The sequence below is a fragment of the Macaca fascicularis genome, chromosome 8, assembly GCF_037993035.2.
Source record: "Macaca fascicularis isolate 582-1 chromosome 8, T2T-MFA8v1.1".
Classification (NCBI taxonomy): Eukaryota; Metazoa; Chordata; class Mammalia; order Primates; family Cercopithecidae; genus Macaca; species Macaca fascicularis.
In genome coordinates, this window is record NC_088382.1 from 24,962,322 (window position 1) to 25,088,292 (window position 125,971).

General features: G+C 43.2%; 2 protein-coding genes across 12 annotated transcripts; one reads left to right on the forward strand and one right to left on the reverse strand.

Moving 5' to 3' along the window:
* Nucleotides 1-19,695: 19,695 nt before the first annotated feature.
* On the reverse strand, nt 19,696-24,211 carry DOK2 (docking protein 2). 3 transcript variants are annotated; one of them, XM_015454537.4, is made up of 5 exons: nt 24,060-24,211; nt 22,734-23,015; nt 22,412-22,499; nt 21,183-21,367; nt 19,696-20,757 (listed from the first exon to the last, which is right to left on the reverse strand). In XM_015454537.4, the coding sequence occupies exons 1-5, from the start codon at nt 24,120-24,122 to the stop codon at nt 20,137-20,139; spliced, it is 1,239 nt and encodes a 412-aa protein (XP_015310023.3). In that variant the 5' UTR covers nt 24,123-24,211; the 3' UTR covers nt 19,696-20,136. The 3 variants fall into 3 exon arrangements, with proteins under 3 accessions (XP_015310023.3, XP_065374648.1, XP_045253926.2); XM_065518576.2 differs by lacking the exon at nt 22,412-22,499; XM_045397991.3 differs by lacking the exons at nt 22,412-22,499; nt 22,734-23,015.
* A 5,939-nt stretch (nt 24,212-30,150) lies between these two features.
* On the forward strand, nt 30,151-118,585 carry XPO7 (exportin 7). Of its 9 annotated transcripts, none has more exons than XM_045397993.3 (28): nt 30,151-30,272; nt 77,729-77,875; nt 80,362-80,455; nt 81,014-81,180; nt 82,749-82,841; nt 85,574-85,678; nt 87,258-87,423; nt 88,949-89,022; nt 91,249-91,368; nt 92,901-93,047; nt 93,814-93,986; nt 95,834-96,027; nt 96,775-96,880; nt 98,381-98,516; nt 99,021-99,094; nt 100,233-100,313; nt 101,226-101,289; nt 101,695-101,803; nt 103,066-103,172; nt 105,792-105,880; nt 106,921-107,028; nt 110,734-110,816; nt 111,068-111,282; nt 111,513-111,651; nt 114,079-114,239; nt 115,185-115,283; nt 115,881-116,008; nt 116,983-118,585. In XM_045397993.3, exons 1-28 carry the CDS (start codon nt 30,255-30,257, stop codon nt 117,074-117,076), a joined length of 3,291 nt encoding a protein of 1,096 aa, XP_045253928.1. In that variant the 5' UTR covers nt 30,151-30,254; the 3' UTR covers nt 117,077-118,585. The 9 variants fall into 9 exon arrangements, with proteins under 9 accessions (XP_045253928.1, XP_045253929.1, XP_073856517.1 ...); XM_045397994.3 differs by having other exon boundaries at nt 82,749-82,814; XM_074000413.1 differs by lacking the exon at nt 30,151-30,272 and adding an exon at nt 77,109-77,231.
* Nucleotides 118,586-125,971: the final 7,386 nt, after the last annotated feature.

Here is a 125,971-nt window from a genome sequence, read left to right on the forward strand (position 1 = left end):
CACTTTCTAGTAAAACACCGAGGACCACTTTTCCTTTGAGACCCCCACTCTAACTTCTGCCCCTGCAGAGCCCCCAAGCATTCCACTTTCGGCCTCCTACAGACTGTAATCCTAGCCATGCAATTTAGCTCATTTTTATATTAGTAATAGTTCAGGTAACTAGCATCTGCACAGTGCTTTGCAGTTTACAAAGGAATATTTAGTTTACATTTTTGAATTGTTAATACACTGACAAGGCTCAAAATTTAGAAATCTGTATTAAAAGGCAACAGCGAAGAGTCTCCCTGTTACTCTCATCTCCTACCCTTCCCGACCCCAGCCTCAGCCCCCACAGGTAACCACTGTTTTTACTTCCTCAGAGATCCTTCTAGAATTTCATTCTGTATGCATGAGTAAATATTTCTATTTCCCCTCTTTTCATTTTATTTATTTATTTATTGGAGATGGAATCCCACTACATTGCCCAGGCTGGTCTCTAATTTCTGGGCTTAAACAATCTTCCCTCCTTAGCCTCCCAAAGTGCTGAGATTTTAGGTGTGAGCCACTACACCCGGTCTCTCTGCTTTTTAAACACAAAATGTAGCATGCTACCTATACACACTGTTCTGTGCCTTGCTTTTCTTCATTTGATGGTATGTCTTATACACAAGTACAAAGCTTTCTGTCTCCTTCCTTTCTATAGCTGCATAATACTCCATTGTGTGGGAAAACAAAATATCTTAAAGAGACCCCTCTTACCGAGTGTTTACATTCTTCTCAATATTTTCCCATCACAAACATTCTGTAACAAGTAGCCATAAACAAATCCTTTGCACTTATGCAGATGTATTTATAGGACAATTTCCCAGAAATGGAACTGCTAGTCAGAAGATATGTGCATTTAAACCGTGGAGAGATGTTGCCAAACTGCCCTCCCTAGAGGTTATATACATTTATCTTCCCATGAGCGATAGGAGACTATCTGTTTCCTTACAACTCCACTATGACTGTGTTACCAACTTTCTGGACTTTCGCCAATCCGATAGGTGAAAAACTTGTTTATTGGTGTAATTTTAATTTACATTTATCTTATTTTGAATGAGGTTCATAATGCTTATACACATTTAGGAGCTATTTGTATTTCTTTACCCTAAATGTACTTTGCTGGCCATTTATCTCCTTTATCTTCGCAATCCCCCGGTGAGAAATGTGAGGTAAGTATTAATAATATCTGCATTTTAAAATGATAGAGCTAAGACTTGAAGCATTTAAGATAATGGCTCAAAGCCTAGGCTGGTGTGGCAGGGCCAAAATACCATCTTGCATTTTTTTCTGATTGTTTTATGTTTAGGATATTCCCAACTGAGTGGTACATTTCTTACCTGCCTTCAAATCTTCCCCATGAACCTAGAACGGCACTAAGATGTGGCAGAAGAGTGAGCCAGGGCACCATGGGTCCCGAGCCCTGGTTTCTTGCTGTGGCTCCGTGAGTTACTGGCTGTGTGCCTCTGGTCAAGTCCCTTGACTCTCGGGCGGACTTTCCATATCTGTAAAGCCAAGATTTAAACTAAATCACCAAAGTCCCTTCCAGGAAATGATTATAGTGGGAAGCACTCCATGAATCTTTTATTATTATTTCTTTTTGAGCAGAGGAAATAAAACCATTTTCAGACCTCCCAAGATGAGAATGTTCAAATCATACCCGTTTATGTGAATGCAGTCTAATCAGAGGCGGTAAGTGAGGCAGCAGGGGAAGGGATTAGGGGGTCTTCAAGCAGTAATGCAAAGTGGGGAGGCTGTCACAGTGGTATGCTGGAGTCTGTCTGTACTGAGAGCCGATTGCAAGATCTTTTAGGAGTTTTGTAAGCCAATTGACATCCCATTGATAGCTTGAAACAGGCCATGGTGGGAATATTTACACCATGGAAATCAGCAAATGCTACATGTGATAGCATCGCCATCTCCCACACCCAGAGCCAGTTGTTCACCAGTGTTTAGCTGCCACCACATCGCTGCCTGAGGATCTACAAAAAGTCATAAGCGGCCAGGCTCAGTGGCTCACACCTGTAATCCCAGCACTTTAGGAGGCCGAGGCGGGAGGATCACCTGAGGTCAGGAGTTCGAGACCAGCCTGATCAACATGGAGAAAACCCATCTCTACTAAAAATACAAAATTAGCCGGGCATGGTGGCGCATGCCTGTAATCCCAGCTACTCGGGAGGCTGAGACAGGAGAATTGCTTGAACCTGGGAGGCAGAGGTTACAGTGAGCCGAGATCATCCCATTGTAATCCAGACTGGGTAACAAGAGTGAAACTCAATCTCAAAAACAAAAACAAAAAGTCATAAGCAACAGAGGCACTGGAGAATTGACAGGACTGTCAGGGAGCATGAAGGGTTCCGGGAGTGAGAAGAGCTCACACAGTCCAGAACCCTGCTCAGACAGGGGCCACTGGGCCACATCCTACCTTTGCCAGGAAATCAGTTGACCCCAGCAGTCCACATCACCTCCAAGGGTAAGAGCACTGACCCTAGAGCAATCCCTGCTGCCCACATACAAGCTCTGTGACCTTCAATAAGTTGCTGAAGTGCCATGTCTCAAGCTCCCCATCTGGAAAATGGGGACGTAATAGCCACTATCCCTACCTCAAGGGGTTTTTGTGAAAATTAACAGTTAACACATAGGATGCATTTAGAACAGTAAATGTCTGACACGATCAAATGCTCAGTAAGCGATTGCTACTGTTAACTCTTACTAGAACCACAGGGTAAGACTCTGGACTGAGCGTCCTGGGGACTAGGTTTCTGGTCCTCCCTCTGCAGCTGTGGGATCTGGAAAAATTCTCTTTCCTGCTCCAGGCCTGTTTTGCTATCAGTCAAGGAAGGGATTGGGGCAGATCATCACTGGGATCCTTCCAGCCCTTCCCTTCCCTTGTCTAGCACCCCAGTCCCTTGACCCTGTGGGTTCTCATGAGGGATACTCCTTTGTCACCACCCCTGGGAAGCCTTCCTGGGTGCCCTGGCAGAGTGAGGCCTCCTTCCTCTGGGCCCCCACACCCCAGCACTGTGTCTCTGAGCCCCTCAGCACCGAACACACCACAGCTTGAACACCTGCCCACCTCCCCACTAGATTCCTCGAGGCAGGGATATGCCTTTATTTTCTTCTGTATCCCCTTCCCTGGAGAAGACGCTTGCCCTTCCCCAAAGAAGACCCTCAATAGTGGAATCAGGAAGGGAAAGAGGCCAGGCGCCTTCTGAAACATGCCCTTACCCACCTAGCCTGTACCCTTCTAATGCCCTCTGCAACCTCCACAACACCATCCCAAGCCTCGACTTTCTGCTACAGAGTGACCCAAGCCTCACCTCAAGGCTGTACTGCTCCGCTCCCTCCCCATCTTGATGTGAAACAAAAGAGCAATTGCCTAGAACAGGGCTGAGTAATAAGCCATGCATGGGAGCCAGCACCTCATTCCCCCATAATCTGGGCTGGTCCAGAGCTTGCCATCTCCACGCACTCCCTCCTTCTGACAGCCCAGGGAACATCTCCAGCTGGTGGTCTGCCAGGGGGCTGGTTCCCCACAGTCCGCTCCACTGGGCTCCGAGAGTTCTCTGGCTGTTGGGGCGTTGGGTGCAGGAAGGGGATGGGCAAACTCAGAGGGCAGGCCCCAGGGCACTTGCAGCCTCTGAGGGCCAGCAAGGACCCCCTTCAGTTCTGTGTCCTGGACACCTCGCCTACTGCACCCTAGTCCTGGTGCTTGCAGAGAAGAAGAGGCTTGTCCTTCCCTGGTAGCCAAGCCCACAACCAGAAGGTCTGCTCCTTCCCCCAGCCATAACCCTATCCCTCCCCGCTGCTGTATTTTTCTCCATAGCATTTACTGCCATCTGACATATCATAAATTTTATTTGTTTTTTGTTTAGTGCCCTCCTCCTTCAAAAGAAGGTGAATTCCACAAGGGCAAAGGTTTTTGTTTTTTTTCACTCTCTATCCCCAGGACCAAGAACACTGTTTAGCGTTTCATTAGTGCTTGATCAATATCAGTTGAATGAATGAAAAACTACATCTGTTGCCCTCAACCCAAAAACACACACATACGCGTGCGCACATGCACACACACACATGCGCGCGCGCGCGCACACACACACACACACACACATTGATTCTTCTATCCAGATCAAATTTCTGGCTGTCACCTATTTTCTGCTCAAATGATAAAAATTGAGTTGTTGGCTGATAATGAACTTAAGGCATGACCACTTTATATAGGTATTTGCATTTTACAAGGGAAGCTTTTAGAAATGGTAAAATCTTTCACGAGCCAACAGAGTAAAGCTATAATGGGTGAATTATATGGGGAGGCATTTGGGGAGCCCTCTCCCATCCTGCTCAGAGTGCCTCAAAGGAGATCAGCACGTCGGAGTCAGGCCCCCACATCACACAGCCACCAGCGGCACCCCTCAGCCCAGTTCAGCTCTCCCTGATTCCTGGGGAAGACATATCAGCTGTCCCGACCACTGAAATCTCCATCACGCTCCCCTTCCCCAGCCTAGCCCCTCCGCATAAGGACTTATTTTATCTTCGTCCCAAGAGTCAAGTGGAGCTGCTGGGCCTGGACTTGGAGCACTGGGAAGCATGGCTTTCTAGAGCAGGGGTTCCCGACTAGTGCCAGGGGTGGCCCAGTCCTCAGCTCCCAGAGGCCTCCTGGCATTTCATGGAGGTGTTACTAGGCCTGGAACCTCAGGTACCCGCCTGGAAGAGCCAGCATACTGACATTCTGGGCATCAGACCCCATAGCAAAGGAGAGAATGATTAAGGATGGAGCAGGGGACTCTACAGAGTGAAGGCCGTCAGGGATTGATGGATGAAGTCATCCTTACCAAGCATCTAGTTCATGCAAAGCATGTGGTTGGGCCCCAGGCAAAGAATCCATCCACCTCGGCCTCCCAAAGTGCTAGGATTACAGGCATGAACCACCACGCCCGGCCACAGGGGAGAGGACATTCTGAACAGATGTGCAGGTCACCATCTCCTACCCGCATAGCCCTCATCAGCTCTGGTCTGGCCAGGGTGCAGGCTGCTTTGAGGGAGCCAATCAAGAGGCTAGCCTGGGAAACCCCTGAAAGTAGAAGGTGCTCTTCAGATTGCCCCTCTACGTAGGAAGGTCACATGTGCAAAGTGGTGGTGGGACTTTTCCATGGGGGGACCCCAGCCTGCTCAGTCAATCCTGCCCCACTGTCGCCCAGGCTGGAGTGCAGTGGTGCGACTTCGGCTCACTGCAACCTCCACCTCCAGCGTTCAAGTGATTCTCCTGCCTTAGCCTCCCTAGTAACTGAGACTACAGGCAAGCGCCACCACACCCAGCTGATTTTTTGTATTTTTCGTAGAGACAGGGTTTCACTATGTTAGCCAGGATAGTTTCGATCTCCTGACCTTGTGATCCGCCCACCTCGACCTCCCAAAGTGCTGGGATTACAGATGTGAGCCACCACATCCGGTCTTTTTTTTTTTTTTTGGCGGGGGGATGGAGTCTCACTCTGTCACCCAGGCTGGACTGCAGTGGTGCGACTTTGGCTCACTGCAAACTCCGCCTCCTGGGTTCACGCCATTCTCCTGCCTCAGCCTCCCAAGTAGCTGGAACTACAGGCGCCCGCCATGACGCCCAGCTGATTTTTTGTATTTTTAGTGGAGACGGAGTTTCACCGTGTTAGCCAGGATGTTCTCGATCTCCTGACTTCATGATCCGCCTGCCTCGGCCTCCCAAAGTGCTGGGATTACAGGCGTGAGCAACCGTGCCCGGCCTAGTCTTTTTTTGTTTTGTTTTGTAGACAGAGTCTCACTGTGTCACCCAGACTGGAGTACAGTGGCACAATCTTGGCTCACTGCAACCTCCACCTCCTGGGTTCAAGTGATTCTTATGCCTCAGTCTCCTGAGTAGCTGGATTACAGACATGCACCACCACGCCCGGCTAATTTTTTGTATTTTTAGTAGAGATGAGGTTTCACCATGTTAGCCAGGTTGGTCTCGAACTCCTGGCCTCAAGTGATCCACCCACCTCGGCCTCCCAAAGTGCTGGGATTACAGCCGTGAGCCACTGTGTCCAGCCACAAGGGAGAGGACATTCTGAACAGATGCTGCTCCCGCATCCGGACCTCCTGGAACTGATGCTGTGGCAGGTCTGCCCCTCTGAGCCTCACCTCCTGGGGGCACGAGGAAACCCTGAAGGCCCAAACCAACAGTGACCTCGGGGTGCCCATGGACACCAGCAATGACAAGCCAGGGGACATTCAGATGTGACTGCATCCAGACATTGCAATGGGAGTACACTCTCCCAACCCCACCTGCTCAGTGTTCCTGGGGCACAGCTTCAACTACCAGCACATCCACTCCGATCACACAACCTCTCCCAGGGTCTTAGACAGAGCCTTGCCTGGGGTACAGTCGGCAAGGAGGCTTTCTGGCTGTCCTACAGTCAGGGTGAGACTCCAGCTGCTTTCTTCTGTCGGGAGCAGGGCAGCATATAACAGGCTCCAGGGAGCCCCTGAGCTCCCCGCCTGACCCCTAAGTGCAGCCTCTCCATCCAGATGGTCTCCATTGATCTGCTGGAGATTTTGCCGACTGGTCAGTTCTTCATCCCATTCTTTTTCCGGCTCCAATCCCCTCCTCCTTGGACCATCCATCATCCATCCACCTGCCTGAATCACATCAGGGGCTGGCAGGGGCAGTCTCTTAAAGGAGCCAGGGCCCAACCCTCAGGTGCCATGTCAGCTGCCCACAGGTACCAAAGCCTCCCTCTGCCCTGGGACCTTTGCACTTGGTTCTGGCTGTTTGTGCAGCTTGTGGCAATCCCTACAGGGAGCTGACCAAGCTCACAGCAGGTGGATCTAAGGGTCTCTAGACCTGGTCCCCTCAGTGGGCCTGTCTTGTGCCCTATCCTCATCATTCTCATTCTGATGCCTCGTGGAAGCTCCAATGACCCCTGAGACACGAGCTGAGGAAAACGTAGACATTTGCTTGCCATGCAGGACTCTGAAGGATGATCAAGACTTACGATTCGATAGAGGTACACGACTTCCACTCTCATCCCAGGAGCTTATTCAAGCCACGTGACAACCCCATGTGGTCTACCCTGTTTCTAAACCTATGTGACAGATGGGAGACCCCAGCTCAGAGCAGCGAGGTGACTTGCATAAGGTAGCACAGCTGTCAGGGAAGAGTCCCTGGAGTTAGTTCTCTTGCCACTGCCCCTTGGAATTCTTCATGTCGCAAAGGAAGGAATCTCCCCTAGGGACCGTAATGAGCAGCATAGCCAGCAGGCAGCCTGGCATGCTGGGAAGGGCTTGGCCAAGTCCCAGCTCAGCCACTTAGGAGCCCGAGCAGCCTGGAGCCAATCATCCAGTCTCTGTGAGCTCAGTTTCCTCATCTGAAGAACACAAAGAACATCCACACCTTTCTGGAAAGGAACAAAGGAAAACGTGGAGTGTTCTGGATCCTAAAAAGTCCTGTGCCCCAGGAGGGGTCAAGACCACTGCACTCCCCAAGGAGGTCTCCATGCCCAGTATTTGGGACAATGTGACACGCTGTGACAAAGCAGCCTCTGCAGCTAACTGTGGTTTCCATAAACAGAAGCTGCTGTCTCACTTCCTCCTGTAAGGGAGACCTCTGTGTCCATGACTCCCTTTGTAAAAGGAACAAAGAGAGGACGGGCGTGGTGGCTCACGCCTGTAATCCAGCACTTTGGGAGGCAGAGGTGGGCGGATCACTTGAGGTCAGCAATTTGAGACCAGCCTGGTCAATGTGGTGAAACCCGTATCTACTGAAAATACAAAAATTATCTGGGCGTGGTGGCACACACCTGTATTCAAAGCTACTCGGGAGGCTGAGGCAGAAGAATCACTTAAACCCAGGAGGCAGAGGTTGCAGTGAGCCAAGATCATGCCACTGCACTCCAATCTGGGCGACAGAGCAAGACTCTGTCTCAAAAAAAAATAACATAAGTAACAAAGAGGACCAGGCCAATGGCTGAGAGGAAAGACAAGAAAGCTACATGTAGAGGGCAGGGCTCAGGTCAGGCATGATTCGCACTTGGAGACAGATATTTCTGGTAGCTGAAGGAGGTAAGCCCAACTGGGACCCAGCCCAGGTGAGACACAGCCAAGCGGGGACGGGAAGGAGAAGAGGCAGCTGGACTGGGAGATGGCTGTAAGACCAGCTTCCCAGGAAGAATGACACTGGGTTTTACAGCCACTTGGAGGCACCTGCTAATGAAGGAAACTAGTCCATGAAAAGTACCTCGCAGGTATTTGTGGCTGTACCCAGGAGCTGGCTCTGTGTCCTCTGGCACTGGTGCCATCTCCACTGAGATCACTGCTTCTACACTTCTGTGTTTGCTGGGCACCACCAACTCCCAAACTCCTGAGGCTGACAGTGCTTGGCACCCTGTAGCAAAGTGACAAAATTGCCCCATTCCCTGCTCTGTTTAAACCTCAACTAGACAAATGCCCAAATGTGCAGTGCATGCCCAAAGGCCTTAAGAACTCTAAGTGAAAGGTGTGTTGAGAGATAAGTCCTAGAGATAGATGCCCAGAGGTGACTCCACTGTGGTCTAATGGTGCCACCTGCACTCCTGCAGTACACAGCCTGTGCAGCTGTCCATGGTGTCCTGGTAGACACTATACCATCCTCAAAGCACCTCATCTACCTGACAGCTTGCTCTTTTGCCTTGGTCAAGTTTGTCACGCTTGTCTAAGCCTTCATTATAAATGGTGCCTCCTAAATTTGCTCCTTGCTCAAGCTGCATAAGCTTTGCACAGAGAACCTGCAGTGCTATCTCCTTGTTTTAGGGTAAGTTCTGTCCCAGGGAGCTCCTCTTTCCCTGATACTACTGGACCCACCCTACCATTGCTCTGGACATAGCTGAATCCCAGAAGAGAGCCCCACAGGGTTTCAGTTAAGACTTTGAACCTATATTTTCCTCATTGCCTCTTAGCAAAGTCATTCCTGCTGACTTGCTCTCCTGACAATTTCCCCAAAACAAAAGACTATATGGCATTAATGGGAATTTTGAAGATCTCCTGATCCAGGCCAGGATCATTCTGCAGATGGGAGAATAAGGCCCAGAGAGAGAAGAGACTTGCTGGACAGCCCACGGCCAGTTAGTGGCAGAGCTGGGATTAGAGCTCCTAATTTAGTTCCCTGTCTAGTATCCATTGTCACGGACCTACGGAGGTTATGGGTTGATGAACAAGCCACAATGTCCAAGCGCAGCGCCCTCTGCCCTACTGCGTCCTCACCTCCCTTCCCCATCGAAGAAGTCAAAGACCAGCCTGGCCAACACGGTAAAACCCCATCTCTACTAAAAATACAAAAATTAGCCAGGTGTGGTGGCGGGCACCTGTAATCCCAGCTACTTGGGAGGCTGAGGCAGGAGAATCTGCGATGGAACCTGGGAGGTGGAGGTTGCAGTGAGGTGAGATCGAGCCACTGCACTCCAACCTTGGGTGACAGAACAAGACTCTATCTTAAAAAGTCAAAGGTGGCCAGGCGTGGTGGCTCATGCCTGTAATCGCAGCACTTTGGGAGGCTGAGACGGATGGATCACGAGGTCAGGAGATCAAGACTATCCTGGCTAACACGGTGAAACCCCATCTCTACTAAAAATACAAAAAATTAGCTGGGCGTGGTGGCAGGCGCCTGTAGTCCCAGTTACTCAGGAGGCTGAGGCAGGAGAATGGTGACAACCCGGGAGGCAAAGCTTGCAGTGAGCCGAGATCACACCACTGCACTCCAGCCTGGGCGACAGAGCAAGACTCCATCTCAAAAAAGAAAAGAAAAGAAAAGAAAAAAGTCAAAGGTGACTTTTTTTTTTAGGAGGCAGCTCTATTTTGCCTGATGGGGAACAGGGCCCCGTGCTGGGCCAGCCAAGCCAGAAGTCAGGACGAAGAGAACAGAGATTGGCTGGCTGGAGCGTCCGATAATACCTGAAGATCCGAATGCCCTGCAGATTGCTGGCCCATTCTCTGCTGTAGGTTCCCGCTAGGTTTGCCGGGCATGGCTGGTCAATTCGGCCCAAGTGGCCCTAAGGGCCCCAGACCCTGAATGTCTGGCTCTGGGCACCAGTCCTTACTTCCAGCCAGGCTCATCTCCAGCTTGCCAGGCCTGCCCATGAAAGCCTACTGAGTGCTCTGTGTCCAGTCCACCCTGGCTGGCCGTGCTTCTGTGAGCCCTCAACCCCTCCTCCATGCCTACCTCCTATTCCAGAGCCAGCCAGGTTCCCATTCTCTTTCAGCTAACAGTCTGAGAAAACCAAATTTTTTCTCATTGCTTCTCTGCCATAATCCTCAGGTTCAGACAAACCAATTTTTTTTTTTTTTTTTTTTTTTTTTTTTGAGACGGAGTTTTGCTCTTGTCGCCCAGGCTGAAGTGTAACGGCAGGATCTCGGCTCACTGCAACCTCCATCTCCCGGGCTCAAGTGATTCTCCAGCCTCAGCCTCCAGAGTAGCTGGTATCACAGGCATGCGCATGCGCCACCATGCCCAGCTAATTTGTATTTTTAGTAGAGATGGGGTTTCACCATCTTGGCCAGGCTGGTCTCGAACTCCTGACCTCAGGTGATCTGGCCACCTTGGCCTCCCAAAGTACTGGGATTACAGGCGTGAGCCATCGCACCCAGCCAGACAAATCAATCTTGCAGGCAGTTTGGCAGAGCTGGAACCTGGTTTAGTAACTACTCCAGCAACCTCTTGAGGCTTCTCCTTGCCCTGTGACCCAGCAGGATCATCTTGTCCCAGCTGCCCTCCCTTGAGCCATTCCTAGATGACTCCTCATCACCATGGAATCTCTGGTTCCTTTCTTAGACCCCTTGTTCCTTCGTATGCCCACTCCTTCCCCTTCAACCAGACCCATCCCAGTTACTTCTTCACCCCATCAGCCCTAACCCTGTATGGCCTCGTGCATACTCATGGGCCAAATGGTTCTTATTTGTAGGTGGAAGCAGGAATTGGAGCCCAGAGTTGGCCGCTGTACCTCCTCTGAAGTTGCCTGCTGGGGAAAGCTACCCCTCAGGGATCCAGGTCAATGGTAATATAAGACGAGTAGTCATCAGAGGAGGATGGAAAGAGAGTAAGTCCGCAGAGCTTTCCTTCCAGCATGGGCAGCGAGGTACCAGCAGGAAAAGAGCAGCTCAGCCTCAGCTGCCTGTAATTAGCCTGGGCCCCTCACTCATTCCCCAGTGAATTTGCTCAGAGCCATGCAGTGATGGCCTTAGGGAGGGGAAGAAACCCTTGCTCAATGATAGTAGCCCTTGCAGGAAGGTAGAACGGAGTCAGAAATCTCCCTCCCTTTTGCTCTCCCTCATTCGCATAAAAGGTCAAAAACTATCTCCCATTGGCTGGGCATGGTGGCTCACGCCTGTAATCCCAGCACATCGGGAGGCCGAGGCGGGTGGATCACCTGAGGTCAGAGGTTCCAGACCAGCCTGGCCAACATGGCAAAACCCCGTCTCTACTAAAAACACAAAAATTATCTGGATGCAGTGGTGCATGCCTGTAATCCCAGCTAACCGGGGGTGCTAAGGCAGGAGAATTGCTTGAACCCGAGGCAGAGATTGCAATGAGCCAAGATCGTACCACTTCACTCCATTCTGGGCAACAGAGTGAGACTGTCTCAAAAAATAAACAAAGGAGGCCGGGCGCGGTGGCTCACACCTGTAATCCCAGCACTTTGGGAAGCCGAGGTAGGTGGATCATGAGGTCAGGAGATCGAGACCAGCCTGGCTAACATGGTGAAACCCCGTCTCTACTGAAAATACAAAAAATTAGCCGGGCATGGTGGCGGGCGCCTGTAGTCCCAGCTACTCGGGAGGCTGAGGCAGGAGAATGGCGTGAACCTGGGAGGCGGAGCTTGCAGTGAGCCGAGATCGCACCACTGCACTCCAGCCTGGGCGACAGAGCGAGACTCCATCTCAAAAAAAACAAAACAAAACAAAACAAACAAAAAACAAAGGAAAAAAAAATTTCCCTGTGGATGCAGGAAGCCTTGACTTTGGTGATTGAGTCCTTTCCCTGAAGCACAACCATAAACAAATTCTCATAAAATGTAAAACACCTGAGAGGGATTTAAAAATTAACTTGTCCTCAGTTTCCATAAGTATGAAAATAAGGCCTTAGGCTGGAGTGCTGTTAGGACCTTTCCGGATCAGACATTGTGCTCCTCGAAATCTCCGTGATGAAGAGTTTCTCAGCCCCTGGGACTTCCAGACAGCCCCATCCAGTGCAGGACGAGGGCCGAGGTGAGGACATAGGCACACGGAGAGAGGTGGGAAAAGTGTCCATGCCCTGTCTGTGCCTCCATCTGCAAGCCTGGCTGCCAGGTTCTGAGAGTGCATCAGAGATGCAACACCAAGCAGCCCCCAACTGCAGGTCCTGCTCGAGACCATTCTCACCCTCTGGGGGCCCTGGAGACCTCATTCACTCCAGTGATGCCTCACTCCACAGCATCTGTGTTTTAAAAGAAGCCTGCTAGGAGAGGGAAGGTGCTCTACCCAAAATGCAAATGGTGGGATTCTTGGCATCAGTAGGGGCTGTATTTACGGAGAGAGAGTCCTCTAGAGCACCACAACTCATTACATACTGGAGATCACCTGTGTTCCTCAAAGGCAAAGTGGGCTTCATTTATTTTTCCAATCAAGAAGCAGTTATTTGTACCTACCTCGTGCCAGGCATTGTGTTAAGGGTCAGGGATAGAACAATGGACCAGGTAAAGTACGAACCCTGGCCTTGGAACATTTGCAGTCTAGTGGCAGAGATGGTAAACTCCTTCCGAATGTTCTCTTGGCTCCTTTCTGCCCACCTCCTCCTCAGCTTCCTCCTCTCAGAAGGGTTACTGTTCCCAGAGCTCCTCTGGCTGGCTGCAGGGCAGCGGCCGCGGGGGTCTGTATTGATCGCATCAGTTGGTGAGCCCTGTCAAATGAACCAGGTGCTCCTGCCCAGCAAGGAGCCTGCCTCTGCACCCCGATGAGCCGCCTGCTGTGCGGTGAGTGGATGTGGCAGCTCAGATGAAAGGAGGAAAGCCCCCGCCGTGGCTGCCTGTTCTCCAGCCTTGCCTGAAGCCAAAGGTCTTCTAGTCTGTGAAGTATCTTCCCTTCCTGGCTCTCCCATTTCTGGGCATAATAGGCCACTTGAGCATTGCTCTGCCCTGGCGTGCAAAGTCGCCCCCGCTAAAGCCCCCCTGTCCAGCAGCTGAAAGGCCATTCATGCTGCTCTCTTCACCTCTCCTGAAACACTCTTCCGCTTTTGTGCTTTCCTGTCAAAAGACTAGCTCCTTCCCAACCAAGTCCTTCTACCCGCAAAGCCTCAGTTCACCCTCCGAAGACAAGGAGATCTCTGCTCCTCTATGCCTCCATTGCCTTGTTGGTAAGACAGGGATGTCTTGCCTTGCCCACCTGGCAGAGCTGTTGAAGGTGAAATGAGATCATGGATAATCCCGGAGCTCTGTGTGTGGCAGGCACTGTTCTCCGAGCTGGGCATTTATTCACTCATTTCGTCCTCACCACAAGCCTCTGAGACACATATTATCATCATCTTCATTTTTCATATGTGGAAACAGATGCAGCTGCCCAGAGACACAGCTAGCAAGTTGCAGAAGCAGATTTTGGACCCAGATAGTCAGGCTATGGTCTGTGTGCTTAACAGTCCACACTCAACTGCCCCCAAAGCAGTTTGGAAACAGAAAGTGCTGTATGAACTCAAGAACATTCTTATCATCCTAAAATGCCGGTGCCCCCTCCTGCACACCTCTCACTCCACCCCACCCACCCCTCCCCAATCAAACACCTGGACGCACAAGGCCAACCCCGCCCTGGATGCAGGTCCCCGAATTACTTAGCCGAGCACTGGGACCCCATCTCCCTCACAAGTCTGTCAGAACCCAGTGCTCCCCAGTCTGTTCCCCTACTCCATCCCGGACCAGCCGTCTCTGGCCCAGAGATCCAGGAGCTAGAGTCAAGAAGAGGGTTCTGACCAGGTTGGTGCCTCACACCTGTAATCCCAGCACTTTGGGAGACTGAAGCTGGGGAATGGCTTGAGCTCAGGAGTTTGAGACCAGCCTGGGCAACACAGAAAAACTCCATCTCTACAAAACAAAACAAAACAAAACAAAATACAAAAAATTAGCTGGGTGTGGTGCATAGCTGAGTATGGTAGGCAGGTCTGTCCTGTAGCCCCAGCTACTTGGGAGACTGAGGTAGGAGAATCACCTGAGCCCAGGAGGTCAAGGTTGCAGTGAGCTGAGATCACGCCACTGCACTCCAGCCTGGATGACAAAGTGAGACGCTCTCTTAAAAAAATAAAAAGCAGACAGGGCGCGGCGGCACACGCCTATAATCCCACCACTTTGGGAGGCCAAGGTGGGTGGATTACCTGAGTTCAGGAGTTCGAGACCAGCCTGACCAACATGGTGAAATCGCGTCTCTACTAAAAATACAAAATTAGCCAAGTGTGGCGGTGTATGCCTGTAATCCCAGCTACTCGGGAGGCTGAGGCAGGAGAATCACTTGAACCCAGGAGGAGGAGGGTGCGGTGAGCCAAGATCATGCCATTACACTCCAGCCTGGCCAACAAGAGCAAAACTCCATCTCAAAAGAAAAAAAAAGAAAAAAGAAAAAAGAAAAAGCAGAGGGTTCCAAAGGTTGCAGGGAGGCACAGGAGGAGAGAAGCAGGTCTGGCCAGAGCCTGGAGATTGATGGGTTCTGCTTCATGCTGTCCAGCATTGGACCCGCCCGGGAGCTGAAGATGGGAGCAGAGCAATGATGAACAGCCTCCTGCCATGGGGAAGCCAGCTTGAGGCCTAATCAGATCAGATACCCCCTCCCGGCTCCTCTGGCTCCTCTCCCTCCTCCTTACAGCTCACCAACCTCCCGCACTTACTCCCCAGCCCTGCCCTGCCTGAGGTCTCCAGCCACCCCAACTGGTTTTATAAATGGCCCTTGCAGGCGGTGGGCACCTTGGCTAATTGAGTCAGCACCCATGAGGCAGAAGGCAGGAGGCTGGTTAGCATCACGGCTGAAAGGCAGTGACAGCAACAACTTGAGTGGAGTCGTCAGGGAGGAGCCTGCAGGAGCAGAGAGCGCCAAGGAGCTGGGTCTTTGTAGATTCTGAAGCTCCAGGGGGAGAACTCACGGGGTGGGAAGTAGGGGGACGACCTGGCCACCCCCACTGTCACAGGCTTACACCATGGACCACAGGCCAACACACACACACACACACACACACACACACACACACACACACCACTTCTATGCTTTGGAAAAAGAAAATCCAAGGTGAGGCAAGAAAAGCAGAGAAGAAAAGGAACGGGAAGAATGATGTTGTGTGCTGTGTGTGCACATCTCTATGCTAGATGCCAGTCATGCAGCCAACCTTACCTGCCCCGATGTCACCTCTGCATAATAACTAGCAAATGAAACCAGTTTATAAGAATCCTGGTGACAGCAAACCTCATGGTGTCAACAGCTGTCTGACTTCGAACCTTGGAGCCTTCAAGAGGCCCTTCTGGGTGGATCAATCACTTGCTGTGACATTGCCCTGTCCCCTTTGAGGGCAGCTGTTTCCTTACATATGAATTTGCCCCTGGGCATCCTGGTGGCATAGAAACCCTCCAAGGAGGCCCGGCGCAGTGGCTCACACCTGTAATCCCAGCACTTTGGGAGGCCAAGGCAGGTGGATCACCTGAGGTCAGGGGTTTGAGCCCAGCCCGGCCAATGTGGTGAAACTCCATCTCCACTAAAAACATAAAAAATTAGCCAGGTGGGGTGGCAGGTGCCTGTAATCCCAGCTACCCGGGAGGCAGAGGCAGGAGAATTGCCTGAACCCGGGATGTGGAGGTTGCAGTGAGCCGAGATCTTGCTGTTGTACTCCAGCCTGGGCTACAAGAGCGAAATTCCATCTGAAAAAAAAAAAGAAAGAAAGAAAGAAAGAAAAGAACCCTCCAAGCAGGCCCTCACTGCCGTGTGTCTGTTTGAGGAGGGTGATCCCTCAAGCAAGCTCCTTCATTCCTGTGTTCAGCCTGCCCACTCCACACTGTAGGCCCCGCGAGGGTGGGATAGGTTTGTGCTGTTCCCCAGCTCCTAGGCGGGGCTGGTCCATGAGAGACGCTCCACAGCATTTGCTTTTTTTGTTGTTTTTGTTTTTGAGACAGGGTCTCACTCTGTCCCCCAGGCTGCTGTGCAGTGGCTCAATCACAGCTCACTATAGCCTCAACCTCCAGGGCTCAAGCAATCCTCCCACCTCAGCCTCCCGAGTAGCTGGGGCTACAAACAAGCACCACCAAACTCAGCTAATTTTTAATTTTTCTTAGAGATAGAGTTTCCCTATGCTGTCCAGACTGGTTTCAAACTCCTGGGCTTAAGCGATCCTCCCACCTTGGCCTCCCAAAGTGCTGAAATTATAGGCATGAGCCACTGTGCCTGGCCCATGGCATTTGTTGAATGGAGGAAGGTATACGTTGCAGGTGACCGTGGTGCCACTGAGGTTGGTTGTAGTGGCACTGACACCATTCTCGGGAGGGTGGCGCACCCCTTGGATCAAATCTTCTGAAAGCGACCCTGATGGCATGATCAGCATTTTCTCAACAACTGTCTTAAGGACTTTCATTACCCCTCCCAACTTCCCCAAACACTACTTCCCCTGCCCCTCCAACCCTCACCCCACCTTTCCCAAGAGCCCCAATCAACCACTTCCCCTTGCATGGCACAGAGAGCACCAGAATGGAAGAACCCAAGTCCCTAGATATGGAAAGTGACAAGAGGGGACAAAAGGACGATGTCCAGCTTAGGACCCCAAACTTCTTGAAGGCAGGGTCCACACATCTGGGAGTAGGATTCTGAGGCTCTGAAGGGACAAGCTCTGACATGCAGATTCCTGAAATTATCCCCAAGCCCTTTGGGTAGTAAATGCCTTCCTTCAGAGCCAAGCCCCCAAGCCTGGTGGTGGTGAAGCCCCCAGTGGCCTTTTCCACAGGTTAACACCGCCCCCTGCCGGGCTAAGCCGGGACAGCCGCTTCAAATGCCACCTTAGGAAATCGGAAACTTGGCTACCTGGCCAAAGAGAACACCCAACTCCCACAGCTGGCCTGAAGAGGGGAAGAGTAAAATCTTTGGAAGTAGGGACTTCTAGCCTTCAGTGATCCTGAGGCTGGGAAGGGAGGGTGACAGGGGGCACCTTCCGCACAGACAGGAAGGCCCCTCACTGGTTCTCTCCAGGCAGCTGATCCATTGCTCAAGTTCCTTCAACAAGGGAAAAGGCCACAGTGAGAGGAGAAACAGAGGTCACAGCACACCTGGGAGGTCGACGTATATGCCTATGTCTACGCCCCTCTTCCTCCTAAGCGCTAGCTCTTCTGTCCAGTTTCAGGACTCATCTTGCCGGATCAATACCAGCCATCTCCATCTCAATGCATCAGAAACTAAGTTCATCTTGTTCTCAAATCCTGAGTCTCAGGTTGGGCACGGTGGCTCACATCTGTAATCCCAGCACTTTGGGAGGCGAGGTGGGCAGATCACTTGAGGTCAGGAATTTGAGACCAGCCTGGCCAACATGGTGAAATCATGTCTCTACTAAAAAAAAATACAAAAATTAACCTGGCGTGGTGGCTCACACCTGTCATTCCAGAACCTTGGGAGGCTGAGGCAGGCAGATTACCTGAGGTCAGGAGTTTGAGATCAGCCTGGCCAACATGATGGAATCCCATCTCTACTAAAAATACAAAAAATTAGCCGGGTGTGGTGGTGCACACCTGCAGTCCCAGCTACTTGGGAGGCTGATGGGGGAGAATCGCTGAACCCAGGATGCTGAGATTTAAGTGAGCCGAGATCGCACCACTACAGTCCAGCCTGGGTGACAGAGCGAGATTCTATCTCAGGAGGAAAAAAACAAACAAACCTGAGTCTCTCTAGAAACCCTGTTTCTCTGTGTTCCACATCCACTAGGAGTCCAAGATCCACAGGTGCTAGCTCTATACCATCTTTTGAATCCAGTCCTTTCTGAATTTCTCCCTTTCCCACTTTTCTTGAGCCAGGATCTTGCTCTGTTGCAGAGGCTAAATGATTCTCCAGCCTCAGCCTCCCAAGTAGCTGGGACTACAAGTGTGCACCATGACACCTGGCTAAGTTTGTTTGTTGGTTTGTTTGTTTTTATAGAGACAAGTCTCATCACCATGTTGCCCAGGTTGGTTTCGAATTCCTGGGCTCAAGTGATCCTCCCACTTTGGCCTCCCAAGTCGCTGGGATCACAGGTGTGAGCCACGGTGCCCAGATGAATTTCCCTTTTTCTTTTTCTTTTCTTTTCTTTTCTTTTTTTTTTTTTTAGACAGAGTCCTGCTCTGCTGCCCAGACTAGAGTGCAGTGGCGCGATCTCAGCTCACTGCAAGCAATTCTCCTGCCTCAGCCTCCTGAGTAGCTGGGATCACGTGTGCCCGCCACCATGCCCAGCTAATTTTTATATTTTTAGTAGAGATGGGGTTTCACCATCTTGGTCAGGCTGGTCTCGAACTCCTGACCTCGTGATCCACCCTCCTTGGCCTCCCAAAGTGCTGGGATTACAGGTGTAAGCCACCTTGCCTGACAGATTTCCCCTTTTCAATTCAGCCCCAACCTACCCCCTCCCACCCCAAGTCCATCCTCCATAGGGCTATTGGGTTATTGCCCTAAAGCTCAGCTTTTATGGGACTCCTTGTTCAAAAGCCTTTAGTCATTCCACCTTTCCCTCTAATTAGGTACAAATTCCCCTTAATACAGTCAGAATCTGCCTTCCCAACAAGATTGTCTCACCTTCCCTGCACTCTGAGCATAGAACTCCGTCCTGAATGCGACACATCCATACCTCCCCATGGTTTCACCCACACTCCCATTCCTAACCAAGACGCTCCTTCATACTCCCTTAATCTCCAAAGAACTCCTTCCCACCCATAAACGCCCATCTTACATGGTACCTTTGATATGAAGCCTTTTTGCGCTCCCAAATAGTTACCTCTCTGGTACTCATGGCCCTGTCTGGCCCCTCGTGGCACTCACACCCACTCTGTGACAGACACCTGTGCCTTGTCTCATCGCATCCCCTTCTGGGCAGTGTGCCTCTCACAGGCCAGGCAGTCTACAGCCTCCCACAAACAGTGCTCATGCTCTTGGTGGACTGGGTTGATAGCTGAAGTCCATGGACACACCCTGCCAGGAAAGCAGGTTTTGATAAGAGGAGCAAGCACAAGGACACAGGCTGAGCTGTGAGGAAATGGTGTGCGGGGACCTGGGAACCCAGGCCCAGTGAGAATCACAGAGCTGGAAGGCTCCTCCTTGTACACATGGTGCAACCTCCTCCTTTTACGAAGATGTGCACAAATCTCAGGGAAGGGAAAGGGCCCAGGACCACACAGCTGATGACTCCCACTCCTGGTGCGTAAAAGGCTCCATCAATCCAATTATTTCCTTCATTGCAGTTCAGCTTTCCCCCGCTCCCCAGTGCTTCCCCCACCATTTTTCTGACATTGACCTTATCCCAGCAAAAGGGAGACATGCTTGAACACTATTCCCAGGGTGCCCTGACTTCTATGGGCCTCTGTGAGTAGATGCTTGAGGCCCAGCCTAGGCCCCAAGGGGACCTTGCAGCTGGGAGAGGATGTGATCAAGGGTTGTCAGCTGGAGCCTTCTCTCACACAGCATTCATGCCACATAAAACGTTCCAAAAATGCTTTAATGCCACCGAGAAATCTGAAAGGTACAGGACGCTGCCACCATCCACCTGGGTGCCTGGGCCCGGGCTGTCCCTGAAGTGGCCATGAGCAGGCAGGAGGCTTGCATAGCCAAGCAGCCCAGGCAATTGCTGACATCCTTTGCCCTCTGCCCTAAATGCCCCAGGTTCCCCCTCAGCTGGGGAAAGAAAGAGGAGGAAGTGGAAAAAGAGTAGGAGGAGGGTGGTTCTCTCCAGGGCACCCTTCCTGCTTTGGGATGGTGACTCACCCAGCAGGCCCTGGGAGAGGCAATTTATCAGCCCCAACGAAGGCAGGCCAGGCCTCGGGCTCCAGAAGGGGCAGAGGAGGTTCTTCTGATGCAGTGGTCAGGAGGAGTCACCAGCAGAAGCCAGGGGGGCGGTGGCCCATCCCTCTGCTGCCTGTGTCACTTCGGGCCTTTCTTAAGTACAACATTGTCATACTCAGTTCCTGGCTGCCAGCCAGAGGCAGAGAAATCCTGCCCAGCTGGGTGGATATGCTGGAGGCCAGCAGGGTCCCTGTCAGCTGTTGCCTGCCTCCTCCATGCCTCACCCCGGGGCTCCTGCAGGCTGTCATACAGGGACAGGGCAGCCACTCCTTCGGGCTCATCGTATATGTGGTCGTGTCGAGGAGGAGGGGGCTCCTCAATGCTGTCGTACAGAGGGTCGGCCGGGAGCTGAAGAGGGACTGCCAAGATGCCCCTGAAGTTCTTCCCCAAGGAACGGGCCACCGCATCGAAGGGCACGGCATACTCCCCCTCCGGGCCCCGAGGCCGTGGAGCAGGCACCGGTGTGGTGGGTGAAGGCGGTGGCAGCGAGTCATGGGGCCGGGAGTAGGGGCTCTCAGGCCGGGGCAGCGAGGCGGGGATTGTGGCTGGCTGGGGTTGCAGTGTAGGGGGTGCAGCATTCTTCTGGGCAGAGATGGCCTCTTCCAGGGCCAAGAAGATCTCATTGCCTTGCCGGGTTTCGAACTCAAAGTTGCCCTCTCCAGAAATGCAGCGCCGGCCTGCCTCAAAGGAAAAGGTTACCTGGGCCAGGGAGAAAGGAGGTTATCGGCCAGGCCACAGGGCAAGGATGCCCTTTTTTTTTTTTTTTTTTTTTTTTTGAGACAGAGTCTCACTCTGTCTCCAGGCTGGAGTGCAGTGGCACGATCTCAGCTCACTGCAACCTCCGCCTCCCGGGTTCAAGTGATTCTCCTGCCTCAGCCTCCTGAATAGCTGGGACTATAGGCACGTGCCACCACGCCCAGCTAATTTTTTTATTTTTTGTAGAGACAGGGTTTCACCATGTTGGCCAGGATGGTCTCAATCTCTTGACCTCATGATCACCTCCTGCCTCCTCCTCCCGCCATCCTCTCTGCCTTGGATGTCCACCTCTGCCTCTCCCTGATCACCCCTCTTTGTTTGTAGCTTATCCTTTCCCTCAGCCTGCCCTGGTGCACCTTCCCACTCACCTTGTCCCGCCCAAAGCGCCGCAGAAACCTGTAGGGCCAGTTGTACAGCTGGGTCCCTGGCTCGGGCCCACCCCACAGCTCCAGGGCACTCTCCCCAGCCCGGAGGGTATAGGACCCCCGCAGGTGGCACCTCTCGCTGGCTTCTGTAGGTCTCATGGTCACAGCAAATTCCTTGTGGGGGGCAACTGGGGAGAAGAAGAGAGAGAAGGCGAAGGCAGTTAATGGGAAACAACTGGCCTGCCTCACCACTGCCCAGTTCTAAATGAGTGTACCAGAAGTTTTCTAGAAAGAGTATTATCCACGCACTCATGGCCCCCTACCTGGGCCTTGGAGGCTGAGCTGCTCTGTACCAGGTCATACTCTCCAAAAGGTCAGGTACCTCCACCACCTACCCTAGTAGGCATCAGGCCCCTACCCACATCCACCCCAACCTCATGCCCACATCCTTCCTGCCCCTGTCGCCAGAGCCAGTCTTGTCTTCCCCACCCCATCTCTCACCCCAAACCAGCCACCACCCCAGTCCCTACGGTCACAGCTGCAGGTGAAGCCTTGGCCCTGCCCTCCCACTGCTGGGGCCCTGGGGGTGGAGCTTAGATGGAAGACAGATGCAAGCTTCTCCTTCCTCCACCAGCTCCCCAAAAGCAGCACCCAGGGCCGGGTGTGGTGGCTCACGCCTGTAATCCCAACACTTTGGGAGGCTGAGGCAGGTGGATCACCTGATGTCAGGAGTGCGAGACCAGCCTGGCCAACATGGTGAAACCCTGTCTCTACTAAAAATACAAAAAATCAGCCAGGCGTGGTGGCGGGCACCTGTAATCCCAGCTGCTCAGGAGGCTGAGGCAGGAGAATTGCTTGAACCTGAGAGGCGGAGGTTGCAGTGAGCCAAGATTGTGCCATTGCACTCCAACCTCGGCGACAAAAGCAAAACTCCGTCTCGAAAAAAGAAAAAAGCAGCACCCTCACGTGGGCCCCCTGCCTTCCCCTCTCCCACCAGCAGGCCCTAGGTAAGATGAGGTGAACCCAGGGAGAGACTCAGGGCAGGGCAGGCTCCCCTAGGTTGGGCTGCACCCGGAAGCGAAAAGGAGAGGCTGATAAGGGGGCTGGCCCAGGCTGGGAGTAACCACAAGGCAGGAAGACTCGGGGCCAGCAGCTAGCCAGCCCACACCTCCTCTCCACCTCACCCTGGGGAGAGCCCCTGGGGGAGAGCAGGGCAGCCCCCGCCCCCTCACCTGTGGCCGCGCTGCTGTACAATTCATTTTCCTCCATGCAGGGCCGGCTCTGTTTTCCCTCTGGCCCCGAGAGCTCCTTCCTCTGCCCCTAGGGAGGAGGCCCCAGGTCTCACCACCTTCCCCGACCAGGCCCCGCTCTGGCCCAGGCCTTCTTTCAGGCCACCTCAGCCTGCTGGCTTTGTCTGCACACTGGGTTCGGGTCCCCGCCATCGAGGAAGCACCCCATTACCCTGACCTCATCCTCTAACACTTGCCCACAGGAAGCATCTAACACCCTCGGTCTGCACGCCCCCTTGCCCTTTCGGCACCCCGGGCAACTCACGGGGAAGGCCAGGAGGCAGATGGCCTGCACCCAGTCGCCGCGCTCTGCAGCAGGGGCCGCCAGCAGGTACAGGCGCTCCTTGGTCTCCAGTAAGAAGGCACTGGTGTCCCGGGGGCTGCTGGCCTCTCCGCCGGCCTCGGCCACCCGCAGGCAGTCACTGAGGCGGATGACCTTCCGGGCAGCCTCACCCCGACGTGGCTTCTCCGGGCCCTCCTGCAGCTCCAGCCGGGCCAAGGCGCAGTCCGATTCTCCATACAGTGAGGCCCCGAAGCGGCGCCATTTCTGTGCCAGGGGCGTGGGAGGCGGGGGCGGGAGGGAGCCACCCAGAGATGGGAGATGGTGAGCCAAGGGGAGAAGAGGAACCGTGGAAGGGGGACTGGGGCAGCCACTTGGAGACGGGGAGAGAGAGGTGAAGATCACAGGAGACCCAGGGAGGCAGAGAAGAGGACAGTGACTGCAGGAATTAGAAAATCGGAGATCAGCCGCCGGCCCCGAGAAAGAGGGCCACGACCAGGAGCAGAGACTGCCCAGGCAGAAAGCAACACAGGGATGCGCCCAAAGCAGGCTGCAAGAAGGCCAAACAGGCCCACCGCAGCGGACTCCAGTCCCGGAGAGGAAAGCCAGGCAGTGGCCGAGGCCCAGAGGAGGGAGTGAGGAGGGCAGCATGTGACCCGGGCTGACAACTTATTTTCCTTCCGTACAAAATCCTGATGGCAGCCCTGTTCTCCAGGAACTTCTCTCCACCCTCCTGAACCTTGCTGCCTCACTGCTTGATAGGTTGGGCCATGAGAGAGAGACAGGTATTCCCGCCAGTATTGGTTGGGGGACGAGGACTTCCTGGTTCAAGGAGGCCAGGGAAGTAGAAAGAGGATGGACAGCCGGCTGGGGTCCAGGCCCCTAGAGGCCCCAGCCCAAGCTGAATACCAGCCACATGCATCCCACTGGGGTGGGGAAGGAACCTCTACTGTCATCCTAAACTATCCCTCCAGCTGCCCATTCCATTCCCTTCCAAGGTGTCCGGTGAAAATAAGTCAACACAGAGCAAGAGAGCAAAAGAGGCAAGAGATGAAGCCAGCACAGCGCCCTACCCCCACCCAGGGCAAACAGCCTTCAGTAAAGAGCACAGTTTGGGACCTGGTTGGGGCCTGGTTCAGGAGACAGAGTCTGGTAGGAAAAGAGCCCTCCCAAAGTTGAGCTCTGGGTCTAACTTGGTGGGTGCACAGTCAGACCTATAAGGGTTTTGAGTATGAAACTCCCTCTCCACCCCAGGAATTCTAACAGCCCCCCCAGGCCTCCTGTCCAACCCCAGCCCAGCCTCACTCCTACCTTTCCAAACGTCTGTTGCTGCTGAAGATACAGGAAGCCTTGTTTCACTGCCCCGTCTCCCATCCTCTGACCATCTCCGGGCCCCAGGCTTCAGCAATCTCCTTCTCTCCTGCCCTTGCCTCTCTCTTCTCAGCCGTGTGTTCCCCTTCTCTGAAGTTCATTTCCTCTCTGCCTAGGGTTTTCTACACTATTCTAGTCTGCTCGATGACGACAGGCCGATAGGCCCTGTGGTTTCTTCTGAGTGTGTGTTCTTTTTTTTTTTTTTCTGAGTGAGTTTTATACTCAAGCTTCCTGCATTTTCAGTGAGTTAGAGACAATTGCCAAAAAGCCAAATGCCAGCTCTTCAGTGAGCAACAGTTCAGGTACAGAAGTTGGCACAGGGAGGCACCAGCAAAGAGTGGCTGACCGGCTGGAAAAGAGACCCAGAAACCAAACTAGACAGTGTGAAATCAGTAGCAGAAGGGCCCCACCTTAAGCTGTACACAAGTTGGAAGGGACAAACCACTAAGTTACCTGAGGCTTGGAAAGTCTGAGGAATTTATTTGAGGCCACCAAACCAGAACCCAGCCCTCTCAACTCTTAACAGCTAGAACCATACACATGGCATTGCACGGAGAGAAATATAAGACAGCTCATGTGGGCCTAACCAGATACCACTTTCACATATGCGCACACACACACACACACACACACACACACACACACACACACAGAGAAAGAGAGAGGCAACTGTTGAACTACATGGGACCACTCCCTGCCTGCCAACAACACACACTCACACCAACCCTGTAAAGATTCTAGAAACATGATCATCCCCTCTGGATGGAGATCAGGAGAAGGGACTGACTCCCCAAGTACATTTCAACTGTTGGATTTTTGCCTTCTTTCAGGCGTTCCTGAGCATTAGAAAGATACTTACGTTTCATCTGCAAATTATCTTAAGTTTCAATAGCAATCACTTTCATATACATTTTGAAAATGCTTCATAGTTACCGAAAGTGCTTTGCAGCTCACAAAGCTTCTAGGTACCCACTTTTCATCAGCCACACTGTCCCTTGACAAAGGCAGGGCTGGTGTGAACACATTTATTTGCAACTTGCCTGAGGTCACAGAGGTAGTTGTGGACAGAGGAAGAAGTAGAGACCAGGGCTCCTGATCTGTAATTCGACATTTTGCAGGGCCCCTAAATGGAATCCAGATCCATGCAAAAAGATCCATTGCTGTGGAGAAATCCAAGCTGCTCAGAGAAGTTTAACTTAAAGCCAGATGGTTTAGAGAAGCAATCTGTATGAAGGCACAGTGCAGAAGTGTTGGAAAAAACTTGAGACTCAGACCAACACTCTTAGGGTTAATCCCATAACAGGTGCTTATATAAACAGGCCCGTTTCCTCTACAACAGGGGTTCAGTTACCCTGGCAAGGAGCAAGCAGCACTGTGCACAGCTCAGGCCTTCTGCTGTACATGCCATGGACTGGACCAAATCAGCTTGAAAAAATGAATGTCACGAGCTCTGTGAGGACAGGGCTGAGTCACTTCAAGCTGACTGCCCTCAGCCCTGATGCCTGGGTTTGAAGAGGTTGATCCAAAGCTCCAGGGAGAACCAAGGATACTGCTTTCGGAAAAACACACCTTGGGAAGTGGTTAGGGGTATGGAAATGGGATGTGGCCTAATCTTCCTCTTTAGTCCTTAGGGAGAGTCAACTCTGCCTGGGAGCTGCATGGTCTTCGGCTCAGTGAGTGAGAAGAGGAGAGATTTAGGGCCATCCTGGGGGCTGCCAGAGCAGTGCCTTCCAAACTGTAACATGTAGATCTTGTTCAGAGTAGATTCCAATAAAGCAGGTCTGGAATGAGCCCTGAGATCCTGCTGGTGGCGGTTGGGCCAAACCACACTGAGTAGCAAGGTGACAGAGGATGTCTCCTGCTACCCTGCTCGCCTTCCCTGAAGGTAAAACAGACACGTTCCACTCAGAACCACAGGGGGGCACCCAAGTTTACCAGATTACTTGAAAGCTGTTTAAAACCGGAGGCCTGAACCCCAGGCAACCCAGACACTCCCAAGTCATCCGTTGCTTATGGAAGTTGGAGGAGTTCTCCAGTAGCCGTTGTCTGCAGAAGATAGGGCGGCAGAGTAATACCCTTGCAATCCTTCTAGGCTCCTTCAACTGTCCCTAGCAGGATTTGTGGCGACCCTGATGTAGAAACACTCACCCCAGTACCTTCTTCCTAGCCATGGGGAAACCCTGTAAGGAGGAGCCCAGAGACATTGCTCCAAGACACAGCAGAAGCACGGAGAATGAGAGGCCCTTAAGGTCCGTAGTCACCAATGATGTGTAGAAAAAGCACTGTAAAGGAGTTTAGCGTGCCTCTTGGCTTTCAGGAAGAGGCACTCCAAACCCCACCTGTGGCTCATTCTAAACCACTGGGATCCTGCCCTTTACAATGGTTTCTCTCAGCAGGAGTCAGGAACCACAGCTCCAAGAACTTTGTTACTATTCTGCTGCAGTGATTAGCAACCCAATCCTAACATAAGAGGGCTTGGGACCTTGTCTTTGGGGCAACAAAGGAAGAAGAGGAGACTTTGTCTGACTCCTTGGGCAGGCTCGGGGATTAGGTAACCCTCAAATGATGTGGAGGTAGGGAAGCTAGCTAAGGGGTAGCTCTGGCCACACAATAGGTTAAGTACATATAGGATGGGCAGAGAACTGACATGGGCCTGAGAGAGGTGAAGGACCAAGTGAAGAAATCAGTAAGCGTGTATTCTGAAGGATCCCATCCCTGGCCCTTCCACCCCCAGTGGTCCCTGACTGTGGGGGGTGGGAGGGGGACAATGCCAATCTCTTGAGCTTCATTTGTAGCCCCCACCCTTTCTCCATTAAGTTTATCACTTTTCTCAGTACTAAGAGAGAACCCAGTTCTAGAAACCTGCTGAGAGGAAGGGCCTATAACATAACATAACACATGTCACCTAACAGTGACATAATATTTAGAATGCTTTATCTTCATATGAAACCCACATGCACCCTAGAATGAGACATAAAGAAGTTAATACTTCAACAATTTTTAAAATTTATTTTTATTTATTTTTTGAGATGGAGTCTCACTCTGTTGTCCAGGTTGGACTGCAGTGGCACGATCTCGGCTCACTGCAACCTCCACCTCCTGGGTTCCAGCCATTCTCCTGCCTCAGCCTCCTGAGTAGCTGGGATTACAGGCGCACACCACCATGCCTGGCTAATTTTTTTTTAATTTTTAGTGGAGACGGGGTTTCACCACGTTGGCCAGGCTGCTCTCAAACTCCTGACCTCAAGTGATCCACCTGCCTCAGCCTCCCAAAGTGCTGGGATTAAAGGCATGAGCCACCATGCCCAGCCTCAACAATTATTTATTGAGCATCTACTCTGTGCAGAGGTACTAGGGATACAACATAGACAGAATCCTTGTTTATACTATGTCTGCCTCTAGTTGGAGAGACTGACAATGAGTGAGTAATAATACGTAGTTTTGGACAGTGATCAATGCTATGATAGTGATAGGCACGGGGGCAACTTTCAAGAGGGTACTGAGAAAAGCCTCTCTGAGGAGGTGACAAGTGAGCTGAAAAGTCCATGAGGAGAGTGAGCCAGCCACTGCAAGATCTGAAGGGAAACCAATCCAGGCAGCAGGAGACCCTGGCTTTGCAGAACTGCAAGGCCAGAATGACCACAGAGCATTGAGCCAGAGGGGGCATGGTAGAGATAAGGTCAGCTCATATGACCTCTTGAGCCACAGCAAAGATTCGGATTCTAAATGCAACATGAGGCCACTTAAGGATTTTAAGTAGGAGTGTAAATTACCTGAATTATGATTTTAAAGGAATGTTCTGGGCAGGCACAGTGGCTCACGCCTGTAATCCCAGCACTTTGGGAGGCAGAGACGAGCAGATAACCTGAGGTCAGCAGTTCCAGACCAGCCTGGCCAACATGGTGAAACTCTGTCTCTACTAAAAATCCAAAAATTAGCCAGGTATGGTGGTGGGCACATGTAATCTCAGCTACTCGGGAGGCTGAGGCAGGAGTACCGCCTGAACCAGGGAGACGGAAGTCGCAGCAAGCCGAGATCGTGCCATTGCACTCCAGCCTGGGTGACAGAGCAAGACTCTGTCTTAAAAATAAATAAATAAACAAATAAATAAATAAAATAAAGGAATGTTCTGCAGCCAGCTACATGGAAAATGGGTTATCAAGGGGCAAGACAGGAAGTAGGGAAACTAATTAGGAATCTATTACCAGAGCACAGGAGAAATGTAATGGTGGCTTGGACCAAGGTGTTAACAGTGGAGATGGGATGGAGAAGTGGTCACACTGGGTATATATTAGATACAGATTCAACAGGACTTGCAGGTGACTTGCATGTTGGGGACTGATAAGACTTGAAGAATCAACTCCTGAGTGTTTATTAGGAGCAACTGGATGAATCGTGGTACCATTTACTGAGAAAGGGAAGACACAGGGAGAAACACAAGGAGATTGGGGTACGGGGGTGGGAGATGGGAGGGCGGACAGAAATTTGGGCTTGGCTCACTGTGAAACTGTTGCCTCTATTAAGTCCAGTAGCTAATCCAAAAGAATTTCCATTGCAATTGTGACTCTGAGAGTATATCATTGCCCGATGCCAGGTTCAGAAAGCCACTGACCCCACCACCCTGCCTCTTTATACTCTTGGAGCTAATGATTGGACACTGGGAGGTTTTGGGGAAAAACAAAAACCCAACATCTCAAAAGCTCTATGCTTGCTAGAAGTAACAGTCAAAAGCTATGCCACTTAAATCTTCTGCCTCTTAAATCTCTGAGTCAGCCTAATTGGCAGAGCCTAACTTGCATACAGAACCCTAGCTGCAAGGAAGTTTGGGTAATGTAGTTTCCAGGTGCCCTACCTCTGCAAACCAGGAAGCCGAGATCTCAACTAGGAGGACGTAAGTTGAAATGAATGCTGAGCACAGGTCCACTATATCCACCAAGGGTGTGTAATTCACTACCACCATCGTTTGCATATGATGGTAGCCCTCTGTAAATACAAACTTCAAACAATCAGTGTTCTCAGAATCCAGCTATGATCTAATCTGGGGGCCTTGAATGGAAGCCACAGTGGAATCCAATGGAAAACAGGAACCGGCATTATCTAACAGATAATTCCTAGTGAGGAAGACTGGAATTGGCCTCAGCATGCAGGGGCTGACCTTATCTGACCCAGAGAGATGGCTTTCCCACTCATACCTCCACAAGACCGAGCCTAGTGGTCCTAACCACCAGCCCCGCTGCCTCTTCCAGCATCTAATCCCTCTCGGGAGGCAGTCTAGAGTACTGGTGACGATAACAATGTCTTTGGGAAAATAGAACTTTGCCTTCGTATGTTTTGATCATCACCACTATTCGGTGGTTATTTCCGTGAATGTTTATCAAGGACGAAAGGACAGAAATGAAAAACACGAGATCAACCACCGGGGTTGCTGGTGAAATCCAGACCAGAGAGCAATGGCCCTGGTCCAGAAAGCTAGACAGACACAAGCACAGAATCGGCCCCCGTTGAGAAGAGGGCACTGGAAAATAAGGAATCTCGCAGGTAGCCTAGGTGGGGTGTGGGCGCGGGCGCCCCGGAAGACTCCTCCCGGGTGTGGGGGTCACCTTAGCTGCACGGTGGGGTGGGGGTGGGAGACGTCCAGGGGCGAGACAAGGGGGAAGACGGTTGGGAAGAGAGGAAGCCACTGCGTGCAGGAGTCCCGGGGCGGCGACAGATCCCGGCCCCCATTCAGGAGCCCTCACCACGCAGACGAGCAGAAGGCAGCGCCAACTCCCACTCCAGCGCCCGCCAGCCGGAGCGAGCGCGGCCCCTTTAAAAACCATGTAAACAAAGCTTTGTTCCCCCAGCCGCCCCTCCTTCGCGCTCCCCGGGCCTGCTCCTTCCTCCCACCCGGCGTCTCCGTGCCGCTGACGTTGCCCGCGCCTTTACGCCGTCCCAGCGGTGCTGCGCATTCTCCAACCACGGCCCGAGCCGCCGGGGCCTGCGCAGCTGAGCGGCGCTACGCCACGAGCGTAGCGCGACGAGCCCCCAGCGCGCAGGCGCAGCGGCGACGGCGTCGGCGGCGGCGGCGGCAGCGGCCCCGGCCGAGGTGCGCGCTGGGGGGGAGGGGGGGCCGGAGAGGAGCATGAATGGAGCAAAATGGCGGATCATGTGCAGGTGAGAGGAGCCGCGGGGGGGAGGGGGCGGCCACGGAGAGCGGCGAGTGGAGTGGGGGGCGCACGCGGCCCACAGGGCGCCAGCCGGCTCGGGGTTCGCCAGGCCCACGCCGCCGCCACTCGGGGCTCTGGAGCCGCCGCCCGTCCCGGAGCCCCGGGGCCTTTCCCGCCTCCCGGGCCGGGGGCCTCCTTCGTCCCCTCCCACCCGGTCCCACGCCTCGCTCGCGGGGCTGCAGGAGCAGGAACGGGCGTCCCGGCGCGCGCAGCCCACAACGCTCGTCAGTCACTGTCTTCGTGCCCAGGGGAGGCCTCCGTCAAGTCCTCGGGGGGCCCCCCCGCCCCACGGTGAAGCGAGGGGGGACCCCCTTGCTGACTCTCTCCTGAGGGGGACGCCCCCATTACGCCCGCCATCCCTCAACAGATAACAAAAAGGAAACCTCGCGCTGATAAACCTCGCTCGCCGGAGTCTTTCCCGCCGCCTTCCTCTCACGCCCTGGAATATGGGAGACCCCCCAGCAACCCCGGCCTCCTTCCCCCTCCCACGGATGCGCCCTTCGCTCCGACACTCCAAATCGCACAACCCGGAGGGCCGAGCTCCCCGGTCCTCCAAAATGGGTGCTCAGGCCTCGGCCCGCCTCTCCTCGCGTCCTCCTAGCCACAGTGAAGGAGTTGAGCGCCCACACCTACCATGAAACACTGGGTGGAGGGGGGTGTGTCTGAAAGGAGAGATGAAGGGTTGGGTGCAGACGTTGCTCGGAAGGGTCTTGATCCGGCTCAAGAGCTGCCCCGAGGGTGCTGTGGGACCAGGCCACTCTCCTCAAAGACAGGCACAGGCCCTAGAAAGGGACAGCCAACATCAAACCCAGTAGCAGCTGGAGGACTGCAGGGTTTAATTTCTTGCAAACTAGATAAAGTTTTTCCTGTCCGTGCCTGAGATCTGATATTTTTATGACAGTTATTGATGCACGTCCATTGTGGGGAACCTTCCAATTTTCTAGGTAACCAACTGCACAGGTTTTGTGTTGTGGGAAGGAAAGATTAGAGGGCAAGAAGTGTCGCCTTTATACTCTATGGCATCATTCCTCAAGTGAAAAGAATGATGTCATTCTTAATACGTCTGCAAGAATCTGGAGTGATGTGATTTCTGCCCCTTTCTTTGTAGAGAAGGGACTAAATAAAATACTTAATTTTCGGGCCAGAGATCAGTAAAGTAGATCTTCAGAGTGTGCGGGACAAGTAGTCAGGACAGAATTATAGCAAGAAACCTAACCACAGATGGAAAACCACGGGATTTGTGTTTCAAAGTCAGTACCTTGGCTTAATTCAGAAGTGGCAGTAAAAGTTGATACAAGATGATAATAATAATAATAGTGTAGCACCTTGAGTTTTATAGCAGCCATTTCTAAGAAGCGTGAAAGATTTTATGTGATTTTTTAAAATTCTTGCATCTTAGAAGACTCAGTAGGCAGGAATTACTTCTGTCATTTAAAGGAACAAAAACCAAAGCACAAGAATGATAATGAGATTTGCTTAAGATAAGGCTAAGTGTCCCAAAGTCTTTGGAGGTTGGATCTAGTGCGCTTCCTTACTGGGGGATGGGGGGTGTCTATGAGCATTCTAGAACAGACTTTGAGTAGATAGCATTTCTGAACCGTGCTTTGGAATGCAGAGGGGGTCAGTACTTTTATGAATACACATCGTGCTATTTGCTGTTTCCCGTAAAGAAATCTCTCTTAATGTGATCTCCCACGTTTTTGAACCGAAAAGGTTGTCATTCCTGTGAAAGTCAGGATGCATCAAAGCAATCTTCACGGCATTTGTCGCTCCAAGGAAGGTCTGTTTTATTTTTAGTAAGATGTTGTTCTCCCACTCACCACTCAGAAATCTACGGAAGTAAGAATTTATTAACTTTTCAAAACAAAGGGGAGCATCTTGGTCAATGTTTTATTTGTAGCCTTTATTTACTTTTAAGAGCTGCAATCTGTTGGTCTAAATTAGTGCTTAGTGGTCTTCATATCACCGGGGTAAGTTTGTGAGTGAATTTTTTTCTCTTTGGAGAGAATGGGACATACTGCTTTTCTTTGTTAGACCAGTAAGTGTTAATAGTATTGGGCACTCACAGACTTTAAGGTGGTACTTTATTGTGGCAGAAAACCTTCCTATGAAAAAGATACACCCTTCCCTAGGTAGAATGAGTAATTGAAGGATTCATTAAAGACCTGTCTGCAATGAATTGTGGGGAGGGTGGCAGGGATATTTTTCTCATAACACTGATCAAACGTGAAGTTTATATAGGTGTCTGTTACAGATTCATGACTGATTATTTGAGAGTTGCATTTGTAGAACTAAATAGTCGAGTCATTATATATCTAGTGCTTTTCTGAACCACCAGGGTGAGCAGTTTTTTCATAATTCAGGCTGAGTGTCATATGATTCTCGGGTTCTCTCAGGCTTATGTCTTGGATATCTCTCTTCTAAGGATATGTGTTTTATGGACGATTTTAAGTGCTATAAAACTTTAGTAATGGGGAAATTACAATATTTGGTTTGCTTTTTAGCTCTTGATGTTATAGGCAAGTGTCTGTAGAAGAGTGCCCTTAAGCAGCTCCTCGATGTGATGGGTTTCTTACTCTTGGTCTCAGATAACCTTATCTAACTTTCACCCTGAAGAGAGGGTGGTTACAAAGCTTTGCCTGGGAGAAAAAAAAAATCAAACTTGTGTTTTGTGTTTAATTATCTTTAGTTGCCATTCCTTTCATGCTTTTTTTTTTTAACATATCTAAAGCTGGCAAGTTATTGCAAAGAGATGAAGACAATGCTCAGTGAACAGCGGTGATGAAAAAGATTAAGAAGAATCAGATGTTTTAATAGTGCTAGCTGGTGTTCGGGAGCTCGAGAGGAAAAGGAAAGAATATGATTTATATGTCGAATATGCTATTTAATATGAATTAGCTATACTATAAATAATGGAAATGAAGACTGATTTTAGGATTTTGTTGGAATTACTACTTTGTTTTATTGGGTCTTATCCCAAATCCTGAAGTATTATTTAGTGGGCTCTGCATTATGACTATACTAGCAGAATGTACTATTTGCAAAGTAGTCATAGTTTGTTTTAAATTCCAGGCACAGTAATTAAATATTGACTGCCAGTGTAACTCTAGGGAGTTGTGAAGAATCATTACAACTTGTCAGGTTAAATTTTAGCAGGGTGCAAAAATTCGGCCTGATTATAGCAAAAGTGATGGTTGTTTTTTCAGATTTTAACAATACGCAAGGAAATGATAAGTGCTATGGGTAGTCCGTTTTGAGAAGGGAGTTCCGTATAACTTTTGAGAGTTTTAAATGTGAAAAACAATAACTTTTCTAACTTTTTTCCAGTTCAACTAATACCAGAATTCTTAGTGTGTGCAAGGCCCTTTCTGTGCTGGGCACTGCAGAGGATTCAGAATGAGAAAGACCCTGGAGCCAGGCTGCTGAAATGTTCAATTCTGTTGCTCTTTTGGCAGGCTTCAGGAGCACACACGTAGATACAAGAAAGAATACATTGATTTCAAATCCCAGCACTTTGGGAGGCCGAGGCAGGCGATCAAGAGGTCAGAGATCGAGACCATCCTGGCTAACACAGTGAAACCCCGTCTACTAAAAATACAAAAAAATTAGCCGGGCGTGGTTGCGGGCGCCTGTAATCCCAGCTACTTGGGAGGCTGAGGCAGGAGAATGGCGTGAACCCGGGAGGCGGAGCTTGCAGTGAGCGGAGGTCGCGCCACTGCACTCCAGCCTGGGTGAGAGAGCGAGACTCCATCTCAAAAAAAAAAAAAAAAAAAAAAAACAGAAAGAATACATTGATTTCAAAACATACTACATCTGTGTTGGGTGATAAGCAATAACTATGTCCCATTACCCACTCCCACCCTGATATACCTCTTTCATGGGTTTATACAAATAATACGTGTGTGTTTTATTTCATTATTTTACTTCCATTCACACTGGAAATGTCTGTATTTAAAACATGTATATATTTACTTGATTACTCTGATTTTAGTATATTTCCTCTGAAAGCCTTGGGAAAAATTAAGGGATGTATATGTACATGTGGGATCATTCAAACACTTAACATACATGTAAAAAAAATACAGTACAGTGATGGAAGAATCTCTAATTTAGATGAAGGTATAGAAAGAAGTATCAGGAAGATCCCTGTTATATATCTTACAGAGAAATTAGCTTCCATTTGACCCAGAAATTGATGTTCATAACCACCAGCTGTATTTTCTTTTTTCTTCGTTGAGTTTTGAAAGCAATATTGTACCACAGCCTTTCAAGGTGGGAAAGTTGCCAGTTTAAACCAATAAGCTAATGTCTCTCTGTAGGTACAACTACTGAGGCTACTTTCCCCGCTTCACTATGTTCAAGGAAGATAGTGTTTTGAAACTACATCTTTTTTTTTTAAACACCTAACATTATCTCACATTTTCTCAGAGTTAGGAATCTGGGAGTGGCTTAACTAGATGGTTTTGGTTAGGGGTCTCATTTGCAGTCAAACTCTTATCTGGGGCTCCAGGCTGCATTCAACCTCAGGGTTTGACTTGAGGATAGATAATTTTCTTCCAGGTTTACTCACAGTGGGCCTGGTCAGGCCTCAGTTCCTCACTGGCTGTTGTCTGGAGACTGCAGTTCGTTACCAATGGACCTCTCCTAGTGCATCATTTTTAAGGACTTCATTAAATTCTGCAATGATATATGCTGTGTATAAGTGACCCATCTTGTTATTTGTTTCAAAAACTTTTTATTGAAATATATACCTGCAGACAGGTACAGAAATCATAAGTGTTCAGCTTGATGAATTTTCACAAAGTGAAAACTCCTTTGTAACCAGCACCCAAATCAAGTCAATATTATCGGTGCCCCAGAAGTCCCCTGATACCCTCTCAACAGCTACCTGTAGCCCCCGACACCCTGCCACTAACTACTATCCTGTCATTTGAGTTTTAAATCTGCTTTTAGAACTTAAGCTGAGTAACTTGAGAGTTTTAGCTTCAAAGCCAGGGGGAGAAGCAGTACAGAGCAGTGATTATACAGCTTTGGGGGGATTTATTTCAGAATGTGATGGAAGCTATGTTAGTGCTCTCTGGTAGGGGTGGGGAGAGTGTGCCTACACAAAATTTTACCTACAATTTTAGGCCATTCATGAACCTTGTTAGAGTTTAAAGATAGATGCCTTTTTAGATGAAAATGCTTACAATATTTTATTAAGAAACTGATTTACAAGTATTTCTCTTTTGACTTATTTGAAACCTAGTTCAGGACCACGATAGATGTTCCTGGAGAGTTACATGCAAGCTGAATTTTTAAATACTGAATTAAATTCTTGAGGATGATTAATGGTGACCACTTAAGCATCTACTAATATCCCATTTTTGTTACCGTGCAGACACATAGAAGGAAATATAAGATGTGATATTCTACTTTCAGGGCCTTACATTGAATTGAGCATCATAACAAGCCTGGTCATTGAGTTGTGAATTTGTAATGAGACTGGTTTTGTCGACATGTCCCTGATTGAGGGGGCAGTTACTACCCCGTTATATTTTTCCCCCATTCCAATACATCTGAGGAATACATTCATTCCTAACATTTATAGTGACTCATTACTAGGAAATTCTCAATGGAATGGGATTGGTACCCGGGAGGCATATCAAAATCTTGGGAGAGGAAGGACAGTTGTAAAAACCTAGATCCTAAGTATTTCTGATATTTGTTTTGATGGCTGTTCACCCCTTCACACATGTGTGCATACACACAGGGACACACACACTCCTACTGCCATAAAATGGGAAGGATGTATTTAAGAGAAGGCAGAATTGGAAACTTCATGCCAGCATTAATTGATCTCATTTAATGCTCACCGCAGCACTGTAACATCGGTATAGAGCTAATAGTAATAGAATTTTCCTTGAAATAAGCTGATTGAAAGACCTCGTATCTCTGGAAGACCGGAGAACTCGCTGTTGGAAGATTTAGATGATGTTCGTGGTGGTGGTTATTGTAAGACTTACTGGAGTGTGACTTGGTTGGGCATAGGGAAAGGGGAATACCAATATTAACTGAGTGTCTGTTATATGCCAGGCACCATTCTAAGCCTTTTATAGTGTTATGCCATTTAATTGGGAAACTCATTTGGTCTCTGAGCCTGGATTAAGTGATCTGTGAAGTCCCTTGTAGTTCAAGCATTCCAGATGGGATTTCCAGTTGTCATCCTTGTATTCTCTCCCCAGTATACCACTGTGTTCTCAATTCTTCTTTTTTTTTTTTTTTTTTTTGAGACGGAGTCTCGCTCTGTCGCCCAGGCTGGATCTCGGCTCACTGCAAGCTCCGCCTCCCGGGTTCACACCATTCTCCTGCCTCAGCCTCCCGTGTAGCTGGGACTACAGGTGCCCACCACCTCACCCGGCTAGTTTTTTGTATTTTTTCGTAGAGACGGGGTTTCACCGTGTTAGCCAGGATGGTCTTGATCTCCTGACCTCGTGATCCACCAGTCTCGACCTCCCAAAGTGCTGGGATTACAGGCTTGAGCCACCGCACCCGGCCAGTTCTTATGTACATGTTTGTAAAATTTCTTAAAATATTTATGCTCAAACTAACATTTCCATTTCATCTAACTTAAATATCTCTTTCTCTTCTTTATGCCCAATTTCTTAAACTCCCAGAGTTTTTTTCTGTAAGATCTAGTCATCTGTAGCACTTCTCACAAATTGAGCTCTCTTATGCCCCAAACAGTAACAAAAGAGGTCGCTTAGTTGGACAATAAGCAGTGAAAGATATTTCTTATGGGACAAGAAATTAACATTATTACTCAAATGTTGATGCCCGTAGGCTGAGAAATGATTCTCACTTAAAACCCCTGGGTTTTAAACCTCTCTTAGAAAAACATTAGTTAGATGAAAAAAAAAATCAAAATAATTTTCTCTGGAAAATAAGGTTCCTCTGAAAACAAGCAGATTATTAAAATATCCCTTATACTACTTCAGGAAATTGTAATGTTATAGCTGTGGTGGCCTCTTAGCTTTTAAGTATATGAACTTGTGTTGGACACATGCTGATCTCGTTGGTATTTGCATAAGAATAATATTTAAAGTGTGCAGTCTCAGAAAGAATTGAGAGTTTTGCTAGACATTTGCCCTAAAGTTTTAGTCAATTTATGGTTTAAAGGGGTGTATTTAAGGCTAGAAAAGGGAAATGAAGCGTTTTCTTAGGATTTTTTCCAATTCTACTTAGAATTGTTTGCAAAGTTTTGAAAGCATATGTCATGAGTTTGGCAAAAATTATTTTAAAGCTTGTTTGTTTTTTTTTTTTTAACCTCATTCACCTCCACTAACTCCTGAACTTCAGTGCTTTATTTCTGTCTTCCAAAAAGACATCTAAAATCAGTCATGAAATTTAACTTAACTCTAAGAACCTGTAACATAAAGTTTGCTCTGAAAAACATCTGGGAAACCCGATGTATATTTCTCATATCTATACATCTGTACTCAGTTGAAAAAAAATCTAAATTTTACCCAGTATATAGCCACAAATTATTTAGAATATAATGTTTTGTGTCAGTAGGTGATATTTTTATCTTCAGCTTGTCATTGACCCATCTAAGGATCCCTGCAAGGTCTTGTCAAAAACTAGTCTGGGGCATACCCAAGAATTTTAAAGATTAAATAAAACTTACTGGAAAATGTGACCTTGTTTTCCTTAGTCTTATTGAACTGGTAATGTTCCAGAACTGACCAACTTTCTTCAGGCTTTCATAAAACCAGTATTAAATTGTTTTTAGGCAAATTGAACCTGAGCAACAGGGAGTATGTAAGGATAAGCCAGGCAGGGGCACACATGCTTATAGTCCCAGCTACTGGGGAGGCTGAGCTGGGAGGATCACTTGGGTACAGAAGTTCAAGTCCAGCCTGGGTAACATAGCAAGACCCCAAGTCTTAAAAAATAAAATAAAATAAAATTCAAATAAAATAAGGACATTATCCCACAGGTGTTACAAATGAAAATTTGTTGTAATGTAAAAGATTATTTGCTAGTTCTTGGAACTCTGCAGTTAGACACACTCCAAATAGGGAGAGCAGAATGTTGTGAGCAAGACGTTTTAATTTCATATAATTCCTAAAACCTGTCCATTCAGAGCTGTTTGGTTTAGGTTACTATTAATGTACCTTAGAGGTTCCCAGAGGCACATTTCCTGTCAATATTGATAACATTGATAGAGTGAGACTTAAAAACCAGCTTCTTTTTTTTTTTCAGATGGAGTTTTGCTCTTGTTGCCCAGGCTGGAGTGCAGTGACGTGATCTTGGCTCACCGCAACCTCTGCCTCCTGGGTTCAAGCAGTTCTCCTGCCTCAACCTCCCGAGTATCTGGGATTACAGGCATGCACCACCACGCCCGGCTAATTTTGTATTTTTAGTAGAGATGGGGTTTCTACATGTTGGTCCAGCTGGTCTTGAGCTCCTGACCTCAGGTGATCCTCCCGCCTTGGCCTCCCAAAGTGCTGGGATGACAGGTGTGAGCCACCACGCCCAGCTGACCCAACTTTGTGTCTATTCCTCCCATACCTGTCACCTCTAATGTAAACAGCACTCACGAAAGTAGATATGTGGTTCATAAAAAGATGACTTTTGGGTAAATCTGATGCCAGTGGAATAAAATCTTTCCTTTTTACTCACATTTTATGTGTACAGTAAACGACATCCATTTAAAATGTACAAATTGACAGATACATATACCTGTGACTCTGGGATCAAAATATGGAACATTTCCATTTTGCAGTCTGTCCCTCCCTCAGCCCTCAGCCCCACACAACCCTGTTCTGCTTTCTGTCACTATAAATTAGTTTGCATTTGCTGGAATTTTATATAATGGACTTACTGTGTACTCTTGTTTTCTGACTTCTTTCACTCAGCAAGGTGACTCTGAGATTCATTCTCATTGTTGCATAATAGGAGTGCTTGGTTACTTTTCATTGTTGACAAGTATTCCATTGTATGAATATATCACACTGGATGTATCTATTCACTCTTTGGGAGACATTCAGGTTGTTCCCAGTTTTTAGTCATTGTGAATAAAGGTGCTGTGAATATTCATATACCAGTCTCTGTATGGATGTACATTTTTATTTTTCTTGAGTACCTGGGAGGAGAATGGCTGAGTCCTATAGTGTACGTTTACTTTTTTTTTTTTTTTTTTTTGAGATGGAGTCTCACTCAGTTGCCCAGGCTGGAGTGCAGTAGCGCAATCTCGGCTCACTGCAAGCTCCGCCTCCTGGGTTCACACCATTCTCCTGCCTCAGCCTCCCGAGTAGCTGGGACTATAGGCACCCACCACCACGCCCGGCTAATTTTTTGTATTTTTTTAGTAGAGATGGGGTTTCACCTTGTTAGCCAGGATGGTCTCGATCTCCTGACCTCGTGATCCGCCTGCCTCGGCCTCCCAAAGTGCTGGGATTACAGGCATGAGCCACTGCGCCCTGCCATGTATGTTTACATTTTTAAAGAAACAGGCAATTTTCCAAAATGACTGTACCTCAAGTTATTTCATAACTTCACCAATATTTAGTATGTCACTCTTTTGCCATTCTAGTAGGATCTCGTGTTTTTAGTTTGTACTTCTTTGATGACTGACATGTTGAGCATCTCTTCACGTGCTTACTGACATTTGTATATCTCAGACTTGCAAACCAGGCTGGTGTTTTGGCCTGACAGCCTATTTTTGTATGGCCCGCACCCTGAGAATAGCTTTTACGTTTTAAATGGTTGAAAAAAATCTAAAAGAATAATACTCCATGTTGCATGATAATTATATGAAATTCTGATTTCACTGTTCATAAATAAGTTTTATTGAAACATGCATTCGTCTCTGTATCCTCTCTGGCTGTTTTTGTACCACAGTGGCAGAGTTAAATAGTCTTGACAGACATTTTGGCCTAAAACATTTACTCTCTGGCCCTTTAGAGAAAACATTTGCAGACTCCTGGTAGATCTTCTTTGGTGATGGATCCCTTCAAATCTTTTGCCTGACTTTTGGGTGGAGGAGGTACCAGCCCGGTATGTTTCTAATCCAAGCCCAGTTTGACAGGAACTGCATCAAGTTCTTCAGTCGTGCCAACCACTTTTCAAGTGCTCAGTAGCCACATAAGGCTAGTGGTTACCATATTGCATAGTGCAGATATAAAATATTTCCACTATCATGGAAATTTCTATTGGACAGTGCTACTCTAGAATAAACTTGCCACTGAACCAAAGGGATTAGCAGCAAAGTGGAACATAGGTTATAGGATTGCTTTCCTAGATATCAGTAAAAATAAGCTAGATCCTCGTCCTCTCAGATGTGTGTGAATGCAAATGGATATATTTTGTTATCCATGTATGTCCTGTTCTCTTGGCCAAGTGATGAGAGAAAGCAGTTAACTCATAAAAGAAATTCAGAATTTTACTGATAGGAAATAATTTTAAGAAGAAAAAAACAAGTGTTAATATATTATCTCCCAAAGCATTTTGCAAAGAACAAACCTTCTAAAATTCCTATGTATTTGTAACTATTTTGCAGATGACATGGAGGATATGGAGGGAAATATTAAACCATGAAATCACTTTTTCCTGGGGCTAAGTCCTGATATACTAGCAATCCTAGTTCTCTTCAGCTTCTAATTTTAAAATATTATTTACCATAAAGTTTTTCATAATAGCATGAGCTTTGAAAATAATGCAGAAATATTCTAAGTTGAAATGGCTAAGATAGCCTATTTTAAGATTGAATTTAAAGGGTTTTTTTTTTTTTTTTCCCCCTGAAAACTGTTTTGTGTGACTGTGCTGAGGGGCAGGCATAACTGACTCTAAAGAGTGAAGTGAAAGTCAGTAAATCTATGATTACATAGTCATTCTCTTTGGCAAAAATATTATGTAATTATGCATTATTTTGTTCTTAACATAGAGATGTTTGTAAGTTTTTGGTGATTCATCACTCATGTCAATAACTTCCTAATCCATCCTAGAAATAAATGTTTTGCTGAAGTGGGAATATAAATGCACCAGCTAACATTGAGAAAGTGGAGGAAATGTGTAATGAGTAAATGTTTTAGAGGCATCCAGAAAGATACGTTTTAAAACAACTTCTACCATTTCTGGTTTCAAACATGGTTTCTGTCACATTCTCTAATTGACCAGATATATTTTATGTGTACCCTAAATGTTCACCTATTTAATAGAATAGTATTGTTTAGAATACTATTATCCTCCTGGTTATTTGGTGAGATACACACATCAGTAAACATTCCCTCATTTGGCTAGTATTGTTTGGTCATGTATTGTGTGCCAGATTGTTAGGCAATGGGAATATAAATGTGAATAAAATACAGTGTCCTTGTTCAAGGACCTGAATACATAGAAATGTACACCAATAAGGGTTATAGAGTGAGATCAGTGATAGGACACTTTTATGCATAGAACATAAGACACAAGTGTCAGTCCTCCCTTGGAGATCCAGGAAAGCCTTCTTAAAGTGGTGAATCATTAAGCCAGATCTGAAAAGGCCTGGTGTTCTCCGGATTGATAAGAGCACAACAAGCAAAGTACCATAGATAAAGCTATATATATGTTCGCGTAACATTCCAGGAGAGCAAATATGGCTTCTATAGAGGAAATCAATGTAATGGTAGGAAGAGACCAGAACATGAAGTGCCTGTTGTAGCATAATAAGGAGTTTGTACTGTAGGTGTATAGTTGAAGGTTTTTAAGTAGAGTGACAGAATAATTACTGCAACAGTGGTATAGGAAATTGTTTATCTGTTATCAAGTTGAATTAGAAGTCACATTTTTTTGATAGTGAAATTCCATTTCAGTAGTCTTTAGATGTTGTAAATATCTCAGATGTCAGCTGCTTTGTTGCCCAAGCTGGAGTGCAGTGGTGTGATATCCACTCACTTCTGGGTTCAAGCATTTCTTCCACCTTAGCCTCCCAAGTAGCTGGGACCACAGGCACACACCGCCACACCCAGCTAATTTTTGTATTTTTTGGTAGAGACAGGGTTTCGTCATGTTGGCCAGGCTGGTCTCAAACTCCTGACCTCAAGTGATCTGCCTACCTCTGCTTCCCAAAGTGCTGGGATTACAGCCATGAGCCACTGTGCCCAACCCATGCCTATCTTATTTCTCTCTCTCTCTCTCGTTTTTTTAGACAGAGTCTCGCTCTGTTGCCCAGGCTGGAGGGCAATGGTGCAATCTCAGCGCACTGCAACCTCCGCCTCCCGGGTTCAAGCGATTCTCCTGCCTCTGCCTCCCAAGTAGCTGGGACTGCAAGCACCTACCACCACACCCAATTAATTTTTGTATTTTTAGTAGAGGTGGGGTTTTACCATGTTGGTCAGGCTGGTCTCGAACTCTTGACCTCGGCCTCCCAAAGTGCTGGGATTATGGGCATGAGCCACCGCACCTGGCCCATGCCTACCTTATTTCTTATTAACTTACAGCAACTGCAAGACTTGGGTGAAACACTGATACTTTATTCTATTTTGTTTGCTGGAACAGCCTCAGATTCTGTTACCACTGACAAGAGTAAAATGTTTTTTACAACCAGCAATGAAATAGGCATGCATTTAATGCGAAAAAGAAGAGGTCGTAGTCTCAGGAGTTTGAATAAATCATGAAATGCTGACTACTCTGGCCGCCAATACCCCTTAAAGGTTTATACCAATTCTATCTTACCTACCCTTGGTCTGTTTTGTTTCTCCATCCCATGTTTTAACTGTTAGAAAATCAGGTTCATTTTCTTTATCCTTTATCAACTGTTGTTTCAAGGTTATCTAGAAAAAGACTTCTTTTTTAAAATCTTCTATTCTGTTAGATTATTTTATTTATTTTGAGACAAAGTCTTGCTCTTGTTGCCCAGGCTAGAGTGCAGTGGCACGATCTTGGCTCATTGCAACCTCTGCCTCCTGGGTTCAAGCGATTCTTCTGCCTCAGCCTCCTGAGTAGCTGAGATTACAAGCACCTACCACCAAGCCCAGCTAATTCTTATATTTTTAACAGAGACGGAGTTTTACCATGCTGGCCAGGCTGGTCTTGAACTCCTGACCTCAGGTGATCCGCCCGCCTCCCAAAGTGCTGAGATTACAGGCGTGAGCCACCACGCCCAGCCAGAAGCTTCTTTTAAATATGCTGTTTGCCTGGTATTCCTTGTTTGCTGACTTGATTAATAAAAAGCATTTTCCATAGATCATACAGCAGTGTAAACTTGAAAAGCAAATTGATATTTTACAAAACTGTTAAGGGAAAAATGATTTAGAATTCCAGAGAACAAGAAAACTAGCAATGTGTGGGGCATGTATGTCAAAACTTCCTAAGAAACATTTACTTAATATTCTTTTTTGCTTTTTTTTTTGTCAGAGGGTAAATATGAAACCCCGAATTCTTTGCTCCTGTGAATCAAAGTTCAGGGTTCCAAGATTAAGTATTGTGATTGCTTTTATCTTTCTTCCCTTTAATGTTCTGTTTTGAATTTCTTATGCTTCTTTCTTGCCGAGTCTTCTAAAGGAGTACACACAGTATTTAGGGTTTTCTCGTGGGAAAAGAGATAAGGAGGGCTGAAAAGCTTTCTTTTGAATTTTTATGCCAGTTAAAACTCTGTCTTCTTCCTTTATGCCTTTATTTCTTATCTCTTCTTTTATTATTTCTAACTTTTAATTTTTTTTATTTTATTTTTTTTTTTTTTGAGACGGAGTCTCGCTCTGTCGCCCAGGCTGGAGTGCAGTGGCGTGATCTCGGCTCACTGCAAGCTCCGCCTCCCAGGTTCACGCCATTCTCCTGCCTCAGCCTCCCGAGTAGCTGGGACTACAGGCGCCCGCCACCTCGCCCGGCTAATTTTTTGTATTTTTTAGTAGAGACGGGGTTTCACCTTGTTAGCCAGGATGGTCTCGATCTCCTGACCTCGTGATCCACCCGTCTCCGCCTCCCAAAGTGCTGGGATTACAGGCTTGAGCCACCGCGCCTGGCCTAAATGTTTATATAATAATTGGACCGCAGTTCAGTAGGCCAGAGGGGATGCTAAATGTTAATGTAGTCTAGCAGCTAGGCTATTTGTTGTTTATACCTGTGATACAAAGTTCATCCCTGTCTAAACTGTAGGCTATTCGTTGTTTTTACCTGTGATATAGAGGCGTATACATGAATAAATAACATACAAAATGGGAGCATTCAAGGAAAGTTGGCTGTAATGTATATTTAATATTCACATTGACCTCTGTTAGAGAATCAAAGGTGTGTTTCTACAGGCAAGAAAATATTCATTGGCATGTGGTATACTGTAGTATTTTACTGCCAGGATTATAGGCATACATCACATTCTAAGGTTTTAGAACGTGATGGAAATTTCCTTCTCCTTTTGCTGGAATTTTTTTTTTTTTTTTAAGATGGAGTCTCGCTCTGTTGCCCAGGCTGGAGTACAGTAGCACGATCTCAGCTCACTGCAACCTCTGCCTCCTGGGTTCAAGCGATTCTCCTGTCTCAGCCATCTGAGTAGCTGGGACTACAGGTGCACACCACCACACCCGGCTAATTTTTTCTATTTTTAGTAGAGACAGGGTTTCACCATGTTAGTCAGGATGGTCTTGATCTCCTGACCTCGTGACCCGCCCACACGGCCTCCCAAAGTGCTGGGATTACAGGCGTGAGCCACCACACCCGGCCCCTCCTTTTGCTGGATTTTACAGTGTTATTGTTGTTACCGTTATTTAATAGATAATATACAGTTTGAAAATTTCTCTAATTTTTGGCTTCAAGGCTATATCTATCATTACTTTCCTGAGCACATGTACACAAGTCTATTTAACATTGAAATATTACCCTGACTCTTGTTTTTAAACAGAGACAGCATTATTCTATTAACAGTGTAACATTTTTTATATTATATTTTATTTATGTGGTGGGTCTATTAAGAAAGCATTGTTAAGCCAGTTAACATTTCTCTACCGGGTCCACCCCTTTTGTTTGCCCATAGCTGAATATTTGTAGTGTTTCATTTGTGAATGCAGAAATTTTACTGTGTATCCATGGTGTTCAGAATAATAACTGTTATCAGGTTAATGAAGTGATGTTAGAATCACATAGTTTTTAAGCTAGAAAAAAATCTTAGAGTATGATTATGCAGTAAAAAGAATTCATACGCCATTTTTGTAGAGGGTAGCTAACTGTATATTGCTTGTTAGAGATAATGTATGAATTTTTAACTTTTCCAGCCATCAAAATCTTAATTTTGTTTCATTGTTAGCATAATGAAAGAAAATATACAAGTAAACATGCTTAAGGTTTAAACGAGAAAATTTTTTTTCAGTTGTATATTGTTACGGGGCAAATACTGTGCTACATACTAGAGATAAAATGGAAAACAAAATAGACATGTCCTTGCTTTCATAGTGTTTATAGATACTCAGTAAATTATACCAATAAATATATATTTATAAATTGCAATGAGTGCTGTGAAGAAAAAAGTTGTAATGAAATATTTTTATTTTGGGGTGACAGTATTCACTGAAAGAAGGGGACAGTGTGCCAGACAAAAAGAAATAACATGTTGAAAGTTCCTGAGGTGAGAAAGACCCGGAGGAACTGTAAGGAGACATCCCGACTAAACCTCGAGGAGCTAAGGAGGCAATGGGTCTCAAGAGATTAGCAAGAACTAGAATATGATAGATTGCTATGCAGGCATTCAAGTCAGATTTCCAGAGATTTGAGTGATTTATTAAAATGCGAATTCCATAAATTAGGACAAAGCAAAGAGTGAAACCTTGTGTAAGCATCTTGACTATGATTTTCAGTTGCAGGGAGTCGCACAAGGTGGATTATAATAGCAAAAAACTGAAAGTACGCCACAAAGCAGGTTGTGACATCTGTGTGATTAATGAAGGAAAAACTTCATATGTTTTCAGCTGGGCTGTTTGTTGGAATTAGATCATGAGAAATGATAAACTGAACTAAGGACATTTGCATTGTATGCAGGCATTACCAAGACCAAAATCCACACTTCCCGTTTGCATCAGGACAGTCACAAAGGAGCTTTCATGCTTACTGCTCTGGGTTTTAGTTGTCTTCGGTTTGGGCTCTAATTGATTTTGCCTACTCTTTAGTTAATACAGCCAGGCATCTAAAAGGATTTTTGTATTTAAATAGCAGCTGTAGATATTTGTGGCAGGAAGTTTCGATGCTAACTAGTTTGCCATATTGCTGGAACCAAAAGTCTCAACCTAGTTTACACAGTTTTCAAATGCATTATTTCTTTTGATTTTTATGTCAAGGTGCAGGCTTCTTTCAGGTGAACAAACTAATTGGAAATTAAAGTAATTTGGACATTTTGCCTAAAGTCCTACAAACAGTGAGAGTCAGGATTAAAACTCTAGTTTTAAGCTTCACGTTCAGGTATCTTTCCAGTACTCCCTCCTTTCCATTAAATACAGATAATCTTAACTCATATATTTGGCGTGTCCATTAGTTTTCACTGATTAGCTTGACCTTTTGCTTCTTTCTCATAGATAGAACTTTAAGAGGAATTTGTTTCATTAGACCGAATTTGGAGGGAGCATTGGATTTCGAAGCAAGATCTAAATTTTTTTTTTTTTTTTTTTAGATGGAGTCTTGCTTTGTCACCCAGGCTAGAGTGCAGTGGCACGATCTCAGCTCACTGCAGCCTCTGCCTCCCAGGTTCAAGCGATTCTCCTGCCTCAGCCTCCCGAGTAGCTGGGAATACAGGCACATGCTACCGCGCCTAGCTAATTTTTGTATTTTTAGTAGAGACGGGGTTTCACCATCTTGGCCAGGCTGGTCTGGAACTCCTGACCTTGTGATCCACCCGCCTCGGCTTCCCAAAGTGCTGGGATTACAGGCTTGAGCCACCATGCCCGGCCAATGCAAGATCTAAATTTTAATCCATTTAATAGTGGCATGACCTTGGACAAATAACTTGAACCTTCAGAGCTTTAGTTTTCTTATATATAAAATGGTGTTGGGCTTCCTACTAATTAAAACCATGGCCCTTCTCATGCCCATGCAGAGTCCTCATGAGGGGTGGTATGGGGCCAGATCTCTCTCTCTCTCTCTCTCTCTGTCTCTCTTGTCTGCAAATCCCACAGACTCAATCAGCTTTCCTCATTTTTTGATAGTTGCCACTATTCTGTCCCTTGGGGTTTTGTTTTCTCAAAACCTTTTTGTGGACTATTTCTCTCCAACAGTAACAACAGTATTTATTGAACTCTTGTCACCTATCAGACAATGTCTGCTAACCCTACCTCTGTTAAAATTGCCTGGGACCACATTTGAACCTACTGAATCAGGGTTTCGTTGTGGCGTGTTAATTTTTTTTAAGATCAACACCCTCAAGTCATTCCGATTAGCAGCCATTTGTGGATCACTGATAATTATTCCTTCTACCATGGCCTCTGTCTCTGTGTCCAGAATATGCAGTCAATCAACAGAACAATTTTTGCCCTTTTATTTCATAGATGTAATTTGAATATTGTAGTCTGCCGTCTTGCCCAGTATGCAGGTCACTAGATTTCTGCTCTGTAAAGAATGTTTGATGCTTGTTTTCACCAATGTTACTATGTGTATTAAATGATACATATTCTAAAGATAGTCTCAAAAGATTAATCTCCCAATTTTGATGACTGTTCAAATTTTGTGAAGCCACAAAAGCAGCATTTCCTAAGTATTTTGTGTCTCGTTGGTCTATCACCTATTGCCCACAACAAGGATTATTTAATCTTAAAGTTGGAAACTATGTATTTTATCTTTCTCTTAGAAATTTTTGGCGTATATTAGCATACTAAAGACTCTTACGAGTTCTTCTGTTTAAAAACGAGTTAACTTCTGTTTAAAATTGGTTAACTGGGCAGTTCCCAAATTGGAATTTTTTTTATCGTGTAATCCTATTAGTGGTCAGTGTGAAACACCGACTGCTCTATAGGTAGAATTTTCTGGGGGTTTTTCTCTTTTTTTTTCATTTGAAAAAGAGGAATAATATTTACTTCATATGGGGTAGTTTTGCAGGTGAAATGAGAGTTTAGGGGAGAGCATTGTTGAGTGGTTAACAAGGCGACGGACTACTGACCTAAGTGCCTTGCTGTTACATACTGGCCTTAGCAAAATAAAAACTCACCCTGCCATCAACCTTTAGATCGCTCTTAACAGACTCAGACTTTGACTAATCTGTTAGTTCCAAAATTATACCTTATTTTTAATGCATAGCACAATAAGAGGTTAAAAATTTCAAAACTGCCTATCTTGTGGAATTTTTGGCATGGCTAGGAAACATTTAGATTAACGTGTAATTTATATAATCATTGGTAGATTATGAACGACCACCATAGGGCATACACAAATTCATATTAGTCGAATAAATGAATGAATCTTATTTGGATGTGTTAAATGTATTTCCAAAACACACTTGACTTCGGTCATTAAACTGTTTGCTTTTTAAAACATCTTGATCTGTTACGTTTCAGGCTGAAGCACTTTTAATATCTTACGGTAATAGTTACCAAGAAGATTAAACCTCTTAGTACTCATATAATAGGGAAGACTTTTAATTGATGTTTTGCTGGCAGACTCCACAGGAGCTGAGTTTAGTGTACTTTTCAAACTGTGCTTGTCTAATTTCCTAGGATTCTGAAGTAGCTCATGGCTGTTTCCCTCTGTTCCCGTCACTGCTCCTGTCACTGCAGTGTCCCCATCTACAACAGCTACCATTTGTCAGCACAGGGAAGAGATTTCTCTTTGGAGTTAGTTCATTAATTATTAAAAGGTTCACTAAAATCATCAGAAGTTATTTATTGGTAACCCTGTTTAATTGTAGAGGATCAAGCAGAAATTGAAGTACCCTGGACCAAAAAGGAAGTCAGTATCCGATTCTTGGTATCTTTGTTCCTCTTTTATAAAAGCAGTATATATTTGTTAAGCAGATATGTTCAAATCAATCATTAGTTTTTGCAAGTAGAAATGTTACGTGAGTAAATGAGAATCTTAAAAGGTTTTGGAGTAATTTATAAAGTAGATACAAATTTTGCATTAAACTCCCACTTTCATTAAACTTTTATTACTAAAGTTTCAGAGAAATAAGATATAGATAATATTTATGAGCCTTTCATATCAGTTTTTTTTCAAACTTTCTTAATATATAGCCCCCCTTTAAATGGCTATTGGTGTCTCACAAGCCCTCTGGTATTGATTTAAATTATTTTGGTTTTAATGTAACAGATATTAACAAACATAAAAATAGATGTAAATTCCTCAGGGTTGTCTTCTTGTGCAACTATAAACTGATTTACAGATTTAAAACAAACCACAAAACCAATTACGTTCAAATTAGCAACATATATTTAATATATTAGATGATAATGTCTATAATGCTGACTGGTATACCATACTTTCTTTTCTTTTCTATTTTTGTTAACATTTACATAACATAAAACTTAAAATTTGAAAGTTAGAGAATTCATTGACTTCCAGTACATTCACAATATTGTACAACCATTAGCACTATCTGTCTAATTCACAACATTTTCATCACCCCACAGAGAAACCCTATACCCATTAAGCAGTCACTGTAAGTTCTTTTTTAGTTCAGTATATTAAGACTGCTGGTATGCCATGTGATGACTCAATTTTCTCACCATTTTTCTGCATTCAAGGCACTGAGAAACTCATTCATAATGTAATTTGGCTTTCACTTGGTAGGATGCATCGTTTACATATTAGGTTCACCTCTGCTCCTTTTATTTAGTCCTCGACGATTAAAATTATAGCTGCTTGACACTAGTCACCCCTAAACAGGAATGTGAAAACCAAACATGATATAGTACTAGATATGAAGGTGATCAGCCAGATGATTCCGAATACCCTTATATTAACTTTTTTAACAGTCATAAGAAAGAAAATACATCATTAAAAAAAAAAAAACTCATAGAGAACTCATGGAGCACTGAGACTTATCTCAGGATCCCAGATTGAGAAACGTTATAAATGATTCTTGAGGTTTTATGCATGCTGCTTAATGAGAATGAGGAGCCTGGGCCTTTTAAATCTCGTATTATACTTTTAAATGTTTAGGATAATTGCCCTTCTGCCTGAAAATTATCTTTTTGGGAAAGTCTTATTCATGTCTCATTTGGTAACAGCAGGATTTTATGTACATAATTTTTTTTCACTGGGAACATGAAAAATACTCCCCTTTGGAAATTTCAAGGTGATAATAAAATGAAATAATGTAGTTTTTAGCTCTTGTATCCTTATTTTGTTCTTTACATATTCTTTCCATCTTAAAAATAGATAGGTGTAGGTTTTGCCTATGGAATATGCCCATTGTTTTCAGGCAGTAACTTGGTTTTGGATATTTTTTTTTTTTTTTTAAGGTGGAGTTTTGCTCTTCTTGCTCAGGCTGGAGTGCAATGGCGCAATCGCAGCTCACTACAAGTTCGGTCTCCCGGATTCAAGCGATTCTCCTGCCTCAGCCTCCCAAGTAGCTGGGATTACAGGCATGCGCCACCATGCCCAGCTAATTTTGTATTTTTAGTAGAGACGAGAGTTTCTCCGTTTTGGTCAAGCTGGTCTCGAACTCCAGATCTCAGGTGATCCATCTGCCTTGGCCTCCCAAAGTGCTGGGATTATAGGCGTGAGCCACCGTGCCCGGTCTGTTTTGGATTTTTAAAGTTGCTTTAGGGCAATTACTTCCAACAACCAAGTAATGATTTTTTAGTGCCAAAATTAATTGAGTCCGATTCTTGTGGAATACTTGTAATATGAGCTGTCTCTAGATTTTTGTGGATTAATTTTTAAACATATCAGGAAAACAGTATCTCCAAAATGGACAACTTTTTTTAATACTACCTGAAACGATCAGAGGATAAATGACAAAGTGGCAAGAAATGAGACTGAAAAGACCAAATCATAACATGCTTTATGAGCTAAGCTAATGAGATTTAGTTTTATTCTGAAAACCAAGGGGAACTCATTGAAGAATACTTTCAAATGTAATTAGCAAACATTTACTAGTCTTTTAAATTTTACCTGAATTTATTTTCTTTGTATATGTGTTAAGAACATTATATTTTATAATCTCCCTGAATTCTGTCATATTTTTGAGAACTAATGAGTTATTATCCTTTTCAGAACTGAAATACCTTTGCTGATGGAAATGTACCTTTTCAAATGTGAAGTTGATCTTCACACTCCTAAATCTAAATAGCTAAATCTAGTCCTTAGTAGCCAGAATGTGCTATTTGAAAATTTGGCAGAGATTGATCAAATATGTTTAAATCCATGAGTTCTTAATGATATTTTAAAAGTGATAGTAAAAATAACACCACCTTCAGAGGATGGTAGAATACCAATACCAATTCATTATCTTGAAAATTGATATAGGAAAAGAATCAAGTATTTACCCTGCCCTTTTGTGAGCTAAACCAATAGATAACCAAATAGTAGATGAGTAATAAAATGTTTTGTTAAGTGTATTCTGACTAATAACTGAAAAAGAAATGATGGAATTAAAGTATCACCATTTTGTAGTCCCCACTGACTGGAGAGACGTGGGAAGTATGGGTAGTAAGCAACAGTGGCTCACGGGATTACACGGATCACGGGATTACAAAAAGATACAAAGTCAAAGTCAGGCTTTTTTTTTTTTTTTTTTTTTTTTTTTTTTTGGAACTGGAGTCGTTACTCTGTCACCCAGGCTGGAGTGCAGTGGCATGATCTTGGCTCACTGCAACCTCCATCTCGTGTGTTCAAACAATTCTCCTGTCTTAGCCTCCCGAGTAGCTGGAATTATAGGCATGCGCCACCACACCCGCCTAATTTTTGAATTTTTAGTAGAGACAGGGTTTCTCTGTGTTGGCCAGGCTGGTCTCGAACTCCTGACCTCAGGTGATCCACCTGCCTTGGCCTCCCAAAGTGCTGGGACTACAGGCATGAGCCACCGTGCCTGGCCAGTGGTCAGGCATTTTGATCATCCTGTATAAGTCTTGTCCAAAACACTACCTGTATGTAATCTTGCCATTAGAAGAACCTCAGTCTGATCCAGTCTCCGGATCTATCTGTTAGTTTTCAGGAAATACCCCAAACAGAGGTACATGCTGGATTATACCAAGTATCTGTAATCAGCACAACCTAAAACTAGGGAACTCTATAGGTCAAACAGCCTGGGTTCTTCAATAGGTAAATTACAGTCATGCCTTGGTGTCTATGGAGGATTGGTTCCAGACCTTCCCCATATATGTAAATCTTGAGGATACTTAAGTCCCTGATAGAAAATGGATTAGTATTTGCATATAATAAGTATATCCTCCTATATGCTTTTTTTTTTTTTTCTTTGAGTCAAGGTCTTGCTCTGTCTTGCAGGCTGGAGTGCAGTGGCACAATCCTGGCTCACTGCTACCTCGACCACGCCACCAGCCCACTCCTTGGACACAAGCAATCCTCCTACCTTGGTCTCCCTAGAAGGTGGAACTACGGGGGGTGCCACCTGACTAGTTAAGAAAATTTTTTTTGTGAGACGGGGTCTGGCCCCATTGCCCAGGCTGGTCTCAAACTCCTGGGCTCAAGCAACCCTCTTGCCTTGGCCTTCCAAAGTGCTGGGATTATAGGCAGGAGCCACTGCACTCAGACTCGTATACTTTAAATCATCTCTAGATTACTTGTACTAGCTAATACAATGTGAATGCTATATAAATAGTTGTTATACTGTATTTTTTGGGGAATAATGACAAGAAAAAGTCTATACATGTTCAGTACAGACAGACAAAATTTTGTTTTCCAAATATTTTCAATCCATGGTTGGTTGAGTCCATAGGTAACAGAATCCACAGATACAGAAGGCCAACTATATAAGGAAATGAAAGGGATGCTGGAGAAACCTGTGGATTAAAAGAGACCTAAAAGGTATTTTCATTTGTTTGTTTGTTTGTTTGTTTTTCACAGACTCTATCTTCTAGGCTTAAGCGATCCTCCCCGCCTCAGCCTTCCAAGTACTAGCTGGGACTACTGGCCTATGACACCAGTAGTGAATTTTCTAAATTTTTGTTGTTGTTGAGTTGCCGTCTCAGGATGTTGCCTAGGCTGTCAGTTTTTTATTCTGATGGACAAAATAAATAAACTATAATGTCTAAAGAAGCACACATAGATGCTAAAACCATAAAAAGAAAATGACAAGGAAGTGATTACTATAAAAGTCAGTAATGGGCCAGGCGCGGTGGCTCAAGCCTGTGATTCCAGCACTTTGGGAGGCCGAGACGGGTGGATCACGAGGTCAGGAGATGGAGACCATCCTGGCTAACACGGTGAAACCCCATCTCTACTAAAAAATACAAAAAACTAGCCGGGCGAGGTGGCGGGTGCCTGTAGTCCCAGCTACTCAGGAGGCTGAGGCAGGAGAATGGCGTAAACCCGGGAGGCGGAGCTTGCAGTGAGCTGAGATCTGGCCACTGCACTCCAGCCTGGGCAACAGAGCGAGACTCCATTTCAAAAAAAAAGAGTCAGTAATGGTTACTTACATCAGGGAGGGGAGGGTGTTATGTTTGGGATAAGGCACATGGAAAGGGCTTCTGGGGGTGGTTGGCAAAGTTCTGATCCTGGACTTGAATGATGTTCTTATAATATGTCCTTATAATAATATCATTGGTCGTACATTGCAATATTGGAGAAGATACAGAGGTAGCAAATAGTATTCCTAAGTATTTCTTGGTAAATAAGATAAAGTAGATCATTTGTAAGTCCTACTGTGTGTAAAGTGGCGCGGGACTCCCCAGGGGGAAGCTTTTCATCATCTGTAGCAGCAGTTCCCAAATTTTTTGGTCTTAGGGTCTTTTTACACTCTTTAATATTTTCAAGGACCTCAAAGAGCTTTTTTGTGGCTTACAGCTAAAATATTTGCTGTAGAAATTAAAACAATTTTTAGAATATGTGATTCATTTAAAATAACCTTCTTAAACCCATTATAGACATTATTGTGAAAAGCTTTTTCAAGCCAAAGCACACAATTTTAGTAAGGTAGCATTTTATAATTTTTTGTAAATTTCTTTAATATGTATCTTATTAGAGTACAGCTGGATTCTCATAGTTACTTCTGCATTCAGACTATTTATGATACATTATTTTGGTTGAAGTGTGTGATAAAAATCCAGCCTCACACAGATACGTAATTTGAAAGGGGAGGAGTATTTTAATAGCCTTTTAGATAATTGTGAGTATTCTTCAACACTTCTTCAACAAGTGATAGTTTTGTAAAGGTTAATTGCAATGTGGAATCCGAAACCATATCTGAACTTTCCTTACTCTTACATGAAAGCCCCTTGGTATGCAGCAGAAATATTTATTTATGCTTCCCATATTGTTGCATGGAATAGTACAAAGATGTGTCCTCAAGTTGAGATTTAGTAAAAATAATACTTTTTCTGCTTCTTTATGAAGGGCAATCTTACTTTAAACTGGCTCGGTTTTTGTTTTGTTTTGTTTTAAATGAGTGTGTGGCAGTGAAGAATATAATGGCTCCCACTCCACTTTGATGCCACTGCCTTAGTTTGTGATAAAGTACCAGCTGTTTTATCCACCATGGCCTTTGTACCTTTGGTGTACTGTTTGTGCAAATGTCAGTATAGCAAAGTATATAAATAATGTCTTGGTATTGCTATGAAAATAACTTAGCTCTTAGAGACCTCCTAAGTTTCAGTAACCCCCAGGAGCCCATGGACCACATTTTGGGAACCTATGAACTGGAGAACTTCATATATCCTCACTGGCTGTTATATCCAGCACTCTCAGGTTAATTTTTTAGAAAGATGAAAGTAACTACTTGGATTTTTAGGGAATTGGCACACAGTACAGCTTTCCCTGGCTTGTCAAGAATTAAGAACTTGATATTTTATGGCAGTTCCCTTCGAGTGTCATGAATTAAATAAAATATTTGGGACTTTAGTGTTAGAATGCTATGGTGATTGACAGCATGTTTTAAAGTATTCTAATTCAAATCATGTGAGAAATGTATAGCCCCTTTTATTCTTTGGATTACTGTAACTGAATACATTTTTCTCACAAGCGTTTCTTGCTGTAATTTATTTGAAGAAATTTAGATTTAAGGATATAAAACCAGATTTTGATACTATTAAAGGGTGAGTCATTTTGTTAAACGCGTAAAATGTTCCTTATTTCCCTCCCTTGAGAGTAAATACAGAATCCTATTTTTTTCCCTCCTATTTTCCCACTAGTGAGGGTAAGGCTAAGATGAGAATTCTCGTTTTCTCACCCAAATATTTCACACATTTGAAAGACATCCTGCTATTAAAAAGCATTTATTTATTGACTGCTTGCTGTATGTTCAACACTGTGGAATATCATGGGAAGATAAGTTATAATCTTACTAAATAGTCAAAGAAAAAGGCAGCATATGATTAAAGTATTTAAAAAGTATATTGCTGAATTCAAAGTTGTGCCGGAGAGAGTAATATGGTCTGAATATTCAGAAAAGCTTCATGAAGGATTTAAGACAAGCTAATAATGTTCGTAGAAAAGGGAAATGTTAGAGACAAAAATGTATCTGGAGTTTAACAAAGCATCTGATAAAATCTCTCTGAATACCCTCATAGACATTAGGTAATTGACTAAAATGTAAAATTTAATGCAGTCTCAAATATTCGTTGAATCATTGAGTAACTAGTTGAATGGCCATATCCAAGAGTGGTAATCAGTGAATCACTGACAGCTAGGAACAAAGTCTAAGGCCCAGGACTCTGACCATGAGCTTGTCCCGTATCAGTAACTTAGATGAGGACATTCATTCAGTATGCATTTATTGAATACCTCCTGTGAGTTATACATTCCACATGCCATCAAAAATAAAAAATAAGGGCCAAACGCGGTGGCCCTGTAATCCCTGCACTTTGGGAGGCCTAGGCGCCTGGATCACCTGAGGTCAGGAGTTCGAGACCAGCCTGGCCAACATGGTGAAACCCCACGTCTACTAAAAATACAAAATTAGCCGGGCGTGGTGGCGCACAACTGTAATCCCAGCTACTCAGGAGGCTGAGACTGGAGAATCGCTTGAACCCAGGAGGCAGAGGCTGCAGTGAGCTGAGATCACACCACTGTACTCTAGCCTGGGCAACAGAGTGAGATGCCATTTCAGAAATAATAAAATAAAATTTTAAAATAAGGAATGTTCTTTCCTTTAATCTCAAAGGAATTACCCTTTACTCACGAAGGAAACTCACATGAAAAACTGCTGGGATAAAAGTCTTAACATGCTGGTCATAGACGGGGGGTAGATTATTTGATAAGAGCTAGAAAGATGTCTAAATTATACTGGAACAGTTCTCCAAATCTGACAAGATAAAATTTCATACAAATGCAAGATCCTGCAGGTAGGTATGAAAAAACTGCATAGGTATAAAACAGGAAAGATATAGTTTAACAACATGTTTGAGAAAAAATAGGTCTAATGAAATTTTTAGCGTGTGGCATGGTACATTATCTGAAAATCCTCCTACTATACAACATCCAAAAATGCTTAGTAAATAAAATATTGAAACAAATCCTTTTAAATACATACTCAGCCTTACTCAAAGTAAGGAAAATCCGTTGGGAGCAAAAATGAGTAAGAATTCCATTTCCTATTGTATGGCAAACCAATTATTCTAAAGTGCCTTATCACTGTACTATAAGTAGATCCTGTTTAAATTTGAATAAGCCTCCTTTTTTAATACATTGGCAAGCTTGCAAGAAATAAGGGAAATCTCAATACCCTCACTCCCATTAATTAACTTAAATGAACCTGTTCGTCAAACTGGAGTGTTGGGAGTAGTGAAGTCAAAATTGCTGTAGGGTCAAATGCCAAAGTGAAACACTTAACCCGCTGCCAGATGAGGAAGCCGAAGCTGAGACTTCAGGACCCTAGAAAGCACCTTGGAGTTGTTAGCCCTCCATAGCCACTCACAGAAACAGGAAAATGGAGGTGCTCGGGATTTCCATAGATTTGTGTCAACATATTATGAGCTTATAAACAAAAACTACCACACATACATGCATCTGCATGGGAAAAGCCACCATAGAAGAGATTCAGCACAAGCTGCAAGTCGCAGGTTTAGATTACCCCATCCTCCCACGCTCACACATCAGATACTGACTTCAGATACTGGAAAATCATCAGATACAGAATTTAAGTTAAATGCTTAACAAAATAATATTTAAAAGGAGAAATAAGCAACCAAAAAGTCGTCAAAAACAACAAGGCATACTTGAAAAAGTATCAAATATAAGTTTAAAATATAACAGTTGAAATTTAGAACTCAGTGAATAGATTAGCATATTAGATAGTGTAGAAGAGAACTAGAAGATCTGAAGATACTGTTCAGATTACAGCACAGGGTGACAAAGAACATGAAAAGTACAAATGGTTAAGAGACATGGAGGGTAAGATACCATGAAATAACTAGAAAGAGACTAGAGGAGAGGCTTTTCTAGAATGGAAAAAAAAAAAAAAAAGCATGAATCTAAGTTAAAGAAGTTCCACATATACAAAGCAGGATTTTTTTTTTTTTTTTTTTTTTTTGAGACGGAGTCACGCTCTGTTATCCAGGCTGGAGTTGCAGTGGTGTGATCTTGGCTCACTACAGCCTCTGCATCCTGGGTTCAAGTGATTCTCAAAACAGGATAAATGTTTAAAACTCATACGTACACACTTTATAGTAAAGCCACAAATATTAAAGACAAAACATCTTCTCAGAAAGAAAACATCACCTGCAGAGAACAGACTGGCAGATAAAGACATCTCAACAGCAACCTGGAAGCCAAAAGAGAAAAGTGAATGTCAGCCTAGCATTGTGTGCCCAACAAAATTATCTTTCAAGAATGAGGGCACTGAAAGTCATTTTTAGATAAACACAAACTGAGTTTACCACCAGCACATCTTTACTTAAGGAACTTCTGTAAGGGATATACTTAAAGAAGGAAAGTCCCATAGAAGTGTTTGGTTATGAAAGAAGTAAAGGTGACCAAAGAAATTGGTAAGCATAGGTAAATCTAAACATTGTATGATATAATAGTATTGTTTAATTTTTAGGGCTGTGGAGACAAAGCCAAAATAAGGTACAGTAACAGCATAACACAGGAGACAACTGATTGGAGTTTATCTTCTAAGGTCACTGTTACTCAAGATGGAAGGAATAAGATACTGCCTAATTTTGGACTTTTTTTAAGAATATGTGATAACTAGTACTGGGGAGAAAAATGGAATTCAAAAACAAGCAAAAACTTTAAAAAAGGAAAAATAGGACAAATATAGCACAAAGGAATAAGGGACAGAGGAGTCTGAGGTATATCAGTAATCACAAATATTAAGTAACCTCAAAATGAAAAGCCAGGTTGCGTGAATTGAAAATAATACTGTAAAGGAAATTAAACCTTACTAATACCATCACCACTACCCCTGCAACGTAGACACATATCATACACAATACTCAACAGGCTTTTAGATCTTGGGTGAAAACAAAAGAAACACAGCTCTTGGAAGATAATAGAAGATGTTTATGACTTTAGGATAGGGAAAGATTTCTCCAACAGGGCAAGCAAAGGACTCATCATAAAGGAAGATAATGATAAATTAGGCTGTGTTAAAATTAAGAATGTATGGTCATCAAAAGATGACCACACAAGAGAAAAAGCAATCTACAAAGTGGGAGGAAAGATTAATAACACATTCTGACAGAGGCCTTTACAGATTACAAGAGTCACTAAATAACAAAAGATTGAGCTCCTCAAGTTGTATGTGCTTTGTGAAATAGCTTCAGAATATATACAGTAAAAACTGATAGAACTATAGGATAAAACTACAAAACAAACAAACAAAAAACTAGCAGGTCTGAAGCCCAGAGGAAGAAGGAGCACAGTGGATTTGAAAACCAGAGAGACCAGAGGATTCTCATTGAAGAGTAATGAGAGAGTAAGTTTAGAATAGATGAATTCAAAGTCAGATTACTTATCAAATTTGTAATACTCTTACTCTCATATATTGACCTAAAAGTGAAACCCAACCCTTAATTAGAAGCAGAGTGCAGATTTCAAAGTGCAGTCATGCCCTGAATAGCGACATTTTGGTCAACAATGGACCACATATATGACAGTGGTCACGTAAGATTATAATGTAACTGAAAAATTCCTGTTGCCTAGTGACATAGCTATCATAGCACAACATAGTACTTTAAACATACCTGCTTATGTGTTTAGATACACAAAGACCATTGTGTTACAGTTGCCTAAGGTATTCAGTACAGTGACATGGTACAGGTTTGAAGCCGCGGAGCAGTAGGCTATACCGTATAGCTTAGGTGTATTGCAGGTATGCCATCTAGGTTTGTGTAAGTACACTCTGATGTTCACACAACAGTGAAATTGCCTAAGGCTGCATTTCTCAGAATGTATCCCTGTCGATGAGCAAGGCATGACTATACTTTAAAGGAGTTTTTAAATGTTTTTATATACTAGATTGACTCACATAAAATTGTCATTTTTACCAGTCAAAAATATTTGGATATTTGGCATTTTCATATGATTCAACCTAATATAAGATGAGGAACTGAGCTTTTCTAGTTTTTTTTTTTTTAATTCATCCTTCTCCAGAAAAATAAGTATTGAGAGGCCAGAATTCAACATCCTATCAAAAGCATCTATGCCAGAATCTTCCTGAATTCATTTAACATTTTACACACCAGAAGGCATCACAGGTTTTAGGAATGACACATTCTCAGACTAGATAGATGTGGGATTATTTCAGAGAAACCATTTGGTTCCTCCAAGGATCCTTTAAAAAGTCACCCTAAAGAGCATAGCTACTGATTGTGTAGACTCATCCATAGTTAAGTACTTGAGTCATTACCAGGAAATATGCCCCTCAGTCTGTGGGCTTTTGGCAGCAGTCGCAAGTTATGGGCCCTGAGATGAGAACAGATGAAAGTTTCCACAAGTCAACTTAGTTTTCTAAAGGTTTGCTGATCTCTCTGTTCAAATGATATCCCTGCTTCTAATTTCTGTTTTACTGTTGAATCACATTTTTCAGAAAAATCTCATGAACTGACACATTAGTTCCAAAATTAACGTTATACATAAAATTGTTTAGTCTCACCCTGTGAAGTTTAATTTCTGCATTTATAATTAAGTGACTTTAGTTTCTAGGGTAGCACAAGTCATGGGGATTCCGTTGTTGCTCTGCCAGCCATCAAAATACAAAATACTGACCCAGACATCCTTAGCCCATTGCTTGCCTAGAGGCAGTTGCCCATATAGCTGCCCTTGTCTGAAGCCTACATACTGATAGCATGGCACTGATAATTCTTAGATTCTTACTATGTGTGATACTTCTCTCATTGTTTCCACTCAGATGGAACATCTTTTTTATGCATTAATTGTGTCAGAGTAGTTACAGAAAGGGTTAGCATTTAAGAATTCAGTTAAAAGCAATGTGGTGGGGGAAGAAATTTTAGAAGAGCAATATAGTGAACAATATAGGAGTGTTACCTATAGTGTTAAAGGCCATGTGGTTCATGACTTTCTTTCCCCCATGTAACAACAAAGGCATGGCAGCCACTGCCCTCTGCCGGAAGTCAGGTGAAGCTCAGTCATGCCCAGGCTGGTGGTGGTGGTGGTGATGGGTGGTTGTTTTTGAAATGGAGTCTCACTTTGTCGCCTAGGCTAGAGTGCAGTAGCACGATCTCGGCTCACTGTACCCTCCATCTTCTGAGTTCAAGCGATTCTGCTGCCTCAGCCTCCCGAGTAGCTGGAATTACAGGGGCATGCCACCGAGCTAATTTTGTATTTTTAGTAGAGACGGAGTTTCGCCATGTTGGCCAGACTGGTCTTAAACTCCTGACCTCAGGTGATCTGCCTGCCTTGGCCTCCCAAAGTGCTGGGTTTACAGGCATGAGCCCCACTGTACTCGGCCCTAGGCTGTGTTTTTAAAAAGCACTTGACCTCGGTGTCTTCAGTCTCTTGCTCTCAGGTATTGTTCAGTTCTGAACTTGACTGAACACTATTGGTCATTTTGGGTAGAGATTTGCAGGTAGACATTTAATGTATTGCAGTTTGGGAAATCTTTTACGTTTCTAAAGAAAATGTGGGTAGTTGTAAAGACTTTGCTTTAAACCTAATCACCAAAGCAGAATCAGAAATTTAAGTTCCAAAATAAATTTTTAAGGTCATTTTTAATCTCACTTGTTTCATAGACGTTCAAGGACATTTTCAAAGAAACACTTACCTGAAGGTTTAATTAGCTTTAGTGCCATTCATTGATGGAATATTTCATATTCCTAAACTATAGGATCTAATTTTTGTTCTTCTGAAGAGAACAAAAGTGAGAATTACTCTCTCTATCAAGTGAGTAAGATTTGTTGGTGAGGTTATGTTGACATGTTTAGGTTGCATCATGTGTGTTTTGGGGAACATTAGCGGTGTTTTCACTTAGGTTGCTAGATTGTCAAATTAGTTTCAAGTTATCTTTGTTAGTCTACAAATAATATTACATGGACTTTCCTTAGGTGAATTCAAATTGATGTATCTTGCAACAGATGATTGTTAATTTAAAAGAGTTCTATGAATTAAAAACATATAGTATATACATATATATTCCTATTTGTTTTTCAGAAGCCTTTCCTTGAATTAATTTGTGTAAAATTTATATTTGCCTTTTACTTTTTAGAAAATGAGAATACCAATGGGATTTTGATATTCTACCATAAATTTATATAGAAAATGAGGTATATATAAAGTACCTAGGGCCTGGCGCGGTGGCTCATGCGTATAATCCCAGCACTTTAGGAGGCTGAGGAAGGCGGATCACTTGAGGCCAGGAGTTTGAGACCAGCCTGGCCAACATAACAAAACCTCGACTCTACAAAAAATACGAAAAAAAAAAATTAGCTGGGTGTGGTAGTGCATGCCTGTAATCCTAGCTACCCAGGAAGCAGAGGCTGGGGTGAGCCGAGATCATACCACCGTACTCCAGCCTGGGCAACAGAGCGAGTAAAATAAATAAATAAGTAAATAAAGTAAGTAAGTAAGTACCTAGCACAGGGATCAGCACATAGTTGGTACTCAGCAAACTGACAGTCTTTCCCTTTTGAGGACTTGGTGGGCATTATCCAGAGAGAATCCTTGTTAGGTGACATAGGTAGATGTGCTCACCTCTTTGGTTAAGTACCTCCTTTTCTTTTCTTTTTTTTTTTTTTTAAACCTGCGAGGCCTACCTTAATTACCCTTTTGAATACTGCAACCTGCATTTCTATATACCCACATATACTCTTAATCATCCTTACTCTTGTCTGTTTTTTTCATAGTATTTATCACCTAACATACCCTATAATTTATTATAATATGTTTAATCAACCATTTAGAATTGTGCTTGGCACAAAGGTACTCAGATATTTGTTGTTGTATGGATCCTGTTTCCCATGTAATGGAATAGAAACATTCAAGAATTAGGGGACTTCAGAGTCACATAGTCTAGGACAGAGCTGCGCATAAAACCACCAGTTAAAGGCCTTTTCTGATTTGCATGTTCAGTAGTCTGCTTTTCTGCCCATTTTGTTTGAATATTAGTGCAGCTTGTCAGCATCTGGTCACACTTAGAAGAACCAATAGCCATGTAAGTGTGTTGTCAACTGTTTTGTTATTGTCTCCAGCTATTGCTGAGGTTTCTCAGAACCTCATGTTCTCAACCCAGTATTTTGGAAAATTCTTTCTGAAGAGTATGTATGGTATTGGAATTTACATTAAGTCATATTAATTATGTGTCTTATGACTGTCGATCCTGATGCTGTCTCTACAGTGTGAATCCCTAGAAGTGATGGAGACACATCAGTTAATCAAAATAGGAGGGATTGATGATAACCAGCCCAGTCTCAGCAAATTTCAGTAAAAATCCAGTATCATCCCCACATTGTGGAAAAATGTCTCCTTGGCGTTAATAACATGTTCAGCAGGTGTTACTTCTCTCCTTTCATAGGATGGCCTGCCTTCTTCCTTTGTGAAACTTTGGCCCAAAAAATATGCCACTTTAGGATGTGAGGGATGGTAAAATACCTGTAGTCATTTCCTGCAACAAGTTCTTAAATGAAAACTATTAGGAATATTCAAAAATAAATGTATTGGTATGCTGCACACTGACTTTTTTGTTACACAGTAACATATCTACTGTGTAACAACAAATCTGCTACAATTTACTATCAACCCTGTTCTTCAGGTGAATGAGTAGTGGAATTTTTTTTTTCTTTTTTTTAATGGAAGCAAATGCTTGATTGAGCTGCAGGAACTTGCAGAGAAAATATTTTCAACTGTTGAAGTATGTCAGAATTGTATTCAGAGTTTTGAAAGGAGGGTAGAACACCAGAGACGCTATATAAAATAGAAGACCCATACAGCAAACTAAAGTATACTTTGCTGACCTACCTGTAGAGACATATGTTTGGATGGGTGGCAGGCAATAATTTAGAAAAGTAACAGTAGATTATTTAATATGAGCATTACTTAGAAATGACTTTATAAATCTAACTAATTGAAGGACTTTCTATATAGATCCTCTAGCAGAAAAATATTTTATACCAGATAGGTACAGTATGGATTCTCGTTTAGATGGCAGAGAGCCACGCTCGGTTACATTGGCTTTGACAGTGAATGTCAGTGTTATAACACCTGTGTTTTCAGCTAGAGAATTGTACCATTCTGTTTCCATGTCAGGTGGTAGGGAGTGGGAGTTGGGTGTGAAAGCTAGGATATAAAATGTCATGTTTTAGTATTAAATATTGATTAGTAAACTAGCCAGTATTAAGATAAAACTCTGGAAGGAAGAATAGGACGTCTTAAACTGGCAAATTAGATGTTTTTACTAGACTTTATTTTTTAGAACAATTTTAGGTTTATAGAAAAATTGAGCAGACAGTACAGAGTTCTCACATACCCTGTTACCCCGAACATCTTGCATTGGTATGGTATATTAACAATTGATGAGCCAATATTGATACATTATTAACAACTGAAGGGCACTCTTAGTGTTGTGCTCTGTGGGTTTTGACAAAGAGACAATGACATGTATCTACAATCATAGTATCAAAAAGAACAGTTTCACTGCCTTAGACATCCCCTGTGCTCTGCCTCTTCATTCTTCCCTCCCTGCCTCTGTCACCATCATTTCTCCCCGCTGCAAACTCCTGGCAACCACTGTTCTTTCTGCTGTCTCTATTGTTTTGCCTTTTCCAGAATGTCATATAGTAGTCGGAATCATCCAATAATGTAGCCTTTCATATTGGCATCTTAAACTTAGCAATATGCATTTAAATTCCTCTGTGTCTTTTTGTAGCCAAGTTTTGGTAATTATGAATAAAACTGTTATAAACATTTGTTTACAGGTTTTGTGTAGACATAAGTTTTCAAGTCATTTGGGTAAATACCAAGGAGCGCAATTGCTGGATCATATGGTAAGAGTATGTTTAGTTTTGTGAGAAACTGCCAAACTGTCTTGTAAAGTGGCTGTACCATTTTGCATTCTCACCAACAGTTCCTGTTGTTCCACATCTTTGCCGGCATCTGGTGTTATAAATGTTTTGGGTTTTAGCCATTCTAATAGGTATGTAGTAGTATCTCACTGTTACTTTAATTTGCAGTTTCTTGATGATACATGATGTTAACCATCTTTTCATATGCTTATTTGCCATCTGTATATCTTTGGCGAGGTGTCTGGTCAGATCTTTTGACTATTTTTTAATTGGGTTTCTTATTGTTGAGTTTTAAGAGTTCTTTGTATATTTTGGATATCAGTCCTATATCAGATTTTTGCGAATGTTTTCTCCCATGTGGTAACTAGTCTTTTCATTTTCTTAAGGAAATTAGATTCTGTTTGTAAATGCAATTTCTGTCAATCCTGGAAATTTTAAGAACTAGTAACATACTATAGATAGAAAAGGGGCACTGGGAAAGATATTCTCTGGGTCATTTTATGTATTTGGCTAACCTAATAATAAACCTGAGTATAATTGCTTGAATCTAAAATCCTTTTTATCTAGTCATTGTAAAACATGATGATAGAGCTTAGTGATTGATGGCCTCAGAGAATTGGTGATTGTGTGTTTTTGATCGCTTCCTTTGCTCTATTATATATAATGCAGTGTTTAAATGGAGGTTTTAATAGGATTCTGTACAAAATACACCCAATAATCCGTTTTGAATGTTGTATCAAATTGATAGTAAAAACATAAACTTAAAATAATAAATGTGGGTTGCGTGCAGTGACTTACACCTGTAATCCCAGCATTTTGGGAGGCCGAAACAGGCGGATCACGAGGTCAGGAGTTTATGACCACCCTGACTAACATGGTGAAACCCCATCTCTACTAAAAATACAAAAATTAGCCAGGTGTGGTGGCACACATCTATAATCCCAGCTACTCGGGAGGCTAAGGCAGGAGAATCGCTTGAACCCGAGAGGTGGAGGTTGCAGTGAGCTGAGATCTTGCCACTGCACTCCAGCCTGGGCAACAGCGAGACTCCGTCTCAAAAAAATAAGATAGATAGATAGATAGATAGATAGATAGATAGATAGATAGATAATAAATGTGTCCCTCTGCGGTATAGCTTACATAAGAACTGAAAAACAAATAGCTCTTGGAAACCAGAACTTAATGAAGTGAGTTTATACAACTCTTTCTCACATTTTGACTCCTTTAATATCTAGCCAGTAGGTTATCATTTTCTGAACTTCAGAAGTCAGTTGTTTGACCTTGCTTGCTATATGGTAAACACTGTTTGTAAGGAAAAAGTTGATAAGACATTAAATTGATCACATCAATTTAAGTTATTTGAGATGTTGGTTAACATTCTTAGGAGTACTGAGCTATTACAGGATTGTTCTCCCAGTATAGACCTGCTTATAAAAATGCAGTTTTTAGGGAAATGGTAATATAGCAGAAAAGTTTTATTTACATACGTGGTTGTTTCACATTGCAAATTTGGGTTCTCAAATAGCTGGATATTGGCATCCTTTCTTCAAGTAATCTGCCTGGCCTGTATAATCTTTCATACTCAGCCATTTTCATAGTGGAGTACGTTGTTTTGGTCTTTTAATATTGTCCATGCAGAATCAAGTTCCATAAAAGGCATTAAAAACCTTCTTTTTATAAAGAAGGAGTGAAGGTGGCAAAAGCCAAGTATATTGGTTTTTTCTCCTCATCAGAATTCAAACTGTCTTTTGTCTTTGGAACATTAGTTAAAAATGGTGGCGCACCTTTGTAGAAAAACTTTCCAAATTTAAAGTACAGTGTTTACTTTGTCAATCGAGGGCTTTTCTGTGCACTAAACTTCAACATGGATTAAGGTGAAATCTTAAATGAGAATTCTCATCCAGGTATTCTGTCCTCAGGTTAAAGCAGGCAGTGGTGGCAGGGATCTTGGTGATGATTCTGTGAACATGACTTGTCCCTAAAGCCACACTGCTTGAATAAGACCTGGTTGCTCTTAATGGCCAACTCACAGTTGTTGTCCTGTGCCCTTCGCTGTCGTTCCAGGGGTTTCCTTGACATCCCTCTTCTCTGTTGGGTTTCATAGGATCAGCATGGCCGTATAACTCATGACCTGTAGTCTTACCTTTTTTTTTTTTTTTTTTTTTTGAGACGGAGTCTCGCTCTCTCCAGGCTGGAGTGCAGTGGCGTGATCTCGGCTCACTGCAACCTCCGCTTCCTGGGTTTATGTGATTTTCCTGCCTCAGCCCCCAGAGTAGCTGGGACTACAGGTGCCCACCACCACGCCTGACTAATTTTGTATTTTTAGTAGAGACGGTATTTCACCATGTTGGCCAGGATGGTCTTGATCTCTTGACCTCGTGATCCATCCGCCTCAGCCTCCCAAAGTGCTGGGATTACAGGCGTGAGCCACTGCGCCTGGCCCCCGTGCTTACCTTTTTATGGAACTACACTTTACTTTGGCGTGAAGTATATTCCTTAGTAGCTCTTCAAAAAGGGGAGCATGGAGGACAGATTTTTGTGGCCTTACACCCTCAAAGATAGCTTTGTTCTAATCACACATGATTCCTTCCTTGACTGAGTATAGCCTCGTATGCTGGAGCTCTTTCTCTAGAGGATTTCATAGGAATTGTTCTGTTGGCTTCTTGTGTCCAGTGTTCCTTTTGTGATGTCCAGAGCCATCTGATTCCTGATCTTGTTTTGTTTTCTAAGTTTCTGTCTCTGCTAAAAGCAGCTTATAGAATCTTCTCTCTGTCATCAGGTTTCTGAGGTTTCCTAGTGGTGTGCCTTGGGTGTGGGTTGACTTTCATGTATTATGCTGGCATTAGGTGGACACTTCATTCTGGCAACTGATGTTTTTCAGTTCTAGGAAGTTATCTCAAATTATTTTGTTCATAATTTCCTTTTCTTCACCGTTCTCTGTTCTCTCTTTCTGTAACTCCTGTTAATTGGATATTAGGCCTGTGGAACTGGGTCTCTGATTTTTTTAAACTTTGCTCTTTCCATCTTGGTCATTTTGCTCTGTTGTCTGTGAGATTTTAACTTTATTTTCCCACCTTTCAATAGAATATTTTGTCTCTGTCATTGTATGTTTATTTTCTAACATCTCTTTTTATGTTCTTTGAATGTCTTCTTTTTTTTTTTTTTTTTTTAAGCACAGCCTGTTATTCCACACTTGCAATATTGGGCTTAATTATATGTTTTCATCTTTCATTTTTTGGTCAAGTTTCCTTCTCCCTTTATAGTTTTTACTTGTTTCAGATTGCTTTTTGTGTGCTTGTTTAGCTCTCCATCTTCTATGTTGAAGGCTTTCTTCAGATTTCTGATAATACTTGATTATTTGCTCAGGATGAAGATTAAGATAATACAGAGTTGACTGGAAGCCCTGAAAACGTGGCGAGGCGTGTCTGCTGAGGCATCACAGCAGAGTAATCGGGTGTGCCATTTGTGGGGTAACCTGCATATTAGTGTATCTGCAACTTTTTGCTTTGTAGCTAATGAGATTCTCAGGGGAAAATCTTCCAAACTCCTTCCTAAAGAGTATGTCTGCTCACTGAAATTTCTCGGTGGAACCCAGTGAGGGAAGACTCAGCGGCACTCCCACTTCATCAACCTATTTGTTACAGGGTGCCCATAGCTTCAGATGTGATTTTGACTGGCTTGGTGTCTCCCAGTCCGAAGAGAGGGACAGTTACTGAGAGGCATACAGTGAGGAGGACTATCTGGGAATCTTAACTTCTCAAAGATACTTTCACCCTGTTTCTCCTTCTTTGGGCCACCCCACTTCACCTAAACATCTGAGCATGTAGTGTGAATGAGGTTTGTTTTCAGCTTTCCTCACTGCTGGCTAGGGATTTGGCTTTCTTAGGTCATTAAGTCAGTTACCATTGATTTTTCTATATTCCAAAATTATGTTGCTATTGTCCCGTTCCTGTCTTCCCTATCTATCTTTGTGGGATCGTGAGGATTTAGGGGTTTTGTTTTGTTTTTAATACCGTTAGTGTTGTGTTAGTTGGGTTTTGGGAGGGAGTAAAATTAGATATGTGATCAATCTGCCATTTTAATATGAAGCTCCTTTGAAAGCTTTGAGAGTTAGACTTACCCAATGTTAAGACATTCTTAGGAAGCTCTTACTCTGTGCCAGACACCCTTGTACTTTCCATTTCCATACCAGTGCATGCACTGTGCTCACTAAAGTCATAATTCATGCGTAATTAATACAACTGGCGATTTAAGCAAACATTTGAGACAGTTGTACGGACATTAATATGGAAATTACATAGGCTAACAAATACTTCTGTTTGAACAAATACCTTTAAAAAGTGGCAATAAATATAATTAAGTTTCTATGGGGAAGTATGTGCTGAATCTCACCCAGTGATGCCAGAAATAGAACTGATCCTCATTGCTTGTTGTCATGTTCTATAAAGTCACCGAGAACACAGTTAGCAAATACTGACCCATTGCTCCTAGGGGAAGTATAGGATTAGATCCAGGCCAGCTCCTGGTCACCACATTTGCATCAAACAAGCAATATGTAACCATGTTTCATTTGTTATTTTGTTTAAAGATACTTTAACACATGTTGTTGATTTATTAACATTAAACTAATGGCCAAAAGCACAGTAACTCATGACTGAATGAAATTTATTTAACACACACAATTTCACCATAAGTTACATCACAGCCTTCTTGCACTTAGGAGCTAGATGTAGACAGCCCTTAGCACTCTGTGGGCCATTTTAAGCAGTGGAATTAGCAATAAAAAGCACAAAACTGCAAGAAACAAGCAGTGAAAAAAAAGACCCCATAAAGGACCTTACAGTTTTTACATTGTGAAAGCTGAAACAGAAGGCAAAGCAAGGCCGGGCATGGTCGCACATGCCTATAATCCCAGTGCTTTGGGAGGCTGAGGCGGGCAGATGACCTGAGGTCAGGAGTTGGAGACCAGCCTGGCCAACATGGGGAAAACCCCATCTCTACTGAAAATACAAAAACCAGCCGAACATGGTGGCGCACACCTGAAATCCCAGCTCCTTGGGAGACTGAGGCAGCAGAGTCACTTGAACCCTGGAGGTGGAGGTTGCAGTGAGCCGAGTTCACGCCACTGCATTCCAGCCTGGGTGACAGAGCAAGACTCTGTCTCAAAAAAAAAAAAAAAAAAAAAGAGAAGGCAAAGCATGGCAGTGTTCAGCCTGAGCTGGGAATGTGTAAGTCAGGTAACTCAAATTGTTGATCACTCTGTCCATGTGCATGAATGACTGCGGAAGCACCCTGAGCGAATATCGATTTGATGATTACAAATACATTTTAGTGAGTAGGTGAATTCACAAAACAGAATCTCCGAATAACAAGGATCAATTATATATTTTATCCCTGATGCCCCTGGCCCTACAGGGAAAGGGCGTTTATAATCCCCTTAGAAGAAACAGTGCAGATTTTGTGTACATTTATGCAAGCAATAAAAAAGCTACTCTTCTCCAGAGGTTTTGATAGCCAGTATAATCGATAATAGCCAGTAATAATTAGCAGTGCACACACATTACTTCATTGATTTTTACAACCTTGTAAAGTGGGTGTTATTTCTATGTAAAAGAAAGAGAAAACGTTTGAATGATTTGAGTAACTTAATCATGCTCCTACAGTAGATGGAGGGGTAGGGATTTGTCTGGCATGTAAAATCTTACCCATTACTCTGTATTGAATCAGCTCCAAAAGAAACCTTGTTCCTGTTGCTAGGTCACTGAAGTTGTTTGTGGGTAAAGATCCTATGCTACAATCACAAGGATGTGAGTGTTACCCAATTTATTTTTTAAAATATCATTCTCACTTTAAAAAAAAAAATGTCCTAATCATCATTTTCATGATCGTTTTAACTTTGGTATTTGTTTACTTGGAATTCTGATTCACTAATATAATTAAAATATGAAGGATAGTATATTACAGTCAAAGAATTTTAGAACTGGAAGTGTCTTTTAAAAATCATAAAATAAAATGCATTTACTTTACCTATAGAGAAACTGAAGTTCCTGAAAGTTAACTCACCCACAGTCACACATTAAGACCAGTATCTAACGATCCAGTATCAACCAAACTCTTCTTTGCCTAAGTTTTATGTAGTTCCTTGTGTTTTAACCAAATTTGGTGAAGCAGTAGTACCCAAAGGTAAGCCCAAATCTGTTGTTCTATCATGCATGCTGCTTTTTAAATTTGACATCCAGGAATGAACCACTGATAGGAGACAAAATTGCCGGAGATCAAGAGGAGAAAACAGCTGTCTACAGAGGAGCCATGGGGAACTAAAGAGAACCTGCCCAGGAAAGCACTCCCTCTGTGACCCTTTGCAGACCCAGTGCTTTCAGAGCTTCTCATTTTTCATAGGAAGCTGGAAAACCAGATAGTGTGAAATATTGCCAACTGTGTCACTTTAAAACCACAGTGCAAGACAAAAACCAAAAATGACTGTGGGCCTGTTTCAGGGCGCCAGATTGAAACCTCTTCTTTAGCGGATTCACCTTGCCCTGCAGCTTTCATTCCTCTGCACCATTAGTGACAATGAGAAGGAATCCAAGCTAGTTTCTAGTGACAACTTAAGTGAATGCTTTTGGGTTAAACTTATAAGTCAATAAACCTTTAAGTGACTAGGTGCATTCTGGCCATTTACTTCATGAAATAATTTGTTTACATGTGTTTTGGCCACATATTACCCATAACACAAAGATCATCTGTGTTTATTACAAGTTAGAATTGATTAGTATTTTGAAGTAAATGTAGAATTTTGCAGTCTCATGTGGTAGCAGACTTGCCATCCTTATCTCATGCACGCCAGGCTCTGGCATAGTATTATCACTTGCTGAAAATACGTATTTTATCTTGTTTTACCGTAGTAGACATACACAGCATCTGCAACCAAAAGTGTTACTCACTGTCTTAGTCTTACCTTAGTTCTTCCTGAGAAATGAATGGGAGTCATGGTTATAAAAACATTTAGTGTTGTAAAACTAAAGCATTCTGAATCTGAAGTGCAGCTGTAGGTTGTTGATGAAAACTTCTTTTCCATTAGTATTAAAAAGTAATCTATGACAATAAGTAACTAGAAAATTTGGGCAGAACTATGGCATTCATCCATAATATACAAAAATACATGAATTATAAATGTACAAATAATTAAAATATGCAAATTAGAAATACACAAACTCAGTGAATTTTCACAAACTGCACATGCCTGGGTAGCCAGCACACAAATTAAGAAATGAAACATCCATACTGCTATTGATGGGCATTTGGCTTTCTATTTGGGAACTGTTAACGTTTAGTGCTGCCATGAGTGAGCTTAGTATGCATCTCTATTGAGTGTATATCTAGGAGCAGAATAGCTGGGTTGTAGGGTGTTTTTTGTTGTTGTTGTTGTTTTTTGAGACAGAGTCTTACTGTGTCACCCAAGCTGGAGTACAGTGGCATGATCACAGCTCACTGCAGTCTTGACCTTCCAGACTTGTGCAATCCTCCTGCCTCAGCCTCTTGAATACTTGGGATGACAGGGACACACTACCATGCCCAGCTAATTTTTTTGTTATTATTTGTAGAGACAGAGTCTCCCTGTATTGCCCAGGCTGGTCCCGAACTCCTGGGATCAAGCAGTCCTCCCATCTCAGCCTCCTGAAGTGCTGGGATTATAGGTGTGAGCCACTGTGCACAGTCTCCATATGTGTACCTTTACACTCCCAGTTTTCCAATGTATTTGAATCAATTCAGACTAAATTAGCAACATACGAGTTCTAGTTGTTCCACATGCTAACTAACACTTGATGTTGGCTTTTTCATTTTAGTCATTTTTTTCATTTCGTTTTGTTTCTCTGAGACAGAGTCTCACTCTGTCGCCCAGGCTGGAGTGCAGTGGTAGGATCAGTGGCAGGATCTTGGCTCACTGCAGCCGCCACCCCGAGTAGCTGGGACTACAGGCACACGCCACCACATTCAGCTAAGTTTTGTACTTTTAGTAGAGACGGGGTTTCATCACGTCGGCCATGCTGGCCTCAAACTCCTGATGTCATGTGATCTGCCTGCCTCAGCCTCCCGAAGTGCTGGGATTACAGGCGTGAGCCACCACGCCCTGCCTCATTTTAGTCATTCTAATGGCTATCTCATCGTGGTTTGAATTTACATTCCCTGATGATTATTGAGGTTGCACACCTTTTCATTTGTTTATTGGCTGCTTGGCTTATTCTCTTGTAAAGTACGTAAACAAGTATTTGGCACTGACTTGGTAAACTTTTTCCATAAAGTGAGTTTAAAAAATAAATAGTGTACATTTATAAACATTCAAAGAGCAAGCTAGTTTGCCCTGTGAACTCCATTGTAGTAAGTAACTTTTGAGAGGTCTACTGATACATCTGTAAACCAAGACGACTTTGGCCACCACGATTGCCTTTCGTATAAATTTATAAACAAGAAGAACCCTTGAATATGCTTTTCAGGCCACTGAGGCTACCAGCATTGGTAAGAAAAAAGAAAATAAAATTAGTAGTAAATGCAAATGCAGTTTTTTGGTTTTTAGCTTTGGGAATAGCTTTTTGTCTGTTTGGTTTTATGAATTGTTATATGAATTCTGATTGGTAACAGAATCAGCTGTTAACTAGTAAAATGTTACTAATGTGAAGAGTTAATTTAGGAAAAGAATTTAGCTTAAATTGCCCTTTTAAAAAATGCTTATCTTTACAGTTGTTAGGATTTTTTTTCTGCTTACAGAGGAATACGTGGTTGTGGTCAAAATTTCCAAGGTTACAGAAATTGAATATTCTCACCTCCCAGAGACAATTAAGTTTGGTTTGTGTTCATCCAGGTTTTCTTCTATAAATTTACTAACATGTATCACAAATGGTAATAAACTCAACATACTGTTTTGCCATTTGTCTTCTAATCTAACAATAATTGTTGTTACTGAATTTTTAAAGTTTCTTTTATTATCTATGATAATTGGATACTCAATTACTGACTAAAAGAATGCCTTGTTAAATAGATAAAAATGTAATTTATATGTCAGTTAACCTTCTGGGTCCTTAAAATGATTCATTTTCTGGCACGGTCCGCTATAAATATTTTAATTTACTCAATACACTGTTTCCCAGTACACAGAAAAATTGCAACTAAGGGGGATGTAAATTAAAAGGGTTTGTGAAAAGGGTGAAAGTGGCTTGGGTTTTTGACCATTCTTTTTATATTTGTGGCATTAGAATTATGATAATTCAGCTACAGAATTGGTAAATCTACTCTAAGTTTGCTAGAACTTCTCTGGATTGAGCCTATATTTTGTAACATGATGGCAGCTTCTGCTCATCTCTGATGGCCGGGTGGCAGTCAGGTTAAGAATGTGCTCTTCAGAACACCTGCAGATCTGACTGGTCACCCAAGGATTATGCTTGTGTCTAGTTCAGTACTCAGTATTATTGGGAGTGTCATTAACTCCTTCCTAAAAGCAAGAATCCTGGTCTCTGATTGGAACTCTCCATGTGGATTTTTTTTAAGCAGTGAGGCTAATTTTAAAATATAGACCGGGCACGGTGGCTCACACCTATAATCCCAGCACTTTGGGAGGCCATGCCGGGCAGATCATGAGGGCAGGAGTTCAAGACCAGCCTGACCAATATGGTGAAACCCCATCTCTACTAAAAATATAAAAAATTAGCCAGGCGTGGTGGCACGCACCTGTAGTCCCAGCTACTCGGGAGGCTGAGGCAGGAGAATTGCTTGAACCTGGGAGGCAGAGGTTGCAGTGAGCCAAGATTGCACCACTGCACTCCAGTCTCTGGGCGACAGAGTGAGACTCCATCACAAAAAAAAAGTATAACCACTGGGCTATTTAAAGAGCACTTCGATACAAATAAAGTAAAATCTGAGGTATTCTGCTTTGTGGAGTAATATAACATCTAATGTACAAACAAAATCTTTATTTTCCCCTAATTTAGAGGCAACTTGCCAGACAAATTACTATATTCTAAGGTCTGTAATCTCAACAAATCTCGCCTTATGTTGAAATAAGAATAACTTAGCTGCATATCCTCTATCCAAGTTGAATAGACTAAAATACTGGTGTTGCCAGATATTAAAGAAGATGCATTATTTTAATACCTTCATCATAATTGTTGTTGGTGAAATCGGTCTGATTCTAGGTTTGGGAATTAATCCTCTTGAGTTTCTTATGCTAAAAAGCAGTATTTTGCTAGCTGAAGATCACCTTTCACTTTTATAAAGCATTTTACCAAATGTGCTTTTCTGTTTCAGCGAGACCAGGCAGAATTTTCTCCGTGGATTATAGGCAGTTTTTCAGGAACAGAAAATAGACATTCTTCTCTGGAGGATTTTCTCTGACCAAAGTGGCATCACAGAATAGATATCCTTAATAAGAATTGACGAATAGGAAAACATTTGACATAGATGTTATCATGCCAAGGAGAGTGCCGTGGTGTGTTTTTGGCCACCCTTAGTGTGAAGTACTGGTTTTAATAGCTAATCAAATAATTGTAGGATAAATTATTTTATGCTAGGCCAAAAAGAAGGTGATTCAAAAGAACCTAACCATTAGTTTTGTTTGGGAAACGCTGGTAACTAAAAAACCATAAATGTTAATGTCTCATTCCTCTCTCCTTCATTGGTAGTGTGGGCAACCCAAAGAAAATGACCCTGTTTTTCAGATGTTTCCACTAATTGTTTGGGAAAACATAATTGTTTCCCATTTGTTCTTCTGGGAACAAAAAAAAATGGAGCTGTCGTTCTTCAAACTGTGTAAATGGTCAAATTGCGTTTTTGTTTTTTAAACAGTCTTGTTTCCTGAGCTGAGAATGCATTACCAGACTTACCCTGCAGTATGTTTTGTCTGCTAAATTAAAGCAAATCAAAACAAAACAACAACAAAAAGCCCACCATAACCTGCATGTAGGTTTTTAGCAGTAAGGAATTACCTGTGACAGATGCTTAGCCATTGTCATGTGAACAACTTTGTTGTAATAAACATAAACAAGAGTTGCATGGGGGAACCATGGGAACTGATTGATCAGACTTTTAAGAAGAGCCATTATACCGTAAGCATCAGGACTGTTTAGGGAGTGTCTGTTCAGGATGTTGGAAAGCTCAGTGTGTGATGGCTGTGGAGGTTCTGAGGCTGCTGCTACTCCCGGATACCTGATGCCAGGTTTTATAGCAGCTTACGTTTTAGTTACAGTGTCTTTCTCTTGATGTCTTTCTTGTTACCTATTTTCCTAAATAATTTTTTTCAATAAGGTCTTGAGCAGTACTGGCAAGCATAAAAATGGCTTTTGCATGTATTTTATGGAATGTATGTAATTAGCCTTATCTTCTACTTGTGTTCATAAGCCATGTGAATAAACTCAGGTCCTACTTGTAGAACTTTATTGCTTGAGATCTGACTTTGCAATTGCAATTTTCTCCATGCTCTTGAATTGAAGAAGATATTAAGTGGGACCCCTGGAAATCAGAAACAGGTTAAACATAAGCCTAATCAAAGTCCCAAGATTATTCGAAAGATGGTTTATTTTGTTTTAAGGGCAAGGTTGTTGTGTTTGTTCTTTTGGGGGCTCTCTGAAGTGAGACTGATGATCTTAGGGTGTCAGTATTCATCGTTCTTAGGGTGTCAGTATTCATCGTTCTTGTTTCCTTTCAGTTAGTGTTGGAAATTTATTAACCAGGTTGAGTAAAATATGAATCCTGCCCTAAGGGCTTTCCTGCTTAGTGGAAAAGCTGTGATTTATAAAGACACAGTGTAATGAAATAAAGTGATAATGAAAAGCCTTGGGCAGACTGGCTGTGTAATGTATTTTAGGCAATTTACACAGGTTGGTTTAATTATTATTATTTTTGTTCTTGTCAGAATTGTCCTTTCTAATAGTAGGATCTCTCAGACTATCCTTGCTGCTGGTGAAAATAGGCTCCAGTTTTTTCTTAAAGTCCAAACCATTCCTTTAAAGGCTAACAGATGTTTACTCTCCACTTCAGTCAGTGAAAGGTGATATTTAAGTATAGTCTTAACTAGTTACTTTCCTCTTTGCCTTTAAATACCACATTAAGTGCAAGTATATATGCATCCCTGTGGGTTTTTGACCAAAGCACACACCCATACCCCTTCCTGCCTCCCTGGAACTGGTTCAAGATTTGGAGAGAAGAGTTTGCTTGTGGGTGTTTCCCTTGTCTTATCTCTAAGTGAGCATATGCTAGGGTTGAATTTATTTTGATCCTTTCATTTTAAATTTGGAACCGAAGTAAGAGTTTAAAGTGCAACAGAAGAGAGTCTGCTGAACTTTAGACATGAGGGATCCAGGGAGGAAGGTGCGTAAATACATCCTGAAGCTTTCTCTAGAGGTTTTCTCATACAGGTGACCATCTTTACACATATACAGTATTGTAAGCTAATAACTACTATTCAAAGGAATATTTAAAGCTATATGAAAATGTATGTGGCACTTATGTCATGTTTATGTGCTTAATTTTAGTAGCCGTGCCTCTAGTATTTCACACTTTTTACATTAATAGCAGAATAAGTAAATTCTGAATTTTTATTTGAAAGCCTTTTAGGAAGGCTTAGGAGGCTGGGTATTTGTAAGGGGAAAAATGTATCATGTATGATTGATCTTCAAGGGAATGATGAAAAAGTATATAGGTATTTTAAGCATTTTATCATTTTGTCTTCTATAGCATCAGATAAAGAGACCTATAAATGGTTATTAGGTGAATGTTACCCAGGTCCTCCTCAGAGTTCAGAAGCAATTCTTTCTTTACTGATTATGATTTATCTTTGTTCGTTAATTTTAAGCACAGTTGCTTGCATTTGTAGTAGGCTGAACTGATTTCTTTCCTGACTGATCTTTTCCAGAGCCTGGCCCAACTAGAGAATCTGTGCAAACAGCTGTATGAAACCACAGACACAACCACTCGACTCCAGGCAGAGAAAGCCTTGGTTGAATTTACCAACAGCCCCGATTGCCTGAGCAAGTGCCAGCTACTCCTCGAAAGAGGAAGTGTGCGTAAGATCTGAAAATCCTAAAGGATAACGGGCACTTAGGAAACTTTATTCTGGTTGTCTGTGTAGGGATGGCTTGGGATAGCTTCTGTTTCCTGATTTTTCTAGGTGTCCCTGACTTATTTTCACTTTTAAAAAGTACCATACCTACCAGGTTGGCAAAACGGCCATATAGCCTCATCAAGAAAATCTCTTTGAACATGCATTTCTGTTCTGTAATTTTTCATCCTAAATTTCCAGAACTTGTTTTCTGCTTTTACATTTAAGTGCCATATCCTATCCTTTCCAGAATAAGATAGGACTGTAGATAAATGACCTCTTTATTATGTATTTTTTTTTTTTTTTTGAGACGGAGTTTCAAAAAAACTCTTGTTGCCCAGGCTGGAGTGCAATGGTGCAATCTCGGCTCACTGCAACCTCCACCTCCTGGGTTCAAGCGATTCTCCTGCCTCAGCCTCCCGAGTGGCTGGTATCACAGGCATGCACCACCAAGCCTAGCTAATTTTGTATTTTTTTTTTAGTAGGGACGGGCTTTCTCCATGTTGGTCAGGCTGGTCTCGAACTCCTAAGGTGATCCACCAGCCTCGGCCTCCCAAAGTGCTGGGATTACAGACGTGAGCCTCTGCACCCAGCCAATAAATGACATTTTTAATCCGAAGTCCTAATACAAGATCCTCAGTCTTCTCTGTGTTTTGTGTCCTCTCTGCCACAGCTGCTGTTTATTGCCTTGCAAGTCCAGGAACAGTGACCTTGACAATGAAATTACAGGAGATTGTAGGATTTTAAATGGAATTAGAACCTCCTCCAGCTTAAAAATGTCATTGCAGTGATCAAAATAATGTTCCTAATGAGATATAATTTGATAAAATCACTATCTTTGGCAAGATGGAAGTGTTGGGAAGGGCAGGATCCCCCCAGGGTCCCATGAAAGGGCATCATGAGAGGCAGATCCCAGCTAGACTTCGGCAGCAAGCACTGGCCTTCTTTAAATAAAGTGGCAACGTACAGTGCAGTCCTCATATTTTCCCTAATCCTCAAACAGCTTCCCAGTCATGCTTACCTATATTACGCTCTTTCACAGATGAAAGAGAAGACACCAAGAAAAGGCACATATATTAGCCATCATTCTTGTGTGTGTGAAAAAAGAAATGATAATGCCATGTGGTATTCTGAACAACAGTAATCCCTAAAGAATTAGTTAATCGAAATTTGCTTTCCAAAAGTTTCCATAAGACTGGAATGAAATGTGAAAAAATGAAAGTTAATTGGTTGAAAGGATAGAATTCTAGTTGACTTTATTTTTGACTTTTTATAAGTATCATAATATTGTTTATACAATAAATAGAACAAATTATAATTGGTTGAAATTATCCCTTAGTAGCTGAGGGATATAACTTTTTCCCCAAGTATCTGAATGATACAAAGTCATGGTCAGAGATTGTGTGGTGGTCTGTTCTGAGTTTTATGCACATAGTGTTTTATATATTTCTCTTAAATCACTTGGTGTTTGGATTGATGCGCTTGTATTTGTCCTGTGGGAGATGCCCAGCTAGCTCTGCCAGCTAACTCCTGCTGGAGCGACGGTACAGTCTCTCTCACCACTAATCTTATACCTGGTGGTATTATGTAATACTAACATAAATGGATAGTCTGAAGGACTACCATCTTAAGGACTTTCTGTGTCATAGAAAATTGTCCTTGACCCTTGATTAAAATACTTTAATGGTTCTGAGCCTGTTCCTGTTTTATGGCATTGTATATAATATAGCCACATGGAGGAATTCTTCCATGGCTCCTTTTTAGGCATTTTGATCAAATGGAATGCTTTGAGTCTCCATAAGGTTAATACTTGTTAAAGCCACATTTGAGAATGTGATGAAGCTATTCCATTGCTTAAGGCATAATTTTTATTTCTCGCAAATAACCTTAAGTTTACTTTTAAACTATCATATACATTTCCCAGCACAATAGCTGATTGATAGCTGCACTGATGGAAAGATACAATTTGGAGATTAATTATACAGCATAGTATGGTGGTTTCCTCTAATAATTCTTTTCTTTTTTCTCTAATATCATGCCATAGAAATATTTTGAGGTGAAACTGTTTGAAATATCATTATAACAGATACTGAGGGGAGATTTCTTGGTTTAAATAAGGGGAGAGATTTTTTTTTTCTAACCTCTCTCTTTCTGAAAAGATGCCCTCTAGTGTCTGTCCCTCAGAGTGAAGCAGATATCTGTATTAGATTCAGTTTGATCATACTGCTACTTTGTCTTTCCCATTGTTCATTGTTGAAGTCAGCTAAATAAACTTATGCTATGTGGTTCATTTTTCCTCAGAGCAGTAGACCCTCTAAAATCCAGAGGATCAAATCTGCCAAAACTGATTGCCTTTTCTTGAGTCTGAGCACAGATCTCCAAGTTAAAAACCTTGTGGCTGGCTTGCTCAAAACAATTTTAAGTCCTTTTTCCCTCTCTTTTCACAGTCCTCTTACTCCCAGTTACTGGCAGCTACATGCCTTACCAAGCTTGTATCACGCACAAACAACCCCTTACCATTGGAACAGCGAATAGATATTCGTAAGTGGAAAATTTTCTGTTCTGTCTTGAAGAAAATAGTTTGTTTAGTGATGTGCTAGTAATAGTCAAATGTATGTGTTTGTTCAGTGATGTGCTGAGATTGCTAACCATACAAAAATGTCTAGAATCCAGCTTGTTTCCAGAATTTGGGGCTTATGAAAGTGAAGGGCCCAACGCAATTACTTCTGAATAAAGCCTAAGTCCTCCCTTTTGTCATCAGAAGATTTCTTTCATTCATCTTTTCTTTACTGTCGCTAATAACTAAGAAAAACATTGTTAACGATTTTTAATTCTGTGTAGACCACATTCTTTAGCTACCTAGGAGTAGAGTCATAGTGGCTATACTGCAAATTCTTCACGTGACAAAATAAAATTCTGAATTAGAACACCTACTAATCTTAAATTTGGAACAGTAGCATAAAGAATTAAGACAGTTTGGGTTAAATAGTCTAAATTTATAATTTCTTGGCCATTTAGCATGTCTAAAGATATACACCCTTCTCTGGCAGAGCTTTCTATTATGTGGATTGGTTTTGTTTGTTGTTTTTTTTTTAATAGGGAACTATGTGCTCAACTACCTTGCCACTCGGCCAAAGTTGGCTACTTTCGTGACACAAGCACTTATTCAGTTATATGCCAGAATCACAAAACTGGGCTGGTTTGACTGTCAGAAGGATGACTATGTCTTCAGAAATGCAATCACAGATGTCACAAGGTTTTTACAGGTACAGTGTATATATTTGATGTAATGGGAATGACAGAGCCAGCATATACATATATATAAACACACACACACGCTTACGCGCTTATCTACTTTTTAAACATGACACAAAATAGAATTATTTGATATATTCTCTTCTGCATGTTTTTTACCCTTAGTGTGTCTTGGTAGTGTTTGCATGTTGGCAAAAACAAACCTTGTCTCAGTCTTTCAAATCCCTATATATGGTCCCAAGCGAAAATATGATAATTTAATTAATTAGTTAATATTTTATAGATGGGCATTTCCTGGGTTTTTTTTTGTTTGTTTTTTGTTTTTTGAGTGTTAAATTAATACTTCAGTGAGTAGCCCGGTAGATTTATTTTGAATAAGTGTGTTTGTAGGGTCAATTCCTAGCCTAGGAAAGATATTTCCAAGTTATCTTCAAAAAAGTTATACAGCATGCACTTCATAATGATGTTTTGGTCAACAGTAGACCACATACACAACAGCAGTCCCATAAAATTATAATGGAGCCTAGTGATGTTGAACTGTCTTAATGTCGTGGCACAATTTATTTTTTAAGTAAATTTAGTGTAGCCTAAGTGTACATATTTATAAAGTCTGTAGTGGTGTACAGCAATGTTCTCGGCCTTCACATCCACTCACCACTCACTCACTGACTCACCCAGAACAACTTTCAATCCTGTAAGCTTCATTCATGGTAAGCGTCTAAACAGGTGTAGCTTTTTTGAAAAAAATCTTTTATGCTGTATTTTTACTTTATCTTTGCTATGTTTAGGTACACAAACACTTACCATTGTTATAGTTGCCCACAGTGTAGTCATGTGGTATACAAGTTTGTGCCTAGGAACAATAGCCTGTACCATATAGCCTAGGTGTGTAGTAGACTGTACCACGTAGGTTTTTGTAAGTACACTCTATGATGTTAGCACAACAGTGAAATCCTCTAATAACACATTTCGTAGAATGTGTCGCCATCGTTAAGTGACTCATGACTGTATCTACTTCCACCAACAGTTGATAAGAGGACCTGCTTACCTCAGCCCTGGAAGCTAAACTTTTTACTTTTTCCCATTTAATAGGTTAAAAAAATTGGTATCTTATTGTTTGGGTTATGAGTGAGACAAATTTTCATATGCTTGTATTTATTGCTTATATTTGTTTTTCTGTGAACTTCTATTTATATCTTAAGCACATTTCCTCACATTCTTTACCTTTTGCTTATTGTTGTATACAGTCTCTTTGTAAAATGTGTTGCTTACTTGTCATTTACTTTAGTGATGTATTTTGCAATTTACCTTTTTAAAATGTATGTGCTATAATGTTTATGGGAATTTTTTTAATGTAAAAGTTTTAAATTTTGATGAAGTCAGATTTCTCAGTGTTCCTTTGTGGTGACAGTTAGGTTTTATGTCCAGCAAAAAAACAGTTTTATGATTCCTTGCTGCCTTGTCTAGGCAGTTTTACTAATGACACAGGAGGCCATCATTCAAAAGTATGAGTGCATGCCAAATGCCAAAACCGAGCACCCATGACAGCTCTTTCTACCTTATGCTTTTTTTTAACCAGGATAGTGTTGAATACTGCATCATTGGTGTCACAATTTTATCTCAGCTAACCAATGAAATTAATCAAGTAAGTGCTACAGCCTTCCTCATTGAAGTAAGTGCCATATTTTTTCTTAGTATTGGTGTTTTCTGCTGTGTGTGGGATGATCTTTTTTGGCAGTTGTGTGCTTTTGCGGTAAGTGATTAATGCCCTTTTGAAACAAAATAGTTCCATTGGGTTTTCCTCTGTAAGTGCAACTCACTTTTTGTCCTGTTCCCCTTCTGTCTCCAGGTTATTTTCCCCTTTTCCATTTTAGCTTTTTTTTTTTTTTTAAATTGGTACTAATTTTCATTTTAGAGATAAAAGCGATCCCAGCACTTTGGGAGGCCAAGGCAGGCGGATCACCTGAGGTCAGGAGATCCAGACCAGCCTAGCTAACATGTTGAAACCCCGTTTCTACTAAAAATACAAAAAATTAGTCGGGCGTGGTGGCATGTACCTGTAGTCCCAGCCACTCGGGAGGCTGAGGCAGGAGAATCGCTTGAACCCGGGAGGCGAAGGTTGCAGTGAGCCAAGATCGTGCTATTGCACTCCAGCCTGGGCAACAAGAGTGAAACTCCATCTCAAAAAAAAAAAAAAAAAAAAAAAAAAAAAGGGTGAAATACTACTGCTTTGCCCATGAAAGAGAATGACTTCAAAAAAGGGACCATAAAGTTCGACCTTTTGTGTGCCCCTTCTGCTCCTGTATACCTTGAAAGTTTTAAATGGTCATTGATGTCACAGAATACTACAGAGGAAACACCAGTGGCTTTCTTTTGCCCTGGCTATATTTTAGTCATTTACTTTTTTATCCAGCTAAAAATTTGTGATTATAGAACAGGCCCGTATCAATATTAGTTATAACATCTCACCCTTAAGTTGGAAGCATATTAATGATATTAGCATTACTTTTGCTATTGCTCATAATTCTGCAGACATTTTTATTAACCCTGAGAAATCTTAACTGTGAGTTGGTCCTATTTCAAATGTGTTAGCTGAGAGCCTGTGTAAATTGGGAGTCCATGTTGTGTTCTCTTGCCACATGCAGTCCCCATTGTGATCAGTAATTACCAAAATAATAACAGCTTACACTTTTGAGTGATCACTGTTACCACCATTCTAAGCACTTTATAGTAACTAATTTTATTCTCGAAACAGTCATATGAGGTAGGTACTGTGTTTATCCCATTTTCTGGATCAGGAAACTGAGGCACATAAAGATGAAATCATTTGCCTAAGGTTTCACAAGCAACGAATGTGATTCAAACCCAAATAGTCTTATCCTAGAGCCTGTGTTCTTAACAACTAATGTGCTGTTTAACCACTCTTACCTTTGCAGCAGAAGAGCAGATGCATTAACTAAGGATAGAGATTGTGGACTTAATGTTTTCCCCTTTGAAGCTTGGCCCCACAGAGTACATACATTTTGATATATGTATAATAAAAAACTTTTCAAGATTTTACTTTTCTAAGAAAATGATGAAATTGTGTGTACCATTTAGTGTGTAGTCATTCTCTGTATTATGATCAGTATAACAGATTATATGATATATAATTTAGCAAGACCTTTATTATGTAAGACACATGATAACACAATGACAGAAGCAAAAATTGGAGAATATTTTGAGCCTCTAAATCATTTGAATTTTCCATTGTTTTGTGATTGTCAGATTCAAAAAAGAAAGTATATTTCTGCCACTATTCTTACTTAGAACCTAGAAATAAAATTAGGAAGACTGGTTTGTCAGTAATCTTGGCTGTGTTACACTTTAATGTGGCAAAAACAAAATGAGTCTCCTCTTGGATGAATTGATCAGTAAACAGAAGAGATTTAAGCTTTCAGTACGTGGTTAGACTGAAAATACTCTTGACAACTTTGAAGTTATTTTATTCCACATGTTGAGTACCTACTGTGTGTTAGGACTAGGAGCATACTAAAGAAGTAAAAGATTTAGTTCTTAGCCACAAAAACATTTATAATTTAGCTGAAAACACAAGAACAGCGAAATAAGAGACCAGTACAACCACTTAAATTAAATTTTCACTTCTGCGGTATAGACAATATGTTGAAATAGGTTAGAAAAGGAGGCAAATATTATGGGCTGTTGTCATTTGGAAATTCTGCAGTAACTTCACATTGAGGTTTTGTTTTTATTTTTGTTTTTGTTTTGAGTTTTGCTTACCAAAATCAAAGCCTCGTTACTCTGTCTGTGGGTGTTTAAGAGACAGGATCTCACTCTGCTGCCCAGGCTGGAGTACAGTGCAGCCATGAATGCCTGGACTGAAGGCCCTCCTGAGTAGCTGGGACTTACAGGCATGAACCACCACACCGACTTTTTTTTTTTTTTAATTTTTAGAGGTGGTGGTGGGGGGGGTCTCACTGTGTCTGCTCCTGGGCTCAAATGATCCTCCTGCCTCAACCTCCCAAAGTTCTAGAATTACAGAGGTGAGTCACCATGCCTGGCCCATTAACCCACAGTACAACATGAAAGTAATTATCAATAATGTCTGCCAACAATTTAAGTTTTACCTCCCTGAATACAAAGGAAAATAAGAATTTGCAGCAGAGATTATCTATCCTTTTGTTTTCCTTCTGTAAGCTAGAGAGAAAGGATACCCTGGCTATTAGCAGTTTACTATCCTACATCCTTTCACTAGATATGGTTTCACAATAATTTAAATGCTAAAAATGTATTTTATGTTTATGTTGCTCTTACTGGAAATCCTTCTAGCTTATTTGAAGTCTACATGAAAAATTCTTTTTTTGCAATTAATTCTTTGCATTGGTTTCTTCTTTTTCTGCACAGGCAGACACCACCCATCCTTTAACCAAGCACAGAAAAATAGCCTCTTCTTTTCGCGATTCATCATTATTTGATATCTTCACACTTTCCTGCAATTTACTAAAACAGGTGAGCATGTAGTTTGGGTCATGTTTCCCAGTTTCTTTTGAAAGAATGAGAATAGATGGGAATTTGTTAAATGTCAGCTTGTAACTGACCCTATGAGAGTTTATGCATCTCTTTAATCATCATCTCTTACATAAGACTCATAGAGGTGTTGAAGGAACTGGTCAGAGTGACCACTGAGGTTGGAGAAATGATTATCACTTCCCTATTTCAGATCAATTCCTCTAGGTAAAGAGAAGTAAGTGAGCACTTATCCCATACTCCTATCTTAAAGGGATCTGGTTTACCTAACTCAAAGTTTGAAGTTCTGTTGTTGTTGTTTTTATAACCACATAAAATATTTCTATATGGTGTGAAAGCATGTTAGTTTTATGGTGTTTGGATTCTTAGTGCTCTGAAAGTAGGTTCAGACTACATTGTTAGCATACAGAAATCAGGCTGGTTCTCCTGTCCCCCGCTGAGTTAAAAGCAGCACATAAACAAGCAACATCTGTAAGGAAAAGTAGATTTTGAATTTTTAACATCCATTTGGATTTAATAACCTGGAGGGGTAGACAGTATCACATAAGGAAATTACCTGTGTTAAAATTGAAAGTTGGTGTTTCAGTTCATTTATTGATAGAGCTGAACTGAGAAAGAAGTGTTAAGCTGGGAGTTCCACACAGTTGCAGCACAGCTCAGATGCTTTGTCCCTATAGAAAGCTAAATAGGGTTGGCCTCTGGCTTTTTGTTCATTTTTGTAGTTTTGTTCTCATTTTCCAACATTTCCCAATTTTAGTTTTAGAAGCCAGTTTGTATTCTTTCTGTTATTCCAGTTAACGATATTCATCTTTTTCCTCAATTACTTAGTTTTACCTTAGAATTCCCAGATAATCCTCAGGTTAAGCAAAGCTGCCTAGCAAAAGCTGTTGCACCCCCTGGAGGGGAAAAGCTTTTAAGAAAACTAAGGATTGAATCCTCCTTACTGATACCATCAGAACAAATAATTAGCCAGCCAGTCACGAAGGCTCAGCTAGTGTAACCTTGGAAGGGACAGGCACGGTAGCTATGGCCAGTCCTCACCTGTAGTCTGCAGGTACATTGCAGATGAGTAAATAAAATTCAGTGATGATTTTAATTCTGGTTTGAGAGATTTTTGGTAATAGTGGTTGTAAAAACAAGGAAAGAAAGTAGGGCAGGGTGCTACTTTCTCAGAGCTCCCTCCAGAGTTTAATCCCTGCCCCGTCTAGAAATAACTAGGATCTCACATGCCAATAAAATAATCACAGGAGCCATATTACTTCAGAATTCTCTGTGACCATTATGTCTACATTGTGTGAGGAATAAGTGTAAGTGTTAAAACGGGGCTTTCTTTAAATACCAACTTCATGTTTTTATAGTAAATATGTTTTAATAGTATATAAGGAGCCAGGTATTTTCATAGTAACAGGTGATAGAAGTACGGTATCTTTGGAGAGAAGGGGACATTTTACTGTGCTCCCACATAGCCCTCCTTTTCTGACTTAACAGCCTTGTCGAGTCTGGTAGCAAGCTGGGAAGAGAGGAGTGATTTTGGGGGCTCATTATGTGGTAATTTTTACAGGCTTCAGGAAAGAATCTAAACTTGAATGATGAAAGTCAGCATGGCTTGCTCATGCAACTGCTCAAGCTCACTCATAACTGCCTCAACTTTGACTTCATCGGCACTTCCACTGATGAGTCTTCAGACGACCTGTGTACAGTGCAGATTCCCACCAGCTGGAGATCAGGTAACAGAACTTCCTCCACCTCAAAGGCTGTCACTCCCCTACAGAGTGTCTGTAGGATGATCTAAAGAACTCCTGGCAACCCCTGTGTATTCTTTTTTTTTTTTTTTTTTTGAGACGGAGTCTCGCTCTGTTGCCCAGGCTGGAGTGCAGCGGTGCGATCTTGGCTCACTGCGAGCTCCGCCTCCCCGGGTTTACGCCATTCTCCTGACTCAGCCTCCCGAGTAGCAGGTACTACAGGCACCTGCCACCTCACCCGGCTAGTTTTTCGTATTTTTTAGTAGAGACGGGGTGTCACCATGTTAGCCAGGATGGTCTCGATCTCCTGACCTCGTGATCCGCCTGTCTCGGCCTCCCAAAGTGCTGGGATTACAGGCTTGAGCCACTGCACCCGGCCAACCCCTGTGTATTCTGAGGGAGAATTGAGAAAAAATTTGAACGTCTTTTTTGTTCGTTTGTTTTTTAAAGACAGGGGCTCACTCTGTCACCCAGGCTGGAGTGCAGTGGCACGATCACAGCTCACTGCAGCCTCAACCTCCGGGACTCAAGCAGTCTTCCCGTCTCAGCCTCCCAAGTATCTGGAACTACAGGCACATGCCACCACACCCGGCTAATTTTGTTTGTTTATGTTTTGTAGAAGTGGGGTCTCACTATGTTGCCCAAGGTCGTCTTGAACTCCTGGGCTCAAGTGATTCTCCTACCTTGGCCTCCCAGAGTGCTGGGACTACAGGTGTGAGCCACTGTGCCCGGCCAGTAACATCTATTTTATAATGTAGGGGAGGTTGTTGGAGTGATCTTATAGATCTGCCAGTGTCAAAGAACTTTTAAAATTGCTGATTAATAATAGTTACGTATTTCACCTTGCGTTAATTGCCCAGAGACTTCTGTAATCTAGTTAGGATAATAACTGTCTTTAAAAACAAAATCAAACAGAACAGCTTGTTCTTAGTTTGTCTTTGTATTCCAGAAGGATAAAAGTTTTGAATTCTTTTTATGGACAGAGGTGTTCAGATTAAGTTCTCAGAGAATTGAAAGAATGAATCTGTTTCTTAGAGAAGCTAAAATAGTACTTTCAAAAAAAGAAAAGAGGCTGGGCGTGGTGGTTCACACCTGTAACCTCAGCACTTTGGGAGGCCTAGGCAGGCGGATCACGATCTCAGGAGTTCAAGACCAGCCTGGCCAACATGGTGAAACCCTGTCTCTACTAAAAATACAAAAATTAGCCGGGCATGGTGGCACGTGCCTGTAATCCCAGCTACTCAGGAGGCTGAGGCAGGAGAATCGTTTGAACCAGGACCCAGGAGGCAGAGGTTACAGTGGGCTACAGAGGGAGACTCCGTCTCAAGAAAAAGAGAAAAGAAAAAGGAAAACCGAAAAGCCCCTATTTGCTTATCACTTCCAAACGAAATAAATGCTCTGTAAGATAAGTAGGCATAAGGATGTGCTCCCTGATGTACAGTGCTGGAAGTATGCCAGCGGCAGTGTTCATCCCTAATAAAGTGATGTCTTTTGTCTTTTTCTTCCCCAGCATTCTTAGATTCTTCAACCCTGCAGCTGTTTTTTGACCTGTATCATTCCATCCCTCCTTCATTTTCACCTCTGGTGAGTCAGGACTACTGTTTCTTAAAGCAAACCTATTTCTAGAAGATAGCAATGGTGAATGAGCCTTACCTTCATTTTGTTTTATAAAATTATACAAGTAAAGCATAGAAATACTAGGCTAGTTATCTAGTCTTTTGAGATTAAGCTTGTAGCCTAAAGGTTCTAGCCATAAAGTCTTAATTATTTTTAAATTATTCCTGTCTAAAGGCCAATTCCTGCAGATGGTCAAGCTCTTTTGGGTCTCACCGTGTATCTGACTTTATGCTGTTCCTGAAATGGCCACAGGCTAGCACCTGGGGATTCACCTAATACTGTCTAGTTGAACTATTAAGATTGTCCTGACTTAGAAAACCCCTCAGGTGTACGTTAGATTGTCATAAATGGAAACTATAATGGGAAGGCTAATTTGCATACTTACCCTGAATAACATTTGAAAGCTATTGGGAATGATGTATTTCTCTTTTAAAGCCATAATTAACCTAAAACCTCAAAATTCATTCAGGTTCTAAAATACTGTTGGTCTGGTATTTCAGATTGTTGGTGTAAATTACTGGTTGGTGTTGTACACAAAATATATAAAGAAAACAGAGTGAAGTAATGAGTGGTATGCGTAGTGTTTGTGCAGTAGAGGACTTTTCTGGTCATTGTAGCACTTCTCCAAATTAATATAGACCTTTATGGTCGCTGAAACATGATTTCAGTGTTGTTGGATGTATCGTTAAGGTTACTGCAAGAAAAAGTAGAGGGATAATTAAGAAAGTACTTGTTGCAAAGGTGTGGTTAAAATGAAGGGACACCAACACGGGGTGGTGGTGCATGCCCCTGGGGCTGGCAGTAGTGGGGAGCCTCAAAGGGCAAGTGAAGGAAATCTGGAGAGAGTTGAAGCTGTGGCTTAGAGGAGGGCTGGACAACAAGAACCATGGCCATCACTAGAGAAACTCTGCCACCACATAGCCAGGTGGATGGTCAGAAAAGGGGTACCATCTTCCCTCTGCCCTCTGATCTCCTGCTGGTGCTTTCCATTGGTTGAAGTCAACTAGAAGCCAGAGGCAAGGGAGCTTGGCTGCTGTCCTCAACAGAGGTCAGCCTCCTAGGGAATAGGGCAGGGTAGAGAAGGGTCAAAAGCAGATCTAGAGGGGCAAACACAGAATATAAATATCTAACAGCAGGAACAGGGGGAAATGTCTTCAGGGATAAAGCTGGCTTGTGTTTTTTTGTTTGTTTCTTTGAGGCAGAGTTTTGTTCTTGTTGCCCATGCTGGAGTGGAATGGCACAATCCATGGGTTCAAGTGATTCTCCTGCCTCAGCCTCCTGAGTAGCTGGAATTACAGGCATGAGCCACCATACCCAGCTCATTTTGTATTTTCAGTAGAGACGGGGTTTCTCCATGTTGGTCAGGCTGGTCTCAAACTCCCGACCTCAGGTGATCTGCCTGCTTCAGCCTCCCAAAGTGCTGGGATTACGGGAATGAGCCACCACGCCTGGCCAAAGCTGATTTTTTTTTTTTTTTTTTTTTTTAGGGCCCAGATATGTTTATTTCTTTCTTTTTCTTTTCTTTTTTTTTTTTTTTTTTTTTTGAGATGGAGTCTCTCACTGTTGCCCGGGCTGGAGTGCAGTGGCACAATCTCGGCTCACTGGAGCCTCCACCTCCTGACTTCAAGCAATTCTCCTGCCTCAGCCTCCCAAGTACCTGGGGTTATAGGTGCCCGCCACCATTCCCAGCTAATTTTTTGTATTTTTAGTAGAGACAGGGTTTCACTATGTTAAGCTGGTCTCAAACTCCTGGCCTTGTGATCCACCTGCCTCAGCCTCCCAAAGTGCTGGGATTACAGGTGTGAGCCACCGCGCCCAGCCGATATGCTTATTTCTTTATAGCATGTATTGATATAAGCACATAATATCTACATGTCAAGCTCAGATTAGCCAAGAAAACTAAATCTAAAACTTTAAAGTATAAATTGCTTGATATTTTTAAGGGTGAAGTAATATATCTTAGCAAGAACAAAGATGCCATTGGAGTGGTCAAAGGAATTTGTACCTAAAGGAATTTCCAAACTGAATTTAAAGGGCTGCTATGGTCTGGTTGGATCTATGCTCTTTTCTCTTTTTAAAATAATGTTGTTTCAGATATCCTAAAGAAGGATATTGTAGGAGGTGGAACGTTTCTGGTGAAAATAACTGTACAGTCTTTTTAATCATTGTGTTTGGGTTCTGCCCTGCGTTTAGGTATTATCCTGCTTGGTACAGATTGCCTCAGTCAGAAGATCCCTGTTTAACAATGCAGAGAGGGCCAAGTTTCTCTCTCATCTTGTTGATGGTGTTAAACGAATACTGGAAAACCCACAAGTAAGTTTATCTGAGAATTTACATATGTATAGGATTAGTGTGCACCCAGCTGTTATGAGTCAGAAGGAAATCCATCCCAAGGTCCAGTAAATAATTCAGACTGTTGTTCTTCAGGGAAGACTGATGTGAATCTCTATTTGTAGGCCAGTTCTGAGAGCATTTGCCCAAAAGAGGAGCTTACATCCTCCAGCTTCAGAAATGTAGGAGTTACGGGAAAGAATCACTTTGCTATAAGGAAATAAGGAAGAAGCTAGTCATTTTTCCCCCAAGAAATTAAGAATCTAACATCGCCAGGCACAGTGGCTCACACCTGTAATCCCAACACTTTGGGAGGCCAAGGTGGGCATATCACTTGAGGTCAGGAGCTCAAGACCAGCCTTGCCAACATAGTGAAACCCTGTCTCTACTAAAACTACAAAAGAAATTAGCCGGCCATGGCGGCACGTGCCTGTAATCCTAGCTACTTGGGAGGCCGAGGCAGGAGAATCGCTTGAACCCGGGAGGCGGAGGTTGCAGTGACCTGAGATCGTGCCATTGCACTCCAGCTTGGGTGACAGTGAGACTCTGTCTCAAAAACAAAAAAATCTAACATTTGCTTTTTGATTTTGTTTACCATTTTTAAAAAATGTTTATTGGTAACCTAAGTATATAGGACTGCTTTTAGGTGGGAAGGAATATACTTCTTTCAAATGTTCATTTCATAACTCGATTGCCCTTTTTGTCTTTTGAAGTCCCAGTGATTCAGTATTTTTTTGAAAGTATCACTTCTCTACACTAGAAGAAAATTAAAAAGCAGTTTATTTTAAAATATACTCAGTTTTGTCCCTCTTTTTAAAATTCATTCATTCATTCAACAAATTATATTGAGTACCTACTCTGTACCAGGGATACACCGGTGAACAAAACAAAGTCTTATTCCACATATGCCAACAGAGGAAGACATATCAGGAAACATACAATTAAATATACTGGTAGAATAGATTTTAAAATATCTGTAATATTTGTTATAACTATATCATATAAACAATATATGAATAAATTACAGTAAGTGATATAAATATATGAAACATTTGTATAACTTTGCTAACTATTGGTTAGTTTTGCTTAAAGATCAGTTTGACAGATGTGGAAATGAAAATTTCATTAGATTCCTTTTGTTGGTAGCAATCAATAAGCAGACAAGCTAGTCACGTCTTAAGTCGTGCCCACTTCTGCCATAATGAGCTTTACTGCCTCAGTGTGATCCTCCTGGGCTTCTGTTTCAAACTCTGTCCATTGAGGCTAATAATGTCATCTCATGGAATTATTATTGTGAACATATGAAATAATAAATGTGACTGTCCCTTTTCAAAGTGACTTTTTAAAAAATTGTTTCTGAACATTATATAGACGTATCATTCTGAATCATGACCTGCAGCCCAGAAGTTAAAAAGTAGATTTTACCCCTTCCCCCATGCCATCTCAAGTATACATCATTCTTGAAGTATGTTGTCACATTTTACATTTTTATTTTTCTCCTCTGCTATTGACAGAGTTTATCAGACCCAAACAATTACCATGAGTTTTGCAGACTACTGGCCCGATTGAAGAGTAACTATCAACTGGGAGAACTGGTAAAGGTGGAAAACTACCCTGAGGTCATCCGATTGATAGCCAACTTCACAGTGACCAGCCTACAGGTTTGTCCTTGATTACGTGTGTCTTCCTTCCTAAATACTGTAATCTCTTCTCTTGCTTGTTGGTTTTAACCATGTAAGAATATATTTTTTTTCTTGGCAAAGGTAACCATAAATACAGTATGGCCTTGCAGAGTAGTTACTATTGTGGCCTGTGATTTATATTTACACAAGTGCAAGTAGTGTGGGGAGAGGAAAATGTGGGAATTACTAGGATAATACTTAGATTCATCCCAGAGAGAATTCCCTCATAGTCACCCCAAAAAAGCCAAGGTTGGAACAGGGAGCTAGACAGAAGAGTAAAAAGAGAGTTGATGCCCTATCTTTCTTAGTCGTGTAATATAGAACAATGGGTCTCACATTTTATGGCTTGTATCACAGTCATCTAGGGGACTGATGAAAAAATATAGATTCTTGAATCTTATCCCCATAATTTCTGGTTCACTAGGTCCTAATGGTAGAGCCTTGGTGTGTCTAACAATTTCTTCAGGTGATTCTCATGCATATTAATGTTTGAGACCCACTTATACATGGCTTTCCTTGTGGTAAGGCTTACACAGCCAGCATAGAGCAGCCCTTCTCATTAGATGCTTGCTCTCTGAAATACTAATAAACACATTTAACTAGTTGTCATACACAGACCAAAGCCCACAAAAGTCTATCCTCTTTTTTAAAAAAAGAAAAAAGTCTTTATCTTCTGTGTTGATAGTATGGGACTAACATGTACAGAAATGAAAAATGTGCCTTCTGCTTTTCTACTTTTCTTTAGCACTGGGAATTTGCTCCAAATAGTGTGCACTATCTTCTGAGCCTGTGGCAGCGTCTGGCAGCCTCTGTGCCGTATGTCAAAGCCACAGAGCCCCACATGCTGGAAACTTACACTCCTGAGGTCACCAAAGCCTACATCACATCCCGGTTGGAATCTGTGCACATCATACTGAGGTAAGGAAACTTAGCCTTATTCATCCCCGCACCAGTGGTCTATTGTCACACTTCCTAGAGATCAGACACCCCATTGGCAAAAAGGTACTCGAAGGTTGTCTCATTGGAGCTGCTGCTGTTCATGATTCTTTTTCCTTGTCAGCAGAGTAGCCTGAGAGCATAAAGCCTGATAGAATGGTCTTGTTGCTTGAACCTTTATATTCTATTCATATTCCCCCTTTTCACTGTCCATAGCAATATCTTTGAATACCGAGTATATCCATATGTTTGTCCTTGTCGCTGTTTTTCTTTCAATGTGAGAAACATTTATAAGATATAGATGATAAGAATTATAATGTGTAACTTATAGGTGCTTAATGTGAACTCCTAAAGAAATAAGTGGATAAAGATTACACAATCTAGTTGTCAATTCTAATGCCAGAGCTAGAACACATAAGAATTCTAAGCCCCTGATCACTGATTGCATTACATTCACACATAGTTTCTGTCTACATTGACTTAACTGAACCAAAAACCCGTAGCTAAAGAAGTGTCAAGCCCTTTCAAAAATGACCTATATTAAATGAAATTATCCCTGTTTAGATAGCTTTCTTCTTTTCACTGGCTGTTTGTCAAGAGAATTTACTTGGAGTCTAAGGGTCTGGGGCCTTTTTAAGTTGGATTCTTAATTTGCTTAGCCCCAAGTGCATTGAATAGTCGTGAGTTATAGTCTTAACTGTTTATGACTTGAATCAGTTCAAAATCTGAGTATTCATGAAGTTCACCAGCAGGCCTTCTCCTGTCATTTCCATAGCTTCCACTCCTGAGGATTCAGCTGGCTTTAGTGAGGCATTGTTGGGGAGTGGTTATATGTTTGTAGGCTCTGGGGCCAGATAGCCAGTTAGTAGCTGTGTACTCTTGGACAAGCTGCTCCATTTCTGTATTTGTAAAATTCAAATAATAATAGGCCTACCTCATAAGATTCTTACAAGGATTAAATTAGTATGACCTGGCGCAGTGTGTAGCACGTGGTAAGCACACAGCTAGTTTTAGTGCTGCTGCTGCTGCTGCTGCTCCTGCTGCTGCTGCTGCTGGCATTATCATACTGCAGTGTAACAACAGAAAAGCTCCTCAGTGGACAAGATGTTAAAATCTAGGAGCTGGCAGATAAAGCAAGACCTAGTACAGGTCCACAATGCCTTGTCTGCAATTCCAAAGTCAAAGATGTGACAAAAGAAATTTCCTCATCAGTTTGGCATTAGAATTCACTTGTTACAAAACTGGACAGGAGTTGGTATGAGACCATTTATAGTTTTTTTTTTAAATCCTACTTCGTATGACCATTTATAATATTCATAAGTTTTGCTATAGGAACGTTGAGTTTGATGTGCCACAAAGCCCATCAAGGGTTTTATATGATGTGGTAGAAGCATCATACTGCCTTCCTCCAATCTGAACAGTTCTGAATTCCAAGACACATCTGGCCACAATGGCCTCCCACACAAGACTGTGTACTTATCCTATAGTTTACTATAGTCAGGAACAAGCGAAAGACTAAGAGTCAAGAGGTCAGAGAGGTGAGAAGGGCAGGACTTTGAGGTTTAAGGCAGAAAAACATTAAGAGTTGAGAATTCAGATAGTAAGATTTGACACCAACAAGCAGAATATACCTAAGGGAGACTGATGCTAGGGCGAAGACATTGGCCTTCTGCCTCATTAAACATTCTTCCTTGGGAAAAAGTAATGTTGGGATGTAGGTCTCTACAGTCGGAAATGGTGGCTAAGTGAAGAAGTCAGAGAGCTGCTATAATGGGGAAATCAGTAGTCATATTTTAAGAGCGCTGCCTTCCTTCTTCCCTTGGGAATAGAGATGGCCTGGAAGATCCTCTGGAGGATACGGGGCTGGTCCAGCAGCAGTTGGACCAGCTGTCCACCATTGGGCGTTGTGAGTATGAGAAGACCTGTGCACTCCTCGTGCAGTTGTTTGACCAGTCGGCCCAGTCGTACCAGGAGCTGCTACAGAGCGCCAGCGCAAGCCCAATGGACATTGCAGTGCAGGAGGGTGAGTGTGCAGCATGCTGGGAACTCAAGACCTGTGAGGAGATATTGTCCAGTACCCTTTCACTCATTGCCACCTCTTTCCTACCTCCCTGCAAAAGGATTCTTTCATCATCAGTTACCTCCATATGCACAAAAATCTTTATGAATGAATAAATCCCTCAGGGGACTAGGGAAGAAGAACTGAAATCACATCTGCAGTGGGATTTTGTTTTACGAGATGAAGTCTTGCTATGTTGCCCACGCGGGCCTTGTACTTCTTGGCTCAAGTGATCCTCCTGCCTCAGCCTCCCAAAGTAGCTGGGACTACAGGCATGTGCCACCACACCTGGCTCCTGTCTACTTTTTAATGCCCCACAGCACAGCTGGGACCAGGCCGAGAGGTTTATGACTACTAAATAAAGGCCTAGGGGAAACAGGGAGATAAGTACAGACAGTAACCTGGGCTTCCTCTTTTCACCAGGCCTGGCTGGTGTTTGTAACATAGCACTGTGCCCAGCTTGGGTGTTTTAACTCTAAGGAAATACTACACTAAAAATAATGGCCTTGTCTGATACAGGAACGTTGGTTACCTAACGAATTTCCCCCTTAGCATTGCTCTTAACCAAAGCAGAGAAGTAGCCATTCTCTGTAAGAAAAGTAAGACTTTATGGTTTCACCATAGTGTTCTTAAGATTAAGGAAGTTCAGAGTGAGGAATGTCTTCAAGAAACTATCACTGGAGGTGACACTGGGTCTGTCTCCTGCTGTAGGAAGGCTGACATGGCTGGTTTACATTATTGGAGCAGTGATCGGTGGCCGGGTTTCTTTTGCCAGCACTGATGAGCAAGACGCCATGGATGGTGAGCTTGTCTGTCGGTAAGTGCTCCCTACAGAAGCTTTCCACTCCACCTCGCTGGCACTTCTCCACTCCCCGATAGGGTCCTCTCCACTTACAGAACATAATCTTAACATGCTAACTGCCCATGAGACACAGCTTTCAAGCCTTTTATAAGTGCCGTGATAACTCTGCCTATGATCTTTACTTTAAAAACAAAAACAAAAAAAAAACCCAGTAATTCAGCAAGGAAATAATGGATACAGAATTAGGAAAACTAAAGCAGAGATTCTCTGTTAGGTCTGTTTAAGAACAATATCTCAGAGTTAGTAAAATATGGATTGCTTTTGCCATCCCAAAATAAGTCTAAAAGGAAACTGTAGTTCTTTAAAGTTCACCAGCGATGGAGTTACAGAGTTCCTACAGCCTTTCAAACCTCTTGGCCATGCATTTCAAGTTATTTTGCATCTGTGCAGTTCTCATTTTATCAAAACTTTTTAAAAATTTTTTTGGAGATGGAATATCGCTCTGTCACCCAGACCAGAGTGCAGTGGCACTATCTCAGCTCACTGAAGCCTCTGCCTCCGTGTCGTGGGTTCTCCCAGGTTTGAGCGATTCTCCCAGGTTCAAGCGATTCTCCTGCCTCAGCCTCTCAAGTAGCTATGATTACAGGCACATGCCATCGCATCTGGCTAATTTTTGTATTTTTAGTGAGACGGGGTTTCACCATGTTGGCCAGGCTGGTCTCGAACTCCTGACCTCAGGTGATCCACCTGCCTCGGCCTCCCAGACTGCTAGGATTACAGGCATGAGCCACTGCGCCTGGCCTTCTATATATATATATATATCTTCTGAAAATCCTCATTTGTTTCTTTCCACCCCCATTTTGTTTATCAGATGCCCATTTGCCCAGAGGTCCCGTAATCCTGACAAAAGTCTCCGTAGCATTTTCCCACTGGCGTTTTTTGAAGAGTTGAGCAAAGCTTTAAGTAAGAATGAAATCTAATGCTTTCTGATTCTGCAGCCCAGTTCAGTACTGTGTGTGTCATAATTTTAGTTCAAACAATGTCTTGCAGACTGGTTCTGAGCTTGAGTGTAGCAACACAATGATGGAGTCTCATTCACTCATGGTGTGTCACAAATAGTTAACTATTCCCACACTCAAATGTCAAATGACTCACTTATTATGACATCTGTATTTGCATTCACTCACTTGCATTCCCGTATCCTTTCTTTTGGGGAGAGGGTACAGAGAAAAGGGATGAAGTCACAGGTAGCATTTCTGCTAGTAATCCGTGGAAGTGTTACCTACCTGTGAACATCATCCTTCATGTGTCACCATTCCTTTCATGGCTCTGTGAGAAAAAAAGATGGAAAACTCGTGGTCTAGTCCTGTCTCCCTCATTTATATAGATGAACTTGGTTGCAGGAGATTGCTCTACCCAAGTACAGGCATATATGACCACGTCAAGATAGCTTGGGTTTTCTAGAGTAACAAGGATGTCCTGCTGTTGAGAGAATCATTGCTCCTCTTCCTCCAGGGTGCTCCAGCTGATGAACCTAACAGATTCTCGTTTGGCCCAGGCGGGTAATGAGAAGCTAGAGTTGGCCATGCTGAGCTTTTTTGAACAGTTTCGTAAGATCTACATTGGGGACCAAGTGCAGAAATCCTCTAAGGTAACAGCCTGTTAATTGGCTCCCCTTAGTTCTCACTTCTTCTCACTTGTGCGATTGCTGATAGAGGGAAACAGTTGCTGATAGTTCACATAACCTCCAGATTTCAGGTAACAGGACAGTGCAAATGTTTTCTCTTAGCTTTTAAATTCTGGGAGATTCATCAAAGAATTGGGCCCATTTCTCTAGTGCTTAACAAATGGCCAGTCAAAACATCTGTTGTTCTCCCACAAATGGGCAATTCTTAGTCTCCATGCATGAATTAATATTCAGAACAGCAGAAGATTTGGACTGTCTTTTTGTAATTTCAGGATTGAAAGGGACCAGTAAGATTGCTCAGCATCTGTCCAGTAATACTTAGAAACTAGCTTATCCCTTCAGTAAAGTCCTCTCTGGGAGTCTTGTCCATTTTCTTCCACATCTTACCCACGAGTATGGGCAAAAATAGTACCGGGATGTGATTGTTCTAATTCAAGTGTTCTGGTTACTTTCTCTTCTTAACACCAGCTGTACCGCCGACTCTCAGAAGTTCTGGGCTTGAATGATGAGACCATGGTCCTAAGCGTCTTCATAGGAAAAATGTAAGTGTTTCAGCTTGCCACCAGCAAGAGTCCTTTGCAATCCTGTTGCAACTGTAAAATGTGATCTTGGCATTGTGCTGCCAGTGCCTGGTATTCCAGCATTGATCGTTTGCGTCAGAAAATTGTGCATTTGAGTGTGTGACAAGCTGTGCTTAGAGATATGGCCCGGCCCCAGAGCATTCCAGGCTTGTACAGGCAAGGATTTAATTTTGTTCTTGCAGAATCTCCTCTTTAGCCTCTGGAATCACAGGTGAAACCCTGTCATGTCATTAGCAAAACAGACCTCCACCCCAGTAATTGCTGCTCAGCCCCTCACCCAGTTGCCGTGCTCCAGGGATGCCCAGCGTAGGCATTCACTTTCTGTTGCTGATTTCCTCTAGTTATCCCCTCGAAGGGGAAAGCCCCACTTAAAAATGGGCTTATTCCTCCCAGAAAACATCACACCCTTTAAGAGTGTTGAGTCTCCAAAATCTAGTGCTGCTGTTTGAACTGTGTTCAGAGTTGGAGCTCCTAATTGGCCCTTTTTTATTTTTTTACGTTATACCCCTTCGGTTACATTTTGCCCTTTTTAGGAGCTCAATTTATCAAAGCACACACTAGGAGCCAAATATATTACCCAGGGCTGTGTGCAGAGTGACATTTTGCCTCCAACCAACTGTCCCAACCCTAAACACTCATATCCATGAGCTGGTTAATAATTTAAGATGGAAAAAGCAAAGGGGGTCTAAAGGACTCTGCCAGCCAAGAATCCAGAAGCAAGGGCTACTAGAATTCTGCAGCTGACAGTGGATGGTGCAGGTGCAGAATTGCATACGTCTGCATGTTATCACTGCCGCAGAAATCTCTTACCCTTGCTGCAGAAATCAGCCCTGGAGTGCCCCAGAATTCCAAGGGCCTGGGTATGGGCCAGTGTAGCTTTGGAACCAAGTAGTGAAGATTATCTGAAGGATAATTTTTCTAGTCAACCAAATGTAAGTACAGAGATTTCCTACCCATCTTTTTTTGTGGTCGTGATGTCTGTGAATTGGTGGTGCAGATGTGTGGTGACTTTTGATGAATGACTTTCTCTTCTCCCAGCCCTCAAGGAAACCAGCAAATCAAAGGGGTCTCCTGCTTTTTTTTTCTTTTTGTCCTCCAGCATCACCAACTTGAAGTACTGGGGCCGTTGTGAACCAATCACCTCCAAGACACTACAGCTTCTCAATGACCTCTCCATTGGATATCCTTTTCTAAGCTAGTTTCTGTGCACAACAGAAAGTGGCATGCTACAGTCTTAGAATCATGGCCTCCTGCTCTTTCCACTTCAGTTTAACTTTAGTGTGTACTCACATATCTTCCATTTTCCTAGGAGTCCGAAAACGCCAATGCCCATGCAGAATATAGGAATAATTTCAGACCCCAAAAATGAGCCGACACCCGACCTGATAGTTCAGTACAGATTTATCCCTGTCTATTCCTAAGTTCCAGAAGTGCATAGTAGCCCCATCTCATAGGTACACACTCTGTGTGACCAAGGTTTTAGTATCCTTAGTAGAGACAAACTCCTTCTTAAGTTGTCCCATCAGCTGGTTGGTAGAAACATCCTGATTCCAAACTTTATGATTGAAGTAATGACTATACTTCCTCTTGACTTGAACTAGATCTGCTATAAAGTTTGAATTGCTGTAGGGCAGCTTTTCACAATCAGGGGTCCGCAAGAAGGGTAAACCCTGTAAAATTATTGAAGTGATTTTCTTCTCGCTTCTCCAAATACTGTATATAGCTAGTACCATTCTAAATAGGAAAGAAGTTCATTAATTGTACACAATATATGCCTCTTAGGCAGGGGTTTAGGGCCTAATTCTCCCTTGGAACACCCACTGAGAAAAGCCATTTTAGGATATTCATGATTGTTTGGGGAAACTGCTAGGTTATCTATTTTCTTACACATAGGAGTTTGGTATAGGTGTTTTCTTATTGATTAAATAGTGTTTAGAAGAGAACACATTTTTTCATATTTGGCAGTGGTATACTCAAGTTTTTTTTTTTTAAAGATATTTGGGTAAACTGTTCTTTATTCTGGAAAGTTTCCATCTGCCTTAGAGTCTCGGTCTGCTTCACACTTTCCTTGACCTTCTTCCTTTGTCTTTACGTACAGTAGTGTAAGGAAGCTAGTGAAGCTTAGCGCGGTACAGTTCATGCTGAACAATCACACGGTGAGTGATTTTAGCTTTTTTTCCTGCCCCTCCTACCACCCACACATACACTTTCTTGACACACAAAGGAGATATTTAAATTGAGGTCCTGGGTATTGCTACAGCAAAAACTGTGGTCCTGATTCCCACCACACTGCCAGATTACACTTACTGTCATCAGAATGGCTCTTTGAGATCCAGATGATCTGAGTTATGGTGAAGTCACCTACTGCTACTCATACTGCAGATAAATTAGTAATAGTAACAACGGTAGCCTGCCTTCAAAAAAAAAAAAGACCTTCAGATCCTCAAGGAATGACTACATAGCCGTTGGCTTGAAAGGGCTCCATACTTCTCTGATTACTGGCTTGCATTCTGCCTCTAACTCATGTTTTTACCTTTAACTTGTTTTCTTTTTTTCAATAGAGCGAGCACTTTTCATTTTTGGGTATTAACAATCAGTCCAACCTGACAGACATGCGGTGTCGAACTACCTTCTACACAGCACTGGGGCGTCTCCTCATGGTGGATTTAGGTACCGTAAGAAATCGTAGTGGCTCATGAAGTCATCTGGCACTATTCTAAATTTTTATTTGAGGACTGAAAACTAGATGGTGGGGAGGCCTTTTCTGTTATTTCAACGTAACAAAACTATCTGAAATAACAGTCTGATTTCACCAAGAACAGAGCATGCTGTCGAGGTCCTTGTAACTGAAAGAGAGTAACAGTCTGCTCCTGAAGTTTTCATCCGATATGCAGTGGCTTTAAAATTTTCTTCATATTCTTCGGGTGTTAAATAAAGGAATTGAGATTCCTAAATATATCTTGTTGGCCAGATAACTTCACCCCACAGGGAGGTATACACCCACTTGAAACAATCAACATGACTTTTTATTATCCAGTTTTCTAGCACAGATGAGCCAGAAGGGCTTAATCACTTTTGTAGCAGTAGTGGTGATATTAGCAGTTTCAGGTCAGTTAATAACTAAAGCCCAGTGGTATTACTCTAATTTTCAGCTGTTTAAATTTAATCCTACCAAAATGACATAAAACCTTCTAGGTTTATGAAAGATGACTTTTTTAAAAATTGAGTGTGGGCCGGGCGCGGTGGCTCAAGCCTGTAATCCCAGCACTTTGGGAGGCTGAGACGGGCGGATCACGAGGTCAGGAGATCGAGACCATCCTGGCTAACACGGTGAAACCCCGCCTCTACTAAAAAATACAAAAAACTAGCCGGGCGAGGTGGCGGGCACCTGTAGTCCCAGCTACCCGGGAGGCTGAGGCAGGAGAATGGCGTAAACCCGGCAGGCGGAGCTTGCAGTGAGCTGAGATCCGGCCACTGCACTCCAGCCTGGGCGACAGAGCGAGACTCCGTCTCAAAAAAAAAAAAAAAAAAAAAAAAAAAATTGAGTGTGAATGAAACCTCTGTACCCATTTGAAGTTTGAGTCTCATCTCGTTCTCACGCACCAGCTTCATTCTTTTCTCCAATGACTTGCTAATTCTCAGCAAGGCAAAATAAATAAATAACATAGTACCTTATATACATACCAATCTCTGGTACTGTGGCTCAGCATCAACAAACCTAGCCTAGACTAGGTGATTTCTGTCATCTTCTAGTTTAAAAATTCTGTTTCTATATATACATGTTATTCTTAAATTGCTACCAATACCTGTTGGGATAATAAAGGGACCCCCTTGAGTTCTCCTGGGTCTGCTCATCTTTCATCCCATCTTCCCATGTGCACAGCTTTGAATTCTTGGTATTGGGGTTATACCCTGCGATGTTTCCTTTACAGGAGAGGATGAAGATCAGTATGAGCAGTTCATGCTGCCACTCACAGCAGCGTTTGAGGCTGTGGCCCAGATGTTTAGCACCAATAGTTTTAACGAGCAGGAGGCAAAGGTGAGTGAGTCTTTTACCCAGTAATTAATCAGCTTCTGGTTTAGGGCAGTCCCTGAGTGAAAATTGTGCTTGACCGTAAACTATCCACTGCCTTAGCTTTTTTTAATATCTTGTACTTCTAGGGTTTTGGAATTGCAGAACCAGATTTGTAAACTTCTATTTTTATATTAAATGTATTTGCTTAAGTAGCTCTTAGGATTTTTTTTATCTGAGTTTTCAAATATATTAGCATAAAGTTGTTTACAGTTTTCTTACTGCCTTTTTAATCTCAGTTTTATCTTTAATTACATCCCCTTCTCATTTTTAATACTGCTCATTAGTGACCAGTTGGGTTTTCTTAAAATTGTGGTAAAAAACAAAGTTTACCATCTTTACCATTTTTACATGTACAGGTCAGTGATGTCAAGTATTTCTACATTGTTGTGAAATAGATCTTCAGAATCCATGATTTTAATATGGAACATTTTCATTATTCAGTTTTTTGTGATTTCTAATATCCACTGAGATTTCTTCTTTGATACTTGAGTCATTTAGAAGGTTTAAGAATTTCCACATATATGAGTTTTTATTTTTAATTTTTTTTTTAGAGACAGAGTCTGACTCTGTTGCCCAGGCTGGAGTACAGTGGCATGATCCTAGCTCACTGCAAGCCTTGAACTCTCGGCTCAAGCAGAGTCCTCCTGCCCCAGCTTCCCATGTGGCTGGGATTATAGGCATGAGACACGATGCCCAGTGAATTTCCACATACATGGAATTCTAAGTTCTTGTTTTCTAACTCTTAGCATTGTCATTTCTTGATTGTTGCTTTCCTCATCTTTTTACTTCATACATACTGTTCTCTTGACCTGTGTCAAAATCAGAAGACACCAGGATGTTAGTATTGGTAGGACTTTTTACAGTATTCCTCAGGGCACCAAGGCTGAATGGTAGAACTACCAGATAGCCAGGGTATTGCCAGAAAAAAATGCCAGGCTTTACCTAACATTCTAAAGCTCTCCTTTTTCATCTTTAGCCTTTTCTTTTTCCATCTACAAATCAGCAGGGTAGACAGAAAGCAATACTTAATCCAGACCTCTCTCCCCTTTATACTTGTGTTTTAGGGTCTGAGATAGGTACCATTCAAAGCCTGGGTTATTCTGGAACATATGAGCAACTGTAGGCTAGAGTATCAACCAGTATCAAGGATTTAGGGATATCAGTGAATATCAGCCCTGTTCCCATTATATGGTATTAGTTTCATGTAAAGCAAGTAAAATTAACCAAAAGAACAACCTTGGTAGTGGACTACAGCTATCACCCACTTCTTTGTCATGTCCCATGTAGTCTTTTAAGATACTGACCCAGTCTTAGACTGGAAAACTGAGCTTGTGGTATCAGCTTAGGAGAGAACTGTTTGCTTACAAGCAGACTGTTAACAGAAGGGATGTTTTTGCCAAATGTGTCAAGATCCCCAAATGTGCAACCTTCTTGAGCATATTGATGACGACCAGATATTGTTGCTGTTCTGTCTCCACGTTTGGAGACAAATCCCAAAGTACGATTTTTAAAGTAGTTATATTGCTGTTCATGTCCCAAGTAAAAGTTTTATTGAGAGAGTGAGTATTGGATTTGGAGTCTTGGTGTTATGTATGAGTCCTGATCTGGGCCCTCCTACTACCTGGCAGCATGACTGGGGGAAGTTTTTTGGCCTCTTTAAGCATCAGTCTCTTTTTCTGCAAATGGAGAGTACAGATTAAACATAGTCTCATCTAGATGGCCCACCCAAAGGGAGAGGTGCTGTGTAGACTCCCCTTTGTCTTCTTCTTGGCAGGGCCTGCATCTGACTTCCTTTAGGGTATAAACCATTAGGGTATATATGACTCTTCTACCTCTTTTTCTTTGGGACTTCTGTTTTTCTTTTTTGCTTTTTTCTGGCTTTTTGAGTGGGTTTCTTTGCCATGTGTTTCTCTGTCTCTGTCTCTTTGTCTCTCTCTCCCTTCCTTCCTCCCTCCCTCCCCTCTTTCCCTCCCTCCCCTCATTTCCTCCCTCCCTCCCTCCCCGCCTTTCCTCCCTCCCTCCCCGCCTTTCCTCCCTCCCTCCCCGCCTTTCCTCCCTCCCTCCCCGCCTTTCCTCCCTCCCTCCCCGCCTTTCCTCCCTCCCTCCCCGCCTTTCCTCCCTCCCTCTCTCCCTCGCCGCCTTTCCTCCCTGCCTCCCTCCCCTCCTTTCCTCCCTCCCTCCCCGCCTTTCCTCCCTCCCTCCCCGCCTTTCCTCCCTCCCTCTCTCCCTCCCCGCCTTTCCTCCCTGCCTCCCTCCCCTCCTTTCCTCCCTGGGTGGACTCAAAGCTTTTTCACTTTTTACATGTGATGTATTACTTCAATGTCTTAAAACCTTATCAGCCTCTATTTTTGCTATGAACCAGGAACCTATTTTCTTGGCAAAACAAACTTCCAAAGCTAACAAACTTCAAACTTCCAAAACATAATGAAAATATGCCATTCTAGCATAGAAGAGATTGAATCAGAATATTTGAGAAGGAGTGTTTGTTGAACAGTGAGAGGAAGAACTTGACACATGTGTGGAATCCTCATTAGACTGTTGCAGTTTTGTCTTCTATTTTAACATTTTTGCCTTCTACTACAGCGAACTCTAGTTGGCCTAGTAAGAGACCTGAGAGGGATCGCTTTCGCTTTCAATGCCAAGACCAGCTTCATGATGCTCTTTGAATGGATGTATCCTAACTCAAACTAGGAGCACACTACAGCATGCCTTAACTGGAGTGTGATTGGGTGATGGGGTCCAGAGAGGGTGTGGGGGGAAGGGAGGGCAGTGAGGCAAAGAAGATGAAGAGTTACCCAGAAGGCCTATATATGTCCTGGAAGCCACCTTATGACAGACATAAGGTTGTCTGAGGTTAGAACATGAATGAGGTAGTCTCCCAGTTTTTCTTTTGGATCTCAAATATAAATGCCTGCAGAACTATATACCACTGTAGACCTGTTGGTTTTGCTATATTTAGAGAGATGTTTCAGTCTACTAAAAAAAATTAAAAGGCCGGGCGCGGTGGCTCGCGCCTGTAATCCCAGCACTTAGGGAGGCTGAGGTGGGCGGATCACGACGTCAGGAGATCAAGACCATCCTGGCTAAGATGGTGAAACCCCGTCTCTACTAAAAAACACAAAAAATTAGCTGGGCGTGGTGGCGTGTGCCTGTAGTCCTAGCTACTTGGGAGGCTGAGGCAGGAGAATGGCGTGAACCTGGGAGGCAGAGCTTGCAGTGAGCCGAGATCACACCACTGCACTCCAGCCTGGGTGACAGAGCGAGACTCCGTCTCAGAAAACATAAAAATAAAAAAAAAAGGATAAAAAACAACTTTTACAAATTAGGAAGTCTGACTTTACTGACTTCATACCCTTATGCAGATTATTTCAAATCCAGTTCCCTCTTTAATAGTTATGTAAAGGAAATGAGCTGATCCCCTGTAATACCATAGAAGTGATGAAAGGATAAGTAACAATATGAAATACATCATACTCTTCAGAAGAAGGGCACTATGTAAACTAAAATGTATTATTATATGCCTTTTACAGGTTAAAGAACGCAAAATCACTTTAGTATCTTCTGGTTAGAAAGACCCTAAGATTAGCAAGCAAGAGACAGGAACTTAAAGAACTGTAATTTGACAAGTTTGTGCTTGGCTAGTACTGAAAAACACTTTTAAATTCTGTACCTTTCTGGAATCAGAAATCTTTCCTTAGCTTCTCATTTACAGATATCCATCCTATATGCCAATTCTCCAACGGGCAATTGAGCTCTGGTACCATGATCCAGCCTGTACTACACCTGTACTCAAGTTGATGGCTGAGTTAGTTCATAATAGGTAAGCAGGAGGCAGAGCTTGCAAGGGCACATCTGCCCTGTTATCTGAGAGAATTTGCTGTATCTAGTGCTTTGGGCAGATTGTGGGAGATAATAAGATTCGTTGCTGCATTTTAAAATTTGAAAAGTTTTTCTGTTTTTGTTTGTTTGGAAGAATAGTATTCCTAACTACACAAAACCATAGTCAACTGCAGGAAATAAGTCACTTTTTTTTTTCTTTTTTTTTTTTTTTTGAGGTGGAGTCTTGCTCTGTCTCCCAGGCTGGAATGCAGTGGCACAATCTTGGCTCACTGCAAGCTCCGCCCCCTGGGTTCACTCCATTCTCCTGCGTCAGCCTCCCGAGTAGCTGGGACTATAGGTGCCCACCACCACACCCGGCCGATTTTTGTATTTTTAGTAGAGACGGAGTTTCACCATGTTAGTCAGGATGGTCTCAATATCCTGACCTCGTGATATGCCTGCCTCGGCCTCCCAAAGTGCTGGGATTACAGGCATGAGCCACCATGCCCGGCCAGTAAGTCACTTTTAAAAAGTCTCCAGTGGGGCACGGTGGCTCATGCCTGTAATCCTAGCTCTTTGGGAGGCCAAGGTGGGCAGATTGCTTGAATGCAGTAGTTCTAGATCAGCCTGGGCAACGTGGTGAAACTCACCTCTACAAAAAATTAGCTGGACATGGTAGCACACAACTGTAGTCCCAGCTACTCAGGAGGCTGAGATAGGAAGATCACTTTAGCCTGGGAGGCAGAAGTTGCAGTGAGCCAAGATTATGCCATTACACTCCAGCCTGGGTGACAGAACAAGACCCTGTCTCAAAATAAGTAAAATAAAAAGAATCTCCGGATGTCCATTCTTAGGAGAAGTAAATTTGGCAACCAAGATTCTGATTTCCTGCCCACAGGTACAATAACATCTGGTAATGGTGTCTTGTCCATCACATTTCATGGTTACAGACATTGAGAAGGATAGGTATTGGAATACCCTTCCTTAAGAAAGGTATTTATTAGAGAGGTTGTGGCAGGATCAATAAAAATTTGCTTTTAAAAAGTGAGAAAGAAGGCCGGGCGCGGTGGCTCATGCCTGTAATCCCAGCACTTTGGGAGGCCGAGGCGGGTGGATCACAAGGTCAGGAGATGGAGACCACGGTGAAACCCCGTCTCTACTAAAAATACAAAAAATTAGCCGGGCGCGGTGGCGGGCGCCTGTAGTCCCAGCTACTCGGGAGGCTGAGGCAGAAGAATGGCGGGAACCCAGGAGACGGAGCTTGCAGTGAGCCGAGATCGCGCCACTGCACTCCAGCCTGGGCAACAGAGCGAGACTCCATCTCAAAAAAAAAAAAAAAAAAGTGAGAAAGATTTTCAAAACACCAAATTAAGGATAGTGAAAAAGAAAAGTCTAGCATCTTAGCTTTCCTAGAATTTCAGGAATGGGCATTGGTCTCTCATGGCAGTCCTGAGAGAATTAATAAGGTCTTTATTTTTATTTATTTATTTATTTATTTATTTTGAGACGGAGTTTCACTCTTGTTGCCCAGGCTGAAGTGCAATGGCACTATCTTGGCTCACTGCAACTTACGCCTCTCGGGTTCAAGCAATTCTCCTGCCTCAGCCTCCCAAGTAGCTGGGGTTATAGGCATGCGCCACCACGCCCAGCTAATTTTGTGTTTTTAGTAGAAACGGGGTTTCTCCATGTTGGTCAGGCTGGTCTCGATCTCCCGACCTGAGGTGATCGCCCGCCTTGGCCTCCCAAAGTGCTGGGATTACAGGCGTGAGCCACCATGCCCAGCAGAATTAATAAGTTTTAAAACTGCCTTATGGAGTGGGTAATACTTAAAGAGGCTATAACTTCCCAGGAGACTTATATTCAAGAGTTACTCATTTATAAAATAGATACTTGAGAGCACTTACTCTGCCAAAACCTTTTTTTTTTTTGAGACGGAGTGTGGCTCTGTCGCTCAGACTGGAGTGCAATGGTGCGATCTCGGCTCACTGCAAGCTCCACCTCTCGGGTTCACACCATTCTCCTGCCTCAGCCTCCTGAGTAACTGGGACTACAAGTGCCCACCACCACACTTGTCTAATTTTTTTGTATTTTTAGTAGAGACGGGGTTTCACCATGTTAGCCAGGATGGTCTCGATCTCCTGACCTCGTGATCCGCCCGCCTCAGTCTCCCAAAGTGCTGGGATTACAGGCGTGAGCCACCGTGGCCGGCCTCTTTGCCAAAACTTCTTAGCCAGTATGCCAGACAAAATCTCTACCCTCTTTGATTTTACAAATGGTGGGGAAGACAGACAATAAAAACACGTATGAAAGATCTTTCCAGTGATTAAGGGCCATGAAACAAAATAAAACAAGGCAGTAAAATAGAGGGGAATTGAAGGACAGGAGGGTCGGGGAAGACCTCTCAGAGAAGGTAATATTAAGTAGGATCTAAATGACAAGAAAGATTCCAGTAGCCCTGCAAAGATAAGGAGTCTTCTAAACAGAAAACAGCTGCAGGAGTCCTGAGATAGGACAAGCTTGTTGGGACTTGTGGCAGGAGCCTGGTTGGTGGGGGAGTCTGTGGGAGTGGGTCAGACCAGCAAGCGGAGCCAGATGATCTAGCACCTTTGCACAGCAGTGATGAAGAGTGGCATTGATTCTCGTCGCAGTGGGAAGCCGCTCGAGTGTTTTCAACAAGGGATTAAAATTATTTAAGTTTTTGAAAGGCTACCATGTGAAGAATGGGACTGAAGGCAGATTAGAAGCAGAGAGAATATAAGGGAAAGGTGGATTTGGGGTTATTTTAGAGTTAGATGTTGATGGATTCAGTGTGGGGGTGTAGGAAAGAGGAAGTAGGAAGGACTCCTGGGCTTTTCAGGTCTTACCAACTTGAATCTAATAAAGCTCATCAAAACATAGAGCAGACAAAAGAGTCAGGAACTTAAAACCAAGATGGTTACAAATTTTGGCCTTCTCTGTCTGACTTCTTTTGGACCATTCCAAGTCCCTATGCATCTTTTCTTCATATAAAATGGTAACAATGCTTTGGCCCCTCCCTCAGTTGCCACTGAAGCCGTAAAGGTGAAGGGCTCTGCATTAGTATCAAGAGGCGATGGGTAGAAAGTATACTTTAATCAAGGCCAGGCGCAGTGGCTCACGCCTGTAATCCCAGCACTTCGGGAGGCTGAGGTGGGCGGATCACAAGGTCAGGAGATGGAGACCATCCTGGTTAACACGGTGAAACCCCGTCTCTACTAAAAATACAAAAAATTAGCCGGGCATGGTGGCTGGTGCCTATAGTCCCAGCTACTTTGGAGGCTGAGGCAGGAGAATGTTGTGAACCCAAGAGGCGAAGCTTGCAGTGAGCTGAGATCGCACCACTGCACTCTAGCCTGGGTGACAGAGCAAGACTCCGTCTCAAAAAAAAAGAAAATATACTTTAATCAAATAAGAATTTTCAAATAGTAATTTTATCTGCTGCTACATTTTTTTTCTTATAAATGTTTTTAATTTGAGCAGCAGAATCTGAATCTAGCATGTTGGTCTTCAGGGTAGAAGCTACTTCATGGTTAAATGTCTATAACTTGGTTATTCTCATATTAGGATAGGCAATTGCTTATCTTAATGTAAATACAGGATCACCCAAAGTACTCAGATGAGAGCCTCAGTACCCCAGTCTTCCAAGAAAACACCTCTGACTTTTTCTCCTTCTGTGCCCTCTGCTCAGATCCCAGCGACTCCAGTTTGATGTCTCTTCCCCCAATGGCATCTTACTCTTCCGAGAAACCAGCAAGATGATAACAATGTATGGTAAGTGCTTCAGATAATCATGCCTCTAGAAGTTAATTCCAGCTCAGTCACCACACTGTAACCAGCATGTGGGTCTCCAGCCAGCCCTGGCAGGAGCCAGGACAGCATTCCTATTTATGCTAATACGTGTGCATTAGAGTGCCACCTGTCACCAGGGACCTGCTGGAACTTGTATGCCTTTGGAGTAGGAAGGCTGAACTAAACGAGCACTTCTAATGTGGTTGAATAACATATATGACATGTCTACTCAGGCAATCGCATCCTGACACTAGGAGAGGTCCCAAAGGATCAGGTCTATGCTCTGAAGCTCAAGGGCATCTCCATCTGCTTCTCCATGCTGAAGGCTGCTCTCAGTGGGAGTTACGTCAATTTTGGAGTCTTTCGTCTCTATGGAGATGATGCCCTGGACAATGCTCTGCAGACCTTCATCAAGCTGCTCCTCTCTATTCCCCACAGTGATCTCTTGGTAAGCCTTACGCTGCATTGCCAGAATCTTGTTCCTCATCACATTCAGCCTTTTTCACCTGAGACCATGACTAAACACTGCTCTTGAGAAACTATATAAGCTAGCTCCTTTTGCTGTAACTAAGTCTTCTGTTTTCCCAGCTGAAAGGAGCTAAGCTATTTAAGATCGTCCCCCTGCATGCTGGAGTGCATAGTGCCTAAGCTGATTTTCTTCTTCCTCCTCTCCCACAGGATTACCCCAAGCTCAGCCAGTCTTATTATTCACTACTGGAAGTCCTGACCCAGGACCATATGAACTTTATTGCAAGCCTGGAACCTCGTGTCATCATGTATATTCTCTCTTCCATTTCTGAAGGACTTACTGCACTTGGTAAGCACCTGGGTGGAGTGAGTTGGTAGCTTTGTTTTTTACCACTTAACTAAACAGAAAGAATCTTGCCCCAGTGTCCAAAAAGATCACTGCCTTGGGGGTTTGGCCATAACAATAAAGTATATAATGCACAGCACATGCTCATCCAGCAGACACTCAACTGATCGCCTCCTAAGTACAAGGCACTGTGGAAGCACTGAGGATACAGTAATTAACAACATATAGTCCCGTCCTTAAGGGGCTTATCTGGTGGGTAGAACAGACACATGAGCAAACAACTGCCTGTTTACCATACTTAACCACTTAAACATTACAGTAGGGGTGAGTACAGAGTGCTACACAAGCCCTCAAGAATACCTAGACTCCTGGTTATGAGGAGGTCAGGATCAAGGAAGACTGGCTGGAAGACTTGGCATCAAAGCATAAACCTAAAAGCTGGACAAGTGTTACCCTGGTTAGCCAGGGAAGGTTCCTAGCAGCAGAGACAGCAAGCACTTGCACCTGTAGACGAAGGAACCAGGAAATCCAGACGGCTGGCACACTAGTCCAGAGGAGTCAGGAATGAATTGAAGCTTTAGAGATAAGCAGGAGCAAATCTGGAGATCTTGAGGGGGATCCGCCCATAAGCTGTATTAGGCCGTTTGAATTGTGTCCTGAGGGCCGTGGAGGCTGGGGAAAGGTTTCATGCAGCTAGCTCCATAAGTTTTTTCATCCTAGTCCATATGGCTCCTGTCAACCATTTTGTTTCTAGGCTACCTTCCAACAATCTTTTTTTTTTTTTTTTTTTTGAGACAGTCGCTCTGTCGCCCAGGCAGAAATCTCGGCTCACTGCAACCTATGCCTCCCGGGTTCACGCCATTCTCCTGCCTCAGCCTCCTGAGTAGTTGGGACTATAGGCACCCACCACCACACCTGGCTAATTTTTTTGTATTTTTAGTAGAGACGGGGTTTCACCATGTTAGCCAGGATGGTCTTGATCTCCTGACCTCGTGATCCGCCTGGCTCGGCCTCCCATAGTACTGAGATTACAGGCATGAGGTACTGTGCCTGGCCCAACAATCTTATGTGTTCAGGGAATAAAACACATTTTTATATTACGCTGAACAAAACATAAGTAGGAAGATTAAGTCAACTGCCAAATAGTGATGATATATTGCAAATACACATAGACTGACTTTTGGATTATCAACTGTGGTGAATTACCCATGCCTCTGTGCCACTTTGATACACATTGACTTCCATCATTCTATCAGGGTGCGTAGCCATACCTAGTACAGTCCAATCAAGGTATCAGCCCTTGTTTTGGAAGACTTTTTTATATCTTATTGAAAATACAGGGACCTGGCCGGGCATGGTGGCTCACGCCTGTAATCCCAGCACTTTGGGAGGCTGAGGCAGGCAGATCACAAGGTCAGGAGTTCAAGAGCAACCTGGCCAATATGGTGAAACCCTGTCTCTACTAAAAATACAGAAATTAGCTGGGCATGGTGGCACGTGCCTGTAGTCCCAGCTACTCTGGAGGCTGAGGCAGAAGAATCGCTTGAACCCGGGAGGTAGAGGTTGCAGTGAGCCAAGATCGTGCCACTGCACTCCAGCCTGGGCGACAGAACAAGACTCAGTCTCAAAAAGAAAAAAAAGAAAAGAAAAAGAAAGTAGAGGGACCTTTGCATAAACCGTCAGTCCCGTAGGAATCAGAGACTTGTTTACTCTTTTAAGGGTTCAGCCCCTTAGTCCTTTGGCCTCACCTCATCAGAGTTCTGTCCACAGGTTGTGCTGTACTGTTGCCTTTGTAAAGATGTATAGATGAGTCTGCAGCTCCCCCCAGAGATGCTTTGGAGATAAACAGATGATGCAGCACACCCTATTCTAACAAACAATAAACATTCAGAGGCTACATCAATCTGGGTTTAATTACATCCCACTGGTAACTCAGAGCATAGGCTCATAAGCCAGGCTTCTTGGATTCTAATCACAGCTCCTGCAGTTACTAGCAGTTGATCATTAGGCCGATGCATAACCTCTCCTAATTCTAGTTTCCTCATGTGTAAAACAAAAAACCTACTTCCTGAATTCTTGAGAGGATAAATTAGAGATAACACCTATAAGGTACTTAGAACAAAATCTGGCACAAAAGAAGCACTTGCTGAATCGAACTGTTTGTTATTTTGTGTGAGGCAGAAGACGTATGTACATCCACAACACATTGAGCCAATAATTTCGGTATTTTTTATTACCACATACTCACTTTCAAACATAGAAATTGAGCCCTGCTATACAATGAGGGTGAGAGGTTAACACAAGTCATCTTGAGCAACCGCCTTGGCTGAATTGGCCACAGTACCCTAATGGATCTCACCCAAAGATAGTCCATATTTGCTCAGGCCACCATCAGTAGCTCTGCCCTACCCCTACCTTTCTTTCTTACAGACACCATGGTGTGCACAGGCTGCTGCTCCTGCCTGGACCATATTGTAACATACCTCTTCAAGCAGCTATCACGTAGCACCAAGAAGAGGACCACACCCCTGAACCAGGAGAGCGACCGCTTTCTGCACATCATGCAGCAGCATCCAGAGATGATCCAGCAGGTAAGAAAGTGGAGGCATAGGAGGCAGTGATGGGGTGTCCCACAGAGGAAGGACCTCTGCAAGACAGGGGGGCCCACACATGATTAACGTAACATCTCATCAGGTTCCTGCTGCTGAGATGAAGTCCGTGTCTTAAAGTTGCAGTGGATTTTGAGTTTGCCAGGTAATCACTGGATGTAGAAAAAACTCAGGTTCTGGATTATTATTATTGAGTGTCACAACGACCCCTGTGCCCTGGACCTATCTCATGAGCACTATCCTCTATCCGTGAAAATTACTTCGCTCACCCGCTGCTATAAATAGAGCAAGAGTTAGCAGCATCCAGCTTTCTAAAGGCCTGCGTTCCTGTTTACAAAACAGGAACAAGAATGTAAGACAGAAGGAAATAACTGGCCACAGAGAGATCAAACCATATGCTTGCTTTTATTTTATTTGTATGTGTCTTGAAGTAACTTACAGAAATACATGCTAGATGAAAATAGATAAGGAAATGGGATCAGTAACTATTGAGATTTTAGCCACTATTACCTTTGTCCACACTGTTCTCTAAAGAAGCAGAGAAATAATTCAGAACTCCATCACGTTCACAAAATGTCATAAAGCTGTCAACTCTGAGTACCTGGAAGGGATCATGCAAGGTGGTTTTGCTTACTGTAATTTTGTTACGTGACCCCATCCCATTCCCCACAAGTCGGGGTGACCTGGAAAGATCCATTTTTGTAAGTGAAGTAATCAAACCAATTTTAAGAATAAGAAAGGAAATGAGTATCTTAGAAGAAAAGGTAACCTTGAAATATAAGACTCAGATGAAGCTTCACAAACTATTTGTCTGATTTACCCTATATAGAAAAGGCCTTCAGCCTAATATACTCCTGTATTTGGAATCTGTCGTTTTATCTTGGGTAGCAGTACATTAGGTCACTGCATCAAATTCTCTATTTTCAGATGCTGTCCACGGTGCTGAACATCATCATCTTTGAAGACTGTAGGAACCAGTGGTCTATGTCCCGACCACTACTTGGCTTGATATTGCTTAATGAAAAGGTGAGAGAGCCAGCTCCCTGGTGCCAACCCCAGAAGCAGTGAAAACCACGCACTTGCTATCACCAAGCACTGGGAGAAATGTGTATAGAAACACCCCACGGTGGTGAAACAGGGAAAATGGGTCATTTACTGAGCATGTCCCTTTCAATTCACATTTGTGCTTTCAATATCACATAATCACTTAACTGTTAGAAGTCAGCATGTGTGGTAGCTCACAGACACAGGATAAAGGAGGGTTTCCCCTAGGCAGTAAAAAAAACCTTTCAAGGAAATAATGTACCTGGGTATCAGAGGACCTAAAACCTAAGTTCCAGTTCTAGCTCTGCTATAAACAAGTCTTGAGATTCCGATAAAAGAAAGGTCTGGATCAGATGACCCTTTTAAAGTACTTTACAATTTAAAAATTCTTTATTTTCTTAGTAGGATGAAGACATATTATCCCGCAAGTGCTTGCCTGAAATTTTTTTTTAAGTGTCCAATTTTAGTAGATACTCCATTCCTCCTTAGAGAAAAACATTCTTCAACCCTGCAGATGACAGAGGGCTAATCTGCCTTCCCCTGCTTCTCTTACCTTCTGTTCCACTCCTTGCCCCACAGTATTTTTCTGACCTAAGGAACAGTATCGTGAACAGCCAGCCACCAGAGAAGCAGCAGGCCATGCACCTGTGTTTTGAGAACCTGATGGAAGGCATTGAGCGAAATCTTCTTACGAAAAACAGAGACAGGTGAGTATAGAGCGTCCTGCCTAGAAACCTCAATTGCTATTTTTCAAATCAACGAAACAGGCAGTTCCTTTAAAGTGTTTGTACATCTGTGTTTGGAGGCCATCTAAAGCAGTGCTATCCAATAGAAAAGTGAGCCATGTTAAACAGGCAAAATTCATTTTAATAATATATTTTATTTAACCCATTGTATCTAAAATACTGTATCAATGTTTAATCAGTATTTTTAAATTGTGGGTTTTCACATTCTTTTTGTACTACATTTTCACAATCCTGTGTACTTTACATTTAACAGCATATGTCAGTTCATATATTTTCATCAGAAATACTTGATCCGTATTTAGATTTCATAAATTTACAGTTGACAAAGTAGGTTCCCATAATACCCAGATTGTTTCAGACGTACCTAGGGATTTTCCAATAACTGCATTGTGTATCTGGGCTTTGCAATTAATTTTTAAATTTTATTTAATTTTAATTAATTTAAAATAAGGCATTTTAATTTAAAATTACGATGCAGTTGGGGAGCTGAATGTTAAATTGTATTTAATTTGGATTCATTTTCTCAGTCACACTGGCCATAATTTAGGGGCTCGGTAGCCGTATGCGGTTATCAGCTGCCCTATTGGACAGCACGGCACTACACCACCTGGTCTTGCTGCATTAAGAAATGAGATGGCTTCATTGGCTTACTGCCCTCACGTGTGAGGGCAACTTCCTACCTCTGTCAATGAGATTTCTTTTGTGCTGCCATGAGCCCATGGTAGCCCTCAGGGCCCCAGATTTGACCAGATCTCTAGGCCAACTTTCTCTTAGAGTCTTAAGACTGAAATTAACTGATCTTTGAAACAGAACCCATCAATTCATACATTCTACTTCCCATGGTTTAAAAAAAAAAAAAAAAAAACCTGTTAGGCAAATACCTCCCCCCACCCCCGCCACTCTCCTCCCCCAACCCACATGCATCCTCTCTGCAGGTTCACCCAGAACCTGTCAGCATTCCGTCGAGAAGTCAACGACTCGATGAAGAATTCCACTTATGGCGTGAATAGCAATGACATGATGAGCTGACACCTCCTTGGACTCTACCTGTACAGAGCAGCGTCCCTTTGGTTTGGCCCAGAGGGGCGAACAATTGCAAGGGAGAGGGCCTGGCTGATCCTGGCTCTTTTCTCCAGGGGTGTGGGGAAAATGGCAAAGGTCAACTAGCTACATCCCCAAGGAATAGGGGTGTGAGTGCACTCACTAGGGGGCAGGGCGCTGCTGGTTCCTGGGGGACTGGGTGGGAAGGGTGGTGGGAGGAGATAAGAGACACAAACTGAGACTCCAGCCTCTCTTCCTGGGGCCACCCAAGGGGGGAGAACCCCTAGTGTCCTGCCACAACCTGCCTTGTATAAACATGTACATTTTTTCATAACATTTTGAACAAGGTTTATATTGACTCAAGTTTAAAAACAAAAAGTGTGACTGAAAAATTTTTACAGAGTCTAGTGCACCAATGCTGATGTGAGGGGTTGTGTATGCGAGTGAAGAAAATGTGTATTCTGGTGGCCTGAAGCTTTACTGGACAAGGATGTGTGAGAGTGCAGAGATATATTTAGTGACACAGTAGAGAGGCAAAAAAAAAAAAAAAAAAAAAGCTAAAATTCCAAATGTATATTTTTTCGTATTGCCCTGTCCTCACCCAGAAATATCACTTCCTGTTACTGTATTAACCCTTGTTATTAGGAACTCTAAGCCATGCCAGAACACCGTCCCTCCCCTTGGACCATATAGATTCTGCCCTGGGTCCCTAGCCCCTTGCAGTGATAAATAACTCCAGCTAAAAGTGTTTGGTGTTCTTATCTCCATCCTCTTTCCTACTTTGCTTACCCTCATCCTCAGACAGATGCCTCTTGCTTCTAAAAGTTGGATTTAACGACGTGTTGTAGGGTTCTTGGTCTCTGTGAAGGTAGAGACCAGAGAGAAGGAAGTGAGCCCACTGCTCTCCTGTGGAGCAATGTGGGTGAGTCCACCAGAGGCCCTGCTGTGTGTGGCCAATAAATTTTAGTCTTCCCCAGCCCTCGAGGCAGTGTGTGTGGATGTATGCGTGTGGATATTTATATATGTACCCTGCACTCATGAATGTATGAACTGGAGGAAGTTACTACAGTGGAGGGGTTCTTAATAACAAGGTCTACCTAGCATGAAGTATTTAACATTCTCCCACCCCTTAAAAAATATACATTTTTATAAAATGAAAACCATAATAAATGTTTTGAATATTAAAAAAAGAAATAACCTACAGAGGAAAATTAATGGAGAAAGCTATTTGCCTTGTACTTTTTCCACAACTGTTGCTGCTAGTTGTACACATCTCTAGTTCAGCTCTTGCCCACGGGACACTCATCAATTAGGTTTTATTTTTATTTCTCTCCTCTACCCCCAGAAACAAGCCTGTTAATTTTTTTCCCTTCTCCTCTGGCGACTGTGTGATGAATCCTTTCTTGCGTGATCAGGTTGCGGATAGACTTGTAAGGGTGTTTGCTGCATACAGTGTAAGCATTGTGACCGCCAATAAACTTCAATGGTTTCTACTGACCTGGCTTCAGCAATCATGTCCAGTGTGCGTCCAAGGACATGTCTCACTCAAAACACGTGAATATGTGTGAAACCTTCTTTAAAAGCCCGTGAATGACAGGGGCCCCTCCACCTGATCAAATTCACTTGTTTCTCATTGTACAAAGTCTGACTCAGTTTCTTTCAAAAGTATATGATTGATATATCTCTGTCAACAAAACCAGTCACATGTTATTGTCCACAGCTATGAAGCAGAAGCCATTCTACTTTTCTATTAGCTTTCAAATAATAACATGGCTACTAGCAGACAAGTAGTAATTGAAGAAAGCCCACTGTGTTAATATTCTGATATCAGCTTCTCTGATGTGGACTGGGTTTCATTCATTAGCCTATGACAAGTTCAGGGGCAAATATTATCCCCCGGCATACTTTGCAGACCTCACAGGCCAGATTTATCAAACGAGGAACGCTTGTTAACAGAGACTACTTCTAACCCCTGCACTATGTATTCAGAGTACCTGAGTATGAGGAAATTTGATTGCCAGAAACACAGAAAAGTATTAAGACACAGACGTGTGTGTACCTTAATGCAGGTTTCCATCCCATGACTCTCAGGCGCTAGGGTGCCATTCTTGTTTGCCTTGTGTAGATGTACTACTGCCTTTGCAGTTTCAGCTTTCTGGGAACTGCTATAGCTGCCTCGGTCCTAAGTTATTTCAAAGGCAAAAAAAATATTCTGATGGCTACAAGGCAAATGGAGTTGATTCATCTTAGCTAAATTCCATCTCTAAGCCTAACACATATTAAATGGTGAGTTTTCATTAATATGCATATACTTCTGACACATGACCTAGGGACCTGGAATTCTGATTCTATAGTTAGGTGACACAAAATAACTTTCTCATGGATACTTGAAGAGGAGTCCCCTTTCCCCAACTGTTTTGAGATGCTGATTAATCAGCAAAACCCCAGACCTCTCCCTTCCCTAGGCAAGAAACTCACCAAGGATGGTGGTCTCCTCAGTTCAGCCCTGAGTGTAGTCCAGTCATAAGGAGCCATGATTAAAATCTTCCACAGCTTCATCAGATTTATTAAACAGTGAAGCTTTTCCCTCCTCTGCCATGGTTAAAATTTCCCACAACTTCATCAGACTTTTTAAACAGTAAAGCTGTTCCTTCCTTTGCTGACAATTCAAAGAGGGGGCACCAAATCACCTTTTGGTCAAAAATGGTCAGCGATTTCATATGATTCAACCTAGTAAATGTAAAAGTTGATTTTCTTTAGATTTTGGTTTCGCCAGAAATCATGAGATTTTATTCAGTCAAAACAAAAGTGTATTTGAGAATTTCTAGGTTTATTCCCTAGGCACTATGTTCATCAAGTAAAGTGTCTTTAGATAGTGTTTCCTGACACAAACTATGCCTTACATTGAAAACTTTCTTTACTACAGATTATTAAATTGTATTCGTGTTTGTTGGCCCAGCCCAAGGGTTATCTATTCCCACTAACGTGTAAATCAGATAAAGGAAGAAGGGATTTGGCACAGGATTGCAATTTTAAGTTTTTAAATGTGAAGAAGTAATGACTTTGGGCATAAGTGCCCATTTTCTAATGACAAGTGACAACCTAAGAAATAAGTTTTTCATTCTCTAAAACATTGGCTTTATTAAGGGACTTTTTCCCCTCCCCACAACCCCCCACTGGAAATAATGTTTTAGTACCTTTTGAAATTTCAGCTAAGTACATCAGACCACTTTCCAAAATATCCATGCTTGTGGGGTAACATGAATTAAATCTAGAAAGCCAGAGAAACTCCCTATATCATATTTGCCACCAGCCAAACCTGTCCAGGCCAACCCTAGCCCACGATTTTTGGCTAGATCTACAAGCCTAAATTGACATATAATGCTGCCAAAACTATCAAATGCCAAAGCCAAAAAGGAGAGGAAAGATAGTTATAGGGACCCTGTAAAAGCTACAAGCTTGTTGATTAGGCCTTGAAAACTGTAAGTGATTCTAACTACTTAAAAGTCCTGGTGGTTCTTTAAGTATTTGAAAGGATGAAAACGTGTTCATCAGCCATAATTAGATACTAGGTCATGTCTAAAAAGATTCTTGCCTCTGTAGCTTGTCCTCTGGGTCCATTACATTTATCTTGGGTGTCTTTATCCTGAACTCACTGTCGGCTGCCACTTGGGTGCTTTTAAGGAAGAGCAGATCAACTAAGGGAATCAGGTGCCAGACAACGGGACGTGAGACTGTCAAGGTAGAGGATGAAATTAAGTTTGGAAAATCATTCCCCTTCCTCAGAAGAGCCTTCTGGTTCTCAGGACAGCCTGACTGCTACCCTTTGTCATCTGTTCATCAAATACTTATTCAGCATCTATTATGGGCCAAGTATCTTTTTGATGGTCAGCAATGGAAAAGGAAACTCAAAAGCAGAAAAAGTCATTTGCAAGGCAAATTTATCTCCATTCTTCTGTTTTGTGATCACTTAGTAATACAAACTGACTGTAAAATATAGTAAACAGTACTTAGAAAAGCACCATGCACAATTAAGCATACAGCAGCACCCATATGGCCTAAAAGAATGGCAAGTGGGGAATCTCCTGACCCTTGCTATTGAATCACGAAGTTAGCAAGTCAGAGCGTCTGGATTCAAGGTCTGGAGGACAGACTCAGGATAGAAACTAACTAATGGGCAGTGGATCAAGCCTTATGTAAAGCTCAGAAGGGACAATAAAGAGTCTAACGGGCACTCCCTACAGCTAGTGAAAGGGTGGGAGAATATAAGAGCCGTGGTCTCAAAGTCAGAAAATGCAAACTTCTCCCTAGTTGACTATACTGTGTAAAGACGGTAAAGCATCCTCTCAAGGCCAAATTCAACTGGAAAATGGTTGAGAGTGCCAACTAAGATGATGGAAACAAAACCACTTTTAAGTTTAGAAGAATGCAGGCCATTATTTCACTAGGAAACTAGGTATCTACCCTTTAACACTTTGCAGTCCAGGGCATGTGTCACAAGTTAAAAACTTATCAGCCAAGCTACGAATGCTGCACCAGAATTCATAAATTCAACTATGCGGATACAACCACGATCTCTGCCTCCATATCCTACGCCTGGCCTTTGCAGGTCTGCAGAACTCTCTCTTCTCAGTCTAAATTTACATACCCTTTGCTCGCCTACCGTTTTCTAAACCCCAAATTGGACCCAGTCCCTCTCTCAAGTCTCCCCTTACTGTGCCCGTTCCTAAGAGCCTTAGAGCCCACCTGCTCTTCTGTTTGGAGTGTTCCTAACCTCAACCCCTGCCTGTCCCAGTAGCCAAAGTGTGCTCCTTACGAGATGCGCCCAGACCATGATGTCATGGCCAGTGACAAGGATGTACAGTTTCTGGGGCATGTACAGTAAGGGGAGCGGTGGAACTAATTTGGGTGAAGCCCCAGCAGAGAGATGCCAGACTGTCTGGTTTATGCGGGTTAACCTCACATCGCTGCCATAGCTCACTACGACAATGAAAAGAGCAAAAGCTGTTGACACCATCCCGCCTGCACCCTGCGAAAGAAAGGGCGAGTTCCTACCCCACCCGGCCTGACCCTCCCCGGCCAGCGCCGCAGCCCCGGAAGTAATTTCGGAAGAAGGTTTTTCCACCGGGAGGTGGCGCCTGCGCACTCAGGTTTCCGCGCCCTCTGGTCTGGCTCTCGCCCCGCTTACGCTGCCGCGCGCAGGCGCAGTCCAGACTCGGTCCTGGCCGGGGTTTCTAGTGTTGCCGCTGGAAGAGCGAGGTCTTAATTGCTTTGCGGTGCTTTGCGGGAGCGTTCTTGGGGAAGTCCAAAGCTGGGCTCCTGCGGCCCTTGGGTCCCCACAGCGCCGTGTGCCTGGCAGAGGTTCGAGTTCACAGCAGGCAGCCGCAGTGCTAATCAGCGGCGCTGTTCCCGAGCTGGGTGCAGCTGCTAAGGACAAGGTCCCTGCTCCGAAGAATGTGGTGGCGCGGGGATACCCTGAAAGGGACGGCCATGGCGCACACGAGATGCCCTAGGGTTCGTGGGAGGGCATGCAGGAGCAGCCCCTGCAGGGCTTGGCCCGCCGGAGAAGGCAAGGGAGAGCACTCGAAGCTGCACAAATGGCGTGGCTGGAGGGAAGGTGCAGCCTAGTGTGTGTCTGGATGAGGGCTGGCACAGGAGCTTGGTATTTGATCCTGAACGCTCTGCATTTCCAAAGGCCACTTGGCAAAGCAGCCTGGTGACCAGTCTTTGTTTAGCCCACCAGCTAGTGGGGAATACAGACTTGGACCAAGACAAGGACTGCAGGGAGAGTTGGGCGATGTTAGGAGAGGAGGGCTTTGTGATCAGTTGCATTTGGAGTAAAGAGGATTCTAGTATGATTTCCAGGTTCCAGGACAGAGCGGCAACTGAGTAAGGAAGAGGGAGTGTGGAGCACTTTGGGGATGAGGGTGCAGGAGCGAAGGTACCGCGCTGGGTGAGCCTGAATGGGACTCCCATCCAGAGAATTCCCTGCTCTTGCAGGCAGAGCACTGGGGAGATTGCTACAGAAGAAAATGCCAGTCCCACAAAAGCTCAGAAAATAGTATAAAGGGGGCCACGAATGGTGGCTCATGCCTGTAATCCCAGCACTTTGGGAGGCCGAGGCAGGAGGATCTCTGGAGCCCAGGAGTTCAAGACCAGCCTGGGCAACATGGGGAGACCTTGTCTCGATTTTTCAAAAATAAAAATAGTGGTAGAGGGAACACCTCCCAGCTTACTTTGAAATAAGCAGTTTCCAAATACCAAAACCACAGACATTAAAGAGAAAAACAAAACCTTTTTAGACCACTATCCTTCATAAACACAAATGCAAAACTCCTTAACAAAAGAGAAGCAAGTCAAATCCAACAGTACATTTAAAAAGTGGCTGGGCACAGTGGCTCACACCTGTAACCCCAGCACTTTGGGAGGCTGAGGTGGAAGGATGAGTTGAGTTCAGGAGGTGGAGACCAGCCTAGACAACATAGTAAGACCCCATCCCTACAAAAAATGAACAAGACTCATGAGCATATTGCCACTTGCCTGTGGTCCAGCTACTCTGGAGGCTGAGGTGGGAGGGTCACTTAAGCCCAGGAGGCAAAGGCTGCAGTGAGCTATGATCCCAACACTGCACTCCAGCCTGGGTGACAGAGCAAGACCCTATCTCAAAACCAAAAAACACTAGGGGGAAGGGGAGGCATATAAAATGACCAATGGGATTGATCCTAGGAATGCAAGGTTGGTTTGAATTTTTTTAATAAATGTAATTAACCACATAAAATAAAGGATAAGTAATGGCTCATCTCAATAGATAAAGATGTGACAAAACTTAATATCCATCCATGATTAGAAAATAAAAACTCAGCAAACTAGGAATAGAAAGAAAACAATCCAATAAAAGACATCTATGAAAAACCAACCATTAACAACATACTTAAAAGTGAAAAACTGACTGATTCCCCTAAGATCATGAATAAGGCAAGGTTGCCTATTTTCAACACTTCTATTCAGCATTGTGCCAGAGGTTCTAACCAGAGCAAAAAGGCACAAAAAAGAAATGACAGGCACACAGATGAGAAAGGAAAAAGTAAAACTGTTTATTCACAGGTGTCATGATTTGAGGTGTAAAAAAAGCTATTGTAACAAGGGAATTTAGCAACACAGAATAGAATGTCAACATACAAAAAATTTTATCTACCAACGAGAAACAATTACAAGGTGAAATTTTAAAATACGTACCTGAATCTTAGCTGAGAATATTTTTTTTAATTAATTAGCAAAATATATACCATTTTCTGTAGCATCCAAAAACATGAAATACATAATAAATTTAGCAATATATGTGCCGTATCTGTACACTAAATTCTATAAACCATTGCTGAGGAAAATTAAAGATTTTAATTGGTGTAACATGTTTGTGAATTGGATGAATAAAATTTGTGATGTCAAGTCCCAATAAAAATCCCAAGAGGTTTTTTTTGTAGCAACAAGTTGAATCTTACATTTGTATAAAAATGCAAAGAATCTGGAATAACCAAAACAATTCTGAAATAGAAAAAGAATCCTAACTCATGCTACCTAATTTCAAGGTTTACTATAAAGATACAGTAATCAAGACAGTGTGGCATTGACACTAGGATAGGATAGACATGCAGATCAGTGAAGCAGAATAAAGTCCAAAAACAGAACAACATATGTGGTGAATTGATTTTCAACAAAGATGCCGAAGTAATTCACTAGGAAAACATTATCTCTTCCAAAAATAGTACTGGAGGAACTGGATATGCAGTTGAGGGGAAAAATAAACTCTGATCCTTATCTAACACCATACACAAAAACTCAAAATGTACGACAGATGTAAAAGATAAAATATTTCTAGAAGAGAACTTAAAACAAAAACAAACAACTTTCATTACCTTGGGTTAAGCCAAGATGTCTTAAGACACCAAAAGCATGAGCCATAAAAGAAAAAAAAAAAAAAAAGAACTTCAAATTTCAAATTTTCTGCCCTTCAAAAGACACGTTTTTTTTTTTGAGACAGAGTCTCACTTTGTCACCCAGGCTGGAGTGCCGTGGCATGATCTCGGCTCACTGCAAGCTCCGCCTTCCCGGGTTCACACCATTCTCCTGCTTCAGCCTCCCAAGTAGCTGGGACTACAGGCGCCGGCCACCGCACCCGCTAAGTTTTTGTATTTTTAGTAGAGGGTTTCACCATGGTCTTGATCTCCTGACCTCGTGATCCGCCCACCTCGGCCTCCCAAAGTGCTAGGATTACAGGCGTGAGCAACCACACCTGGCCCAAAAGACCCTATTTTTAAAATGAAACAGCAAGCCACAGATTAGAGTGAAAAAAATCTTTGAACATATATATTTGACACAAAACAGGTATCCAGTAAATTAAAAAAAAAGAAGGGCCAGGTGCAGTGGCTCACACCTGTAATCTAGCACTTTGGGAGGCCAAGGTAGGAGGATTCCTTGAGCTCAGGAGTTCAAGACCAGCCTGGGCAATATAGTGAGACCTCATTTCTACAACAACAACAAAAAATTTAATTAACCAAGCATGGTGGTGCATTCCTGTAATTCCAACTGTTTGGGAGGCTGAAGTGGGAGGATCACTTGAGCCAGGGAGGCAGAGCCTGCAGTGAGCCATGATGTTACCACAGCACTGCAGCCTGGGCAACAGAGCAAGACCTTGTCTAAAAAAAAAAATAAAAGAAGAAAAAAGAAACATACACACACAAAACTCACTAAGAATAACACAACTTTAAAATGGACAAAATAGTTGAACATGCATTTTGTAAAATAAGATCTACAAATGATCAATAATCACCTAGAAAAGAAGCTCAAAATCACTTGTCATCAAGAAAATGCAAATAAAAACCACAA

Bases quoted from the DNA above. Each gene is read 5' to 3' on its own strand.
- DOK2 (XM_015454537.4), bottom strand. From the start codon at position 24,122: ATGGGAGACGGGGCAGTGAAACAAGGCTTCCTGTATCTTCAGCAGCAA. The intron at 22,500-22,733 runs GTGAGTTGCCCG...CCTCCTCCCTAG, and splicing joins TCTGCCTCCTGGCCTTCCCC to GGGCAGAGGAAGGAGCTCTC. The intron at 20,758-21,182 runs GTGAGTGGGAAG...TCCCTGGCCCAG, and splicing joins GGCGCTTTGGGCGGGACAAG to GTAACCTTTTCCTTTGAGGC.
- XPO7 (XM_065518570.2), top strand. From the start codon at position 77,164: ATGAGGGATCCAGGGAGGAAG. The intron at 80,456-81,013 runs GTAAGTGGAAAA...TTTTTTTAATAG, and splicing joins GGAACAGCGAATAGATATTC to GGAACTATGTGCTCAACTAC. The intron at 100,314-101,225 runs ATATCCTTTTCT...CTTTGTCTTTAC, and splicing joins CTCAATGACCTCTCCATTGG to GTACAGTAGTGTAAGGAAGC.